Source organism: Amblyomma mixtum, chromosome 3 (genome assembly GCF_055824585.1).
Source record: "Amblyomma mixtum isolate Tamu chromosome 3, ASM5582458v1, whole genome shotgun sequence".
Lineage (NCBI taxonomy): Eukaryota > Metazoa > Arthropoda > Arachnida > Ixodida > Ixodidae > Amblyomma > Amblyomma mixtum.
Window position 1 is genome coordinate 251,172,970 of NC_143014.1, and position 134,702 is coordinate 251,307,671.

General features: G+C 47.8%; 2 protein-coding genes across 2 annotated transcripts; both read right to left on the bottom strand.

Moving 5' to 3' along the window:
• Positions 1-56,743: 56,743 nt before the first annotated feature.
• On the bottom strand, positions 56,744-90,481 carry LOC149354330 (uncharacterized). The gene is made up of 5 exons (XM_089577495.1): positions 90,410-90,481; positions 82,617-82,795; positions 75,244-75,320; positions 59,967-60,053; positions 56,744-56,865 (listed from the first exon to the last, which is right to left on the bottom strand). The coding sequence occupies exons 1-5, from the start codon at positions 90,479-90,481 to the stop codon at positions 56,744-56,746; spliced, it is 537 nt and encodes a 178-aa protein (XP_089433621.1).
• A 30,060-nt stretch (positions 90,482-120,541) lies between these two features.
• On the bottom strand, positions 120,542-121,633 carry LOC149354331 (uncharacterized). Its single transcript, XM_089577496.1, has 2 exons — positions 121,310-121,633; positions 120,542-120,700 (listed from the first exon to the last, which is right to left on the bottom strand). Exons 1-2 carry the CDS (start codon positions 121,631-121,633, stop codon positions 120,542-120,544), a joined length of 483 nt encoding a protein of 160 aa, XP_089433622.1.
• Positions 121,634-134,702: the final 13,069 nt, after the last annotated feature.

The following is a 134,702-nucleotide window of genomic DNA, read 5'->3' on the forward strand; positions in this document are numbered from 1 at the left end:
TGAAGAGGTCATGTAAGTTCACCAGCTTTTTTTCTTGTTTTGTTTCTTTTTGCAACTTCGCATGCACTGCTTTCAAATTGGAATGCGAGTGCACAGCACTAAACGCTTATCAGATGTTCAAAAAACAATTCACAGTTATTTCCTGCCTGTCCATACTGAAGGCTGAGTAATGCTTTAGTGAACCTTTTCTAGCGTGCGTTGTCTTTCAATTGGTATATGTAGGGCTATATATTTTTCCTCCGTAGTTTGCGCTTGTCTGTTCATGGAGGGCCTCTTGCCACCGCTATCATTACTGGCCAGGAAAAATATTCTCTAGTGCTGTATCTACTGGGTTTCCGAACCTACCTGTGTTCGATGTCGGAACGACTCCAGAAAATGTGAATTTAATGCACTGCCCAGAAGTATTCCTTTACGCTGCCGTTTAATGCAATAAATACAGCGGGAAAAAATATCCAGGATCTCAGGAAAATCGTCTGCTCGAGGCACTTGGCGGCGGTCAGCAGTACATTAAGCAGGCTTGTGCTACCAATAAAGACACAATCGACCTCTTTACAACAATTTCCCGCCTTTCTTGCCTGACCTAATTTTAGGCAGGGAATATTTATTGCTGTTATTCTAGGCAAATACAGACAAACGCTGTCACTGCAATTTTCTGCGTCTGCATTAACTATTTATTCATTCATTCATTCATTCATTCATTCATTCATTCATTCATTCATTTTTGACAGAAACCGGTACAGTGTATATGCTTATAGATATCAAAACAAAGAGACGCCGACCAGTAAAATGAAAATTTGTAATTGACGTTTCGGCGCCCAGAACGGGGGCCTTGTTCACAATGGAATCACACCAAGAGGATTCGTCTTTAAAAGCTGTAGTAATCGCCGGAAGGATCGCGCGTAAATCGGGTTAAGATTGCCCTCGTTATGATTAAGCGTGTGAGCCGTCGTCTGTATCACCAGGGACTCAAGATGAAGCCGTGATGCTGTCAGTTTCTCTTTCTCGATGATTCTTGCCTTTTCCCAATCGATTTTGTGATTTTTCGTCACCGCCTGCTCTGCCTAGGCGTTATTGCGGGTATCTTCTTTCTGCACATCACGAGCATGTTGCTGTACGGGCTTCTTATAACTACCAGTTTCGCCGATGTAAAGTAAACACCGTTGCAATCTGCGCAAGGGATGGCGTAGACAACTCCTGGGAACTTCTCTTTTGGTAACTGGTCTTTGACGTTCATCAGTTGTTGTCGCATTTTCTTGGCGGGAACATGGGCAACTTGCACGTCATACTCTCGTAATACACGGGCGAGGCATTCACTTGTTTTCGGCACATAAGGAATAGCCGCACGTTTTTTGAGCGGAAGAGGGGCGTCAGGTTGACGAGGTCGTGATAGCCGTCGTTCTGTTGACGTGATGAAATGGCTTGGGTAACCATAGCTAGTGCGACCTTTTCGCACCCTTGACGCGTCCGCAGCAGCGTCAGTGGTGCTTGTGCATATGTTCTTGGCCCGCTGCATTAAACTGCTCACAACGGCTCTTTTTTGGGCGGCAGGATGGACGAAACTGAAATGTAGGTAGCGGCCTGTGTGTGTAGCCTTTCTATATACGCTAAACGACAACTTCTGGCCTTTCCTTGATACGAGGACGTCCAGAAAAGGTAGACTGCCGTCCACCTCTTCTTCCAACGTGAACTGAATGGCGTCTTCCTGGCTGTTCAGGTGTGTCAGAAACTGGCTCACCGCGTCCTTGTGCAGAATGCAAAAGCATTCCTGGTTTATGTACCTCCTGGTTTATGTATCTTTGGCAAGCCATAAAATGCTGGCGCGGAACCATTATGGCATAGTAGCTTGTAGTTCAGTTCGTCTCGCCGAGCCAAAAACCGCTCTACTACAAGGTACTATGCCATAATGGTTCCGCGCCAGAATTATGGCTTGCCAAAGATACATAAACCAATTTCAGTTCGTCCCGCCGAGCCAAAAACCGCTCTACTACAAGCTACTATGCCATAATGGTTCCGCGCCAGAATTATGGCTTGCCAAAGATACATAAACCAATTTCAGTTCGTCCCGCCGAGCCAACAACCGCTCTACTACAAGCTACTATGCCAGAATGGTTCCGCGCCAGAATTATGGCTTGCCAAAGATACATAAACCAATTTCAGTTCGTCCCGCCGAGCCAAAAACCGCTCTACTAGAAGCTACTATGCCATAATGGTTCCGCGCCAGAATTATGGCTTGTCAAAGATACATAAACCAATTTCAGTTCGTCCCGCCGAGCCAAAAACCGCTCTACTACAAGCTACTATGCCATAATGGTTCCGCGCCAGAATTATGGCTTGCCAAAGATACATAAACCAATTTCAGTTCGTCCCGCCGAGCCAAAAACCGCTCTACTACAAGCTACTATGCCATAATGTTTCCGCGCCAGCATTCAGCCAGCCAGGTTCCAGGTATATTTACAATATAGTTGATATAGACTAAGAATAGGATTGGCCCTAAGATCGAACTTTGTGGGACACCACACTTGATTCCCAAACTAGATTTATTGTTCCTGAGGCCTACAAATCGAAAGCGATTTTGCAGATAACTTTTCCACAAGTCGAGTGCAATACCCCGAATACCATATCGATCTAGCTTTGAGAAAAGAATATTATGTTTTATAGAATCTGGTGCCACCACTATCCTAGTTCATGGAAACGCGAAAACCGAAAGGGAAGTTATCAAGGCGTGTGGGACTAGGACTGCTGGAAAAGAAAAATGCGTCAGCTGTGAATTCGTACATCTTTTGGATAGTGATATTTGTGCTTGCGTTCCCTCACAGCAACGGGCAGCGGCTCTTATGGCATCCACCTTCCTTGCCGTTAGCTGCCGGCCTTGGCAGGCGTATCTTGTCATCTAGCGACTTCATTGCGTGCGGCTGCTTTCCTTCTATAGGCCTTAATTTCAAGTGCCTGGTTAGCTTTGCCTTCGTGTTATGTTGTCGTCGGCTACGTGTTTTCGCTTGTTTTTTTGCCATACCAGCCGCAATTCTAGTCGTACGGTTTTGAAGCTGCTGCCTTCGAAAGACGGTGTGGTTCGAGACAAAGAGCGCGCAGCACGAAAAAAGCTGGCAATTCGTAGAAAGTGTCAAAGTGAGAACTGCTTCTCGGGAATCACAGTGTATCATAGCTGGCGGCCCAGTGTTACAGTCGCTTTGGCACTGTGGTATGCCGGTGTCAGTGAGTGCCTACAGCACCCAGAAAGCTGTGCTATAACGTCTGTATGGGAGGTGTTAGATGTGACCTTCGGATGATCACTTAGTGATTTGTACAAAAGCCCATGCTCCGTAGAGAATTCTGTTGATTTCTTGGCACCTGCAGTACGTCTGAATGCTTGAGCTTTGGGCTGAGCGTACGGAGTGGAGCAATACATGAAAATTATTTCTGTTCCTGGTGAAGAAATACTATGATCAGGGAGATCTATAGCCCCATCTCTTGCAAATACAAAGTGAATACTGCCTTGAACGTTTGCGCATGCATGTTACTGAGTACTTAAAACTGCGAATTAAAATGGTTTTGTGCATATTCCATTTTGTAGATGTTATGATTGTGTGATGCTGCACTCTTATTGTAATAGATCAGAGCAGAGAGTGCTGCCTGTCACATGTGATGATCTGATCCCTTCTAAAAATCTCATACGCTCAGATGCTACTCATATTTGTGTGTTCGGCACAGAGCAGTCTTTGAAAAGGTCAGCTATGTTTTGAAATCTGCATGGTAACCTCGTGGGTAAAGTGCTTGTTGGAACGTTTCAATAACTGCAGCACTATTCCTATTTTAATGCCGCAGCATTGGGAGGCTCACCGGCACGAAAACCCAGCCTCGCCCAAAATGTGGTGTTACAAAACCTGCGATTGGTCAGAAGAGTGTGACGTCATCAAAGGCAGGAAAATACGAAATGTTAACCAGCAATAGTCGTACTAGCTCTTACAACTGCACCAGCTACACATGGCTTGAATAGAATTTGAAGACATTTAGCATAGAATTAGAACAGAATGCATTTGGATGTCGTGAGACGACTCCAACCACGACCGGGGCCGTCGCCGTTCAGATATTACGCGGCATCTCTTCCTATAGACAGGGCAACTTTCTTTAAAGGTTTACAGGTGTTTATTTTAAATACTGTGAAAGACAGGCTCGTGGATTGTACAGCAAGCTCATGGATTGTACAGCTGGATTGTACAGCAAGGCGGACATTATGTATCTGATGTGAATGACTATTAATTCATTAACTTTTCTAGTCTTGATTTTAGCGAGCAAGGTTATAATACGTAATTGACGGCCTTCAACTTCGAAGGTTAGATTGCGTTTTAAATTTGCTGAATCGAGGATATGTGCTTCGAAATAACTGGAAGCTCGTTGTGTTGGCTTTTTATAAAATGTCTCTACTGGTAAACTCAGTGAATACAAGCGCTGTTCGTGTATTTGATGATGTAGAAGAAGCTAGCTTGATTTAAACGGCTATTTCACGCACAGCGAAGTCATGCTATTATTAGGTAATGCGGGAAAACCAAATCAACAAAAAAATCACCCTGTATATGTGCGTCTACAATGAGGCACGGACTTGACCAGTGATGTGGTTTCGGGTGAAAGATTTTGACTCCCCAAATTGTCGCACAAGTACGGGCCCGGTTGCGTTCGAATCTGCTTGAAATGTAGCACAGAACTGATAGTCGCAAGGCGATTCAGCCGTCAAACGGGAGTCGAACCATTCATCAAAATGCAAGGATGTCTATGGGACCGGGTCAGCCCCGTATCGCAAGCTCGTTGGTGTACGCAAAACAATGATATCGCGTCGTCACACGTAATCAATGATTAAGTGACACTTTAAAAGTTTTGTTAATTTTACCGTAGTTTTCCTGCTTTCTCATTCTGTAGAGCCCGGGATACATGCGACGTTTTTTCGACGACATTCGCGCGGCAGAAAACGTCGTGGCGGCGCGACGCCCGGCTGGAGATACAAGGAGCGTTGAAGCAGCGGCGCGCCGCCGCGTATCCCTCGATGCGAAAGCAAATGTCATCAACAAGTGGCAAAAACCACTGTGCAAGGAGGTCTGTGAGAACAGCGGCGCTGACCAAACTGTTAAAATAAGGAATGTTTCACTTCGACACCATTGTGCAAATTTTAGCACGCGCGCTTAAGTATCTGTAAAGATTTGCGTGCTCGAATGGTGCCGTCGCGTACCTTTGGACGCCCGCTGAGCCGCGGACACCAGCGGCTGCGGTTGTCTTCGAGACATTTGCTTCAGTAAGGGAGTGCAGGCATTCCGATCCAAGATTCAGCCATGTTCTCCAAAAAAAGCGACATTTCAAGTCTGATGAAGCGTTTATTTTCACGAAAACATTTCCGTGCCAAAAACACTGCAGAGGTCGTCGGCCATGGTGGCCATGTTGACCGCGGCAGGCAGAGGACCGGAAGAGCGGGCTTTCTGCGCTGCTATTGGCTCACTTCAGCCGCCGCTTCCGGTCTCACCGGACGCCGCGCGTCAAAATCTAGCCCGTCCTGATGGGCGGCGGCTGGCGTTTTTCTCGACGCCGGGCGTCAAATCGTCGCCGTCGGGCGAAAATCGCCCACTCACCGCGGTAAAAACCCTTCATGTATTCCGGCCTTAAGCGCTTGATTAAGTTTCATTTGGTCTGCATAGCTTTTCATTGTATTGACGCAAATGTCAGTCTTCCATGGGGTCTAAAAGGCAGGTTCAATTTCACTGGGGAAGTCCATCGCTATTCATAGCCCTTTTAGCCATTTATGCACAGCAGGGAACTACCTCGTTCTCTACGCGTGCGGATTTTAAAGTTGTCTCATGAGTTAGTCCAGCAACCTCAAGTTGTCTCACTGCTACAAGTCTTGTGAGTTGTGAGTAGAGAAGCTTGGGCGAATTGGTAAACCATTTTGTGATGAACGGTGCTTGCACAAGTGAGGCGAAAGGTAAGATACACACGGATGGGCACAAGGATGTGCGCAGCGCCCGTCCTTGTGTCCATCCGTGTGTGTCATTCCTTTCCGTCCTTTTCAGTACGCGCTGTCAATCACAAAAATTGTCTGTTGGCCGAGTGGCCCTCTCGAAGACGAATAGTTGAGCTCTTTGGGGAGCTAACACCTTGAAATTCACGTCGACACATCAGGCGAAGAGAAAGGAAGGAGACGCAACGAGCGCTGACTATTCTCCTCTCCTTTGTGGCAACAGCCTGGGGATATGTCCTGAAACCAGTGTGCGATTCATTTCGTGATTACTTCACTGCGCAAGGGAGATTCCTTCGCTAGTCATATTTTTCTAAATTACTTACTTTTAACTCAAAGTTCACCATACACTTTCTAACTTAATTACGTCGATGTGCCTGTCCTATTTGAATTTGAAACGCACCTTGGCCAATCCCCCACGGTGAGTATGTGCCACTCCAACACGGGCAAACAGCAAGAACAGCATCTAAAAGTTCGAGGACGCTTTTGCTTCGCCTTTAAGAGTGGAACTTGACAGCGTGTCGCAGCCTGCAAGGGAGTCCGCGGAACGCCATCGCCCACTCGGCGCGACGCCTCGCCCGTTGGACAAATCGCTCGGAGTCTCTAGGCCTCCCAACAAACCCGATGCCACGAACGCCGGCATAGCTTCCGCGCCGAACGAACGGGCAGCAAGCCGCAAGCTTCGTGGTGAACGCGCCTTGGATGCGCGCTGCGTAGTTCGCCGCCACGGTGTAAGAATAATTTATTATTCTTACACCGTGTTCGCCGCTCACCGCGTGATTCCTGCGTCCCCCCACGGCCCCACTGCGCCCGAACGAGACGAGCGGGAGGCGCTGCCGTCGCGCGCTATTTGTTGGGGGATTGGCGTAGATTGCGAGGAGGAGGTTTTAGTGGACGCCGCCAGATGGCGTTACGTGCGCGCCAAGGGGTAAACCCCTCGATAATTTGAAAGTAGCGTCTTTCTGTGAACTATGCCGCCGCGTCACGCACCCTCGCCGATCCTCCTCTCTCACCTCTTCCATCGGCGCTTTTCTCAACGGTGATTGGCTCCGCGGGCGGTCTCCGGGAAAAGCGCGCGGAAAGTTCGCTCTTTTTGTGTTTTCATTTTTCGTCGGCGCCATTTTTTGGCCAGCCGCCGCTGCTACGACCAAGCTCCCTGGCATTGCGCGCTTGCACTTCGCGTTATTCGCGCTCTTTTAGAGCAGCGCTATGCTGAGTTGCTGCGCATTTCAGTGCACAAGCCAGCGTGAAAAAGGCTTTGTTCTTTTCGCGATTCCGAGCGGCAAGAAAGACAGCATTAGAAGAAAAAAGCGGCTGCACAACATCGGCCGCAAGAACTTTACCCCGACGAAGACTGCCCACCTCTGCGAGCAACTGTGCATTTCTTCCAAGCGACTGTGTATACTGAAACCACATTCAAGCGCATCACAAAGCCGACAACCTCACTTAATTCACTGATCATTTTGCGTCGTTATGCGTGTTATTGTTGTCACTTCATAGTTCCGCTCAACGTGCTATAATAGCGGCGGCTGATGCATACAATGCGTGTGCATGTGTTAGCAGGTGTGGAAGCAAAAGTGTTGGTATGCGTGCAGCGGTATCTGCGGTGCGGTAAATTTTTCGAACCTCTGGTAATGGTGCACATCGCAGTAATGCGGCGCATGTCCCGAGCGAGATTTAACCTAGATTTTTTTTTATGAATGCAACTTCTCTAACGATCTACGCTTATTTGTTGTTTTGCTGAACCGTTACGCTTCTACCAGGTGAGATTATCAATGCCACATTCTGGGAAAAGACCTCATATTGCATTCACATAAATAATTCATTTTTTAGTCGCTTCAGTGCTTTCCATTGTTGCCTGAATGTACACTCTAAGAACTGCTACTCCTGCATTAAGAGTAAAAGAGCCTCGCTACTCCTGCAGGTCTCAATCTACTCTCTCTACAAACGAGAAAGAGTGAAAGGTCCTGTTCACTCCTCTTGACAAAAGAGTAAAATGGCATTTCCACTCCTGCATACCCCAAGGGAGTTCAGTGCTTGTTTTACTCCTCCGCCCTTACGGCCATACAATCGTAAGGGCGCGCTAGCTTCTCGGGGCCGGCCTGCCAGCCTGGATGCCGGCGTCAGAAAAATGCACTGGTATTGTTTGTTCACGACCAAAGCTCTGGGATAGAGTATCATTAGCCAATGTCGAGTTGTTGGTAGAAGCGATAACAGCCATACAAATTTCCTCCCATAGCCGCTTTGCTGCTGCTCTGGAGTTCGCCTGGCCTCTGCTATAGCTCCGCTCCTGAAGGGGTCGCGGAAACCGAGCATATATTTATTTCCCTATGACGCGGGGTTCAGATCTAGTAAAACGGTGCCGAGGGTAGCACCTAAGTGCTGGCCAGTTTCGAAGCGCATTCAGCTACAGCATCTATGTGAAATCGGCTAGGTTTAGCGACGACAAGGGCAGCCAGCGAGCAGCGCACAGTTCGTCGCCCGGCGCGATCGCGGGCGCCGTCGTTGCCGAAAGCTCGGCTCGCTCAATGATTCGCTCCGTAGCTTGCGAATCGCGCACGCAAGGCTGGAAAATCGAGCAGCGACTGGCCTGCGATTGAGCGAGCCTTTATGCCCACGTTTGCAGCACAGGTGAACAAATTTAGCACACATGTATGCATGGAATATCGGCGGCGTTGCGGCGATTCTTAAGCTCGTCCTCGACGCCATCATCACCGTTCGGGTGGACCCGAACATATCTTTATTTCACTACGAGACATAGTTCACAATAAAACGTACTTACAATGCAAAGAGTAGCACCTCAGCGCTAGCCAGTTTCAAAGCGCTCTCAGCTCTGGCATCGAAGTGAAACCTCCTAGGCTTAGCTACGAATACGGCAGCCAGGGAGCAGGCCGAAGCTCGTCGCGCGGCGCGCTCGCGAGCAGCGTCATAGCTGAAAGCTCGGCTAGCTCAAAGATTAGCTCAGAAACTTGCGAATTGTACTCGCAAGGCTGGCAAATCGAGCAGCTAGCGGCTGGCCTGCGACTGAGCGCACGTTCGCAGTACAGGTGAACAACAATTAGCGCACGAATGCTTGGGATACCGGCTGCGTTGCGGCCACGTTAAGGCGATTCTTAAGCTCGTCCTCGACGCCATCGTCACCATACGTGACACACAGGCTGAGAACTTGAATTCGAGTACGTGCTAAAGTAAGCTGCTCGTATTATTCGGAACAATCTGAACTCGAAAAGACAGTTGCTTCTGTCGGCTTCCATGCATGTGGGCTCTTGCTAGTGAAAGTACACTCGAACAGGATGCGGCGAGTGCAGGCCGCTGTTGCATACAAGCTAAAGTGTGAAGCAAGTATCGTCGTAGTTCCGTAACGCAGTTGATACCACAGTAATCCGCTTGTACGGGTCACATTTAAGCTCTGTTTCATGTAGATCTCCGTCGACCATGCCAGTGTCGCGTAGAGTAATGCATCGCAGCTGCTCTTTGTCCTACCGCTCGCGTCGAACATATCCTTGATATGGACCAGTTTGCGATACGGTGCGTTTCTTTGCCTTTTTTGTCGCATTTAAGGGATTTTCGCTGCCGTCAATCGAAATTGCATTCCGTCAACAGCGTCGTCTGCGCCGTCGTCTGCTAGGACACCCGGGGATGGGATCACAGGATCGCAGCTTCTATAAACGACATGTCAGCAAAAGTATCTAAAAGCGCTTTGGTATTCGCATTTAATAAAGAAATAAACTGAAAAAATATAATTTGTTTTTGTTGCGAACACAATTTAAATATTAGTAATAAAGAAAGCGCATTTGTAGGTTTTTTCAACGAAGCAAAACTGCAGCCGTCGTCACGTTTTGTGTTATTTGGGTTTTCGTAGCATTGTTTGAGTGCTCGTGCGGTGGACGTGTATGAAGAACACAAGTGTGTTTTGGAAACCAACGACGAGAATTACGCCCTATCAACACTGGTGATTTTGAACGGGTAAAGCCCTGAAGAAAGGTAGCGCTACGACTTCTTGTCATCTGGAGAGGCAACGAAGAAGAATGTGCGGTTTTGCTAAGCCTTGATGAGCCGTCTGAACGGTGAGTCCCGTGCACGTTTCTTTACTTCTGATCTCTATTCGCACGCGTTATTAGTGTGCGCCTATATAGGGATGGCAGTGCAGGCAGTCTGCGTGCGGTTGCCTCAGCTATAATGCGTTAACGCCGATTCACACGACGGTCCGTTCGCCCGCGGCCCGCGCACTACGTATTCATGCGTCACCACATTGAGAGGCGCGCTGTCGGCCGCGGCAGCGGGCGAACGGAAAATCGTGTGAATCGGCCTTTACCAGAAAAGAACGGGCGTATAGGCCGCATGGCAACTGTTGCTCCATAGTCTCTATCTGCGTTTAGTACTCGGGTGCCGCGGTAAATAAAAATGCCACCAGTTATCACAACAGAGTTATGCGGTCACTTGCTAGCGCTGCGAAAAACAACAAAGTTTACTACATTCCAATAGCATAGATTTGTGCTACGTAGGAGAGGATGATGAGCGTGCAGTGCCACGTTAGAGAGCGCTCTTGCTAGGCCAGCTGCGGACAGACAAGGGAACTGACAACGGTCGAGTTGCCTCGCGGCTGGTGCCCGTCGGATTGATTTGTGCTACTTAGAAGATGACGATGAGCGGCAGTGCCGCGCGACAGAGCACTCGCGCTAGGCCAGCTGCCAACAGACAGTGCTCAGTGTGTGTACTCGTGGGATTAGTGCTTACGCCTTAATATTTGTCATACAATTTTTTCGGGGACAATGATCGCGTGTAAAAGGCTGGGGCATATCCCTTGCCTAGTCATTTGTAAATTTTTATCTGTGCTTCCCCATGGAACAGAATTTGACACAGTATTATGTCAAAGTTAGATCGTTCTTGCGTCTGCCCTGAGGTGTAGGTGTCGATGCTTCCTCGCCTTCAGATTTTGAGAACTGTTTGGGATGCAACTGCGCACTTATTTAGGATTTCAAGCTTTTTGCTATATCCCTCGTTTGTGCGGCCCGCTTTCAAGTCGTTCGCTATATCGGTGATGGTTTGTTATTGATTTTCACTTTCTCTTATTTATTCTTGGTTGACTGCCACCAGCTGTGCTGCCGGCGATTCTCCGCGCTCGGAACTATTCCCAGGCACGAGACCCTACCCACAGACCTCCCTGCACCACACTCACCAGTTTTCTTCGGTATTTTTTTCCCTTGCTCTTACTTGCATTGCCACTAGGCAGTTTTTATTTCTGTGCAGATTTGTTAAATGCAATACCAATTTTCGTTTCATGCTGTGATGTGAGATATCGTGCTTCTTGCTAATGAATGCATGCCTTTTCCATCCTCTCATCATTTGTGCAAAGCAGACGGGTCTACTGGTCGCTACGTTCAATTTAAAAATACCTTCGGTGCTGCTGCAAAGCACCCTAGTAGTAATAAAATCCTGTGCATGCTATATTCGAATAGTTACGCTCTTTTCATCATGCATAAAAATAGTGGTATTCCAGCCTGCTCATCTTTCTATGCGGGTGTGACAGTCATGTAAATCTACTGAAAAAATGTATATCGGTGCATCACATACAATCTGTTCATTTCTTTTGTCATGGGCCCTCTCATTGCTTTTTGTGTTCCTATGTTACTACCTTATTCTAATTTATGAAGCAGTAGACAATTTCTTCTCTTGTCATTCATGACATTGTTACGGCCACTGACAACAGTTGCTCTGACATATTTATTTGCAGTTGCCAGCTGCCAGTATCTACTGGGCCATTCGTGCTTGCAGCTTTTGGCTGTGCTATCTCTCCTCAGCTGTTTGTGGTAGGTATTGTTTTCCAGTGATGCATACCTTACCTGCCTATTTAGAAACATTTCGTAGACATAGGCTCACAGCCGGGTTTAGAAATGCATGCAGAGCTCTACGTGCACTTAGCAGCAGTACCTCCCTGTATAATCACATGAATCTGATCCTGAATTACATGAATGTAATTACATGATCTGTATGAAATAGTCGCTCATGAAGCTTTTGACTGCTGCTGTTAACATAATGGAATTTACACTGCTTCAGGTGCAGAGACTATTTCACACATGTTGCCTCTTATGCATATGTGCCCTCTGAAAGGACGAACATATTCCTTTATCCCTTTAAAAAACATTGTGTTCTATCATGATGCTTTACCGGTATTTCTAGTGTATAGACCAAAATGTCACTCAGTATTGTAACATGAAGCGGGAACTCAGTTTGTCCAATGTTTTAGAGGTAACATGAAGCGGGAACTGAGTTTGTCCAATGTTTTAGGGGTCCTAAAACATTGGACCAACACAGTTCCCACTCGAGTTATTGATCACTTCGCTCTCGCCCTACCATAAGCTTGCCGTCCAGGTTGGACAAATTGATAGAGCGACTGCTCCTGTGAAGTGGTGGTTCTGAGTTCGAACACCGGACCAGGACGAATCTTTCTTTAACTACGAAGTTTCTGTGAAAGCTGTATAGCTTTCCTTTGTAGCCATTTGGCTGTGCTCGAGTGGATGTCAATGAGTAATTACTCCTTATTACAGATCTTTTGTCAACGCCAAACTGATTCAGTAGCAACAAATAGTAGAAGGGTAAAAGCATGCTGCTCCCAAAAATTCGTTAAGCATGTTATAAAATGTATGCTGTATTGTTTTAACTGCTGCAAAGAAATAACGGTGATGTTAGATGCCCAGCCCCTATTAGGTAAACATAGCTCGCAATTAACACAGTGGATGGAAAAGAAATATGGACTTCAACCCTCACGACGACCCTCACCCCAGTAAAACAAAAAGTGCCAGTGTTGCCATACTTGAGAGCTTTGCTCTTTAAAATTGCAGTAGACTGCTACTCAAAGTTGACAAAAAAATGCGTCTCGTTTTCTGCATGTGCATTCCACAGTGCTGGTGCCATTTTCACTGGCCATTGACATTCAGTCGCATGATGTGCACCCCACTCCTCGAGTTGATTTTGTTTGTCTTGTGAACCTGCCGTCAAAATCAGTGCAGGATAATGCTTCCCCAGTTGATCTGCAGTTAACCTTGTCCTTTGCCAGCTGCTGTCACCCTTTCTCCACAGAGAAGGGCGGTGGGAGTCCAAGCCAGGTGGAGTTGAAATATTTGACTAGTAGTGGACAGGGATCCTGCGGTTTGTTGAGTACACAGGCAAATTGGAGACTTATGGAAGAATTTTTTTACCAGCCAAAAAAGACGCATACACAAGACAGAACCGCACAGGACAAGGGCTGGTAAAAGCCGTAGTCCTCTGTGGTTCTCTCTTGTGTATGCGTGTTCCTTGGCGGGTAAAAAAATTCCTCCGTAAGTCTCCAATTTGCCGGTGTCCTCCACAGATTGGAGGATCCCTGTCTGTTACTAGTCAAATTTCATTACTCCACCTGGATTGGACTCCCACTGCCCTTCTCAAACTTTTGAAATCCTGTTGCCCTAGCAGATCATCAGCTGTCGGTTGTATTACTTTCGCTTCAGTGAAATTTGACATGTAGCGGACAGGGATCCTAGAATTTGTGGAGTACACAGGCAAACTGGAGACTTATAGAATTTTTTTACCAGCCAAGGAAGACGCATACACAAGATTCGTTGTCTGTGTTTCACAACTGAAAGTTCTAAATGCGTGCAAAAGTGTATCGTGCATTCGCACGTATTTTGAAAACTCAATTTCTGCAGCATTAGGTTTTCGGAATTGGAGCTGTAGCATTGCCGCCACAGAATCCCGCTCGTTAACAAAGCGCACACTTATTTGCTAGGTATATATTCGGTATACCGCAACCAGTACACGTCACTGTTTGGAAGGTTCTGTCGTGAAATTTCTGATTGTGCAAGGTAGCTTTTCTTTTAAATTCAAGCGCTCTCTATTTGCTTTTTCCTGTGCATATTCATCGGTCGTTTCAATTCGGAAGCGTTGGTGCTGCAAGACGTGCATACGGAAGCTATGTTTGTGCACAAAGCTCCTGAATTTTTGAAAGCGCAGCTCTGACAGTTCTCGTTGTCATAAATAAGTACAAAGCAGCCTAATCTTTTTGGACACACCATTTCATGCTCTTAGCTGTTTCTGAGAAACAGGCTGCCTTTTTTTCTGTTTTTGGTGTGAAACATTCCTAACAACTTCTTTCTTTCTCCATGCACAGATAGCCTATGCATACACGGGCAGCTTGATTGCAATATTTAGGGCAATATATATAACAGGTGCAGTGAGCCTTGGTGCATGTGGACAGAAATTAAGCTAGGGTGGGGTGGGGTATTTTCGCACAGGGTAATGTTATGCGGAGGGTTTGGCGTATTGAAACCGAGTCTTTCTGAGCTCTTATTAGACGTCCCAGCACCAGGACAGTAGTTGAGGCTTTTCTTCTTTGTTGTCTAGTCAATGGTTTCCATCACATAAAATAGCCTTAATTCTAGCTATCCCGTGGCCGTCTAACAGAACGATGCAGATATACTGAAGTGATCAGTGTTGCATAAAAGTAGTGAGAACATTGCAAATGCAAGGCAACTTCATTGGTTTGCAGTGCACTAACGTGGCAGTCAGAGAGAATTACACATTACATTTGCAAATCTAAATTGTGCATAATAGTATGGACTGGCACGTAATGTGCGAAGTAATCACAGTTATCTCGTTCATGCCAAATGCTAGTGTCAAACATTGTCAGTATTGCATATTTATAAAGAGCAGGCATGCTGCGCCTAACTTGTCGTTGGATAGATTTTATTACTATGAAAGCAAAAAGTTTACACATGGCTGTCGTGTTCTTGCGTGGGAAGTAGTATTACCTTAAATGAGTATAAACACCAAATTTTTGGTTATGTGTGTTCTTTGTAGTGACGTGCTGGGCATTCGTATACATAGAATTGTTGCATAGTATTCGTCTCCAATCGCTAAATAATTACAACCAGGACAGCAGCTTGGGCATGTTGGTTATTCATTCTTGATGGAACAGCGCAAAACATCGGGACAAGAGACAAGCGCTGACTTACAACTGGTTTTTATTTCGAAGAAACATTGCTTCTTATACCTTCTTCACCCTCTCAAAAAACACATGCGTCGCAACCATATCGTTCAAGCGTCCACAAAAAAGCATAAGACAAATAATCACAGATATTTATAATCACATTTTTAACTTGCCAAATTCTTTCTTAGTCAAAGCAACAGACGGCGTGCTGACACAATCGTCGCGCAGACTCGCTATCGAAGCTGCCTTGATTATTTCCCGGACTAACTGGTCTTTGTGATTAGCCAAAGCTTTGCATTTTTGGAAAACCGGTGCACAGCTAGTTGAAGGGCAATCTCTGCAATGGATTCCCAGGTTCCTGCAAGCTTGCTCGAAATTATTTTTGTGTTCTAGAAGCCTTTCATTCATGCACCTGCCAGTCTGCCCAATGTACTGTTTACCGCAAGTCACTGGCAACGAATAAACAAGGCCTTCGGTGCACTCCACAAAGGGGGTTCGATGCTTTATCGTGCATCCCTGCTTCTTTTTGGTCGGATCGGAGTTGACTCGTCTGCACAGACTTTTGAGTTTATTAGGAACAGTCATCACTACATTCACGCCAGCTTTTCGACCTATGCCTTTCAGGCGATGGGAAATATTGTGAAGATACAGAATTGCTACTACCGGCCTCCTTTCTTTCTGTTTCTGTGCATCATCTTGCTGCTCGGGCCTAGCCTGCATCAGGTGCTTTTTCATCTGCTTGGCAACAGATACCAACAGGTGCGAGGGGTAACCCGAGTTGCCAAGCCGTTCCGCCTGGCGAAGAAAGCTCACATTCATTTTGTGAACACAGGATTTCCTCAAGGCATTCGTGAAGCACAAGTTCACAATAGCCCTCTTGGTCAGCTTAGAGTGAGCTGATTGGAAGGGCATTGGCGCTTTCTCCGCTCTGGGCTCATAGGCCCAGCAGGCGTGCCCTCTAGTGAACTCAAGTCTCAGGTCTAAAAACCTGAGTGACCCTTGAGCAGGAAGCTCGTGCGTGATAATAAGTGGCTGCAAAGCCTGCGCAAAGCGACCCACCTCCTCCATTACTGCTTCTAGCGTATTCGCCCTTTGGCCATCACAAAGAACTAGGTAGTCATCAACGTACCTAAATACCTTTTTAACACTAGTACCTGCAAGGGTTACGTTCAGGAACCTGTCTTTTCGCGCCAAGTACAAATCACTGAGTAGAGGCGCGATACATGAACCAATGCAAACACCGCGTTTCTGGAGATACACTTTTTCCTCCCAACAGACGTAAGTTGACCTGAGGTACACTGCTAATAGCTCCAGGAACCCTCTAATAGACATTCCGCAGGCGTTTTGAAATGCAACAGCACCATGCGTATCTATGCATTCTTCTACAGACACCATCAGCTCGTCATGCGGTATGGAATAATACAAATCTTTTACATCAACTGAGCATGCGGCAAAGGCACTGCTAGAATTGTCAGTTAAAAATCTAGCTATATCGTCCGAAGATTTCACCTGAAATGGGTCGTCAATTGTTAGTAGTTTTAATTTTGCTTGCAAGAAGACACCAAGAATCTTTTGCCACGTCCCTCCCTCAGAAATTATTACCCTCAAGGGCCAGTCTGGTTTGTGAGTTTTTACAGTGAAAAACGCGTCCAAGTTAGACTTCTTGCAAGTTTTTATGCCTCGAAGGAGGTAGTCAAGTTTAAGTTCTTTGCATAGCTTCATAGCAGTTACCTTTGCTTTCCTAACAGCTGATGTCTTGTGCTCGTCAAAAATAGAGCTGATGGTTTCTAACGCCTTAGTTTTATACAAGTCCTTGGAAATCACAGCAAAGCCCCCCTCTTTGTCAGAGGTCAGCAACGCAAGGGAATTGTCTTTCAAGTACCTTACAGTACGTCCCACTGGGAGATACCTCTCGCAGAGCTGGTAGCGGCCAACGACGTCGGCTCCGTCTGAAATACACCTTGCACTTTCCTTGCACCTTGCTGCGCGCTGACTACAATGAAAGGAGAAGAGGCATGACCGAACAAAGCCAAGAAAACAAGATCCACACGCTTGGTGTGGATGTTCTGCCACAACCGGTCCGCGAGGTGCTTAGCCTTGGGCCTAAGTTTGCCATCCAACCGAAGAAGACAACACCGGAGCTTCTTGCCAAGGTGCGGCGCGTTGCCAAGGCAAGCCCTGAGTCGGAAAGTGCGAGGTGTATTTCAGACGGAGCCGACGTCGTTGGCCGCTACCAGCTCTGCGAGAGGAATCTCCCAGTGGGACGTACTGCAAGGTACTTGAAAGACAATTCTCTTGCGTTGCTGACCTCTGACAAAGAGGGGGGCTTTGCTGTGATTTCCAAGGACTTGTACAAAATTAAGGCGTTAGAAACCATCAGCTCTGTTTTTGACGAGCACAAGACATCAGCTGTTAGGAAAGCAAAGGTAACTGCTATGAAGCTATGCAAAGAACTTAAACTTGACTACCTCCTTCGAGGCATAAAAACTTGCAAGAAGTCTAACTTGGACGCGTTTTTCACTGTAAAAACTCACAAACCAGACTGGCCCTTGAGGGTAATAATTTCTGAGGGAGGGACGTGGCAAAAGATTCTTGGTGTCTTCTTGCAAGCAAAATTAAAACTACTAACAATTTACGACCCATTTCAGGTGAAATCATCGGACGATATAGCTAGATTTTTAACTGACAATTCTAGCAGTGCCTTTGCCGCATGCTCAGTTGATGTAGAAGATTTGTATTATTCCATACCGCATGACGAGCTGATTGTGTCTGTAGAAGAATGCATAGATACGCATGGTGCTGTTGCATTTCAAAACGCCTGCGGAATGTCTATTAGAGGGTTCCTGGAGCTATTAGCAGTGTACCTCAGGTCAACTTACGTCTGTTGGGAGGAAAAAGTGTATCTCCAGAAACGCGGTGTTTGCATTGGCTCATGTATCGCGCCTCTACTCAGTGATTTGTACTTGGCGCGAAAAGACAGGTTCCTGAACGTAACCCTTGCAGGTACTAGTGTTAAAAAGGTATTTAGGTACGTTGATGACTACCTAGTTCTTTGTGATGGCCAAAGGGCGAATACGCTAGAAGCAGTAATGGAGGAGGTGGGTCGCTTTGCGCAGGCTTTGCAGCCACTTATTATCACGCACGAGCTTCCTGCTCAAGGGTCACTCAGGTTTTTAGACCTGAGACTTGAGTTCACTAGAGGGCACGCCTGCTGGGCCTATGAGCCCAGAGCGGAGAAAGCGCCAATGCCCTTCCAATCAGCTCACTCTAAGCTGACCAAGAGGGCTATTGTGAACTTGTGCTTCACGAATGCCTTGAGGAAATCCTGTGTTCACAAAATGAATGTGAGCTTTCTTCGCCAGGCGGAACGGCTTGGCAACTCGGGTTACCCCTCGCACCTGTTGGTATCTGTTGCCAAGCAGATGAAAAAGCACCTGATGCAGGCTAGGCCCGAGCAGCAAGATGATGCACAGAAACAGAAAGAAAGGAGGCCGGTAGTAGCAATTCCGTATCTTCACAATATTTCCCATCGCCTGAAAGGCATAGGTCGAAAAGCTGGCGTGAATGTAGTGATGACTGCTCCTAATAAACTCAAAAGTCTGTGCAGACGAGTCAACTCCGATCCGACCAAAAAGAAGCAGGGATGCACGATAAAGCATCGAACCCCCTTTGTGGAGTGCACCGAAGGCCTTGTTTATTCGTTGCCAGTGACTTGCGGTAAACAGTACATTGGGCAGACTGGCAGGTGCATGAATGAAAGGCTGCTAGAACACAAAAATAATTTCGAGCAAGCTTGCAGGAACCTGGGAATCCATTGCAGAGATTGCCCTTCAACTAGTTGTGCACCGGTTTTCCAAAAATGCAAAGCTTTGGCTAATCACAAAGACCAGTTAGTCCGGGAAATAATCGAGGCAGCTTCGATAGCGAGTCTGCGCGACGATTGTGTCAGCACGCCGTCTGTTGCTTTGACTAAGAAAGTATTTGACATGTTAAAAATGTGATTATAAATATCTGTGATTATTTGTCTTATGCTTTTTTGTGGACGCTTGAACGATATGGTTGCGACACACGTGTTTTTTGAGAGGGTGAAGAAGGTATAAGAAGCAATGTTTCTTCGAAATAAAAACCAGTTGTAAGTCAGCGCTTGTCTCTTGTCCCGATGTTTTGCGCTGTTCCATCAAGAATTACAACCAGATTTCTTTTCTTCCCTGTTTCAATAGCATAGCAATTGCTATGACATCAATGTTCAGTATAGGTTATGGAAGGCACAAAAAAGCTACTATATCGCTACTTCATCGTTTTAATTAGTTACAATGCTAAAGCCAGCCTGCCTTAAGAGTCGGAATCACAATGAATGACGAAGCCGCAATTATATTGCAGTTTTCCTCATGCCTCCCCTGGCTTATACTGACCTTTGATGCCATTGCCATTGCTCAGTTTTTAAAAGTGAAGCAGGAGAGAGAAGATATTTAATTACAAATTATTTAGCAGTCATAGGCGAATACTGTGTGGTTATCCGTGCATAGTAATGCCTTATGCATCATTAAAAACAAAAAAAAATGTGCAACTGAAATTTGCTCGGCTGCTGACCCAAAAGACGCGGGTTCGATCCCGGCCGCGGCGGCTGGAATTTCTTTGGAGGAGAAATTCTAGAGGCCCGTGTACTGTGCGATGTCAGTGCACGTTAAAGAACCCCAGGTGGTCGAAATTTCCGGAGCCCTTCACTACGGCGTCTCTCATACCCTGGGTCGCTTTGGGACGTTAAACCCCATAAACCAACCCAAACCAAACTGAAATTTGTTGTCTGCCTCTTTGAGATGAAAAATTTTGAATTTTTCCTTCACTATTTTAGAGCATGAAATTCAGTTAATGGTATCTGAGAAACAGGAATTGCAACAGCCATTTCTCTTCAGCAAGAAAACTGTCATTGGTTTAAGTGTTTTCCCGATTCAAGGTTACCCTATATTTTAAACTGCACAATGTATTATGTGACAAGAACCGTCAAGCACAATAGGTTTGGTTTTAGAAATGACTGGAAGTGATAAGGAAATACATTTACTTAGAGCAGGTAGTGACCGCTGATCCGGATCATGAAGAGTAATAACTAGAGGAATATGAATGGGGTGTAGTGCATATGGCAGGTTCTCTCAGATCATGAATGGCAGTTTTTCAATATCCCTCAAGAGAAAAGTATACAACAGCTGTATCCTACCGGTATTCACCTATGGGGCAGAAACGTGGAGGCTAACGAAGAGGGTTCAGCTTAAGTTAAGGACAACGCAACGAGCTATGGAAATAGAAATGATAGGCATAACGTTAAGAGATCGGAAGCGGGCGGAGTGGGTGAGGGAACAAACGCGGGTTGAAGACATCCTAGTCGAAATCAGGAGAAAGAAGGGTGCTTGGGCAGGACATGTAAGACGAAGGCAAGATAATCGCTGGTCCTTAAGGGTAACGGAGTGGATTCCAAGAGAAGGCAGGCGTAGCAGGAAGCAGCAAAATGTTCCATGGGCGAAGGTTTGCAGGAACACGGTGGACATAGCTGGCGAAGGACAGGGTTAATTGGAGAACATGGGAGAGGCCTTTGCCTTGCAGTGGGCGTAGTCAGGCTGATCATGATACTTGCAGAAGAGCTTGCTCATGTTAAAATTTTCATTTGGTAAATATGTGCTTGTTTTACATGCACACAGCTTTTGAAAGGACTAGCATAGTGATAATTGTATTGGGCTTCATAAAATTGTAGCTCTGATTGAAGGTTTGCAATGAAAGGTGTCTGCACTTGGTCACAATATAGGTACACACTAGTGGCGACATGACACACACGATCAGTACATTCTAGTTGTATTCTTTCTTTTTTTTCATGGGGTTATATGCAGGATATTATAAAAAGGGCATTGGAATTGACTCTTACTTGCATTATTTTCATTCATATTTGCAGGCACCCGGTGAAATGCACTCATAGCCAAAGCTCCTTCACTCAGCCGAGCAAGCTACGGCATCATCCAGCATCTTAGTTTCTTTTGAGCGCTTACAGCTCACTGCGGTGGATTTGGTAGATGGGTTTACTTTGCTTTTGGCAGTGTTCTTGGCATTTAATGTCAAGTACACCCCAAAAACAAAGCGGGCTTGTCTGCTGCTTGAGACACTAATGGGGCTTGATCCTAGCGAGCGCCTCCCGAGCGTGTTTTGGGCAGCCACAGCAATCACAGCAATGACTTGAGAAATAAAAGTTATCAGTGTTGTACATTTGTGTCATTATTTCTTGAACCATTGTTATTCCCAACGCAGACAGAGCACCATACTAATGTGCAAACTGTAGTGTAGCCATAAAGTAGTTGTATGAGCAAAAATTATTCTACTCAAAGATTATAATCCCTTTTGCTCATTACTCTTTTGTAGATGTAGCGCAGGTAGATCCTGCAAAACATATGACCAACTTGCTCTGAAGAATATGTGAAATAAGAAAATTAGTACGATACATTGAAAACACGTGAAACTACTTTGGAAGGAGTAATATAAGATCTGGGCTGATACTCCTTGAAGGAGTATAGTCACTCTAACAAACGGAGTCCTGGAACTCTACCTGAAAGAGTAGTAGGATGCTGTTTCAATGTGGCAGCTTTACTCCCTCGGAGGAGTGCCTGTACTCTATTGCAGGAGTAGTACAGTACTCCTTGAGTAGGTGTTGGATCACTCTTTGTCCAGAGGGAGTAATTTTATTCTGGAAAAAGGAGTGGAATATGGGACAAGCGAATACTCCTTCAAAGTGTGTTCTGGGCACTCCTCTGCACTCCTTTAGTTCTAAGAGTGTACTCAAGTATTGTAAATATCCAATGCATGCAATTTCTGTGTATTCGGTTGGTTGGTCGGTTGGTATGTGGGGTTTAACGTCCCAAAGCGACTGAGGCTATGAGAGACGCCGTAGTGGAGGGCTCCGGAAATTTCGACCACCTGGGGTTCTTTAATGTGCGCTGACATCGCACAGTACACGGGCCTCTAGAATTTCTCCTCCAAAGAAATTCATCTGCCGCGGCCGGGATCGCAGCGGTTGAATTTCTTTGGAGGAGATATTCATTGCTACAGTTTGTGACCATTTGCTTTAGTTGAGCATGGTCGCGTGGCCTTTTGTTGAATACATCATCCGCTCAAAAACTATGGGTCTACATCTGAGCTGTTTCATTTCCGTAAGTATATTTTTGTTTTCTGTGTTTTATTTCGAGGACTGCACCCAACGGGTGACAGATGGAGGCCACCATTGAATTGGTCATGTTAAAATTAGGCTGACACCAATTTTGATGAAATTCGGACAAGCACAAATTTCAGTGGTTGAGAGGGCCAAATTTTGGGGTGCGGACACTTTCCTTGGATGACGGAAAATCGGTGCGCGGATCTTTGGCTCTCAGTTTCGGCTCGACATCACCTCAAGGTCGCCGACAGCGGGAGCTAAAGTCGTTTCATGCTTAATGGAAAAAAGTTCATATTCGTTTTCAAGCCGCCGCGAAAATTCTCAACTACAAAAACGATTAAGCCGTTGCATGTGCACTGCGCGGTGCCAAACTCAGACTGAACCTTAATGAACAATTTTAGGACGGCCATCGAAGCAAATGCCCCAGCTTATTCTCAGCAATCATCCCACTTCTGAAACTCCACTCGTGAACAACTTCATAAACTGTACTTCCGCGATAATTAGCTCGAAGTGAATCTACATTTAACTAAAGATTGGTATGCTGAAAATATTCAGGAATTTTCAAATATATTGTAAATATTATGCTTCATATACTATGCCGTGTTGAGACAGACGGTATTGGAAAGTCAAAAAGAATGTGAGATATATGCAGCAAGTGGTTTTGTTCGTGCCGCAAGAGCTCGTAATTGGCACTTTCATTGCGTGTACGAGACGCTAATTTATGTGGCTCGTGGTAGTCACGGGTGTCGCATGACTTTCTCGTGTTTTTATTCAATAACAGAGCGTAGAAAAAGCGCGAAGTTAAGAGCGCGCGCATGTGTCAGCCAACTGCCCGGACGGCGAGCGAGCGACGCCCAAAAAAGCGTGCCGTGTGCAGCGCGCGCAGCCGGCGGGCGAGGATATTCGAGGAGGAAAACGCCGGAGTGGAGGAGAGTGTCGCTACTTTCAAATTATCGAGGGGCTTTAGCCAAGGGACGAGGAAAACTAGCGGAAACGTACTTTGCTACTCGCTTAACTGCGACGTATGTAATCTCGATACTCATAATTACTAATATACACCACAGGACATGTCTCTAAAGAAGCCTTCTAAGACAACGCCGTATTCTCTAGACGCGCCTTTGTTGATTCAAACCATCGAGCTGGCGTGGCATTTTTGTGTCTTCTGTAAACTGTCGCTTGTGTAATGTGCCTGAAAGAATTGAACATTGTTTTATAGACTGTAAAGACGCAATTTTGTTTTGGGATGTGTTGCAGAGGTCGCTACAGAAAGATTTTCTCCTAAATTCCAACAGTGTGCGCAACCTTGTTGTTTCCCAACCTGACTCCAAACCTTATCATATGGTTCTTCTGATTGGAATTCATAGCCTTTGGAAAACTCGCATGCAAGACCGCAAACGTTGAACCTGTTGTTTCGCGCAGAATTCATTTTAGTCGAATGTTGCTGCAGGTAACGGGCATTGACAAAGAATTGGACTTTTTACCGGATTGGTTTCCTCTCCTGATGCGCTCTATATCCTTACCGGCCTTTTAGTTCTAATATGTTTACTATCATGTTTGTGCCATGTAGAGCCTACCTAGGTGGTCTGGAAATAATTTTTTTTTGTGTGTGTACACGCACACATATGTATATATATCATATCTGTACAAAACCGTGTCAATAAATACCATGACAGAAAAAAAAGCTGGCGTGCGGAGTGGTTAGCATGCTCGTCTCGCACTCCGGAGGCCCTGGTTCGATTCCACAACTCGACCAATTTCGAACTGGGTTTATTTATTAATGCTTTTGGAATTTTTCGCTCACGGCCAACGCCAGCGCCGCCGACGACGACACCAGCTTTTCTGCGACACGGGGCCCTTAACACTATCGCGTTAAAATTAACCTGGGTAGTTTGCGCTCGTCGTGTCTGCTTTCTTCGTCCTTGTCTCCTGTGTCGCGCTGAACCTCGAGACCTTAGAGCATTTATTTTCCCGCCATAAATCACATGACTATGCCGTCGCATTTAGGTTTCTAAAAATTATGACTTCATTGTTTAGTTGTTTATTAAATTGGAAGACGGCGCCGGTTCCGCACATTAAGGTGGCATGTTTTGAGCGTATGGGCGTCTGTGCAAGCTACGCTGCCACTCTACCTCTACCTCCGTACCGCCTCTCGCCTCACGCGGATATTTTCGCAACCCGCACATCAAAGCGTGTCGTCGCCTTCCCGCTGTAGCAAGCCTGACAGCTGCAGGGTCAGCGTGGACCTGGGCCACTGCGTCCAGTGTGTCCCCACCGCCGGAGGGGTGCTTCATACATATAGACGTTGGCCGCAAGCCTCCGCCCTGCCCCTTTGCAGCGTTCACTACGCTTGGGAGTTTTCCGCCGTCATGCGCTGAGGGCCTTCTTCCTGGAGTTCAGTTCCAGAAAATTTCCCCCGCTGCAACAGGAGCCGATTATGTTAGTTCGTCGCACATTCTCGCTTTGGCTCGCTTTTTTTGTCGCTCAAGTACTTGCTACCATTATTTTAATCTAATGATGGCGGCCATTCATTTTGGTACTTTTAATGTTAAGGGCTTTCGTCATCCTGACAAACGGCGGGTAGACTTGCATTTAGCGTGATCAGTGGGAGCTGATTTGCTATTCTTACATGAGTGTAACCTCCGGTTTTCCTCTGATGTTTTTTCGAAATCGCTTCCAAGCGGAAGTTTTTTTCGCTGACGAATTCGCGCCCGTATGGTGTCGGCGTTGTGCTTGCTTCAGGCACATGTAGACACATCTCGAGCACATATCGTCTCGATGGTCGTGCCATTGTCGCAGTTATTTATTTTTAGAGAACCGGAAATTTTGATTCGTTTGTGTCCGCGTTCCTGCAAGAGAATTGGATCCCAAAATTTTTCCTTAAAGCCATCAGAAGTTATTTTGACCATAGCATGCAATGTGCGCTAATGAGAGACTAACTGCGTGTTGGGTTCTTGGCGAGACGTAGGGGGTGCAGGTCAGGGCGCGTCAGCCTATCATGCCCGAGAGCTTGGGGATTTTGTCGCGCGTTCCCAGCTAATGGATTCCCTGGTTTTGCTACATGGAGATGAGTTTAGAGCCACATGACGGCGAGGCACCTCAGCCAGCCGTCTAGATCGCGCGGGTATTCCCCCTCTGCTTGCAAAGCGTCATAGGTCGTGAGAGGCTCTTAGTTTTCCGCAGGATGTGCCGGTTATTAGAGATCGTGCGCATCTACCAGTAAAGTTTATCTCGACGTCCGGACGGTCGCCCGATCAGGGAAGACGACAAATGGAGTCAACGCTGCTGCAAGACATGACCAGCCAGGTATTAATCCGCCAGGTGCTGTTAGCCACTTTACCAGAAGTTTGGGATTTCACGCCGGAATATTGGGTTGATTGAAAGGCGCGTTGGCGGGCGGTGCTCTTCTCAAGAAAGCAGGGCAAAGCGCGTGCGGATCACGCATAAACTAAATGAATTGAAGCATCGCATACCAATCGTCGAAGCGGGAGGTATGCTTACGCTCTTCACAAGCGAATTCATAAACATGCACCGTACCAGGTACTACCGCATACTAGACCAGAACCCAGGAGCGTTTGCCAGCGAGCCCGTGTCCTCGCCCATGCCTTCTGGCTAGCTCTAGCCAGTGCGAAGCAGTCAGGCCGATGATGATTGACTCACGTGTGTGGAGAGCGCGCTGTCGCCCTATGGAAGGCGTTCCAGTTCTCCGGCGGCATCTTCCAAGTGTTTGTGACCCACTTTTCATTGTGGTCCGAAATTGCTCATGAGAAATGCATCGAGAACAGTTATGATTGAATACGCGCGCTTTGTGGACCTGATTTCTAATCGGAAATTCCGCAGACCGCCCTCTCCGGCACTGCTACGAAAGACGAAGTTCGCACCCCGCTGTCATGAAATTGCAACTGCCGCTCCTGGGCCGGATGGATTTTTACTGGGTTGTATTTCCAATTCATTGTAAATCTTGGCAATTACTTTACGATCCTCGTGAACTCCTTTCTTGTAAATGGCGTGAAATTGGCCTCCTTCTCGTTAGGCCGCGTGATCTTGATCATGAAAGCCGACATGCCGTCGTCAGACCCAAAGTCTTGGCGGCCGTTGCAGAACACTGATTACAAGCTGGTAGCTACGATCCGGTCGAAGCGCCTGAGCCTCTGTCTTTATGATGCTCTCAGCCTAGTTCAGAATTTGTGCCTTCTCGGTTGGTCGATTTTTTCATAGTTGGCGCTCACGTGTGACCTTTCTGCGTACACGCAAGCGAAGGAGCTGAGTGGCAATATCATTTCACTCGACCAATCAGAGGCGTGCGGCAGAGTCGAACGTGACTATTGGTTCATGGTACTCTCCTTTCTGCGGTTCCAGGGTAAGTTTGTTAGTAGAGTAGCTGCCCTGTACTCCAGCTTGTACAGCCAGCTAGTTTTGAACAGTGCGGTTGGCGACACGTTCAATGTGACACGAGCCGTATGGCAAGAATGACCCCTCTCACCAAAGCTGTTCGTTATTTCTCTGAACACTATACTCCGCGCTGTTGACTCTCACCCCAGCATCAGGGGTTTTCCATAATACCAGTACAAGGGAGTGTCTGTTTCGGCGCATGCAGATGATGTTTCGGTTTTTGTGGGCGACGCAGAGAGCCTTGAGGTATTTCTTGCAGCTTTTACTGAATACTGAAAAAAAAATGCGGTGCAACGACGACAAAGCAAGAAAGAAAAGGACAACACATGCGCACACTACCTGCGGCTCATTGGAAAAACAGGGCATATTTATAACCCTTATTCACCATGTGACAGCGCTGTATAGCTCTCAACCCAGTCAGTGGCAAGTAATTTGCAAATGATAAGACTGAACACAGATCGTAGAACGCTTCTTATATCGTGGAGTTAAGGCACTAGCTTATAACAAAGGTTAGAAAAATAAACACGACAAATGTTAGCGCTAGAAGTGTCAGTAAATCGTAGGAAAAGCAGTATCATGCATTCGAAGCGAAAGCAGTCAATACCTAAAACGTAAAAGCAGAACAAAACAAAGTAAACTAACAATAAAAGCCCCACAACAACACCACCACAGTTTGGGCGTCACACACCAGAAAAGAAAGAATTCTTGGCGGTACAGGTCTTCATAAAAACGTTTCCAGGTAGCAAATTTCATTTCTTCGAAGAGCTACAGAGCTATCACTAATACTACTGCTCCCCTTCTTTTTAATCATAAATGCTTCAATAGTTTCACGTGCCACCTGATCGCGACTTCTGCCTAGAATCCTAATACTGCTGAGCACAGGCTTACATTCGTAATCTTTGCAGCGGGGAAGCAAATTCGACCCCCCTCCATTCTCTAGCGATTTTTCATGCTCCCGTTCCCTGTCATTGATGCAACGTCCAGTCTGCCGTATGTAGACCCTTTCACATGTCGATGAGATTTCGTACATCACGCCTACGGCGCAGGAAACAAAAGGCTTGTCATGCCTCTTATCGGACTAGGGTTTCTTCTTTTGCCGGATCTGTGAGCATAACCCGCTCGGCTTTCAGCTTTCTTTTCTTAATGAATACGCGACGCTTTCGGGTGCTCAGCTCAATTCAGAGAAAAGCTACGTCCTCAGCTTCGACGCCTTCCGTGGCCCACTACCGAGGGGCATCCAGTATGTGGACAGTGTAAAACCCCGGCCACACGGGTGCTTCCGTTCCTCATTGAGTCAATGAGCACTGAATTCAATGCAGATCGGCTGCTGTCACAGGGCTACTTTCAAGCGCATTCGAACTCAATCCTGCTTGACTAGAGCAGGGCACCTCAATCTCAGTTGAGATTTTCAACGACAAACGAAAGATTTTAAAGCACAAACATTCTTGCTTTCGCTGAGCTATAAAAAGAAAAGCAAAGTAATAAAATAAAACTACAAATGTCAACGCATAAATTGATTAAAAGGCATGATAGAAAGTTTTTAGTGCGCTATGCTTGCTTATTGAAACCCATATTTAAAATATTCTCGACACCACGCTTCACCGCCGGTGCAAACAAGGATGGCGCTCACGTGCACGACGGCATGCAACCTGTCGAGCGAGCTATCCATGCAGATCCAAGCTGTGTTATTTCAGCCATGCCATTTACGAAGGTGTGGTTCTTGAGACTGGTGACTTCCGCTGGCATGCGTACGGAAAGGCAGGAAAAAAGATTCTCAGTACTAAAATTTTTACCCGTGAGCTTGAACTTTCTTATGTTCAATAGCATAGCCGCCGCGGTGGCTCAATGGTTATGGTGCTCGGCTGCTGACCCGAAAGACGCGGGTTCGATCCCGGCCGCGGCGGTTGAATTTCTTTGGAGGAGAAATTCTAGAGGCCCGTGAACTGTGCGATGTCAGTGCACGTTAAAGAACCCCAGTTGGTCGAAATTTCCGGAGCCCTTCACTACGGCGTCTCTCATAGCCTTGGTCGCTTTGGGACGTTAAACCCCATAAACCAAACCAAATCAAACCAACCTTATGTTCAATAGTGTTGCTGCAAAAGTGCTTAAAGGAAATGAACCCAGGTTTTGCTGCAGAGAAGCGACAGCCAGTGACCATTCAGGCTAATAGAATGTATTATGAGAGGAGGAAGGTATGGCAAAGGGCAGAAGTCAGATGGGGAGGTGAAATTAGGAAGGAAATCCGCTGAGATGGGGTGAGATAAGCTGGCGTAAGGGGAGGCTGATTGTTTTTCAGTGGGAGGACGCTTTCGTCCTGCAGTAGACGCAAGCGGGCTGAAAAAGGCGGCTTCTGGAGCACAGCTAATATCAAAAGCTGAATTTCGAGCTTCATGTGCATATCAGACGAGCTAGCGCACCACCTGCACATGTCTGAGGTCGTAACTACATACAGTATAGAAGCAGCTGCAGGAGAAAAGAACCGTAATTTTCGTTACATCACATGCACCGAAGTACGGGTTGCATAATAGAGGTTATGTGCGGTGTACGTACGTGCATTAAACTACAGATCACTAGTAGAGCCATTCCCTGCCTTAGGACGTCGTATTTTCTCCAGAAAAAAAAAAAAACTACGCAGGAGAATTGAGGCGACTGAAGCGTCGGTCAACGGCACTGGATAATTTTATTTTCAAGCAAAGAATCCGCTGAGTCTCCGGCGCTTGTCTCTCTTCATACAAGACACGTTCAACGTCAATTACGCAGCGCCGTTAATCGCATTGCTCTTTGTCGTAAAGAACATACTTCTCCGGCCCGCACTGTTCGTCAAACTGTTTCACGCATTCCTCCGGCACATCATCCTTGTATTCGCTTAGTACCCACAAGATGCAATCTGCAGAAGGAATAAAGGAAAATAAGGATAACTGAGCATTAGACACACTGCTGGAAAACTTCTTGCCGCAATGAAAAAGGACACTTCCGAAATGCATGAGATAAGTTGTATGAGAGAGCCCGTGGACACAGCAGCTAGCAGCTGTGGACACAAGCTCATTAACAATGAATTTCGCCAGAGGTTAAAAACTCGGCGGACATGTACGAAGCAATTACAAGCACTGACAGTATACATGCTGTGATTACAAATAAAATGAGTCTGGAAGTGAACGACTGCGCGCGATAGGAACGGCAGACGTTCACTAGGTAGAGGTCATAGAGGTCGCCTTCAGCACTGAGTGTGGGCCACCTGGTGGGGTCGACAGTACCCATCACTCCCAGTACCGAGGGAAAAGTTTTATGACTGACTGCACCGACGTCGCAGAGGCTCACGAAGAAGAACACAGCTGCAGAATGATCCGAGTTGCGAGCGTTCTGTGGCCCCATTGCAACACAACGCTGTCACTAGGGCAGTTTGGATAACAACGTGAGTTCGGGTAGCAGAGCTAAGTTGGTGATTGAAGATCGCCATGGCAGCGTCCACTGACAGATGTTGCATGTTCCGCGTTGATGCGGTAAAGATGCAGACAAAAACGAAGATGGCATCTCCGCCAACAGTTCAATGACTGTCAGATTATGTGGCGAGTTAGGCGCATCGGCACACCTTAATTGTTGAGTCTGCACTTTTCAGGCATGGATAGCTGCGTCTCGCTAGACGGCTGGGGGAATCCATTAAATCACTGTTTGAGAATTACTAAGACCAGATAAGCGATGAAAGTAGATAATTTGCTTGAATTTAACTCGTATGTGCCGACCTAATCTAAAACTTAATAATGTTGTCACCATTAATTTTAGATTGCATTAATATTGATGGAATTGCGGTCAGGTAATGAGTGTTTTTTTTTACGTGCATACTTTGATGTCGCATCATCCAGGATGGTTTTCACAAGATGCAAGATTGTGAGATGGTGTTTAGTTTTAAACCTTTGTTCGTCGCGCGTTTCCATCGCTGTGGCGCTTTGCGAGATGAACATGGTGCTTGCTCGACCAGCATGGCTTAGGCTGAGTGAGGCACTATGATGCGATGCAGGGGTTTCACCTCCTTCCTTTCTTGGGGTTACAATAAGAAAAGCTGCAGAAAGCTACAAAAATGGCTTGCTAGCCCAAGGCAAGTGATTCACAAATCATAGACTTGAGAACTTTTGTGTAAGCGATGCGAATACTCACGGTCTTGGCTCGTAATGGGGAACCGACCGAGAAGGCAAGATTTTCCGTCAAAGTACAGCAACTGAGCAGTGCCCACGTTTTGGTCGTCTGGGAAGGAAAGCAAAACATGCAGGAATTAAATTTCGAAAAGTGTTTTCAGAGATCACACATAGCCCGATATCTCTACAAAGAATATTGCGTAGTCTTCGCTTCTTCTGTTTGTGCACCAAGTGTAATGTACGCAATATGACTTTTGGGCTTCGCGGGCTTCCTCGAGACTGCCGGGTCAGTATTCCTCAAATTCAGTACTTAAGTGGTACTTATTTGTATATTTTGCTTATTTTTAATGCCAGAGGTATCAACATAGAGAACACTGTGTTTTCATCTCATTCTGAGAATGTATTGCGCTAATCGCAGTTCCCGGCGAATTGCATTCCAGCTGAAAATTTAGAGCAAGAAATCTTTTATGCCTTGCATCGGGAAGGTTTTGAAGCAGTGAAGTTTATTTGATGCTGTCCATGTAATTTTTTTCTTTAGCTAGACCTATTCGTTGCGGTTATTATTTAATCCCTAGTTGGCACCGTGTTCTTCCGAGCCGCGATTTGGCAGCCAGTTACCCCTTGGAAGTACTGCCGTGTGGTCTCGTTGTAACATATGGCAGGCGGCTAGCGAATGATATTAACCGACGCACCGAATGTCCACCTCAGAAAAAGATAAGTGCAACCATCTGCGAAACACAGTGTGAGCAAAGTATAAAGTGCTGCCATGCCTGGTGCGACTTGAGCGACTACCGGTGATGCGCGTGCTGCTCTTATTCGTCCGACAGCTTGAATAGGTATTCCTTGAAGCAAGCGGACTGAGTGACATTACTCGCGGTTCAAGTGTAAGCTATAAAGTTGATAATCAACGCTTGACACATGTCAGACTGCCACTTCGCCGCAGGCACAAAAAAACCGTAAAGTTCAGGCACGTGCGTTCCTCCCTACGCCCTCCTACCCCCCCCCCCCCCCCCCCCAAAAAAAAAAAAAAATATATATATACACCTCGTCGAACAACAATGAGGAACTGTGTCGATTGTTGAAGAGAGAGATAGAAAGGAATTTTAATGAGAGGAAAAGGAGGAGAGGTCGGCCGGTGGTAACATGGCCCTTTCCTGCTACTCCACACAGGGGAAAGGGAAGGGGAGGAAAGGGAAAGTGCGAATGAAGGTTGATGATGGCATAATACAATGAGTTTCATGGATGGTGTCCATACACACTGGCTGGCACTCTCATCGCGGTGAGTAGACGCACGTGAAACGCGTGTCTTGAACACACACACCGACACATGTCATTAACACATACTGGAGTAGGAAATTAGAGACTGGACATGCAGTTGCGTCCGCCTACCTTCGCAAAGCCCGAAAGGGAAGCTGCCCGATGCTGCTACAGTAAGGTTGGCGCAATAAACACGGTTGCTGAGGCCCCTAAAAAAGATGAAGCATAAGAAATGTGAAATGCCCAAATTAATCGGCAAGGTGAGCGAAAAGCTTCGCTGTGTCACACGTGAAGCGATCCGAGAGACAGGAAAGGAACTACGGTGTATTTATGAAAGAAAAATCTGAAAAAAAGAAGTGAATTACATGTTTCGTTGTCTGCAGCAAGCAAAGGAGGTAAGCGCAGAAACACTAGCTCTGTATCTAGAAACACTTCCGGCTTTAGGAAGCCTGGAAAACTTTACGTCGATATCCATCGCTTTTAGTAGAGGCATTCGCGCCTCTTGAGTCACAGAAATGACGCATGCGGAGAAGTGAACAACTTCTTGCCGCGTATCTTTTCAACATAGCGATCTGTGCGATCTTTCTCGCTCGCCTTTCTGCGTTCTGTCTATCGCCGCCCACTCCCAACTCTGTAGCGAAAGAGGCGAGAGATGCCGCGTGCAGGCAGCGGCGCGTTCCTTGCTTTCAAGGGCACTCTGGGGTCCGAGGAACCAAATTAAAATACGCAGCTCAAGTTCTGCACAAGTGATTGTCATTCGCTGCTACTTCTTCCCTACGGTTCGCCACAAATTTCATAACCTTACAACGGCTCAAGGCCCGGAAGATTTCCATGTGATGGCTTTTCGCATGGCGAAATTACTGCCCAATGACTACGATATTCGATAAAGAAAGAAAGAAGCTGGATCTAACTCTAAGAACTGAAAGCACGACTGATGAAGCCTTAAGTACATCTCTTTAAAATATCTCCCCTGAATGGCTCATTCACTCTTCTTTAGGTGAGCGGATCTAATTTGCCTTCTGCCGCTGTTGCCACATTTCGATACAAGCGAAAACAAAACGTTTGATGAGTTTGGCTACGGTGGATGTTATTAACCACAGGTGGTAAAAACGAAACAGAAGCCCGTCTTTAGGGCTCGTCTGATCGATTTGGTGTGACCCGACCATTAAAAGGTGTATTTTTCTGCATGTAAAATGTGCAGCATTCCTCTGTAGGGTAATCCTCTGAACACCGTAGAGGGAAATTGGCAGGACCAGCGACTTCGACCGTTTCGTAGTATCAGCCAAACTGAATTTGGAACACATAAGTCGGTGCAAGCTCGAAAAGATACTACTGTGTTATCTTCTTCACGCAGTCGCTCGTCAGGGCTTGTATTCGTGGTATTAACAGCATACGCTAAGCATGTACCAAGCGATGTCATATCGTCTGGAAGAGCATCGCTTGGCACGATGATTTTTACCCGACCATCGTAAAAGTTCTTGGTAACGTACTTTGAAGTTGTGCAGGCCCATTACAAATAACAGCCCAAGCGTCGAAATATATGCCGTGGAGACGCACACTTTGCTGAAGAGAGGTTCTGCAAAACTTGTCGCACTAGTTGCTTCATTATATGGTGCCTCGTTTCTACTGCGCGAAAAGGTCGAGGACGAATAAAAACGCATACACGAAAGAGATAATTCGCTTGTGCGTGTTGTATATGTTTGTATTTTTATTCATACTTCTCGAGCAGTGAAACGAAAGATCACAAAAATTAACTTCGAAGAACGATTGGCGCTGCCGAAATTCGGATACACTAGGTGTTTCAGGGAAGCCCCCCACTAATGGTTAAAAATCGGAGTTTTGAGGTACAGAGATAGCTTCTGTGGCACAGAAATACCAGTGCCTGCGGACATCTGAAAACAGTTGAATTAAGTAATGGCAAGTTTGTTAATAAATTTCTCCTGGTTAACTTTTTAACCATCACAGTCCAGCGCATGCTTTCAATTTAAAGATTTGTAGCTGGCCGTTAGTAATAGCCCTATCATTTGTATAATCTCAAAAAAGCGATTACCCTTGGGGCTGTGGCTCAACAGAGTTTTGCCGCCTCGCGCTAAAAGACGCTCGCTTCTTTGCGACTGCACAGCGACGCCCCTCAACGCACGTCACACCGCGGTGCACGGGTCACGTGACCGCCTGTGACCCGCCCGAACTGCGGTGCTCTCCAGTGCTCGGTGCTGAGCCAGATCACACGAGAGAGAGAAGGTCACCTGGCATGTCCGCCGCAGCGTGACGTGTGGAGATGAATGCCGCTTGGCGCATTTAAAAGACGTGTGCTTTTGAAAGCGCGCCTCTTCTGGCGCATGATGGCCATAATTTATTCAGCCACAGAGGCAAGAGTAATCGTCTTTTAGAAATTGTAACTGAAATAGCAATTACTCGAATCGCGAATAGCAACAAGGCACCTAAATGTAATAATTAAAAATTTAACAATCAGAACATAGTTCTCGAGCCTGCAAGTCAACATGAGTCACCTGTTTTCCTAAGGCCGGCAACACTGGTATTACTATTCCGCTAAGTCATCTGCAGACCTCAAAAAGCTTATTTTTTAAAATTAGTGGCGGTGTTCCCTGAATCCTCTAGTATATATGCCTAACGCCAAGGGCTTAAAGCTAAATGGCACCGATTTTTAAGAATGACGCACTTGTCAAGGATTCACATCTATATACGCTGCAGGTAAAGCGTGCCGAGTGTTTTTGTGCTGGCGTTTAAAATAGTGACGTAACCGACGAGTACAATTAAGGTTCTCCTCATAGCCCCGGAGGGCTACAGAGAAGCGTGGTGTGACGTCGTGGAAACCAAGATTTCAAATTTCCGCTGCCACCAACAACACCCTGCCGTGCCTAGTTGGATGCTACCAAACAACGCTCGGAGGCCTTTGCCTTCGGTGGCGTTGGTTTTTTCTCCTTGAAAGCAAGAGTTTATGCGTATAATTGTACCTGTACCTGCGATGACGGCCTGATGCGCCCCCACTTGGCGCTGCGCACTGCGGAGAAGCTTGATGGCTTTCTCGATTTCAATCGGCGATTACGTAACCATTTCAAATGCTAGCCCGAAAGGACTTCGCATGCTTTACCTGCAAGTTTCACTCATTCGATCCCTTTAAGCTCTTCCATTTTTAAAACCTATGCAGCTGCCATTTAGTGGCACCTGAAGAGACTGCACCCCTCCGTACTCCCACCACACTTTTGTCAACGAATAAACGTTCACTTTCTCAACCTCTATGCTGAAGCTTGGCATTCTGCAAAGAAAATCTACACCGCTAGCTGGTAAAGGCAGGGTTCCTGCTCTCCGCGGAGTAGTGTACTGTCACGTAGTGGTGACTGCAGTCCGGAGAGCAGGAACATGGCGAACATGGCTTCTAAACAAAACTCTTTATTTGGGCTGACTTGCGCCCTCAAAGAACAGAATGAGTCAGCGGCGGCGTAGCCACAAGCGTGCTCGGTGGTCGCGGAGTCATTCAGTTCTTTGCCGGCGCAAGTCAGCCCCAAAGAAAGAATTTTGTTTTGAAGGCATTTTCGCCGTCTTCCTGCTCTCCGGACTGCTGTCACCACTACGCGACAATATGTAGTAGTCGTCGCAGTCGTTGCTATCCAGTATCCACCATAATGTGACTGTCACGTGCACACAGCCGGTGCTTTGCGCCACGCGTTAGCTTCGTTATTAACAGGTCAGGTGTAGGGTCGCGCAAAGGTGGCGCGAAATGTCTTAAAATGCCGCATGTTGGTTTAGGCGCCTAAATGAGCGGTATGCTGCAAGATGCCGCAAGGCGCGCTTGCAGAGTAGGAGCCACAAGACTTATTATAAAGCCGCCAGCAACGACGTGGCTAATATGCCAAGTTGCTGGATAGCCACATTGTTGCAGCCGATGCGGAGGTACGGACTTCGAACACTGCACATATGCGGGAGGCAGCCACTAACATACGGCGAGCCGAACAGGGAACGAATGTTCTCTATTGAATGGCCGAAAACGTGCGGCATTTGGCACACCATAAATCAATCGTTGTAATTCTCCGAAAACAAACACTACCGCTCCCTATACCCCATTAAATGCCGAATATGCAGCAACTACTCTAATCCACTACATATGATAAAATTACACTCCCATGCAATTGCAAGTGCAATTGCGACATCGTTTTTATGCTGACCGCTTTCACAGTTTTTGCAAGTACCGCGTTACTTGAAAAATGTAATCACGCAAATAGACAGCGGGGGGTCGATAGCGGCACACAATTCAGTTTTCCTACCGAAAGCCATGTTTTTAGCTTTCACTCGCAACGGGTGGGTTCACTCATTTTCGCACGCCAGCTAGCTCAATGAGGTCTTCTTTCTTGACCGTTGCGATTACGCGACAAAATGCCATGGCTTCGCAAATAAGACAAAGATCCTTAATATCCTTAGATCCGTCCAAGAGGCGTTGCAGCTGTGCAAGTTGATAGACGTTCGTACTTTCAGATGCACCAAAACACGTAGGCAAGAACCAAGCAAGGGCAGAAATCGAGAGTCGGCCTCCCATTGAACAGAATAAATCGGAAGTGAAATAGCTTGATAGCTAATGCGTTCGATAAAAAAGAGTAAATATGCGTTTTTTCTCTTACTCTTGCTACGATTTCGGCTACGTGGCTCAGGTTTTAATGTTTCTTTGTTAGCCGTTTTGTGGTAATAAACAGTTGTGAGTGCTCTTCGTCCTTACTACATGTGTCTCTTCTTGTACATGCTTTTTTTTTTGCTCATCTACAAATAGAACAAGCGCAAATTCATCCGGGATGCTCGCACGTACCAAGGAGTGTCGTCGTCGTTGTTGTAGTGCAAAATTCCCACGACCATGTTGTTCTGAGCGGTGATTTCCACTTTCGTGCCAGTCAAGCACTTTTCGTCAGGGTCGTCGATGGAGCTCAAGAGAGCGACGGAGCCGTGAATAAGCGCTGCTGCGGCAGTTAGCTGGGCATCGGCGCTGCTATCCTGAAAAGAAAAAAAAATATGGTTCACGTGAAGCAGCGTTCCATACAACGTTCAGTGCTGAAGCACCTCTAGTTTCATTCTCGGCGAAAGCCATGGGATGAGTGAAGCCTCCGGGTGGGCCACGGGACTGAATTTGCAGCGGCTGTAGAAACAGCTGTGAAGAGATTTGGCAATGGCTCTGAATATTGGGGATGTGATTATGGAATTCCCTGAGATGGTTCATGCCCAAATGCCTGTATAACATAGATGAGCCGAAATTTGACCTTGAAGTGACCTTGGCGGAAATCAACGAAAGTTGAATGGTGGGTTCCTCACAGGTACTATGGCACATCCCCACAGAAGCTCGTGTCCAAATATAGCATGGACCACCGGAGGTTTGCCCTTGGAGTGACCTTGGCCGAATTTGACTGCCGGTAAACTTGAGTTTGCTTGTGTGGAAGACAGTCGTAACCGAGCCTCAAATTAGAATTGTCCCACCTCCAAAAATACGGTCGGCCCACACCAGAAAATTTGAAAGCGGAGTTGACCAGCGTTTGGAAGCAACCTAAGAGACCCCATAAATGTGCTTGGCCCACACCACAAAACCTGTGTGGCCCACCCCAAAAATTTGGGTGACCCACCTTGCTTTTGCACAATATTTCGTGCTAAGCAATGGTAAACCCCCAGCCATTTTGTTTTGCTGCTGCCTTAACTCTCAAGAACATTTTTCATAGCTCTCATGGCGGCGGACATCGCAACGGCATTTCTCCGTCAACTTCACATTAAATAACGTATAGACATCCGCCCACTGCCAGCGCTCGGTGTCCCTTAGTAGCGGTCCTGCATGAGCCTACTGAATGAGCTCAAGGTAGCGCCCTCTTCTGGTCTTGTCACCGCGGTATCCGAAGTAGAAAGCTGGATTGTTCTTTCCCATTGCATTAACGGTGTAACAAAATTTATTTTACGACTGACTGCATAAATGACATAGAGGTTTTTAAGCAAAGAAAAAAAAAGGTGCGATATAACACACGCACATATGCCTGAAAGCGAAGAATGGTAAAGTGCCATTCGCTTCCCGACTCAAGTCAGGTTCTTTCGAAGCACGAATGCATCTCTAATAAAAGTTGAAAATCTGACTCAAAGAATTATGTCTAGCGCCCCTTTCGCTTCCCTCTTTAGCGAAAAATAGCTTATGCATTCTGTTTACTACTTGAGTAAGGAAATATAGCGCCTACAAAGACGAACACTTTCGAAGAACGACGCTGGACAGGTCATTGTAGGCGCTATTGTTTCCTCTCTCATGTAGTATGCACTATCTAGCCCAAATCGAAGTTCTTCTAACCAAGATGTTTAGCTTTCATTTACTAACTCGCAATATTTCGAAATGTTGTCATCTGCGCGCGCCAGAAGAAGCACGCACAGGTCAGGCATTTCGTTATAAGCCACTATGCGTCTAGACTTCGTACTTATCTCAAGGTCAGGGCTACAAACATCATGGCCACCGCCCAAGCTCTTTACATGGACAGTGGGTGTGGCGAAATTGTTGTATTGGTAGCAAGAGTTCAGTTCTTCTAGACGATGGGTGTACCGTGCTTGGTGTTTCAGAGACTGTTCTCAGAAAATCAGCGCTGCAGTCAGGTAAGATGCCATGCACCCGTTAATAGCGTACACTGCGCTTTACCGCCAATGCTGCCGGGTGGGCACATTACGGGTTTCAAGCATTTAGTTACTACAGTGAGCTTTACGGCTCTATATGAAAACTGTGAATACTAGCCTATTGGCTGTTGCTAAAGCTTTCTCAAAATAATACCCCTCTCAAGCGCGCAAGTTAAGCGCACTTACCGGGAGTGCGCTTCGGTATCTCGAGTGACACTTTAGACTACGCGGTGCTGAACAGGAAGGAAAAGTGCACTCGTAGTAAAAAAGAAAATGGCGACAGAAAATGAACGGATTTTCTTAAGAGGTCAAAGGAAGAGAAAAAGGGCTCATAATAACTGATTGTTTAACCTGATCGCGCAAATAAAACGAGGTTCAACTGTTTTTAACGATGAAAAAAATAGAACTAGAAAAAAAGCCAAGACCAGCCAAGGCTGTCCAGAATTTCGCCAACAAACAAGATGGAGGCTGGCGGCGATGTTTCATCTGATCTCGTTCCCTATGTTTTGTTACTTCGCTTGTAGCTATAACGAACGATATTTTTTTTTATCTAAGAACATTGTTATAGCATTTAAAATAAGCTTGTAAGTGCTTTTTATGCACTATATATATTGTGCCTTTGAAGTCGCTGCTGTCGAGCCTACGCACTCAGCCCTCAAAGTGTGTTCTGTGAACACACTTTAACATGAGTGCGCACTTTGGCGAGGTCACTTATGTTACGCCGTTTAGCTGTGCTAGAGTGCACTTTCAGGAAGTCACACTCTTCGTAAGTGCACTTTATTTTGCATGCTTGACAAGGGGTATAAGAATTATAAGAGTTTTTGTCTACTGATATACTAAAAACTACTTATTTTTAGTGTTGTTTATTGCGTACTCTTGGAATGCAGTTCTGTTTCGTTGCCTTTGACTCATTCTTTTAGTATGCTTCCAATATACAGGGTGTTTCAGCGAACACTTTAAGAAATTTTTAAAAATAGGCTTTTTAGGGCAAAATTATGGATTTTGAGGCATGGTACTGCCAGGCCTGGCGGAGACCAGAAAACCGGTGAATCATCTCAACTAGTAAGCTGTTAACTAATTTATAATAATAAACTTTTTTACTATCAGAGTTTGGGCGCCTGGTTTTAATTAGAGGTCTGTTGCCAGCCGTTAGTAATAGCCATATCACTTTTTAGAATTTCAAAAACGCGATTAGCCTTGGCACTGTGGCTCGACAAAATTTGGCTTTTTCGACTAGTTACGTGCACTGGAGGGGTTTCTTTTCCTGCATGCTTACAAAAGCGCATGCATTTTCGCACGTTGCAGCCAAACTTTGTTGAGCAACAGCGGCGAGGGTAATTGCGTTTTCGAAATTCTAAAAACATATGTGCTATTACTAACTACCGGCTACAAATCTCTAATTACAACTAGACGCCTAACTTTACTAGTGAAAAAATTAATTAAAAATTAGTTAACCGGCTTACTACCTAAAACGACTCACCGGTTTTCTGCTGTTCGTGAACACTGATAAAACTATGCCTCAAAAGCCGTATTTTTGCCCCAAAAAGCCTATATCTGAAAATTTTTGAAAGTGCTCGCTGAAACACCCGGTATAATGCATGCTGCAGTGTATACTGCATTCTGTATAATGCATTCTGCAGTGTATACTTCTAATAGTCGATTCGAATGCCTGTTTTAGTAACAAAGAACATTTTTGTTGCATAAGATAACTTCATCTAGGGCTGCTAGAAAATGCACTGCTGCGTTCGCCCTCACCCAACCAGCATGTTCCAAATCCCCTACATAAGCAACTGCACACCCTACACTTGGTTTCCGATTATTAAACCTTGCGTGCTGTACCGCTCTCACATGGATACTTATCCTCTCGTTCACTCCCAGTCGGTTGGTCGTGGTGGCGACTTGTAAGCTGGGCGCGGCACCTTGCGGAATGGTCAGAGCAATCGCGGTCCATCTATTTCGCATTAAAGTGAAACCTTTTCGCACTGAGAGGAAAAAATAAATTGGCTGTTGGTTTCGCACTGCCAAGCACGAAATATTGTGCGAAAGCACAGTATTTTGCCGGTGGACACCACCGCCACGTTACTTGAAAGCACGACTGAGGTGTCCACTGACCCTGGGAGCCAGTTTTGTGCGTTTTCAACTTTTCATCGTCAATGCCAATTTGCCCAATGTACGGCGGTGGCCTATCCTTCAGTGGCGCATTTCTGCAGCAATGCTCTCAAGCTGTCAATCCCAACGCGTAATGCTCGTATTGTATATCAGTTTGATGGTAGTAATAGTTGATGAAGAAGACGATTTGCAGTACACCGTGCGGGAGTGTTGTAGTTTAACACGAAGAGTGATCTGCTGCGGCAGTAGCCTATAGTAGGATACAACACAAGTCTGCAGTGAAGCTCCGCCCAGAATTCTTCCACAAAAAAGTAGTCCGTAGTTATAACTTTTCCTCTTACCTAAACAAAAAAGCTAATGACGAGCCGAAAATTATAAGCTCTAGAATTTTGGTACCTGGTTGGTGTAATAAAGTCAGACAATAAGGAGCCGGTTTTGTTTATAGTTGCGATTGGCTAGCGAAGTAATACAAGGCGCAGCGGAACGTGGCCCCAGAGTTAGCAACTGCTGTTTTTTAAAGCTGTATCCTACTATAGATATCGCGTGCAGTGGCCAGTGAAGCTGATCTGTGCGCCCCACAACGTGTTCGAATCCCAGTCGCGACAATAGTTATTTTATTTATTCATTTTGTGGTTTGCTCTAAAGGTCAAGCGTCACACGAACCGGTGAGCCGGTTTGACCTCGAGAGGTAGTGCTTTCACAGTAAAATTTTCGGGGACACTTAAGCTCCGCCTTAACGACATGGCGCGATAGCGTTAATAGGTTAATGATCATATGCAATGGTCAAGTGGTTAAGCGACGCGTCTCTGCTCTGCGATGGCAGGTACTGCACGGGTGGGGCTTGTGAGACCCTGGTTGGTCTTTGCTAGTAACCTTGCGCGACCAATTATTAATTTAACTGCCACCTGCCACGGTGGTATACTTTGCTAACAATTGGGTGGGTAAGTTGTGATAGCGCCACAAGGTCAAGCGATGTAGGTGGCCCACCTGCCCTGTAGGTTCATTCTCTGGGATTTTTCGTGATTCTTTTCTCGTGGTCATTTACGCCAGTGACGACGCCGGTTTATCTGCGACACGAGCTCCTTAACGCTGACGCGTTAAATCTGGCTGAACTGGGCAACAGCCTATTTAAACAATCGGCGTGAGCCCATTGGTGGGCGGCAGCAGCGGCGGCTGCTTCGTCCTAATGCCGTCTCCACTGTCGCTTTAGAGCGTCCCTCCTAGCGCAAACCTCATCCCAGAGTGGAGTTCCGGAAGTTGGTGTCACTCTCGCTCCTGCGTAGTCTTCGTCGCCCGCATTCCTTGGTCTAGCTACACCGCCGATCGGCTTCTAGCTAGCTCGGCGGCAAGCGTCGCGAGCTAATCATGAAGGGAGAAAACAACAGAAACAGATAAACAGAAATGGTCGCATTGTGGTATACCTGGATATATATATATATGGTTTCGTTTATGAGGGCTAAACGTCCAGAAGCGACACAGGCTATGAAGGACGCCGTAGTGAAGGGCTCCGGAAATTTCGACCACCTGGGGTTCTTTAACCTGCGCTGACATCCGAGCCTCTAGCATATAGCCTCCATCGAAATGCGACCGCTGCGGTCGCATTTCGGCCGGGATCGTTGTTACAGGAATACAAAGAAGGCTTTTTGGCTCCACCTGATTTTCATTTCGCCGCACAAGTCTTTGCAGTTTGGTGCTATTGATGCTTAAACCTAGGATGCTGCAATGAATATGCTGGGCGTGTTGCTGTTGGCTGTACAGAGGTACCAGAATGGGAGGTAGTTAGTGGCATCCGTGAAAAGTGGCAGGAGGAGTGCGCAACAAAATCGCGTCATCTGCCCATCGTCTTTTGCCAATGCCGTGAAACGCCCGTTGCAGTTTCATATATGGTCCATATATGCCATGTACCATATATACCATGTCATATATTCCAATACCGTATATGGTCGGAGCTTAAGTGAATCTTTGCGCGTATCTTACGATCGTATGACGTTCAGATCTCACATGGGTCGGCAAAATGCTGCAGCACGACCTCGATAACGTAAGAGACAACCTACTAGCCGTAAAAGTTTCGGGCATAGTCTTCAGTATATCGTGCGAAGATAGCTACCAAGACTATAAGGGTGAAACGGGCAACTTCGTGCAGAGGCTATAGCACCATAGTTACGATCTTAAAAACAAAAACTATCTTCTAATGCACTTGCTATACGCTCTGAAGTCAAAATACGCAACATAAATTGGAGCAACGTGCATTTTCAAAACAGAAAAGATCCTTAAATGCCATATATATCTCGAATCACTTATTATTAATACACCCGACGATGCACTTAACCGCAGAGACGGGCCCTTCCACACGTCTATAACCATTGCACATATTTAGGAGCAGAAATGGTCAGTATTATTACATCACTAACCGACTGTGTACGTGGCTCCCATGTGGGAGCCGAAACGTCAACGATATTCTTCAATGGTCAGTGTTTTCTTGTTTCCTCTTTAGCTTTCCTCAAAGCGCCGGTCGCTTGACGTGAGGTGTGCGACCGTCGTGCCTTTATGCAGTGGTATTTATTGTATATGCAAGCCCTACATCTGGTTCTACCTGAAATACTGTTGCTACAAGAGTCATGAAAACGTCCTGGCGCACCCAAGTAGTCAGTGAACTTAAAAAGTGGATCAAGGACTGAGGTCCTGCTCAGTATGAATCGCTTCCATGAACAGTACACGAAACAATACACAGTGCAACAAAACTTAAAGCGGAACCAGCAAATAGTCCTTACAGTGTATTCACTGATGCGCTCGTGTATCGGGTACAGCCTTTGTCAAACATATGCAGCCCAAGGGGCTCGCTGCTGAGACTTGCAACGTGGTTCATTTTACGTCTTCTGCGTCAGTTATCCTACCTCCTCCACGGCACTCCACGATGGCAGGAGGAACTCGCGCCCTCAACACTCACAAGCTTGAGACTGCCGAATGTGCTTGAGAGCCTCGCTACACTGCTTAGAACAGAACACGTTGGGCTGTATATATTGACAATGGCTCGGCGTTTTGAGATCAGTGGTGAATAACTTTAGTATATAGTGGAAGATTATTGGACGACCCGCGCATTAATATGACGCTTGCTACTGTCCAAGCTCACCGGTGTCTCGCCGCCGAGAGTAGCTGGGGTGGTGAACACGAGGAGCAATGCTGAGACGAGGTGGAGCGCCATTGCAGAGTACTCTGGGGCAGCTAGCGTACTTCAACCATAGCTAGCGATCAGGTTTATATACGCATTGGGCCATCAAGCCACGTGCTGGGTCATTGACTGCACATATTCTTCTGTAATGCCGAGTTCAAACGAGGCCAATTGAAGTCCTTGCCGCAGCATTTGAAACTTCATTTTCAAAACATATATGAGTTCTGGTTAAGATTAAGTACTCGAACTCTGCATCAGCCTCATGTGTCAGTGGAAATTTTATGTTCGTTACGATTATCTTGTGAGGTCGCTGACACGACTCTCGTTAGCCGAACGGATTTCTTTCCTTATGTCGAGGCCACATATAGTGTGTCACTTTGAGGAAGAGGTCCCGTAAGTGCCCCAGTGTCTTTTCTTTTTGTGTGTGTGTGCCACTCCATGTGAGCTTGTTTAATATAGAAATGCCAGGGCACAGCAGTGAATCCATGTCAGGAGTTCGGAAAGCCAACGTCAGTAATTGCCCGCCTCCTAATACTGAAGGCTCAGTAATGTTTTATGAATCCCATCTGACATACGTTGTCATTCTCTAGATTTATGTGCATATTTTTTAAATTGTATTTTGCTCTTACCTACCCATGGAAAACCCTACTATGCCAGTGGAAGTCAGACGAACTTATGTCTACTGCTCTATTTATTCGGTTTCCCGAACTATCTGCGTTACAGGTCGGAACAACTCCAGAAATAAGAATTTTACGTATTGGCCGTCAGTATTCCTGTTCACTGTACAGTAATGAAATTAGCAGTATGGGGACGGTTGTTTTCATGACTGTTAATAACAGTAGCGATACAGACGCGTGTTTTGTAACTTCATGTTCGGTATGAGGTCTGTTCACTGACAGCGTTTAGTCTGCCATTTGAGGGCACTCTAATTGAGGGCTGAAGGGCCGTGCGCCGCACGAAATGCGCATTTTCCACTACTGTCAAAAACTACTGTGCAGTAGTTAAAGGTCAGAAGTGTCGAGTTATTACTAGATCTCCTTGCTGCTACACCAGGTATAGTTCTGAGGAGCAGAATGAACACTTCATTAAAGTTTGAAGCAGCTATTCACACGGACTGGGCTCACAAAAACGCCGAAAGAAGAGATAGCAATGGGAAGTGTGGCAGACCGTCTTCAATTGAAGAAGCAGAGACTTCTCTCTTTCACAGGTGTTTTAAATCTTTGCGCCGATGCCACCCACACAAGGTCGGTGCGCGCATAAAACAATGCTATGATATCTTGCGCGAATAAGGCAGAAAAAAAAATTCTTTTCAATTAGTATGAATTATGGTCGACTCTTGCTGACAACAGCGAAGCTTGCTCTGTTTCATGTGTAATTTCGTTTTATAATCCACATATAATGCGCCACTCTGCAGCTAGTCGCAGGCCCTACACGGTTCGTTTTTGGTTGTTTCGAAAGCACACCGCTACAGCTTGATCATGAACAGCGATGCAGCGGAAGTGGTTATCCACGTTCGTGTCGGCCTCAGTAGTCTATCAAGAAGCGGTGTCATTTCCTAGTGCGGCTCCGCTCCATTTACAACTCCGTCTTGGTGACCTACTATACGGCACCCACGGTATACTACAGAACTGTCCACATCCGCCGCTATGGTTGGGGGTGGTACTAGTGAACACTCTCAAGGATAGGCCACATTTGGAACATGAACATTCTAGACGGTAAAAGGGGCCGCTGAAGTTCTGTTGCACGCACCATGCAGAGGGCGTGGTCTCGGGAGCCGGACCCCACCGACGGCGTGGTTGTTTTTTCTTTTAGTCTCTAAAAACCTATAAATTATTGAAAAGCGATCACAAAACTACTTTTCTAGCCTAATCTGCACCACTTTTACAAAAGGTTACATAGCCCTCTGTCGGCTTCTTTCGCATTTACAATACCTGCAACAGGTGACACCTATTTTTTTTTAAATGCAGCGGATGACATTCGCGGTCGAGATTTGAGCTACCGGGCGCTGGGTAACGATCAAATGGTCATCTGTTCAATGCTTCAAGATAAAACGAATTTTCCTCTTATGAGTTAATAATGCAAGAATAAGGGGGTATTGTGAAAAGCTGAAGGGACATATGTGCTCAAAGACATGCCGAGAAGGGATGGTGTGGTGTCGATGAGGAATATTTGTGAAAGATATGTATACCAAGATGAAACTACATGCAATATCAGTAACTATGATTACACATCACTCGATTGTAAACAGTATCGTCTGTAAAACCAGCAATGTGTGGCGCGTTGTTATATTCAATGCACCATTAATCTTGAGGCATAACATGATCTCAAATTTTGAAGTGACTTAAAGCATTAATAAAAACGATTTGCTGCTAATTATTAGCCTTCAAAGTGCCGCGGGAAGAGTGAATGCATGAGCCTAAAATGTAACAGAGTCAAGCCCGATATATCCAAACCGTATATTTCGAATTACTGGCCGTATCGAACACGCAGGTTATCCCCTTGAAAATTATGCGTTAACGCATTTCCCAGTCGCTCAGTATATCTGGCTTCCATTTTGTCGGCCGTTCAATATACTGAACGCGCACCGCGGCTCTGCGAGTGGTGCTTCTAAGCCGCTCTTCGATCACTTTTGCGAGTGGAGACAGGTGGATTGCAAGGCCTTGGACATGCGCTTGCAGCGCTGCAGTGGAACTCTGTACCGAGGTGAACCTAGGGTGTACATGAGGGGTGCTTTCGGTCTATTGTACTCATTTTCCACGTGACGACGTTTTAAAAAGGACCCTAGTCTCGCGCGCTTCGCTGCTGAAGGCGTTTCGGAAACCAACTCTACCTTAATTTTAGGGAGCTATTTTTCTATTTGGCAACAAGATTTGATACCTTAGAATAGGCAGTCGCTAGTTCAAAAGCGCCTTCCCCTGTGGCTTCGATGCGAAGCTAGTTAGGCCCAGCAATGCCTCGCGAACGGTGCGCTGCCAGCAGGTCGACGCATGGCACGTCGCTGAAAGAAGCCCGACGCTAGCGCGGGTCAATAATTCTTGATGCTAGGTGACATTTTAACCCTTTTTATATATTGCCATTTCTAATATATCCTATTACTGATAAATCAAAACTATGTCGGCATTCCATTCGAGTACGACACAGCCGGCTTCGACTGAATTCGAAAATGAAACGCTCCTCATATCCTATACCTATAAGCGCTGTCACCAATCTGTGGTAATAGCATGCCAGATTACCGTCCGTAGCAGTGACAGCTTGGACATATCGCACCATCGGTTCATGCAGGTGACATGAGCTCATGTGGCATGCTCGAAAGGTTTCTCTCTCTCTGGATTCTCTGTCATTATATTTGAACATAGAGCGGTTTCAGATAAGATAAACCGTCTGGTCGACATCTATGGTTTGTTTGTATAATCAATGTGCTCTTGCTGGACAGCTAGGAGAAAGGAGTGCAGAATTACTAAAGCCCAAGAAAAAATTCACATCGCGCAGTGATTTATGGCCGAACTTTCGTTCGTTATTGTTTCGACCAACTTTGGGGAGTGGGAGTGCAGATACGTGATGAAACCCAGATGTGTTCCGAATTGGGCTGAATATTTTTTTAGAAGCAGTTGTTACTAAAATTCTCGAAGTAGGCTCACAGAGCAGTTCCGTAAGAACTTTTGTGCGTATATACCTTCAGAAACAAATTAACTACTGTCCTAGCTGAACGCTGCATGTCTCACTCTAATAAATGTACGAAAAGCGGCATGCTGTGGAACAAAATTGGGTACGAATCCTTTGCCATTACTCAGCAGTCTGGAAAGGTCACTGACTTGAGCGAACAAAACTGACGAAATTAACGCCTACCAAAATAACATAGGAAAGAGCAGGATCAATGCTGCTTACTCGTCTAGGTGTCAGCGTTCTCCTCATACTTTGTTATCATGCACACTCACCTATGGGGCAGAAACGTGGGGGCTAACGATAAAGGTTCTCCTTAAGGAGAACACAGCGAGCTATGCAAAGAAAAATGATAGGCGTAACGTTAAGAGACCGGAAGCGGGCGGAGTGGGCGAGGGAAAAACGCTGATTAATGACATCCTAGTCGAAATCAAAAGGAACAGCAGCGCGTGTAATGCGAAGGCAAGATAACTGCTGGTCCTTAAGGGTAACGGAGTGGATTCCAAGTGATTGGTTTATTGGGGTGTAACGTCCCAAAGAAACTCAGGCTATGACAGATGCCGTAGTGAAGAGCTCCGGAAATTTCGACCACATGGGGTTCTTTAACGTGCACTGACAGCGCACAGTACACGGGCCTCTAGAATTTCGCCTCCACCGAAATTCGGCCGCCGCGGCCGGGATCGAACCCGCGTCTTTCGGGTCAGCAGCCGAGCGCCGTAACCACTGAGCCACCGCGGCGGGGCAAAGATTCCAAGTGAAGGCAAACGTAGCAGGGGGTGGCAGAAAGTTATGTGGTCGGATGAGATTAAGTTAGCAGGCATACGGTGGCCGCAACTGGCAAAGGACAGGGTTAATTAGAGAGACATGGGAGAGGCCTTGCCCTGCAGCGGGCGCAGTCAGGCTGATGCTAATGATGATGATGATGATGTCACATGCTATAAAATGCTCATTGTGAATAAGTAATTAAGCGCGGTACTTTTAAAATCACTCATCTGAAACCAATATCCCCAATTTTCTTTCGAACGTAATTCATTGACTTCATATAATTGTATCTCCTAATCATGTTTCAGTCGTATTGCCACCTTCTAATCACGAGTTCTCTAATATTTTAGTCACTTTTCAAACATGCCGTACCACGTTTGATGTTGCCGCCTTTTCAACGAATGTGTTTTTTTTTATACCGCGTGTTTTTTTTTTAACACTGTCACTTTAGAAGTGCATATTATCAGCAATTCTGTGCTTATGGGTTCCAAATTCTTGGCAATCATAGGGTGGGCGTGATCTAGATTGTCTTCGTCCTGACGCTGTGCGCTCCGTGCGGCTTATATCGCACATCGGCTGCTTTTACTGCTTTGTAAGCAGCAGCTTAAATCTTCTGAGCATGAAAGTCGGCAAACATAACCGCTTAAGTAATAATTCTACCTGAGTTGGGCTCAGAAGCAGGCGCGCCCAACGGTGCATCTCCGGCCGCTTGGAAGCCTAACGACGGCGCCCTTCGCTGTTGCCACCAAAACTTAACAGCACCTTTGCGGCACTCAGCATTTTATCCAGCGGCACTACGGATGGAAAGTCTGCAGCCGCTCTGCGACGTGCGGACTGTGAGAACAGACAGTCCTATAATTGTTGCGACCAGCCGCCGCGGTGGCTCAGCGGTTATGGTGCTCGGCTGCTGACCCAAAAGACGCGGGTTCGATTTCTTTGGAGGAGAAATTCTAGAGGCCCGTGTACTGTGCGATGTCAGTGCACGTTAAAGAACCCCAGGTGGTCGAAATTTCCGGAGCCCTCCACTACGGCGTCTCTCATAGCCTTAGTCGCTTTGGGACGTTAAACCCCATAAACCAAACCAAACCATTTTATGATATATTTCTATTGCTACATCAACTTTCATCCTTTCAGTCGTCTTCCACGAAGGTCTACCACGAGGTTATAAAACCAGAGTGTGGTAAAACTACCCAAGTGCTTGCGAAAAACAGGCGTATGTGAAATGCTTAGCGATACCAGCGGATTACGGATTACGAATAGAATTTGGGCGTTAATGTTTTTCGTATTCGGGCTGGCTGTTTCAAGGACACTACGATTCCTGTTTTACGACGTCAGCGATTCTAGCATAGTGAGACGCACGAATGTTCTATTTCTTCCGAAGTCACGCGTATTTTCACGATGGAAAGAAACGCGAACTGAGCGGAGCCTAGGCGCTCCGCTATTCGCATTTCGTTTAAACACGCTTTTACTTCGGCGGTAGTAAAAAGATGCTAGAGTTGTCCGTGACGCATTCTAGGATGACTATGAAGTTTTTTTCTTACCACCTAGGTAAAAGCGCCATCAAAAAAATTCGAACATCGTGATAGTACGAGTCATAACACGTACCGGTGTCAGCGTGGCTAGATTTCATCGGGCGGACAAAGACAGGGAATGCTGTGCGTCATCATCTCTAGTCATCATTTGCGCTGCGTCGTTTTTGCGGCCACTCTGAGGCTACCACCCGCAGCTTTTAGCAGCGCAGTCGAACCATCCGTAGTACCGCGTGGGCTGCAGGGGATCCCCATATGCTACGCAGATTCGCTTCGTTCGGCATGAGAAAAACGCTCACTCACGGAGAATGCTGTCTCGACTATTGAGCCCACACATATTCCGCATCTCTGGGGTGAATTCACAGCAGGACCTCTTTTTAATATAATTCACAGCTAGAAGCACCTTTGTTGCACGCACAGTCCAGTCGGAGAAGCACGTACTCTTCATGGAAACGTTTTAATAAAAAAATCCCGGAAAGAAGCCTTCTCGATGTTTAGCAACGAATCTTTTAGCGGCATTTTTTTTCTTTTCCTCTTCTTTCGCACGTATGGACTCAAACGCCTTCTTAACGCCGTCGTCTGTTGGTGCCGAGCCTGTACAAGCTCATAAAAAGAAGACTCCCTTCGCGCTGCCGGCAGAAAACGCTTCAGAATTGTCTCGTGGAGTACGTCCCAAGCGGTGCGTTTAACAGCGGCATACCTCCTAGCATTACGTTCAAAAGCACCGCATGGGCTCCTGCCCACAGTGTGCTGCTCCGAGGAGCCGCTGCTATGAGCGCGCTGTTGTTGCAACGGCAGAAGGGTTCATGTGGCCCCAACACTACACGCTAGTGTCGCTCCACGAGTGACGTCACAGCTGGCTATTAGGGTGGTTGACGCAGGCCTTGCAGAATTTGGCCCTGACATGGAAGGAGGCGGCGGTACTCAGTTCTGTAAACGTACTGTGTGCACAGTAAGGCTGCTCTGCCTCACGCGTGCGATCGAGAGCGCAGATGTTTAGCCCGCGTGGATCCAGAACGACGCACCGCAGAATTAGCGTTGCACGCACAGCACGCGCGCGCTAAGAGGCTGACAGCTGCCGCTGATTTGGAACATCAAAAAGCAAGCTTAAACATTGTCAATTTTTTTTAATGCTAGCCAACGCGCAAAACCTATATCAGCTGGTCTTTAACTCTGATATTTTAAGGACTCTATTTAAGTTCATCCACTTGCCTGTCGCAGAAACAGATTTGAGCAAAATCAGTCCCCGTCAACCCTGCACACTAAAGAGATCGGATTTCGCACCGCATGCGAGATCCGCTGGCAAATAAAGAACCCAATAGTATCTACGATTTGATTGTATGGGGCTTAACGTGCCAAAGCGACTCAGGCTGTGAGCGATGCCGTAACGGTAGGCTCTGGATAATTTCGACCACCTAGGATTCCCTAATGCGCACTGACATCGCACAGCACACGGTCCTCTAGCACTTTGCCTCCATCGAAACGCGACCACCACAGTTGAGATCGAACACACGTCTTTAGAGTTGCCAGCCGAACACAGTAACGATTGAACCACCTCGGTGGCCTCAATAGTGTCTCTGGTTTGGCTTATGGGGTTTAACGTCCCAAAGCGACTCAGGCAATGGGGACGCCGTAGTGAAGGGCTCCGGAAATTTCGACCACCTGGGGTTCTTTAACGTGCACTGACAACGCACAGTACAAAGACCTCTAGAATTTCGCCTCCATAGAAATAAAACCGCTGCGACTAGGATCGAACCCGCGTCTTTCGGGTCAGCAGTCGAGCACCATAACCACTCAGCTACCACGGCGGCTTGTAAAATAGTATCTCTGTCGATGCGTCAGTTTGCACAGGTAACAAATAAGTTCATCTTCGCGCGGTTTTGCAAGCTTACATCTTCATTGTTACAACATGTTGTCATGCACGACCTGCACAGATGCTGGGCAATAACTGGAAATATGCCTTCATTCTCTGCCTCGTTTGCTTTATAAGGTATAATGGTCGTAAGGTGCGCTTCTCAGCGCTAGGGGCACGAAACTTTTTCATCATTGCAGAAACGAAGCAATTCTCAGGGGTAATCGTGAGTCTTCTCCGGATTAAATGTCTCTGCTGTAGCGAGTCACAGCTCTTTATCCTATCACCACGAAGAGAATTCGGCAATTTTGAAGCATTTCATGCATAAAGGCACGCCGCGGAGGCTAAGTGGTTGTGCTTTCGGATGCGGAGTCTATAGTATCAAATGAACGAATCTCGGCTGAGGTGGCAGCATTTCAGTACAGACGGAATGGGAAAACACGCAAGCATTGTGCGATGTCAGTGCACTCTAAAAAACCCCAGGTGGTCGAAAACAATTGGAGCGCTCCACTACGGCGTTCCTCATAGTCCACGTGTACACTTAGGAAGTTAAACCACTCGTGTCCATTCAATAAAAAATTGCAAAAAAGGTAGCGCTCACAGGCTGCAGTAATAAAATGAATGCTCTGAATACAACAAAGCGGATTAGTCTGGTTAGTGCAGTTTTACATTTACTTTCGGTTATGCAGAATATGGCTTGCTTTTATTTTGTGTTTAAGCTTCATAAAACATTGTAATTTATAGCACGCAAGGAATCGTCTGACAAAGTTTGGGAAACGTAAGATCTCGCAGTGAATCTCAGCCATTGCCCAACCAGTCCCACTAGTTTTCAATGTACGCCTTGTTAGCAGAACATACCCTCAGGCTTTCTTTTCTGGCGGCCTGCTCGTTGTTGCGCCATTGATTGCTAAGCGCACGAGACAGAGAATACACTTCCTCTTTCTGAAGCGATATCTTAACATGCTCGCCCGTTTGCCAATCTTCAGATTTTAGTCTTTTCGTTCTTATGAGATCCTTTTGTTTGTCTGCGATGTAATATTTTATTGGTTCGCAGTTATGACTCGATTTTTTTAGAAGCCAAGTGCAGAACCATCCAGCAGGGTGAAAATGTCTCGGCCAAGTTTTAAGTACCGAGAGATCCCTCCAAGTTCCCCCATACATTCCCTCAACAGACGCATGTTACGCATCAAATGTGGCCCGAAATATATGGACGAGACATCGGAGATATTTAGGTAAAGAAGAGCAGAGAGGAAGACATTGATTCTTGAAGTTGAAGCCCGTTTCGAAGCCAGCGAAAGGTTTCATGTGAGCCAGCGTCTTGAGGTATAACAATAATAGGAGCCAGTTTGCACATAATGATCGCAATACAAAAATATGAAAATGTTGAAACAAGCCACAGGAAAAAAAAAATTTCAAAGGCCAAGTTTTATTTATAAAACACGTGCTCCTCAGGAAAGGATTTGAGCGAGTTTATAAAGTCGGTTTTCGTGGATTACGAAGTATGCAGTTTTCCACACTGAAAGAAAAAAGACAGTGCGCTGCAACTTTTTGGTGCACAAATAAGAGTCGAGATAGAAGGCTACTCAGCGTGTGTCACGACACACCCTGAGTAGCCTTACGTATAAAGCGCAGGGGGCTCGAGAGAAAAGGATCTCTCTAAGGGCCTGAAGAGTGGGAGCTCGTCTTTGGAATGACGCTTCCACAATCTCATTATTTTTCAAAGTGATAAGCTTCTATTGAGCTAATGTTCATAGTTCGTTTTAGAACAGGCGTCGTGAAAGGAAGCCCTTTTGTCGGCGCGAACTTGGAGGTGAATCATTGTAGAACAAGAACGATTGAGAGCGGTGGAGGTCATAACGAGGAGAATGTGAATCCAGATCAGCCGCAGTTCACGCAGCGGGAGGAGGATGTACCGTCAAGCGACGTGGCCTTGCAGAGGAGAGTCGGTTAAAGGAGCACACGAAACTGACTTAGACATGGCAAAGGCAATGAATGACAATAAATGCTATGAAAAAATGAAAAACACAATGTATTGTCCAATGAAATGCAAGGGAAAGGCTAAAAATGAAATAAGGAAGAACAATTTTTAAGCACCATCAAGTCACGCTGTCAGGAGAGAAATAAATGAACAAAATGTGACGAAAAAAGGGGTTAGTCAGAGGTTAAAGCGGTGTCCGCGGGAAAGGGGTTCATATCAATAGGCGCATGAGGGGTAAAAGTATAGAACATGTTTGTGGGAAACTGTGTGTAGAACAAAAATTGTGGGAATGATCAAATTGGGACCGATAATCAACAGATTGCATAAAGAATAATGGTGGTAGATTTGGCGGAAGAAACCACAGATGGGTTAGTTTTTTTTCGCAGAGACTGGCTAGCTAAGAATAACTATTTTTCTTTGACATGATACTTGCAGTGTGGGCATAGTTTGAGAGAATAAAACGGGCAGAGATGTGAACTAGTTCTAGTGAGTAAGTGTAGGATGGTTGGTGTGGGTCCGAAATGGAGGCAGCATATTCTCAATTAGCAAGAACAACGTTCTCATAAATTTGCACTTTTAATGTATACTGCGCTTTAATAAAATTGCGACATAAATAACCTAATCTCAGATTAGGATTACTAAGTTTAAATGTAAGTTTCCAAGCACATCGCTATCAGCATTTTTTAGGATGTAGTTTCATTTCTGAGTTCTGAGGGTAGTGTTCAACATTATTTCAATTTGCCAGGAAGGATGGCTTCTTTGTCAGTGCCACGGTTAATTTCGCAATAAATTAGATGAATAATTAATTACACAATTAGATGAATAATTAATTTGTATTATAAACAGGAGTGGACGTAGAAGTGAGTTTATGGGGACGCCTGATAATAGTTCCGTTATGGTAGAGCATTAGCCGTTAACAGTGACGCGATGAGAGACTATGGTAGGATACAACTTAACGAAACACAAGTTGGTAACAGTGGGCCATGGTCCGCGGCGTTTTGCAGTACCCGGCTGACCAATCACAACAGTAAACGAGATCAAATTTTTTATGTTTTGACTATATCAAACAAGCCCGAGGAATCAAAATTGTTGAGCGTAAAATTTCGTCTGGTAGTTAGCTTACTATTAGGGTAACAACAAGCTTTCCCAAATGATTACTTTTTTTGTTGTGAAGGAATGCTGCGAGGTGGTCTAAACGAGCGCGGAGCTTCATCCGAGTGCAGCAAAATGTTTAGCCCAAGTTCACATTTTAGAAGAGATCGGAGGGTAACCAACTTGAGATACATGTATATCGGAGCGTAGCAGCGACGATCCATTATGCATTCTCTTGTTTTACTGTATTTCTTCTGTTTCGCTATCTATAGCAGTTTTCTTTCAAGAACCGCAGTAGTGTGAAAATGAATACGTCTCCAATTTTTTTAGAAAACGCTTCCTGTCCTCTCAGGCTCCATTTACAGCCGCGCGACAGTACGCCGCTGATCATTAGGAAATGCAGAACCAACACCTGGAGTCTAACGATGATGGCGACGATCACAGTGATCCATGTGCTGTAGCTATCAGCTTATGAAATTGTGAAAGTGCATTTTTTCTCAGGTCCTGGTGAATATATCTGAACAAAAAGATCCGATTAAAAACGCGAGATAGAGAAAATAGCGCTGTCGAGCGGTGTCCTGCCTACTTCTGTCTGCGCTTCTCTAAATTCACGCTGAAAAAATTCATGTGTGCGTTTCAAATCGCGGCATTCACAGCTTGCGGGTGCGTTGTTGCATGCAGTATGTGCAACGTGCTAGATTGTTCACACCACCTGTAAACTAATTTATTGCGGTTCAAACACGGCTGTTTCCGGCCCACAAAAGAGAAGGTTTCGGACAAATTGGCTTTACTATTACCACCGCATCTGAGCATTAAAAGATACATCTGAGTACTTCTATTAGATAGGGACTGGCGGCTCACGACCCGATGCACAACACATAGCATGTTGGTTGAAAAAAGGGAGGGGGGGGGGGGGCAGTAACGCTAATGAACAAATTCTACCCTGGAGACAGCTGCAGGTATCACCGTGTTACTGTTGCTTTTAAAATGATGCCGAAGACAGCGCGGGCCAAATGGTGGGCACCTCCAGGCACGTAGCGCAGCTCGTCAACAGTGACGACACAGCCCCGCCGCGGTGGCTCAGTGGTTATGGTGCTCGGCTGCTGACCCGAAAGACGCGGGTTCGATCCCAGCCGCGGCGGTTGAATTTCTTTGGGGGAGAAATTCTAGAGGCCCGTGTACTCTGCGATGTCAGTGCACGTTAAAGAGCCCCAGGTGGTCGAAATTTCCGGAGCCCTCCACTACGGCGTCTCTCATAGCCTTAGTCGCTTTGGGACGTTAAACCCCATAAACCAAACTAAACCAAACCAGTGACGACACTAGTGACGTCAACAAAGTAGGGCACGACTCCTATGGAAGTAAGTGAAACTCCACTCTGTGCGTCTGCGTGCGTGCGTGCGAAATTCATTTTACATTGCCAATTCTGCGGCGGCGTTTAATGTCTTGAGATCACTGAAGTATAGCGAGAGAACTGCTTGGGATGCGATGGTGCGATGGCTGCACTTTTTGCTTTTTTCTTTTTCATGCGCGCGTGTGCCACCATGAACAGCGTAAGGGCATGAGCGAAGGCTAGGTCGCGAGAAATTTGGCAGCTGCCGTCGGACGCCTTATGCACGCAAGGCTCCGGTGTCAAACAACTGTTTTAGTAATCTATTATTTACAGGAGCCGACTGTTTATCACTGTTCTCGTAAATCTTGAAACGCGGCCGTTTCGACATCGCGACGCATTCTCAAGCTGGTCGCTGCACTCAGGCCTCTCAAGTCCTGAGAGCCTCAGGCGCTGCCAGGACGTCCTCACTCGAAATGCGTAATCCTTTTCAGAGAACTTATTCTCCATCAGCCAATAGCCGAGCCACCTAAGTTCCGGCGTTAAAAATTTCTGCAAGAAGAAAATTATTACAAGAAAAAGTAAAGGCGCTTGAAGAGAACTGGAGCAGGTTCTCTGATTCGTTTTATTTGCAAGGACTGAACACAGTGCGTTCGAGGTGTATGAGGAAGAACCTCCAAGGCATGCTTAGTGCGGTCTGCCAAGCCCAGTTATGAGCAATCATCTTTGTCGTAAAGGGTGTACTTCACTGATCCACATATCTCATCATACTGCTTCACACATTCCTCTGGCACAGCGTCCTCGTATCCCTTCTTCAAAAACAGGAGGCAATCTGCAGGAAAAACGCAGAAAAAAAGTTTGTCAGACCGACACTTGTTTCGAAGCTACTTAACACCTGATAAAGAATTCGTCTTTAAGTACGTTTCACTTGACGAATTTCCGTACATTAAATTTTTAAGTTCTGATCTAGGCTGAGACTAGGGCAATTTGTTAAGGAATGATAACTGAATCTTTACATACATATACACCTCTTGATTACGCAGATTTTCAATTGGTACAAACTTGACAGAATCTCAGCTTTAATTAACGGGATTTCTGGACAGCTGGCCCACTTTTACATAATAACAGATGTATCTGCATAACTCCTACAACTGTACTCCGTCAGCGATAGAGATCCTGTACGTATCTTCCCGGGCGCATCCGCAATGCTGACAATTTTTTCCCCTTTCACAGTTGTGTCATGAATGGTTTGCCTTTTCTCTATGTATCATGCTGTTAATTAATTTTTTTTTTATTCGAGCTGTTTGCCATCAGGCATAATGAAAAAGGAAAGTTATAAAAAGGCGTGCAAACAAGCCTCGCTTAAAAAGCGGCAAAAGTTCGTGATATAGCGATTATCTAGTGTCCACTTGGTATAGTCGTCTGCAACGTCCCATCGCAGGCCAACCTTTCTTAGTAAACGTCGTCTCACGGAAGCTGTAGCCGGGCAAGTCCACAGCAAGCGTTTTTCATCACACTGGTCAGGCGCAGCACCACAATGGGGACACTTGTCTGTCACTTCGTAACGTTTGTCACGCCACCGATGACGCACAGGAGGAGTCAGAGCCGCTCCTGCCCGAATCCGGAGATACCTCCTCCTCCCGAGTGAGACTCCGGGGGAGAGGGTACGAACACGGAGGAATTAGAGCGCGTGTTCGCTGACGCAAAGACTGTTTCTCGGAAACATGGGACAGGAACGGATCTGAGGGAAGAGGGGAAGGTGGCGGGATATCGGATGTGTCAAGGTGTGTCATTGCATCCACATGGATATTATGCGGATCCTGGGCATGCCCCCGAATCCAGTGTATACGCACAGGACAGGGGTATTTTGTGCAAAGTTGGTGAATGGATTGTGTAACTTGGAATTTGCGCCGGACAGCCTTAAGCTGCTTAAGGGCGGCAAGGGAGTCGGTGTAAATGTGTACAATATCGAAAGTAGGTACGAGTGGAAGGGAAGCAATGGCATTGTGTATCGCCTGAAGCTCCAAGGCCAGGGAGGAGCAAGTATCCGTGCTATATCTAGCGCGGGAGTTGAGATGAGGATGTGAGGGACTGTAAACTGAAGTAACTCCCTGCACTGCTGTGTGTGATGCATCGGTGTATATTATGCACCCTGATGGAAGATGGGCGGCTGATATCGGCGTCGAAGCAGAGGGGCGATTGTCTGTGAGCTGACAGTATGACCATGGAGGAAGAGTCTGTAAACGATGAAGCTTAAGCGACATCTTGCGTGCTCTGTTTGCCTCACGCTGGTCGATAAGTTCACTCAATGTATTAAGTTGAGCGTATTCTTGCAGAATGGGTATGGGTGTGATACGCGGAAGATAAGTTATGGCGCGCATAGCCTCCCGATTGATTGATTCAAGGGAGTCCCACTGTCGGCGGGTGAGGCGATGAAATTGCGCTTGGTACACTATCCGCGGCTGAAGGATGGAGCGCACGAGTTGACGGGCAGTATCAAAACGCGCTCCGCCAGAGCGCATAGCTATGCGTCGAATCAGACCGAGAGTAGCGTGAGCCGATTTACGGGTCGCGTTTAGCCACGGAGTCCCAGTCCCAGATGTATGAAGTAGAAGGCCTAGAACACGCACACTTTCAACTTGAGGAATTGGAGAATTATCTACCGTGAAGGTAAAAGGTGCTGCTTTCCGTAAGCCACTTCTGTTGCCAATGCGAATGAAACAAGATTTATTACACGAGAGGGTCAGACCCAAAGGGGGTAGTCGTGATGTTAAGGCATCCAGCGCTTGCTGAAGCGCCGACTGTTGCACAGACGCATCTGGATTACAGGACCACTAGGTTATGTCGTCGGCGTACGCAAGGACGGGCACAGAAGGAATTTTCTGTAGGGCTCGGACAAGAGGTATAAAAGTTACGTTAAATAATGTGGGGGCGAGGACGGAGCCCTGGGGTACACCGCGGTTGGAGGTAAAGTGACCAAAAGGCTTCCCATGGACACGTACGCTGAAGGTTCTGTTAGTTAAAAATGAGTGAATTGAAAGGAGAAAGCGATGCGGGAGACCGAGATCTTGAAGGGTGCCAAGAATAGAAGAGTGTAGGACGTTGTCATATGCCTTTCTGATGTCAGTAGCGATCACCGTACGAACAAGATGACTATGGGGAGAATGGTTTAGTACGTCCGCAGCCAAAACAGCCAGACCGTCTTCTGTTCCAATGTGAGGGCGGAACCCAATTTGAGATTCTGGATAACAATAATTCGATTCCAGCCACCACGACAAGCGAGCTGCTAGAATCAGGTCAGCCGCCGGTTTCTCTTTCGGCCCTCCGCCCTATGTCACTTACGCCTACTATCTGCAAGCTTTATCATACTGTTAATTGGCCTGTAAACCACATTCAAGAAGTTTTTATTAATTAACACTCGAGTAGCGAGTCAGGGCACGTCTTCTCTCCATTATGTTCCTCTTGTCTGGCTACATACTGCATTAAGTTACGATTTTAGGGGCTAAATGCTCTAGTGCTCTTTTCTTCCCGAAAAATTCGGCGGGCGTCAAGACACTGTCATAATTTAGCGAATGCCTAGTTAACTGTTCGCTTAAGCATCGCGCGTTTAAAGCTTGAGATTTAAACCCTGGATGCAGCAACACAAGAGGAAAACGGGCGGCAAGTGCAATATTACCCTCTTGAATGTTGCCGATGAAGTGCATAGAAACTGGTTTCGCTGGCCGCGTGCGTGCAGATTGGAGGCTGATAAACTGGGAAGTTGCTTTCATTAACTATCCTTCAGTTAACACTGATAGCTAAGGAAATACGCCGGTATTTTGCGAGCGGGCCTCAGAGAGCGAACATGGTGCTAGTCTTTTTGCAGCTTTGATTAAACTTAAAACCCTGCTGAGCAGTTTCGCGCGGCAAGAACAAAATTCCTGCCTCACTTACGATCTGTGCCGGAAAGAGGGAACCGTCCAACATAGCATGACTTGCCATCGAAGTAAAGCGCCTGAGCCTCCCCTTGTTTTTCTGGTTCTGAAAAGCAAGGTAAAAATGCAATTTAGTGCGCAATAAGACTACTGCCACCTGCTTTGGTACAGCCGAACTTCGCGCATGACTCACAGTAAAGTGGAATAGCCTCCGTTTGGCTTTTTTTTTTTGCATTTCCGAAGTTAATAAAAGCGCTGTGACATTTGTAGCATACAAACCTATATTGTGGTGCCATGTGCAGAGAATTTGGGCCTCATCTCAAACAGCCACTGGATTTGCCTTTGTGAGCGGGTCGTTCAGGTCTTAGTGTGCTGTCGGTACGTTTAAAGCCAGGGTCACCGAGAAAATTTTCGCCGTTCTTTCTTTTTATTTTTCTGTCGACCTGTCTGCATAAAGACATCAAATTTGAATTTACAGGACGCATTTCTAATATTTTGCTCCAAACATCATGCACCGTGCTGCAGTAATGCTGCAGCATGCTGTAATTATTGGCTACTGAGCCTTAAACACTATAATAACGCGCAAATTTTACATATTCGCTTTGGTTTGGATTTCCGCAATCGCGACCCTCGGTAATATGTTGCAGCTGTGTAAATAAAAATAAATGTTGTCGTTCATGCAAGTACAAAAAAATTGGCAGAGGCTTAGCTTGGTTAAGCCCGGAAGGTTGCGAAAGCAAATTACGAGCAACTTTAGCGACTAAAGTAGTGAAAGGCGAGAGCCTGAGTGCTGCACGGAACGCCGGAATTAGCCTGAAGTGATATCGAGGTGTCCAGTAAACCAATGAGTTGGTAAGGCGCCTTTCCTTTCCTCCAAATCACAGTCTACAGCGCTGTCTATGTCAGAGCGCATCAATGAACGCCGGAATTAGCTTAGCGGAATTAGCTTAGCTTAATGACTAAATACTAGTTAACTGCTAATTAATGACGCTTAAGCTTCGCCTTTAGGAGTGGAACGCGACAGCGTGTTGTAGCGCTGCCAGGCAGTCCACGGAACGCCACCACCCGTTCGGCGTGATGCCTTGCCCTTTGAACGCGACGCTTTTTGAGGAAAGGAAATTATGCAGTAATTCTCTGTCATCTCGGTGGACACCCGAACCGCACTGTACAGGAAGGTAGGAACGCCACCACCCGTTCGGCGCGATGCTTTGCCCTTTGAACGCAACGCTTTTTGAGGAAAGGAAATGGCACAGTAACCCTCTGTCATCTGGGTGGACACCCGAACCGCACCGTACAGGAAGGGAGGAACGCCACCACCCGTTCGGCGCGATGCCTTACTCTTTGAACGCAAGGCTTTTTGAGGAAAGGAAATGGCGCAGTAATTCTCTGTCATCTCGGTGGACACCCGAACCGCACGGTACATAAAGGGAGGAACGCCACCACCCGTTCGGCGCGAAGCTACTGGTGGTTGTATGCCGGTCCTGTAGGAGGGTTTAGAGAGTCTCGTTAAATCTCGTACGGTGCCCGGATGCTCTCGTTTCAGGCCCCGGCTGTGTGGAATTCAGTGCCACGATGCTGGCTCTCGGTCTCAGCGTGACGTCACCACACTGCCGACAACGGGAGCTAAAATTAGCTGTGGCTTAGCTCTGGTTAAGCCTGAGTGATTGCGAAAGCAATAGCTCCCTGGCTGCGCTTGGCTCTGCTGGTGGTTTGGCATGGCTTCGCCTTTTGTGCAACTAAAGGATTTACTGTGGACACATGGTTTCTACTGTTTGTTTATTCCAATGAACACGCTTTGGTGGTCCGTAAAGTAGTGACTTTTGGTCTGAACACTGGTAATTACATAGTCGTCATTATATCGCTCGATGCACTAGTCATAGACAATTCTTCGGCATTCAGAGAGTCCATGAAAGTACTCTCGCTCACTTAACTTATAGAACGCCACCGTGCTCGCCATTCTGCGGCATAGGCGCGTTGCTTAGCCAGCCGCTCTTGCCTTTCTTCAGCTGTCTCCTCGGCACGGCGCCGGCGTTTGCGCGCAGCACGTCGCTCCAGCGACGCCTTGTACAACCCCTCAGACGACTAAGCAGAGCGCGCCTGCGGAGCCCCGTTTATCCTCTCCTAGTGAGCGCCCTCACGCGGCGGGCCGAGGAGGCCGTCACGTGGTAGCCGCCGCGCCGAGCGAAGGAACGACTACGGCCGAAAAGACGAGTTGGGGCCCCTGCTCTCCTCTGGTCGTGACGTCACGCTGTCACGTGGTCGTGCGCCGCAGCTGCGCCGGAGCGAAGGAACGACCTCCACCGACGGCAGAAAAGTGCCAGCAGTATTGCTTTCGCAATAAAAATTAAGACGACTGTTGTCCATAGACCTGTCCAGAGCGCTCGAATGACACATTCGGGAGTATAGTGGCATGGTTCACGAGTGGCCTAGGGCTCGAAACAAGACCGTATCGAGCATGCACATTAACATGGATCATGTTTTACTCTGCATGCCTTTAAACGCTACATAGGGCCGCCAGGGATTGTCTGCTGCCAAAACACAAAATCGAGCGCACCGCTTGAACCTCCCCTCTGTCTTCATTTCACGTGTGCACATGGTGCGAGCTCTGAGAAGGGTTGGGTAGGGGCTAGTCAGTAGAACACCGGCTGAAGCTGTTGATCATGCGTGGGCATGCGGTTCATCTGCATGCCGGCCTATTTCGTGCTCTGGCTGCTGGGCCCCAAGTAGGCATTTGCCCATGGGAATTTACCCATGAACGCTATCGCGTCATACTCTTGAGGCGAAACTTAAGTGTTCTCTCCAGTTTTAGCGCGCTAGCACTAAGGCTCCCACACAGCGATTTCGCCGATCTTTGTCTGAAATCTGCTTAACTCTTGCAGGCTGCCCACTTGCCACGGTGGGCAGGTGACAACCTGGCCACCGAGTTGTGGGCAACCTGCCAAGGTAAAGCAGGCATGACCGAGCCGAATCTGAACCTCGAAGCGATACCGGACTGCTAGCACACATGACTCACGTTTCGCCTAAACACGCCAAATCATCCGTAATGTTTTCTGTGTGTCTTTACCTGATGTCCACCCATCTATCTGTCTGTCTGCTGTCATCATCCGTATGTCTGTCTCTTTCTCCGTCCAGCCGTCCGTCTGTCTGTATGTATGTATGCCCGTCTGTCCATATGCCCCGCCGTCTGCCTTTGTGTCCATCTTCCTCTATCCATCGGTCTCTTTCACCCTCCGTTCGTCTCTCTGGTTCTTTCCCTGTCCGTCTCTTTGTCTGTCCGTCCGTCTCTTTCTCTGTCTGTCGATTCGTCTTTCCATCTGTCTTTCTGTATGTCTCTCTGTCTATGCATCGGCTTCTTTCACTGTCCGTTCGTTTTCCTATCTCGTTTCTGTCGGACCTTCTCTTTATGTCTGTCTCTTTCTGTTTGTACATCTGTCTGTCTCTTCCACCGTCCGTCCGTCCATCTGCTTGTCTGCCTGTGCATTCGTCCGTCAGTATGTCTCTTTCTACGTCAGTCCGTTCGTCTGTCTGTCGGTCTCTTTCCCTGTCATTTCGTGTGTATGCCTACTTCAATGTCCATCCGTCTCTCTGTCTCTTTCTCTGTCGGCCCTTCTCTTTTCTGTCTGTCTTTTTCTGCCTGTCTGTCGGTCTGTTTGTCCATTTTCGCCCATTAGTCTCTCTTCCTCCGTCCATCTGTCCATCTGTCTGTCTGTCTGTCTGTCTGTCTGTCTGTCTGTCTGTCTGTCTGTCTGTCTGTCTGTCTGTCTGTCTGTCTGTCTGTCTGTCCGCCCGCCCGCTCGCCCGCCCGCTCGCCCGCCCGTCCGTCCGTCCGTCCGTCCGTCTGTCCGTCCGTCCGTCCGTCCGTCCGTCCGTCCGTCCGTCCGTCCGTCCGTCCGTCCGTCCGTCCGTCCGTCCGTCCGTCCGTCTGTCTGTCTGTCTGTCTGTCTGTCTGTCTGTCTGTCTGTCTGTCTGTCTGTCTGTCTGTCTGTCTGTCTGTCTGTATCTGTCTGTATCTGTCTGTCTGTCTGTCTGTCTGTCTGTCTGTATCTGTCCGTCTGTCTGTATGTATCTGTCCGTCTATCTGTCCACCCGTCGTCTGTCATTCTTTCTCTTGCCTCATCAGAAGGTTGTTTAGGGTCCCACCGAAGACAACAGCTGCGGGGAACGACTCGAAGCGGGACGTGCGGAACACTCGGCGCTCAGTGAGACTGCCTGCCAGAATGTCTGCCGAGACGTCGCTACTGGGCTGCGGAGTCGCTTCTCACAGGTCTCCGAAGGTAAACGGCCGTCATCCGAGTAGGATAAATCGGCAGTTGCAAGGTGACAGTGGAAAGCAAGTCTAGAATACTGTATTACATGCTGTCTTGAGCATTACACTTTTGCACATTGCACTTTGAGTGAACTGGCTGGCACTCTACGGGCCTGGCTTCGTCTCAGCTATGCTCCAGATGTGGTGCGCGCGAGAATACAGAACATTATGTTATGTGCTGCCCAGTGTGCAACGCGGTAAGGTGTGTGTTGTTCGCTTCCCTCAAGAAGACAGGAGCCTCTTACAGTTCTAGGCTAATCCCACCTGTAGCTTGCAACAACCTCAACTCCCTCAACTCTCTGTGGACCCTAGAGGAACACATGTGCAGCAGCTTCGTGGGATGTGCGCCAACTGTTTAAAATGCTGTTTGAAATGTCTTGCAGAGTATCCTTTGTCATAAAAGAAATCCAAGATATCTTGGGCAGGCTAAGTTCACGCTGTAGACATCCTTTGGACTGTCCAAGGGGCCGCTTTTCAGCTGCCATTATCCGCCCCACAAAACAAATAAGCGCTGACACAATATGGTCTGAGTATTTGGTGGGGTGCATGAAAGCTGGCGGCCATGTCGTGTGATCAGGCATCAAATGTCGGCTTTCAAAGCATCTGCGGTGCTGACGTGAGCATAGCCCATTAGCACTGAGAATCACTGAGAATTCTGAGCGTCGATAAACACTGTACTTGACATTTAGTGAATACTACACGCTGCAGAGCCATTGATTACCAGGATCACCAGATGTAGCGTTCGACAACCGGTTATTTGTTATTTAATTCAGCGTGCCTGAATTGTGCTGAATAGCATTTTCCGAGAATATTTTCTCAAAATTTTTTTGCGTCTCTTCAGCATTCTTTGAAACCTCAGAAGTCGTGCGCAACACTTTGTCAGTAAGAAAACGTCAAAATTCTTGACGGCATGTTACCTTTATGCAATGTTTTCTTTTCACAATCTATTCACTTGATTCTGTCATATGAGGCCTGGTTTAAACGACGCAATACGGTGCTAACACCTGCAGTGCTCAGGCTCAGACTCTCGGGCCGAGACTCTCACAGGCTCTACTCACTACAAACCACTAAAAATAAGCCTCAATATCTGAGTTTCAACCTGACAAAACCAGGATGAGTGGCCTCAAGAGCGAGCCAGAGGTAGGAAACTCCATTTAGTTGCAGTTTGAAGTTCTTCAGCACGGTGACAGAAGAACTTATGGTTAAAAATGAATACTTCCTGTGTATGCTAGCAGGGCTGGAGACAGCAGAGGTTGCCGGTTGTTTGAGGGGCTGGAAAAGGAAGTTTATATGTTTTCGCAGGCAGTGCTTCGAATCCCACTAGGGCATAGAGTTTTTTTTTCTGCTAGATACCGTTGCCATGACAACGACACGACGCTCCAGTTGGCCTTCCTCCGGCCGCTATGGGAAGAAATGTCGCTGACGTCTGGATTAGCTGGAGAATGGTGTCTATCGAAGTTTCCTACCCCTGAGTGAGCCCGCCGCTCTCTTGATATGTTTATTGCTGTGTATTAAAAGGAAATGCAGAAAATTTAGTGCTTTCAGATACATCTTTTCTTCAATTCGTTGTTGTATGCGCGCATCTGAAATCCTTCTGTTGGCATTTAACGTCTATTATAACGTTATAAGTTTAACGCCCGCTATTAAAACATATTTTTTTTTGCAGACGATAAATGTGAAAAAGGAGTGTTTTTGGCATGTCATGAATAGCATAATACAGATTCCGGTGGTTCAGCTAAAGATCTGCCGGTGGGCCGAAGTATGAAGCACTTTAGTAGATAAAGATTTAAAAGTTTGGCAGCAGAGATGCGCTTTCTTTTCAAACCGAGATGTTTTTTTGAAGATTAGAACCGGTGATGTTGCGCGAGGAGTTTCTATACGTTGTCTTGTCGACGCAGTATGTGGACGACGGATATTACGTGGGGCTAGTGCTGGCAACTTGTCAATGAGCAAAGGCGGGACAGAACTTGCGGGAAGAGTTGAACCTCAAGATCCGGCCCAGCAAGAAAGACACTGAAGGGTCAGGGAAAATCTTACCGCCACAATATTGCATTATACAATATTCATTGGGGCGCCAAGTGCCGTAACCTTGAGGCTAAAGCCTTAAAACGTCTTAGATATGCTGCGTTTCAGAGACGCTGACTATGCTTATGGCAAGAAGGTGGCGGTAAGGTTTCTGGTTTCTTTCGTTGCTATTCCGCAGGTATTTCTGCAGAAGAATTTTCAGATTTGGCGAGGAGCAGCTGTGAGAGGTTTCTTATTGCGTAGGTCAAAAGTAGAGCCATTGGCTCCCAACTATTTAAGTAGTCGCTATACGTGTGGCTGCACCTCATGCGTTAGTTTAATTAATCCCAATCATTCTCGTGAGAAAGGGATCGGTGCCTGCAAAAAAAAAAGTCTCTAAACAGTTTATGCGGACTCGAGCAAAAAAACTGACAGCATGACACGAGACAACGCCTCCTTCATTTCAATGCCAGCCATATAGCTCGCTTTGCAATGGAGATCCTTTGAACGCATCTGCTCCTGTGCTTGCCGCGATGTGGTGCTACTAAATGGGAGCGGTCAATATCGGTCGAAGTGAATACAATGTATGTATAGGTAAAAATTGAGAATTTATAGATAATACCATAAAATTTTACAGATTGACCGGAGAAATATTACGAAAAATAAATACCGTGCATGGTGGAACCTGCCACACACCCCGTTTCAAAGCGGATGCTACAAACATCCATCCATGCATCTGATGGCTGACGTCACAGCGAGAGCTGCTGAATGGCTGGAAATGCTCCTCTATGAGGCGCCGCCTCGCCATGAAAAACAGGACAAAAATTTGTCCTGTTTTGAAGGAACGCTTTTTTAACCTTTGCGTGAGACATTTATTTTAAATCGCCAGCTGTTAGCCCATTCCTCAGTTTTGCACCGTTGCCGCCGTCCGCAGCTTAGACTTTGGCCACCCGTCAGCATTTACAGGAACCGTCAAGTTTTCTAGGAACCTCTCCGTCTTCTGCCTAAGCAACGGCATTTTGTTCAAGAAAAACTCCAGCTCTGTTGACCGAGCGCACCTCCTTGTCGTGCTGGCAGACCTCCCCACCGATATCATTTTTGCTTGCCACGATAAGCTCACCTTCGGCCACCTGGGCTTTGCACGCGCACTCGCTCAAGTGCGTTAGGCGTATTATTGGCCAAAACTTGCTGGCACCGTCCAATTATACGTCAGAGGCTGTCGCGTGTGTCAACGCCGCCTCTCAAACCCGCGACTTTGCTGCAACCTATTGCACCGCCTCGGACGCCATTTGAGTAAGTCGGCATCAACCTTCTGGGCCTATTTCTTGTGTCATCAGCCCGTCACAGACGGATTGCAGTCGCGATCGACTATTTAACAAGGTATGCGGAAACCAAGGTGGTGCAGCGTGCACGTCATCTGAGATCGCCCAGCTATTTATGCAGAAAATTGTGTTGCCTCATGGCGCGTCATCCCAAGTAATCACTGATACATGCGCGGCGTTTGCGGCACAGCTCATGGACGACGTGTTTGAGCTGTCACACGAGCCACCGCAAAACCACTGCCTATAAGCCACAGACGAACAGGCCCACAGAGAGATTCAGCAGAACCATCCCCGACATGATCGCGATATCTCTAGACATGTAGCACAAAACCTGGCACGAGATTCTCCCGTACGTCACATACGCCTACAACACAGCCATACAAGAGACGACCCGTTATTTACACCATTTCGTCTGGTTAACGTTCAGACGATGATGAATGCCATGCTTCCATGCTGCAATTGTGATCACCCGCTCACGCCAGACGCCGTACAGTTTGCTGAACGTGCCGAGGAAGTACATAAACATGCCCGTATTTACGTTCAGCGGCATCAGGCCGCTGATGCGCTCCGTCATGGACGCATCCCATACCATCCCGGTGACCAAGTTTGGGTTTGGACCCCGGTACGCCGCCCAAGCTTACCTGAAAAACTGATGTGCAGTTACTTTGGACATTACAAAGTTTTGCCCTGTATCATGGAAGTTACCTACGAAGTTCTTCCAGACGGGACTGTACAGCTTCAGCGTCGCGAACCATGCCCTGAGGTCGTGCACGTTGTTCCCATGAAAGCTTATACTTCACGCGGTAGTGTGCTGTACTCTCTGCGTTCGCCTAGTTGTTGCGTGGGACACCTTCGGCCACCTACATTCTGTTCTTGTGCTAGCCTTTTTGTTTTCGTTTCCACCGCCCCTCACTCGTGCTCAAGCCCAGCTTTTATTTCTTTTACAAGGGGGAGCAATGCCCCCTCTTGTTCTCAGGTGGCGCATGAAGGTGACAACGTCGAAGTGTCTCGCGCTTGTTGGCTCCTGATACTGCTTGCGTGAGAACTGCCGCCCTGTCTTCCGTTACTATATGACGCCCATAACTTTTGCTTGTCAGAAATAATTGGCTTGCGTGGTAGAGAGCATAGTTTAGCACTTATCCCAGCATCAACGTTACTAGGCTCTCAATGGTGTGCATACATCTAGTCTGACCGTGTAATATTTGTAGTGACATTTAATGCTGGGCTTTGTGTGCACAGTCAAACGTTTTCGCAGCTCTCTTGGGCAAAATCTGCTTACTGCTGTGGTGTGACGGATGCGCAGTAGCCGTAAAGTTTAACAGCAAAAAATAGAAATGTCTTACGTCTACTATCAGCAACAAATGAAACGCGAAGAGAGAACTGAAATGCCAGCAGAGAAACACAGACATAAAAACATAAAAACTTCTGGAGGGAAATGCAAACGATGTTGATTAACACATCTAAAGGACAGTCTTCGCGCCTTAGAAATGATATCTGACTGCTTATATAGCACTAAACTTCTTTCAGCTAAATTCTTCGCACTTCGCTGTTCGTGTTTCAGTTGTCTTCGCGTTTCATTTGTTGCTGGCGTAGCCTTTCTAAATCGAATAATGTAGCGCGAAGGAAACATTAAAACAACTTGATCGTGCATACAGAGGCCACAAAATGACCCGCTCACATTGTATTTTGTTAGGCAGCAGTTTTCAACCCGACTTGTGTGTCAGTACCTATCGGATCCCAAACATCAGTGACGTGAATAACGATCGGTCGGCGGCTGCATTCAGCTGTAGGGATGGAAGAGGCCTGTTATTTTTCTTTCCACACCGGCACCTAACGCCATCGCTGCGCGGCAAATATCAAGGGCCGATGACCGACTGAGAACGCCGATCCTGTATGACATACTCGATATGGACAATTATTGCCTTCGTTGCAGGCTAGGATGCTAAGGTGCCCACATTTCATTCCTAAGAGACAGTCATGTAACTAGAAGCGTACTCAAACCCAGAAACTAACAATAGTCGCCAGGATTGTGGCTGGCAGACGGCGCGCGCACGTATCTACACTAAGGAGTGTTGGCCGCAGTGTCGCAAGGTGGCGACTCTGCTCGATCTCGAAAAAAACTGGCAAGACGATTATGGTACTCGGTATGCGAGCTTTCAGCGCAGCTGTAGAGGTATTTTCATTTCGCGATACAAGATTTTGAGAAAGACACATTCCCAAGCGGATTGCCTTTCGACTGGAAAGTCTTTGTTGCAAAGGCACTCTTTGCGAGCCTTGCTTTTCGGTCGGCTTCGGCACCGGCCGAGCAAACGGTTGGCTCCCTACCGCTGCCGCCTCCGCTGATCGTCTCCCTGGCCGGCGCGTCCGCAAACGGAGCATGCCATATTCCTCCACTCTGTCCAAACTCTCTTCCTTCCATAGTAACTGTAGACGGTAGTTAATACGGCAACCACTGCGTTAAGCACTCTCCGGTTACGCCAGCGGCCTACAACGACAATGAGGCTCAACACAAGGAAAGGAACAGCTGCCTTCTAAAACGTATTGAAGAAGGCGTGAGCTAAGATAAAATATAACTGTTGTGTCCCCTTATTGCTTTTGTGTGTGTACGACCACTCGCATCCTCCTCCTAACGACCACTCGCATCCTCCTCCTAACGACCACTCGCATCCTCCTCCTAACGACCACTTGCCCCTCGTCGCACGCTGTCGCCATGCCCCCCCATGGTGCGCCCCCGCATCCTCCTCCTGTTTTGGGAAGCCACTCCCTCCCGTGGACGCTTCTCCGCTCCCTCCTTTCTTCGGGCGGCCAGTTCGGCTCCTGCCTCGGTCGACGCTGGTCGCACCCTCATCGGCTTTAAATAAACGAAGTCTTAAAGTACCGTGTGCGTCTTTCGCTGCATTCAACACAGCGACCGGACACGACAGTGGCGACGAGAAAGTGGATTCGACCCGCGCTACGCAACGCTATTGACAAGCCATGGCTACGCGAGGGTTTCCCAATCAGATACCAGAGTTCAACGGCTCATCGTGGTCATCGTGGGTTGGACGCCTTCAGTTCTACTTTGAAGCTAACAACATCACAGACCCAGCCTTGAAGAGGGCCAACCTGCTGACGCTGTGCGGGGAGCAGACCTACGATACTGTCTGCGCCCTTATTCAGCCAAGCACACCAGCGGCAGTGTCTTACGACGACATCGTAAAAGCGCTGCAAAAGCACTACGACCCAAGGCCATCCGAGGTCTACAGCCGGGCTCGCTTCCAACGACGAGATCAACTGGGAGGAGAAACTGTGAGCGCCTACGTAGCCGCGCTCAAGAAGCTCGCTGCCGACTGCAATTTTGGAACGCTGTCGACAACAGCTACCGGGCAGGAGGGAGACGCAGCTTCTTCTGCTAACACCACCATGCTTCCCTTGGACGTGATGTTACGCGACAGATTTGTGTGCGGACTGAGTGACGAGTCACTGCAGCAGCGCCTGTTCGCTGAGAAGGACCTCACATTCAGCAAAGCTTACGACATCGCCGTTCGAGCGGAGAGCGCCGGTCACCAGCAGAGAGGGATTCGCCGGAACACCGAGCCGGTACACCAGACAAGCAACCAGGTGCGCAAGCCTTCTGTTGTTGTAAAATCGGTCAAAAAGGCACAACGCTGCTGGCGGTGTGACGACCAACACAACCCCCAGGGATGTCGATTCCAGTCAGCCACGTGTAATTTTTGCCACAAGCGAGGGCATATCGAAAGAGCATGCATTACGAAACGGAGACTGGCCAAGATAAAGTCACCTTCCCAGCCTAATCGCAGCGTCAACGCCTCAGAGAATACGCCGCTATCTGATCTCCATGGAACAACATCAGCAACACCATCTGTGTTGTACGACCTGAACACCATGAATCTCGGCACGCGACCGAAGATTTTTACAGAAGTAAGCGTACATCACCAGCTGATTAAGTTCGAGGTGGACTCCGGCGCAGCCTGTACTCTGATCAGTGAGGACACGTTCCGAACTTCATGGCCATCTGACGCACCCGCCCTGCAACAAGACGACACGCACCTGCGAACGTGGTCAGGACAGAATCTGCCACTATTGGGCTCTGCCAACGTGCAGGTTAACTACAACGGCCAGACCCATACGCTACCTCTGCTTGTTGTGAAGGGCACAGGATCAAGCCTTCTAGGGAGAAACTGGTTTTCTCCACTAGGCGTGATGATATGCGGCATACACCAGACGCCGAGCCAGAACATGGTTGAGCAACTGCAAGAGAAATACGAAAGAGTATTCTCGGAAGAGATTCCAGGAAACGAAGGGCCCCCGGTCACACTGGAGTTGTTGGACAACGCGCAACCCAAATTTCTGAAGGCCAGGCCGGTGCCGTTTGCTCTCCGAGATTCAGTTGAAAAAGAGTTGGACAAACTGGAGCAGCTAGGTGTCATCGAGCCGACGCAGCATTCAGAATGGGCCACACCACTTGTCGTAGTTCGCAAGAAGAACGGAACCATACGCCTCTGCGGAGACTACCGGAGCACCGTCAATCTTGCGACTAAAGCGTCCTCTTACCCGCTACCGACACCTGAAGAAGTATTCAGTGTACTACGTGGCGCAAGAGTCTTCAGCACATTGGACCTCACCCAGGCGTATCAGCAGCTGAAGGTGAGCGAGTCAACTGCTGAATTATTGGCAATTAACACACTGAAAGGCTTGTACAAAGTCAAGCGACTGCCTTTTGGCGTAGCTGCAGCCCCGGCCATATTTCAAAAATTCATGGAGACAGTGCTTCAGGGCATCCCAGGAGTTTGTGTCTACCTTGACGATGTCATCATCAGTGGCACTTCCACTGAAGAGCATGCAGTGCGCCTAGAGCTCGTTCTCGAAAGGCTAGCAAACGCTAATTTGTGCATAAGCAAATCGAAGTGCTGTTTTGCGGTGCCAGAGGTGCAATTTCTGGGACACCGAATTGATGCGGAAGGCATTCACCCTACCGAGGACAAAGTGCGAGCGATCACAGAAGCACGAGCTCCAACAAACAAGCAGGAGCTACAGGCTTTTCTCGGACTCTTGACGTTCTACGACCGGTTCTTGGAACAAAGAGCTACCGTGGCCAACGACTTATACCAACTCCTTCGGAAAGATGTGACATGGACATGGTCGCCACGCCATCAGCAGTCATTCGATGCCCTGAAAGACCTGATTCGAAGATGTACAGTCCTCCGCCACTACGACGAAAGGAAGCCTCTGCTTTTGGCTTGCGACGCATCACCGTACGGAGTCGGCGCGGTTCTATCGCAAACTGACGAGCAAGGAAGGGAAGCTCCCATCGCCTTCGCCTCACGTACGTTGTCGCAAGCAGAACGCAACTACGCGCAACTTGACAAAGAAGGGCTAGCCATCGTCTACGCGGCGACACATTTTCACCAGTACATTGCCGGCCGGAAGGTGACCTTTATAACCGATCACCGACCGCTATTGGGCATTCTGGGACCACAAAGGCCTATGCCACCAACTTTGTCTCCGCGAATGACACGTTGGTGCATCAAACTCTCAGCGTACGACTACGCTCTGGTCTACCGCAATGGGAGTAAACATCAAAACGCCGATGCGCTAAGCCGTCTGCCACTAGACGCAACTGTTGACGAACCATTTCCACCAGGAGACGTTCTGATGTTCGAAGCACTGCCAGAACCTCCGCTTACAGCAGGCACAGTTGCAGCATCTACGCAGAAGTGCGCAGCTCTCCGGCTAGTTTACAGAGCTGTTCAACAAGGCAACGTGCATAAACTCAAAGGGGACAACTTCGACGCTTACCGCAGGCGAGCTACAGAGTTGAGCACCCATCGCGGCTGCATCATATTTGGGTCCCGAGTTGTGATGCCGAGAGAACTACGCGCACAAGCTATGTCTCTCATCCACGCCGGACATCGGGGCATCGTTGCAATGAAAAAGTGTGCCAGAAGCTACATGTGGTGGCCTGGCATTGACAACGACATCGAAACAGTGGTGCGAGAATGCAAGCCTTGCCAGAGCAGCCGGAGCGCCCCGCCGAAAGCTCCTGTCCCAGAATGGGAAAAGCCAGACACACCATGGCACACACTGCACATTGATTTTGCAGGACCAATTGAGGGCTGCACTTTCCTTGTGGTCGTAGATGCCTACACAAAGTGGCTTGAGATAAGGCAAATGGGACAGACGACTTCGGCAGCAGTCATTGACAACCTCCGATCACTATTTGCAACGTTCGGCCTGCCGCGCAAGGTAGTGTCGGACAACGGAACACCGTTTGTGTCTGCGGAGATCCTCAAGTTTTATCGCGACAACGGGATCTCATCAGTTACATCGGCCCCCTACCACCCAGCGACAAACGGACAAGCCGAGCGCTACGTAGCCGAGCTAAAACGCGCCCTTGAAAGAGATCAGACAGGCTCGCTGCAGCGCCGCCTTGCGCGCTTTCTCTTCAAGCAGCACACGACGGTTCAGAGCACAACAGGCGAGACCCCCTCGAAAATGATGTTCGAGCGTGAAATGCGAACCCAGCTCACAGCCATCCTCCCCGAGCCAAAGGCAGAGACGTTCCGGGAAGAAAAAGCAATTCCGCGCTGCGGCACGCTTAATGAGGGGCAGCGCGTCCTCGCCCGACAGTTTCTGAAAAAGCCACGCTGGGAGGAAGCTACAATTGTCAGACGCATAGGCCTGCGCTCTTGGCTCGTCAACATACATGGCACAGTAGCACGCCGACATCTCAACCAGCTGCGTAGATTTACGACGCCGTCTGAGAGCTGTCCGCCAGCGGAGAGAACACGTGCACCATCTTCCCACATAGCCTGGCACCTCTTCCCGGAAGAAGAGACTTCGCCCAGGACAGACCTAGGAGACACAGCGAACAACAGCCAGCCTACAAGTGTTTCTCCCCCGAGCGCACAAAGCCAGCGCGCCTCCACGCGTGAGCGCCGACCCCCTGCACGATACCAGGCAACTTTCTAAGGGGGAAGGAAGTGTTGTGTCCCCTTATTGCTTTTGTGTGTGTACGACCACTCGCATCCTCCTCCTAACGACCACTCGCATCCTCCTCCTAACGACCACTTGCCCCTCGTCGCACGCTGTCGCCATGCCCCCCCATGGTGCGCCCCCGCATCCTCCTCCTGTTTTGGGAAGCCACTCCCTCCCGTGGACGCTTCTCCGCTCCCTCCTTTCTTCGGGCGGCCAGTTCGGCTCCTGCCTCGGTCGACGCTGGTCGCACCCTCATCGGCTTTAAATAAACGAAGTCTTAAAGTACCGTGTGCGTCTTTCGCTGCATTCAACACAGCGACCGGACACGACAATAACAAAGTACTTTGAAAGAAAAACAGTGTTCACTAAAGATTATCGATGTGATATTTCCCTGAGATATGGTCACGTGGTGCCATATACCTATAAAAATAAAATTTCGCCACAGAACGCCGCTTCAGCTTGTTGTATGCCCTTTTTCATCAGCAAGCTAAAATTTAAAAACCTCGTTTTTAGAGACGTGCAATTCTGTGAATAGGAGGCGTACTCTTTTCATTTCCACCATAATCTCCTAATAAGTTTTGGCCACCTGCCGGTCCCTTCAATCCTCGTCGGACCACGAAGAGAGGTGACTAAGCTTGGTGCCGAGTAATGAAGAAATAAAGCTTGCATCATTATCAACGGCTTACCTTCACATGGCCCGAAGGGAAAATAGCCCAAGTCCGTTTCAGTAAGGTTCAGACAGTAAGGTTTGTTTTGCTCGTTCCTAAAAAAATGCACATAAAAACATGACAGCGATTGCGCCTTTAGAGCAACTTGTCTTTCCATGAGTCAAATAACACTAGTGACGGTTGGTGGCGGCAAAGGTGTTTTGATTGAGAAGGAAAAAAAAATGCTTTCTTTTAAAAAATAACCAACACAAAATTGTAGGCTTTGGTTATAACCTGAAGTAAGGCCCCGCCCCCTCTACCACCAGTATTGGCAGTTCGCGTTCCGGATTATGAGTATGAAGTGTAATCCTGTTGAATGAATGAATGAATGAATGTTTTATTGCAAGCAGGGATGACACTCCGTACTCCTGGGTCCGAAGGAGGTGGATGCTATTCTTTTAGCACAGCGTATAGTAAATGCTTGTGCTAGTGATGTAAGAAATATCTATTAAGGCTTCGGTACAAGTACGAATGATTGCTACATTATTTGCGGCAAGAAAACGGCTTACACAAGCTGTGCCTAGCCGCAGAGCAATATCTCGTCAAAGAGTGGTACCAGACTATGCCTCAACTACTCGGAGGTAGTTATAAGTGCGTTCGGCTAGTCTGATCTCTCTCAACTTATCTCATTCGCAGTGATGACACAAGCCCGCGTAACGTCGCAGGTCACCTGGCCTGCGACGCTTCTCTGGTGATCCCATACCCAGAAATTCTGGACAAGCTCATTTTTTCAACATGAATTTGGTTATGAGCGCAATTTTTTCGCATGTCGTAAGATTGCACCGGAGCAATCATCGTATCCACATATCACTCTTCGGGACGCTTGAAGTTCTCTGCTATTTTTGCCAAAAACGCACCAAATTGATTTTCTATGACAGCCCTCGCGTTTCTTTAGCAGGACAAACTTTAAAATAAAGATTTGCTATGCATCGGAAGACTAGACCGTTTCCATCATTATGTCCGCAGCAGTATCTCATAAAATTCCACAGTTGTCGCACAATTATTGTGAGAAACCGACCCCATTGGTTTTCTATGGCAGTTTTAACTACTCGGTGCGAGGGCGGGACAAACATTAAAAGCAAGATTTTGCTGCGCATCGGAAGATTAGGCCATTCGCATTACTATGCTCATAGCAGGATCTTACAATATGGTGATCTTGCCTCGCAGTTAAATGTCATGTCCAAGGAAGCTTGACTTGGCTTTACATCCTGCCTTGAGCTTCGAGGAAACCCACGAATATCGGGTGCATGCTGCAGCAGCGGCGCGTCACTAAGTTCAGGGAAGCGCTGCACGTACGAACTTCACCTTAGTTTGTAGCCATAGGCGGCAGAAGCTGGCTTGGCATGATGAAGTACATCAGAGCTGTGTTGGTGTCTTGCGGAGAGCTGGCTCTTGATGATGGGAAACAAGCTGCACTCGTGTGCTCAGCAAATGAATATCACTCATTACCGTGTCTATTTTCTGGGTACGACAAGGAATCTCGAAACATCTCTCTACGGTGTGTTAACATGTGTGCGACAACTAGAAAACATGCACAACAGGCAAGACTCTCTCAAAAGCCGTCTTTCTGATATCGCACTATTTACCTTGTCCGTTTCTTCGACGTGCGTAGAGAACCCGATCTTCTCTACAGAGCGGTGTTGTGTTTCTACACCCTTCCCCCCCCCCCCCCCAAACTCTCTTTGTGTGTTCCCGTCACATCTGTATCCACTTAGGCCATGCCCAGAGGCAGTGCGTGGTCCTGCTAAAGTGGCCTTTCTTCATGCACGCGCTCCCATGCAACCTCCTGACAGGTGGAACCGAACACGAGGGACGTATTCGACTCTTGGATTCCACGTACCACCACTTCTGCCTAACTGCCACGACGTGTTTTCCGGAGTTCCCCTTAAACGGCACCCAAGGCAGCAGTATTGACCGTGCGACTTTGTGTGTGTGCATCTGTCAGGGTGACATGTCTCATCGCCTGCTGCCACCTGCGGAGACGAGCGTCTGCCAAGCGTCTGCCATTCAACCGCGCCTCGCTCTTTTGTCAACCGCGGAGTGACGCCACAGCAGGTGTTCGCCTTTGGGGCATTTCCTTGGAACAAAGATATGGAATCCACCTGGCCGGAAACGACTAGCCCGTCAACACGCTCTTCTGAACACTTCCGAGTATCCACGGGCCTCAGCGGATGAAGCGAGGTGACGACGCTGCAGGTGTTCGCCCTTGGCGTTTCCTCGAAACAAGATATGGAATCCACCTGGCCTGACGGGCCACTTCCGACTATTCAAGGGCCTCAGCCGAGGAAGACGACGAAGCGGTGAACGACCTTGGAGCACCCGGACGAAGTTCCTCCGATTGGTCGGAAAAAGGCGGGAAGATCTCGGGAGGGTCTATTTAAATCGCTCGACACGTTCATCGAGGAGCTAGCTATTCCCGGAGCCATTCCCGGAGCGACTCCCTGAGCGATTCCCTCAATGTTTACCTGAGACTTCTTAGTTTTTACTTTGTTTGTCTTTTTTTTGTAAATAATCATGTAAATATGTAAATACAGTTTTTCCTTCACTTCCCCTACTCCCCATCTCCGGCCCACGTTCCTTCCTCCTTCGGCACTGCGGCGGTGCTCCTGAACCCGATGCCTGGTGGAACACGCTACTAGCCCGGCAGAACATATCAGCGGGCCATGCTCCGCGGGGCGGCGGAGCCCGGCTTCATCTGACTCGCTTCCTTTCCTTGTGTAAATAACGTCAGAGTCAGCGCGGCTACACGACATAGACGAACAGGGAACTAGCAACACAAGTGCTGACTGCGCGCTGAATATTTATTGAGAAAACATGCGCAGACTTTTTCCATTAGAGACTAATTAGGACACATACATCCGCAGTAAGAAAAAACTAAAAAAAAGCAAAAAAAAACGCCAAGTGAGCCTCATGCCAAAATCATCGTGAGCGCAGACCGGCATGCCAGTGGCCGCTGGAGAAATTAAAATGGGATGATGCTTTGAAAATGGCGTTCAAAGGTTGGCTCTTGAGCAGTTGTATTGAAAGCTATGCAAATAAAATTTGCTAGCAGTCTTCTAAATACATGAAGCTTGCATTAGAGCTCACTATCATAATTAAATTTGCTGTCTTACTGTTCATTTCTTTTTTCAAATAAGAAGTCCTTTTCCTAAAATCTGCTGTATGCAGAGTCCGGCCGCCAAGGTGTTGCAGTGGTTATGGTGCTTAGCTGCTGACCCAAAAGATGTGGGTTTGATCCCAGCTGCGGCGGTCGCATTTAGATTGGGGCTAAATGCCAGAGGCACGACTACTGATGTCAGCCATGTTAAGGGGGTCTAAGTTACCTGTAGCCTTCCAATGTGGCGTCCAGTCACTCTGGGATGTTTAACCTTATAAAATAATGAAAACAATGCAGAGTTCAGAAATTTTGTATCTAATTAGAAATGTTTATGCAACACAATAAGACCTAAAATCACACTCTTTAAGAAAAAAAAAATTATTTTTTTTATCGGTGTTATAACATTGCTACCCATAAATGCCTTTTTTTTGTCATAGAGAAACAAACTGACATAGACCATTGTTTCCAGTCCTGGAAATGTAAAAGGCATTGGATGAAATCTGCGCAATATTTTGTTTCTTTACGCTTTATAGTTCCTGAGCAAAAGCTACATAAATCTCCAAACATGCTGTTTTGACACAAAACGCAGATAAACAATATAGAAACTCCAACCTTTACGCTCGACATGATCATGAAAATGGGCTTCAAAACATATTTTAAAGTAGCAGGTACCAAAGTAATTATTTTCTTAAAGCTAAAGAAATGCTCTATCAGAAGGTTACAAATGTCAAAATCATTTTTTTTTTACGAAACAAGAAAATTAAAAATAAAGCCTCTCAAAATATCCACCTTTGGCCTCAGCATAACCACAAAAAACGATCACGGAAGCATATTTGAAGTCGCAAATGCCCAATTGTAACATATTTTCAGAAAGTCGAATAAACAGTCCAAGAGAAATCAAGAAATCAATTATTTTGGAAAAAGAAAGTCTCACTTCGCTTTAAACAGCTAAGTAACACACGACGAACCGATCGCACGGCGAAGCCTTGGACACTACTTCCGCGCATTAGGAACCATTGAGAATGCATATTAGGAGTTTTGGTAAGAGTTAGTTATGTCCAGGTGTGTTAGAAAAGTTACTGGGGTCTCGAAATCTGAATTACTGTCTGAGCCCCACAGCCTATTCCGACTGCATGCATTTGGCTTTCAGCGATCCTCGCCGTGTGCGTCTAAAGCAAATGCTGTGACTCTCTCCTCCTTGGAGGGCCGAAATTAGATGCAACAGGGCATTTTACTAGTTTCGTGGTGGAAAAAGTGGTCCTACTTTTTGCTGCAGAACAAGACCTTCCAGTGAATTGTTCAATATGAACAGGCGTTCATTTGAATGTTGCATGATTTGAGCACTGCTTTTTTTTCAGTGTGGATCGGAAGCTTAATTAAGCTGCATTTAAACGCGATAGTCGAATGTCTGACCGTCAGTGACTCACATCATCAGTTCAGTGATGCAGTACGCGGTGAAAATAAAGCGGGGTCTATCCGGTCTAGAGTCTGCGCCGCAGCGCATACTCGCTCGAGCAGTTGGTCTCCTTAAAAGGCGAAGACCTGACGGTTGATTTCGTGTCTCTACTTGTTCCTCAATAGCACAAGTGGCGCCAAAAATATTGTTATTTAGCTTATAACTCAATCACGTCATGCAACATCGAAGATTAGAATAATGCGATAAAACTGCCATGTAAGTTGCGGTAACTTTACGTATTTAATTATAGTGTTAAGATTTACCAGGTAATATTGTATATTGTATCGCAAAAATTACATTAACATTCACGCTAAACATTATCCAAACGCAATGTCCTAAATTTATAGTTCAGGGTGAAATAATACCTATTAAAACACCATTGCAAACCTAAATGTTATTATAAGCTTCAAATCATATCTACTAAACACCATTGCCTGTGCATCTCAAGCATTGCGTCGCAGAACTTCTCAGACAGTACGGACGGTAATGTTGTTTTTTAGTTCGCCGATCTTTGTAGTTGTACCGAGTGCCCCAGAACCAAGGTTTTAAAGAGATGAAGTCTACTAGCCGAGTGAAACCACGCGAGGGATGCTGGAGTCGCGTGGCCTGGCCTGCAGTATTGTTTTCGTTCTGCAAAGTTAGTCACTCAGTAAATACTGATTAGTTAACGTATTAATTATTGATTTCCGGAATATAGTGTAAATACAGAAGTTCTGGAAGTCTGGAAAAACGCTGCCTGAAATAATTGTTCCAAGAATGATTTACCTAAGCAGCTTTATTTAGGGGCCTTATAAGAAAGCCCGCGAAATCCAAATTTTTTTGCGTGACAGCTGCTGGCGGGTGCCTCTCGCCAAGTGCACTCGAAAAACTTCTTCGGGAACAACGTTCCGGAGTAAAGCGAATTTTAAGCTATAGATTGAAAGTTCGGCAAACTTCGTCGGCGTCGTTGTGACTAAAAAACCTTGATTGATCGAGACGGCAGTGACGTAGAAAAGCCGTTTCGCTGAAAATCGAAAAAAGGTGGTCTAGAGGAATCGAACCGCTGTCCACTGGGTTGGGAGCCGGGCACGCCGCCTCGACACCACTGAAGAACTCCCGTTGGGAGGATTAAATGGAGACCTTGTACGAGAGCCTCACACCGCTCAGCAGGCTAAATACCTGCTGAGGTATTTAAAGGCTAAAGTACCTGCCATGGACTACATGCACAGCTCCAAAATTTCGTTAAAACTGAAGTTTACTGATTAACCGCTATCACTTGCTGGGAACCCTTCAGAAATGGCTGCATAAAATTGAGGACATGGCTTCGGTAAGAAGAGTGCATGTGTGGTAGAAATGTACATAACGCGTTAGAAGGAATTGATTACATGCAATAAAATGCATTTTCTTACAATTTTTGTAATGCATTCATCAGTATTTTTTAATGGGCAACCTTCGCAGTAACCTAATTATTTATTTTCAGTAATAGATGTCTATTAATCTATTACTTTTTTCGTAAAACGAGCATTAAACACTTGCACTACTTCGAGAACCTGAATGTGATGGCAAAGACTGGGGCTAGCGCGTGACAGAGCGACAACGGACGAGCTACGGAGAAGCCGCGTACGCCAGGACGTCCTGGCATGCCAGCCCGAGCGGCATGCCTTTAAGTAGCCGCGAATTTCGAAGTTCTTAGTTCATCGCAACCGAATCTACTTTTGATCAGCTTAGCGCGAGCACCAAAACGTAAAACGCGGCGCTCTGCGTAAACACGGCCTCGTGCGCAAGGTCTTCGCACAGTTCTACATCGCCCTTCCTTGCAGCGCGTACGCCGAGGTAGCTTCTAGTGTCGCTAGAAGCATGGGGAAAAAAACTAAAGCTTCGAAAACTAACTGCTGGGGGAAATTAACACATGAACTGTAACCATAACTAGATCAAGCAAACCGGACCAGTTCATTTTAGTGCGTGCATATGTGCGCTACGCTAACGTAAGTTGGATGGAAAGCAGCGTAATACCAATCAATTATTTTTTTATAATCTTCCAGATACTCTTTGTGTTCAGTTAGCGACCACTGAAACCAGTTATGCTTCAGATGAAATTATTGTAATTGCACTGGGTTAGTTGCTTTCTGTAAAGTATGCAAGCTGATGAGTGGCATTTATTAGTGGGGATCGCCCTCGTTACGCCTTGTTCCTTGAAGATTGTTGATTCTAGCTGCGTGATCTTACAACTGGTAGATGTCTGATCTCGCAGGCTTTCTCTAAAATTTTAGCGAAAATTTAATATATGCTGTTTATAATGTTTAATTAAGGTTAGGCGAAAACCATTTTAACGTTTATTTGTAACGTTCCAGAAACATTAAAAAAAACGACATTGCGGACTATGTATTAACACTTCACGGAAACAAAAGAAACCTTGGCTTTAAGTTTCAGTGCAACGTCGGATACTTAAGAAGATATTAACAACGCACAAATGCTTGCGAGTGTAAAGAGGCCAGCACTTACAAGTTTGACAGGGCTGCTATTTGGGCGAGTTGGTAGGCATTGATTTTAAAGGACCAGCGCGGGACGATACGGCGTCGTTGCGCGCTAGTTTTCTAAAATGAAAGCTCGACAGAGCAGATATTTCGGTACAGTGGCGAGGCGAGCGAAATTTTTTTAAGTTACTGAAAATTTAATTCGTCAATATTTTCTGCTGCAAGTGCCTGCTGCTTAATATTTCCCTGTTTTTTGTCGCGTTTTCGGGTCATCCATCAGTGATATCTAACATTTATGAACCGCTGTGAAAGAACAAACTGCCCGACCCAAGATTTTTTAACTTACCAAGAGGCGTCCTCTTTGTTCGGGTAGTGATAAACATAGACGGCAAACCGCTGTTGAGGGAGGTAGACGGGTCGTGTGCAGTACAAGCACTTCATGCTGGGATCGTTGATCGTGTCGTAGAGTGCTACCGTGTTATCCATCACCCTCAGCACCTCCAGCAATTCAGTGGTCTGGGCATTCTAGAAAAAGTGAAAAAAAATTCGCACGCGCGTCATCATTCTCCAAATTTGATGTCAGTTTTGCTCATACGTGGCATCCTTTGTCACGCCCACGCTTTTTGGCTGCCTACCACTTCGCCGCGTCTTCTTTTGCACGGGATATTAAAATACGCAGCGCTGAGAACCATGCACATGACACTCTTTCAAGCCTTTCTACCTCCTACCTCAAACAGCGAAAATTTCTTAACGACACCGCAGCTCTCCCTCAACATTCCCCTCAAGCGAGAGCTGCGCTGATGTGAAAATGATCAATGAAAATCAGCTACCATTGAAAATGGTCAATGATCACCTAAGGATATCCATGCCCAATATATCACGTCACGGGAACAGTGTTGTACCATTACGAAGGTAGTAGGATAGTAAATCCTTCGACTGTCACTCGCACTGTATATCGTCCTGATGGTGTAATAAGGCCGCCACCTGCAGTGCGGATTTGTGGGCCTCATACCCAACAATTCTGGACGGAAGCAGTTTTCAACGGAAATGTATTGATGAGCGCAATTTCTTTTATATATTTTAAGATTTCACCGTGGCAATTAATATATCTGCAGATCTCTGGTTGGCAGGCTTTAATTGTTTTCCTATTAACGTTTCTGGTATCATCAAAAGCGTTCCCCATTGGTTTTCTATGGCAGTCTTAGGTGCTCGATGCAAACGATGGAAACAATATAACAAAATGATTTTGCTACATATCGGAAGAATGGACAATTACCTTCAATATTTCTATACCAGTATCTTACAGTTTTTCTATCTTCAAAATTTTTGTCCAATAACGTTGAACATGTCCCAAGAGCTCATGGCTTTGCCCAGCTGCGCGGCAAACTTCCATTACCGAGTAATCGGCTCCTTGTCGACTAGAGCGGTACATTTACGGCCACCGATAGCTACTTCGAGGTCGGATGTTCTGGCTGTTGCGTTGCACGTCGTTCTCGGCATCGGGTCATGGCTTCATCTGATACGCCAATCATAGGTAGGGTGCGCCGTCGGATTTTTTCTGGGTGGCGGCGTCACGTTGAAGTCGGATAGTGACGTGGTCTAGCTAGTGTTTGTATACTGCGTCGGCGTAGTGGGTGCGGCATCTTCATTATGCATGGCCGGTGGAGGATCTTCGGCGTTTCGTCATGAACAACCTCACCTCATACAGTTGCTGTTTTTCGCTTCCCCGACTGGGGCTGGGGAACTTCCTCGTACCGTGGCTGCGTAGCTGCGGCGTGGTGACGGGAAGCGTGAGGCTGAAGGCGATGGTGAGCGGAAAGGACTCTTCGGCCCTTACTCCGCTCGGCGCAGGTAGTCGTCAATTTCTAGCGGGTGTTGACCAGGGCCTGGTTGTGGTGCATCAACGTCAAAACTGCTAATACCTATATGGCGGCACGGGCAATGACGAAGAACATGACTGGCCTTGCTGCACTGCGGCGGTTGTCGGAAGTGCTCCAGGCATCGCATTTCCTGGGGCGTGAGCGTCGCTTGTAGCCTAAGCGGGTGGCGGCAGGATGGCGATGTTCTGGAACAACTGGCTCTCGTCGAAGAGGAGTTATGAGTAGTTGCTAGGGCTGAGGGCTGCGTGCAGCATCGGCGTAGGTCATGGCTTAAGCTTCCGCTGGAGGCGTCGATGGCAGGCAGCATTCTGCCCTTCTTCGCGGACGATTTCGCGAGGGTCGCTTCTTGAGGCTGGTTGGAAGATGGCGTCGAAAGGTTGTAACAGGTGACGCAGCTCTCCCTGTGCAATGTCGCAGAAGAAATTCCTCAGGTTATCTCCGAATGCTCTGCCATCCGAGAGGGCTGTCGAAGTCACTTTCAGCGGTAGAAGGAAATGGCGGGCTCCTGCTTCCGTGGTTTTCTTAATGGTGGTCGCTTCTGTAGTGTATTCAGCGATGGTTTTCGATATATTGCTGGTCAGTACAGCGAAAAGTGTTTCCTCAGCACCTCGAATCAAAAGCTTCACCTTCTTCTGTTCCTTCATGTGAGGATCGGCGCCTCGAAAGAGGTGCTTCATTTCTTGTACGTGTGCGGTCACTCCGTCATTCGGGTGCTGGATGTATGACTGCAGAAGAAGCTGTGCTCTTTCTTTCCTGATGATAATGTGAATGTCTTGAGCAAGTCTCGCCTCAACCCACGGCGCCCATGAAATTTCGTGGTTTTTAATCTAAATGATGGCAGGGCCTCCTTGGTCGAGGAAAACATACCATACTTCCTTTTCATTGCACTAATTGTTGAACACAGCCACACATTTCAGTTCCTCGCACCATTCTTCAGGACCTTCGCCTCGTGAGCCATTAGCGGGGGGCGGTAGTCGCAGCTGCTGCAGAATAATAGACGCCGGTGTTGTCATGGTCGTCGTTGGCGCCGAGAAATCCTTCTTTGCTCGCTCGCGAGCCGTTAGTACTCCGTATTCAGGCGAACGCCTCAGGAGACATCGGCTGCTTCTCAGTTCCTCTTCGGTTGGGACGGCTTCGGTGGCTTTCCTGGTGCCTACTTTGAAGCCGCTCGGGCTACTTTGGCGGCTTCCAGGGCGTGAGGTCGACAAGGAGAACCGTCACCCAGCACCTCCACCAAATGTCATGTAATGGTGACCGCATTCAGGAAGGCAGCGAAAAGGGCTTTCGAAAGCAACTGTTTATGAGATGGGTTCTGCCCACAAAACACTGAATGACGACGGCGGTGTAGCAACAAGCGAGCTCAATTTAATGCTGACGACCAACTTTGGAGATACGGCAAGCAAAGTAAGCAAAACAGTCATGAACAGCGTAAAGTTAGTTCCGCCTGGGTGTGATAAATCTAGATAAATGTGGTTACATCTTGCATCAAAAACAAATCAATAAAAACGCGCTGCGGCAGCTTTGAGGAATGAACAAACCACCATTACAAAGCTTTGCGTCAAAATACTCGTTGAGAGAAATAAAATCATGCAGTGGGTGGCTGGTGAACATCTTCGATTTTCGGAATATTTTTATACCATTGCCTGATGACCGGAAAATAGATATCAGCTGTAATATTTGCCCAGAAAAAAAATTTCGAAGTTAAAAAAGCAATGTTCTATTACAAAGTGGTTCCCTGCGCTTGCGCACTGCCATTGCTATCATATTTGGTTGTGAATAACTTAAAAAAATATTGAACAAGGGAGGGAGAACTTCAGTGTGCTTGTCCCCCTTGTTCACTTTGTGATTACATAGAACACCTGACCAAACTCTCTCTACCATTTAAAATACTGGGAGGACATGCCTAAAAATTTACTCCCCGAACCAACAATTGCCGCAGAGTGCCCCCAGTTATTCTTCGTTTTTAAAATTTACTGTATTTGTTTTTGAAAACCAACTTTTCCAAAGTTAGCATCCGAATATTTTATGCGCAGTAAGTTTTTCCATGACGGTTGGGTTTCTTTTTTCGGTGGGGCTCAGACCTCTCCAGTCGAGGTGATTTGGCTGTGACGAAGGGCGAGACGATCAATGATGTCGATGATGTATATTTACAGAATTTACATGAGGGAAAACTACGTTACATAGGCGAAGTCACAAAGAAAAAATACTAAATAAAGGAAAAGTATCACATATAGAGAGAACAATCCACATGACCTTAGTTGTCCACCAAAGGTCAAAGCCTAGGTAGTTCTGTAAGTACGTGCTGACCATGGAGCCCCCAACTACGGACTACTGTTTGATGCTTTTGCATCCGATTTTAAGATTTCGTTAATAAAGAAGTTGGAGCGCTCATTCCAGTTGACCCACCCCAGGTTTCAATAAACCAGTGAAATCCTTGGGAAAAAAAATCGAACCCAGAGACCTGGAGACAAAAACGAACAGCAAAATATTTGAAACCCCTTTACACAGGAGGGTTTCTCTCTTTCTTTTGCGGCCGGCTGCGCTTGTCTCTTAAATGGAGCTACTGCTCCTCCATGGTTGTGAGCTTGTTTGCAGACGTGAGACTTGGGGGGCAAGACATGCAAGCTAGTTAGCTACCTTTAGCTCTGACGGCTACGGAGCGATGGGGGAAGCCGCCGTGAGGCAATGGAGAATGCGACAGAAAAAAAAGGTACGTCTTGCACACCTTGAGGTTCTCGCATCTCCGACGACAAAGTCATTGACAAGCAGTTTGGAAGGAAGCAGCGGGCCCGCTCGGACACAGGCGTTTGTCAACAACCACCTTTTTTACTCGTCGTGCGCGCCCCTTCCCTGGTGCTAGCAACGAACCCGCATTCATTGTGCAAGAAGGGCCCCCCTTCATAGCAGTGCTGCTAAGCCGATAATCGACACCTGTAGCGTAGCATGTACTGTGGTACCGTTGCTGTTATTGGAGTACCGGGCGCCTGCGTGCCGTAGACACCTTTAGCATACAGCGTACCGTGTTACCGTCACCGTTATCGGAGTTCCGGGAGCCCGCCCATCACCAGTTCGCTCGAGCTGGTTGGTCCCGATACGGCAGGAGCGTGCGCAACTGCCGGGTACATCATGGAGATCTACGCATGCGGACTGACTTCGCGCGGACTCTCGGTACTGCAGGAAAGGTAACACGGTACACGGTATGCTAAAGGTGTCTATTATCGGCTTAGCGGCAGTTCTACGACGGGGGAGCCCTTCTTTTACAATGAAAGCGGTCCGTCACTTTTAGAGTACAGTGTACCCACCGTGATACCGTCACCGTTACCAGAGTTCCGGGAGCCCGCCCACCGCCAGTCCACTGGCGCTGATTGGTCCCGGTGCGGCCTGTGCGCGCTCATCTGGCGAAAACCTAGCGCCAAGGCGATTTTACGCATGCGCACTGACGGCGCGCGGGCTCCCGGTACTCTGGTAATGGTAACACTGTACACAGTATACAGTATGCTAAAGGGTTCTAATGACTTTGGTATGCGCCGCTCTTTTGAGTACGCTGCCGCGAACCATGTGGGCAGGGAGCTTCAATGAAGTTCTGCGAAGTCCGAAGTGGTCCAGCGACCTCTAGCCAATGTAACTTAAACAAAGCTAACAAGGCCGTAAACAAGCGCAGAATTGCATGCGCCAAGTTTGCGAAAACTTATAAAATCAAGCAAAACTAAAAATAAATTTGGTTAGTTCACTGTGTAATACGCGTATTTTTAATTTGAGCAACATTTTTTTTTATTCAGTTTTGTTGCCTCCTGGGTTGTACCTTCACTTAGCAGAGGTTTTAGAAAACGCCATGGTGACGATAACAATGTAGAGAAGACAGCAAGATCGGATTCTCGACAACACGAAACAAAATGAACAAGGGTCGAAGGGAGGCCTCAGACCAACAGCCAATGTTTCGACAAGAGGAGCTGTGTTTGAACGCCCAGATGAAGGCAAGTCCTCTTGTCGAAACGTTGGCGGGAGCGACTGCGGTGCCCCCACGATCCTTGTTCATTTCGTTTTGGGGTCATCAGGATAGGACATGCACCAGGCTATTAATTAATAACTTAAGACGGTAATCAGATGCTGGAACTAGAAAACAACGCCATACGCACCAGGGTACACTTTTCCGCTCCAAGCAGCTAACGAGGCGTACTTTGCTTGACACAAGAAAAGTTGTTGGCGATCTAGTCTGCGAGCATGTTTTCCTCAGTTCCGTTTGTGTGTAATAATGAATAGGCTCATTCAGAAAAAGTGTACAGTAAGGGTATCATACACATTTCGAACATGCCTACAAAATTTAGGTGGATTTAAATTCTGAGAGTCGCAAAGAAAATGTGCGGAACCAAGGAGTATTAACGCATGCCGACTAAGTATACGCACATCGCTCCATTTCATGTGACAAAATATGACGGAAAATTGGAGCGTTATGTATGAACACATTAATTCAGCATCATCGCTAACCCCCTCGCGGAAGTAAAAATTTTGCCATTATGTAGAGGTTTTTATTAGCGTCATATATTCAACTATTACTGAAAATGCGTGAAATATTGAGTTGTAGAGTGATAAAGCCTAAAATAAAATAAGAAGCTGGGCCACCTTTAAACAGCTGCGAGTTGCCTCCGCGTGCTTAGAAATAAAGCAGCGAGAATACCTGAGATAATTCTAAGTAAGAGGAGAGGGATATGGTGGAGTAATTGCGCTAGAGAAATGTCCAGCCCTCTCTATACCTCAAACTGGCCGGCAGCATTTAACTATGCTACCATCCAACTCTTGCATAAGAAAGAAATGCTAAAAACTTAAGAACATTAATTACCCATTAATGCTTTTTGTTTGCAAGACATGAGCCGACAAGGCACATGCGACAGCCAGTAAAGCAAATCATTAACTAATTGATTGTCCATAATTTGTGTACGTATACAAGATTCACCGGACCACCCACAATGTAAAAAAAAATAGCAGTGATTGAGCGCGGTTGAACCAAGTTGCTTGGTTTCTGAAAGGACGAGACCCGTTGGTTTTCAGAGATTTTGCTTTTTTCTTCGCAGGTAAATTCGTTGTAGCTGTCGCCGAGCGCGCTGCTGTTCGCGCCGCTTGACGTGGGCGAGTTGGTTTCCGTGAGCCCGCTGATTACCGCTGAGCGGGCGCCACCCCCATCTGTTGAAAGACGCTGTTCGCTCCGGCAAACGTGCAAGGCGTGCCACTGGCCACACAACTTTCTTGGCTCTTTTGTGCGTGCGCCGTTCACCGCGAGCGCCGGCCTGACCTTGGCTGAGCTTGAAGATGAAATTGTCGTTCCCTAGGTTTGTATGTCAGGAATAAAGTTTTCGGTCTAGAAGTTGGCGGATAGACGTGGCGTGCCAGTCGTGTTTTCGGCTCCACGAAAGCTTGCACAGCTCTACGCGCGCAATGCGAGCGAAGGAACGAAGAGCTGGTGCTATAACAGGGCAAGCAGTTTGTAACTACTGCACTGGTGTGACGTACTAGATAACAATCGCCTGCGGAAAGGCCTACGTGGGCCAAACGGGGTGGTGCGTTAATGACCGCGCTGCTGGACACGTGTGGTCTCTAAAAGATGTTCGAGGCGCGAATCTTTCGCAACATTGTGCAGAATGCAACGTGTGTCACCGAGCGGGAGAACATTCGCCGCGGAAAAAATGCATGCTCTGGAGAAAGTGTGAAGGATGGTTCCGGGAGGCAAAGATTATGGGCAGGAGCAGGAATTCTAGTGCACGGCAGGTTTTGGAAGCCTTTCACATGAAACAGTGGAAAATATTGTGCATGCGGTACTTCTCTGACCCTTTTTAAGTCCGAGATGTCATATCTTTAACGGTTTGGTTGATTGTGCATGGTCTGGATTTCTGCGCATACCTTGGTTTTCTTTATATTTGCTGGCTTCTCAACGAATAAAGTTCGATGAAGTAAGCGCTTATCGTTCGTCTTTCTTCGGTGGCGTTCGTCTTTGTAGTCGCTATTGTTTCTTATCTCAAGCCGGTGCGTATCAGTAGGCCGTGAGTATAGTCAATGTATTTTAAGTAATTTTTACGTTTGTTATCTGCTGGTTGAAAGAGCTTATCACGCCTAGCAGGAGAAGCACCACAAAGTGCATTACAAAACTCAGATGCAGTACGAACTGGTAGGAACCTTAGGAGGTAGAGGAATCGCTAATGGTTTATGAGCAAATTATTGGGCAGTTTGCGCACGCATGAGTATGATGGTGGCTGCTGTCTGTGCTCACCGGTGACTCGCCGCCAAGAGCAGCCGAAATGGTGAAGAGGAGGAGCCATGCTGACAGGAAGCGGAGTGGCATTGCTGAATACTCTGCAGTGGCGAGCGTACTGCACGCACAGCTAGCCGTCAGGTTTATATACGCATCGGAGACAAGGAGCCACCTGCTAGACGAATACTGAGTTCAAGCGAGATCAACTCAATACCTCGCTCAAGCATTTGAAAAACCCTGAAAATGGGTTCGAAGTTAAAGCTCACACCACGTGTACAGAGAAGCAATATTTTTGTTTTCAGAGTCACAAAACAGAACTGAGTGACACTTCATTAACAAGGTGTACATCAGCCCCAATGAATGCTATGCACTGGAACTCTGCATCAGTTTCTCATGTGTCAGAATCAAATTTAAGCCCGTGATAGTTATCTTGTGCGGTTACTGACACGACAATTTTTATCCCAATGGAGCGTCTCTCTCATGATGAGAACACGTGTTGTATGTCACTGTGGTGAAGAAGTCACGTAAGTGACCTGCATTCTTTCTTGTTTTGTTTCTTTCTGCAACTTGGCAGCACTAACTTAAAAAAAAATGTGTGTGCGCAGCAATAAACGCTTGTCAGATGTTCGAAAAGGAATTCAAAAATATTCTCCGCCTGTCTGTACTGAAAGCTCAGTAATGCTTTAATGCACCTAGTCTAACGCTTTTTTTTCTTTATTGCCTGAATATTTCATCCAAACACCAACCAAGATCAGAGAAAGGAAGGACAAACTCTCATATCACAATTATAAAATTCTTTAGCCTTCCCTCAGCTGAATTTGTGGGATTAAAAGTCTCTGAGATTTACCAGAACTTCCACGCGTTCCAGCCATTCAGGTGCACATTTCTGCACTTTTGGCTCATTGATATAGCTTATAATACTGTTCCTAAAGAACTGTCGTGCTGAACGAGCATCAATGTCACCATTCTCAACAGGCATTCTGCTTTTCCGTATGCTATGCAAGGCAAGTAACATGATGAGATCGAAAGGTGTGTCATCATCACTCTCTACAGGGAGGAACCGGATGCCGTGTGGGTTCAGGGGAAGTTCTTTTTTGAGTGTCCGCTGGAGAACATCCCAAAGAAAAATGGCATCCCAGCACTCCAGAAACACATGCTCGATGGTTTCGTCCTTCCGGCATATGATGCAGTGCACCCCCCAAAGCACAAAAAGTCATTTCTGGTCCATCCACTTTTTAACAGTTAGCGTTGTAATGATCGGAGGCCCAGCCAGCGGAGAACGGCGAGACAGTCAGGCGCCATCAGGTATGCGGCCAAAAGCGCTGCTGTTTTTCGGAGAAGACGCAAGGAAAAGCTGGCCTGGGGGCGGCTTCTGGCGATGGCGTCGGCGGACAAAGGCTGTAATCCCCTTCGCCGGCGATGCTGACTGCAGCTCTGGTGCCGAACTGCGCTCCTGGGGACTGGCAGCGGAAACAGGCGAGCCAGTCCGGCGTCATCAGGCTACTGCGACGGAAAGCGCTGCTGTTCGGGGGAGACAAAAGAGACACTGCGTGGGGCAGCTACTGGCGACGGCGTCGGCGTACACAAAGGCGGCTAATCACCTTCGCCGGGAAGGCTGAGCGCGGTGGTTCTCCCGGACTGCCCGTGGACTGACCGACGAGACCCAGTGGCGACGACAGCGGGGCGGCGGCGCCGCTAACTCATTGCCCGCATGCGCCCTGGGCAGCAGACAAAGCAGAGGGGCGACACGGCTGATTTGTCCCTTCCAGCGAACTGAAGAGGTCACCGGTGTGAGCGGTCAGCGTACGCGTCCCCATCGATCAGGATCACCACACAGCAGGAACGACCTTTGGGCCTGGTCAAACAGTTCGCGACTCAGAGACGCCAAGTTCCTCCTTGCCCGTGTGTGTGTGTCTGTGCGGTGTGCGCGATCACGTGGGGAGGGCGGAGCTTAAGAAGACGCTAGCAGCCCATTGGACGCTCAACCAGAGATCAGATTCCCTAGCTGGGTGCCTGGGGAATGTGGACTGCATTTAAGCAGCAATCTCTGGGGTGCCGGATCCTCCCCATTTTCTGACTTTGGTCTACTTGCTACTATACAATTTGTAAAATAAACCTTCAAGCTCGCTATTCCTCCCGAAGGCTTCTCTCCGTAGTCTGGCTGCTTCGTCCTTATGCGGTGAAGACCCTGGTCTCGACCACCCCGGGCACATCAACTGGTTGGCAGCTGTGGGATGGTCTGCGCGGCGTCCTGGCTCCGGTATGGGTAAGTGCACGGTCTTGTCTCTTTTCGAGTTTTGCCAGGTTGTACATCTTTGGGATTTGTAAACCTAGGTAATGGAATCCATGGTAGAGAGAGGGTGCGGTAGATGGTCCTTGGCGATCACAAAATGAACAAGGGAGGGGAAAACCTCAGTTTGCTAGAGCCAACGTTTCGACAAGGGGACTTGTCTTCGTCTGGGCCCAGACGAAGACAAGTCCCCTTGTCGAAACGTTGGCTCTAGCAAACTGAGGTTTTCCCCTCCCTTGTTCATTTTGTGATCGATAGGTAATGGAATGTGGCTCCAGAGATTGCCTGGGAATCTTCTCTGACCACTAGTAGAGACTAGCCGTCGCTTGGGGTGCAGACATGGACTAGAAAAAGCTGCGCAGACCGGACCTGGTTTTGATTTGCGGGAAATTGGGCATCGATGGTGGGTCGATCCGTAGAAAACCGCTCTTAATTGAGGCAATTGAGGCAAGCGATGCAGACGCGGAGGAGATAGTCGGATGTTGGGAGTACATTCGGGAGGAATTAGAGAAGGCACGGGAACAAAAGAAGCGAGAGGATGAAGAAAAAAGGAAGCGCGAAGAGCATGAAAAAGAGATCGAGAAAAAACTGCTCGATCAAAAGACGCGAGAGTGGGAAGAGCGGGAAAAGGACCGCGAAAGAGAGCTGCGGGAGCTCACGCGTCAACTTAACCTCGTAAGAATGCAAGCAATACGATCTAGGTTAAGTGTTTTCAGGACAGGCGATGATATGAGGACTTTCCTTGAGAGTTTAGAAGGAATATGTACGGAGGAGCAGCTGGACCAGGGTTATTGGTCAATTATGCTGCTGGGTGTCCTCCCGTGTGAAGTCGCCAACATATTAGCGCGCCTGTCGAACGAGGATGCGAAAATTTATGCAAAGGCTAAAAGTGCGCTCCTCCGAAACTTTGGACTTCCCGCACAGGTCGATCTCAAAAGCCAAAGTGAATGTGGTCACGTACACCACGACCGTGTCAGCGAGCGACTTAGGAGCACCGCTCAGTCGCCGAAAGACACGAGGGTTGCTAAGAAGTGCCGGGATAGGGCAGGTTTGACTCTAGAAAAAAAGGCTACTTCAGCAGCAGCGACCGATGATTTAGGTCAAAAATCTAGAGAACAGTGCAGATCCTCAAGCCGCGAGGGCTCGGGGGATAGTATAGGCACTGAGGCTAGAAATGAAGAAAAGTGCAGATTCGCCAGCCGCGAGGGCTTGGGGGATTTTGAAGGCACTCAGGCTAGCAATGAGAAAATGTGCAGATCCGCAAGCCGTGAAGGCTCGAGGGATAGAGTCAGCACTAAGGCTAGGAATGAGGAAAAGTGCAGACCCGCAGGCCGCGAGGGCTCGGGCGATATTGTAAGCACTAAGGCTAGCGAAACGTGCATATCCGCAAGCCGTGAGGGCTCAGGGGATAATGTGGGCACTAATGCTAGCAGTAAGGAAAGGTGCAGCGCGGCGGTTTTGAGCCCAGAGGAGCGTGCACTTTCCGGGAAGAAGGCAGCCGTCTCTAACCCTGAGGCAGATGCTCTGTTGATAAGTGAGGTTGATTGCTGCGATCGAGAGGGTAGCAGACAGGACAAAAACCCTACGTTAGGCGAACAGCGTGGTTCAGGTCCAGTTGCAGGCCAAAGCGTTAGTGGCGTAACCTCGAACAGCAAGCCTCGATAGAGCACATTATGCTCAGGAGAGAGTAAAGAGCCGACGAGACAGTCAGACACTGCGACATGCAGTGACTCGCCGAAAGCACGAGCCCATTGTTTAAAATCAAGTGGGAAATGCGGCTCGGTGCTGCGTCAGAGAGAAGACGCGGAGGGTGAGGACACCGCTAGAAAGGGAGGCGCGCAGGGCCGATCTGCTAAGGCAGTTTTCAGAAGGCGGCCGCGCGCAGGGAGAGCCAAGCGAAAGGGTGCTCTCCAGAGAACAGAGAAAGTACGGGCCGAAGACACTGTAAGGCTAAAGGCCGGCCAACAGTGTAATCGGCCGAGACGGTCACCGCGGCACGCCAGGTGCAATAGACACCGCACAAGGGCAAGACCGACAGGAAGGGTTCAGATAAAGCGAAGGCCACCCGACCCATTGTGGCGACCCTGCGGTTGCAGGACGCGTAAAACTTGCAGCAGGGCACAGGGAAGCATGCACAGCTACCACGCTAAAGAACGCAGCAGAACGCATTTCAGTGGCAGGCCATTCTTGAATCGAGAGGGGAATGCTCGTAGGCATTGCTTTCATAGATCGTCCCCCTCCCGCATTCTTTTCAAGTCCTGCTCAGGTAGTGGAGACGCGCGACCGAGGTGCGGAACAAATCAATGTCGCGTGGCGCCCGGAGCCCGAAGAGGTGCACGCACACTTAAGCCCTTCGGCTTTTGTCGGGTCTCGGCGGCCCAAGCTACTGTTAGTCTGCGACCGCGCCGAGCGCGGCTGAAGAATAGGACCCCTTTGTGTCTCGACGGGGGTGGTTAGCAGATTCTGAGAAAAAGTCTCTGCTGTTTCCTTTTTCTTTTTTTTGCTGCTGCCGAAAGTTTGAGTGTGTAGTTTTTGGTATGGTCATTAACTTTTGCAGCAGTGGTCTAGCGGTTCTTGTAATGGTAATGGTTTGACAATGCACAGGTAGTGCTTATGAATAGCAGCGTCCGCTGTCACGCGGAAATGCTGGAGAGACGGGCCATTGTAGGACACTGGCATAAGCTCCTGGAGTCTTTTTGTTTAAGGATTAGACAGATTATTGTGAGTTGGGCTCCGATATTGAGGGAAGCTTTGCCAGGTTGAGCAAAGGTGACGGCACTGTGCGGTCATGCAAATGAGAAGTAAGCACATTCGTAATTCTAGTGGTAATTACGAATTGAACTCCATTACAAAGAGGGCGAGAAAACTGAAACGCGAGGGCCTCAGCACGTGTTTTCTCCGTGGCCCTATTGGAAGTGCTTAAAGTTCCCGAGAAAAAAAAGTTTGGATTGTTTTCTCCGCATTTGCATCTCTGAAGCGTCACCGTTTTGTTCTCTTTGTCGTCTAGTTGGAGTGGTTTTCTTTGATCAAAATTCGGAAGCGAGTGGCTTCCATTACAAAAGAAAACACAAAATTGGCTCAACTAGGTCCGATAGGCCAGCTTTCCAGGCATGCGCTTTCGAGGCGAAGGCTGTGTTGCGTATCGAAAATTTACAGCTTTTGTTTAACCTTATCCGAAAACCTGGCAGTTCTCTGAAGTTGGCCGTGTGCTGCCCTGCTGGAGGTATGGGCTTAGCGTAGGCCTGATCACTAATTCTCCGTTTCGAGGACCACTGCAAGATGTGCAGGGCTTCCTGGCCGACCTGTCGAGAAGAAGGACTCGGACACTGACGTACATTCGTGGTGCACCGATCAGCTGCAACCACTTCGTGACGTCTTCTTGGCGGCGGACGGACTGTAATGATCGGAGGCCCAGCCAGTGGAGAACGGCGGGACAGTCAGGCGCCATCAGGTATGCGGCCAAAAGCGCTGCTGTTTTTCGGAGAAGACGCAAGGAAAAGCTGGCCTGGGGGCGGCTTCTGGCGATGGCGTCGGCGGACAAAGGCTGTAATCCCCTTCGCCGGCGATGCTGACTGCAGCTCTGGTGCCGAACTGCGCTCCTGGGGACTGGCAGCGGAAACAGGCGAGCCAGTCCGGCGTCATCAGGCTACTGCGACGGAAAGCGCTGCTGTTCGGGGGAGACAAAAGAGACACTGCGTGGGGCAGCTACTGGCGACGGCGTCGGCGTACACAAAGGCGGCTAATCCCCTTCGCCGGGAAGGCTGAGCGCGGTGTTTCTCCCGGACTGCCCGTGGACTGACCGACGAGACCCAGTGGCGACGACGGCGGGGCGGCGGCGGCACTAACTCATTGCCCGCATGCGCCCTGGCCAGTAGACAAAGCAGAGGGGCGACACGGCTGATTTGTCCCTTCCACCGAACTGTAGAGGTCACCGGTGTGAGCGGTCAGCGTACGCGTCCCCATCGATCAGGATCACCACACAGCAGGAACGACCTTTGGGCCTGGTCAAACAGTTCGCGACTCAGAGACGCCAAGTTCCTCCTTGCCCGTGTGTGTGTGTCTGTGCGGTGTGCGCGATCACGTGGGGAGGGCGGAGCTTAAGAAGACGCTAGCAGCCCATTGGACGCTCAACCAGAGATCAGATTCCCTAGCTGGGTGCCTGGGGAATGTGGACTGCATTTAAGCAGCAATCTCTGGGGTGCCGGATCCTCCCCATTTTCTGACTTTGGTCTACTTGCTACTATACAAAATGTAAAATAAACCTTCAAACTCGCTATTCCTCCCGAAGGCTTCTCTCCGTCGTCTGGCTGCTTCACCCTAATGCGGTGAAGACCCTGGTCTCGACCACCCCGGGCACATCAGCGCATTGGTGTGGAGCTTAAAAAAGAACGTCTTAGCCCCAGCCCGCACCGGCATCCTCTTCACTCTTTTCAAGACATTTTTCCCTTTTTGGAAACAAAACATAGTTCTATATGGCTCAGGAAGCAAAACATCACACAAATCTTTGTACAGCTTTTTCCGACTGACACCACACAAATATTCTAACGAAAAACGGACAGTAAAAAATCTGCAAGCCAAAACCACTTCCTCTAGGAAGCCATAAATGCCCCCTGGTACGTAGTCAGCCGAGACAACGAGATTCGGTAGAGCCCGTCCCAAGCGAAACTGACAGACCGTACGGAGAAACGGGTCCTTTGTTTCTCTGAGAAACATAAATCGATAGACGATTTGGCGCAGAAAAATGTGAGCAAGTCCAAGGCATCCTGAGCTGACTCGCCGAAAAAGATTTGTCCTACTTGTCCTCTCATAAGGGAGTAATTACTCATTGACGTCCACCCGAGCGCAGCCATCTACTCCACCTTGGGGGATTCCCCTAAAACATTTGGTCTACTTGTCCTCTCCCAAGAGCACCCCCACACATAAACAGCGAACACATGATGCAACTTCTGAGCATTAACTCTCGAGCAGTGTAGTACTTGAAGTACAAACCAAATTTTGCTGATTAAAAATAAGTTGCAAGTAGTTGCTCTAGAAAATAGTGACCAGTTCCACCCTTTCCATTTCTCAACTTTCCCCTGAAGTTCAGTCGATTGACTTCTCCAGTATCGGTCACTGTCTCGATAGAATCCAAGTGGAGCTATGAGGTAATTGACGGGGGTCGTCACAAAGCTAATACTAGCGAAACTACCAGCGGTCACAGACCAGTCGCCATGTCAGAAACCCAAGCACTTTGCCCAGTTAACTTAGCTCCCGCTTGCAGCACAAAAATATCTTGCTGTTTTTACAACTTGCGTGATGCTGTTGCAATCAGTACAAAAAACCGCGACATAATCTGCATAAGCAAGCACTTTCACTACTGCTTGCTGTAGTTTGAAACCTCGTATTTGCTCGTGATTTATGATGCTTACACAAAAGGATTCTAAATACAAACAAAATAGGAGGGGAGAGGGGGCATCCCTGGCGTACTGAGCGCTGTACTTCAATTCTCTCCCCCACGAAACCTCGTCAACGTACGTTGCCTTTCAATGGTTATATGCCGGCCTATATATTTTTTCTCCGTAGTTTACGCATATATGCCAATGGAGAGCCTCTTGCACCGCTATCAGCAAAGGCGCAGAAAAGTTTTCTGTATTGTTCTATATTTTCTGTTAATTCGCGGCATCAGTATTATATAGTCCCGATACAAAGCATGTACGAATTTCGTATGTCGCGCTCATTTTATTTATCCCCACTTTCAATCAATTTATTCGTCGATCGCATCCATACAATATCATCATCGCCCTCATCATCATCATCATCAACCTGACTACGCCCTCTGCAGGGCAAAGGCCTCTCCCATGTCTGTCCACTTAACCCTGTCCTTTGCCAGTTGGGGCCAGTGTATCCCCGCGAACTTCTTAATCTCATCGGCCCACCTATCTTTCTGCCGCCTCTGCTACGCTTGCCTTCTCTGGGAATTCACTCCGTCACCCTTAAGGACGAGAGGTTATCTTGCCTTCGCATTACATGCCATACCAAAGCCATTTATTCCCATTAATTTCGACTAGGATGTCACTAAGCCGCATTTCTCCCCTCACCCACTCCGCCCGCTTCCGATCTCTTAACGTTACACTTATCATTTTTCTTTCCATAGCTCGCTGTGTTGTCCTTAAGCTGAACCTCTTCGTTAGCCCCCACGTTTCTGCCTGATAGGTGAGTGCCGGTAAGATACAGCTGTTGTATACTGTTCTTTTGAGGGATATTCGTAAAGTGCCATTCATGATCTGAGAGAACCTGCAGTATGCGCTCCTGATTCTAGTTATTTCCCTCTCAGAATCCGGATCAGCGGTCACTAGCTGCCCTAAGTAGATATATTCCCTTACTACTACCAGCACCTCGCCACGAAATGCGAACGGCTGTTCCCTGGCTAGACTGTTGAAGGTTGCTTTTGTTTTCTGCATGTGCATTTTTAGACCCACCGTTCTGCTCTCCTGTTCTCCCTGCTTAGCTCATTGATCATGCTTTGCAGCTCATCTCCTGAGTGACTTAGCAAGACAATGTGATCAGCGAATCACAGACAACTTAGGCATTCTCACTCTTATCCCAAACTGCTCCCAATTCAGGCCTCGGAATAGCTCTTGCAAATAGGCGGTGAATAGCATTGGCGAGATCGTGTCTCTCTGCCTGACAAACTTAATTATTGGAATTTTATCGCTGACTTTATGAGGGACTATGGTAGCTGTGCAGTAATTACAGGTATCTTCCAATATTTTTACATGGCACTCTTCTACCCTGATTTCGCAATGCTTGCATGATATCTGAGGTTTCCACTGAGTCAAATTATTTCTCGTAATCAATGAAGGCTACATATAGGGGTTGGTTATATCCTGCTCGTTTCTCTATCACCTGATTAATGGTGTGAATATGGTCTATTGTCGAGTATCATTTACGAAAACCTGTCTGGTAATTTGGTTGATTGAAGTCTAAGGTTGTACTAACTCTATTAGTGATTACCTAAGTAAATACCTTGTAGGCAACGGACGGTAAGCTGATCGTTCTGTAATTTTTGAAGTCCTTGACATCTCCTTTCTTATGAATTAAGATATAATGTTAGCGTTCTTCCGAGCTTCTGGTACGCTCGAAGTCACATGACATTGCGCATACAGGGTGGCTAGTTTTTCTAGCACAATCTGACTTGCATCCAACAACAAACCTGCGGTTACCTGGTCCTCACAAGCTGTTTCCCCATTGGCATTGCTCCTAATGCTTTCTTTGCTGAAATACAGCCAAACAATATAACAAATATATACGATATATATGCTATAACCAATGTATTGTCTGTACACGAAACAGTGATCTGAGGCGGATTTCACACTTCCGCCCCAATTACAAACTGCAGTCTCTGAAACATAATCTCCCCTTAATATTCAACAAATATGAGCAATTTACCAGCTCCAACTTTAACAAATTGCGGCAGTATTTTTTGTCCCTTTAGATTTTAGTGATTATTATTTATCTCGATTTTTCATTTTGCACTATTATGACTATTTTATTACAGAATTACACTTGCTTTATGTATGTTTTTTATATATATTTTATTGTGTACCTTGTAGTGGATAAGGGTAGCTGACTGGGCAAGGTGGCTGTTCATTATGAAGTCGAAACCCGGACAACACGAAGGAGTGGTGGTGTCTCTGGTGTCTCCGCATGTGGTGCCTCCTTAGTGTTGTCCGTGTTGTCCTTAGTGTTGTCAGGAACGGGAAGCCCGTCTGCTCGAAGAACCAATGGAGCCCTTGACCAGCAACGGCCCCCTCAGCTCAAAACCCCAACCCCTAACCTCCCTTCCGTTTTCCGGAAAATTATACTACTACTACTACCGTCTTTTTTCTGTACTACTGATGGCACCAACCGTGTCTAGTGCCGAGAAAGCTTTTTTGTCATTCACGGAAATAGTACAGCTGGTGACCTGTTGCTTTTTAGCCACGTATCAAGTGAACTCATAAAAGGGGACCTAGTGTTGGGTCCTTTGCGCAGGCAGTCCTCATCCACTGAACACGAACGCTGGCAAAGCTTATGTGAACATTGTGCGAGTGTTCAGAAAAATGTTCGAAAGTTATCAGCTAACGAGAAATGGCGGTTATCAAGTATACATAAAATTTCTCACCCACATTTTTCGACCATGTGCCTCCCTAGTTTGTAAATAAAGTAGTCTAACATTGAACTGAGAATGGTAGAGAGAGGGTGCGGTAGATGGTCCTTGGCGATCACAAAATGAACAAGGGAGGGGAAAACCTCAGGTTGCTTGAGCCAACGTTTCGACAAGGGGACTTGTCTTCGTCTGGGCAAAGCGTTCATCATTGGCAGGGATTAAATAGCGCCTTCGCTCCGAGGAGGAAGGCCCCGGGGGTGGGGAAGGAAAGTAGTGTGAGAGGGGATGCGTGTCAGGAAGGGGAGGGAGGTGAATCTTGATTCGTTAAGCTGCAATAGTGGAAAAACTTATATCCCGAGGGTGTGTAATGAACAAAGGCTTTGAAGGGGCTGCGACGGGGGGTTGGCGCTGGATGGACCTGAAAAACTCAGATAAGAGGATTAGTCAGCGTGGTACAGGGAAATGAGAACAAGGCAAACAAAAAAGGGTGGCACTGGAAGGAGAACGAAAGGGGGGGCATTTCCAAAGAAGGACAAGGCAGGGGGGGAGGGGGAGAATGGCTCGAGTTCAGAGAAAGCCAAAAGGTGGGGGCAGGGGGGGTAACAGGAATGTCATGGATTCCGAGAACTGATAGTAGGGGTTTAGGAGAAAAAAAAAAGGTGAACAAAGGGAGAGGGTGAGAAGGCCGGAAATGTGGTGGAAGATATGAGGTGGGAAGGGTGCAAAGAGCGATAGTATACTCAGAAGTACTTGTATTTGGGCGTGTTGGTTCATAACTTTTCAGGAGGACACAGGGGCGCAACAAAAGACACGGACATAGAAGCAGACAGGGACAAGGGCTTGTCCCTGTCTACCTCCACGCCCGCGCCCCCCATCGCGCCCCCGTGTCCTCCTGAAAAGATAATATACTTATGCGAGGTTCTAGGAAATGGTCTGACCACGTGCAAGACATTTGTTAATTTAAAATGATGCTAACCCTGAAATGTACCTGAGAGATTCCAGGTTTCCTCTGGACATGTTAATCCCTGTTGGTTGCAGTGTTTTAAATTTGTGGATTAGGAATGCTTCTCTGTATTTTCTGTCCCTAGTCGATTTGAAGCCTGACTGAAGAATGAACAATTTGAGTTCGTCGAATTTGTGATGGCGTTGATTAAAATGGGTCGACACTGCCTTCTGTTCATTCCGTGTTGTGTCAGCCCGGTGCCCGTTTAATCTGGCACTCATTGTTTGCCCGGTTTCTCCGATATATTGTTTCTGGCAGAAGGAGCACTGGAGCATGTAGATAATATTGGACGATGTGCAGTCAAAACTAGTCTTTATATCGAAACTGAAATCGCTTGCCGTACTTTTAACCGTAGTGTCCATTGTAAATGTTTACATGTCTTGCATCTAGGTCGAGAGCATGAAGTTACTGTCGGTGGTGGTTTCTTACCGAGCCTAGCATGCACCAGGATGTCCTTCAGGTTTGTGTTGCGTCTGTATGTTACCCTTGGTGCGTCGGGAAATATTTTCTTGAGACGGTCGTTACCAGTTAAAATGGGGTGGTATTTCCGCAGGATATTGTTCATGTTTGGAAGCGCGTTTGAGTATTTCGTTATAAGTGCAGGAGGTCGTTGACTGTTAGCTTTTGTTCTTTTTTTAAGAACTACATCTCGTTTCAAAGTGGTTGCTCGTTGGAACGCATTATTAAGGGTTGTCTGTGGATGATTTTTGGTGATTAGTGTGTTTTTTAGCGAGTGGAGGTGTTTCAGGTAGTCGTCGTCGTCACTACATATTCTTCTTAGTCTCGTTGCCTGTCCTACGAATATACCTTGTTTGCAGTGTCTTGGATGATGGCTCGTGAAATCTAAGTATTGTTGTCGGTCAGTAGGCTTCCTGTAAAGTGTGGTTTTGAGCTTGCTATTTTCTAAATGGACAGTGGTGTCAAGGAAATTGACTTGCGTTTTCGAGGAGTTGAAGGTGAATTTAATGCTGGAGTGGCATGAATTGAAATGTGTGAAGAATGCCTTCAGGGTCTCAGCCCCATGCTCCCATATCATGAAAATGTCGTCTATGTAACGCAGGTACATAAGTGGTTTTTTTAGAAATGAATTTAGAAGTTTAGATTCTAGTAGCCCCATAAAAATGTTCGCGTAGGTGGGTGCGAAGGGAGTGCCCATGCTTGTTCCAAATACTTGAAGGTAGTAAGAAGAATCGAATTCAGAGTAGTTGAGTGTTAGTACCAATTCAAGTAGCGTGAGGTACACTTCAGTTTCGTGCGGGTGAGAACTTTGAGTTAGAATTTTGGAGAGTGCGTCGATACCTTCATTTATGGGAATATTTGTGTACAAAGCGGCGACGTCAAGTGTGACAAGTATGCTATCTGCCGGGATAATGGAAGCGTCATTCAGAGACTCTATTATGCGGAGAAAGTGCGGTGTACCCTCGGCAAAGGAAGGGAGGTGGGTGGGAATATCTGCAAGATAGTTGTTCAGGAAAATTGATAAGTTCTCTGTGGGCGTGTTATTGTTTGAAACGATAGGTCTGCCGGGGATATCTGCGGTAAACAAGTCTTCTGCGGGAACCTTATGGATTTTGGGAAGTAGGTAAAAGCGTCCTGCCTGTTTGTTTAGCGGATTTAAGAAGTGGTAGTCGGACTGCGTGATTAGTTCCCTTGATAATAAGTTTGCTAGTTTGTCCAGAATCAATTTGCAGAACTCTGAAGTGGGATCTGAATCTAATTTCCTATAATGACTGAGAAAGCATTCTAGAGAGCAATGGGAACTACAGCCGACAAATAAACGCTACATTGTAAGGAAGACACGTACGCAGCCTTGTGAACGTGTCTTCCTTAGAGTGTGGCGTTTATTTGTCGGCTATAGTTCTCTTTCCATCATGAACTACTAACTAGGAGGACAACTCATCGCAGGGCGCCATCTCGAGGTATTCGCAGACCCAGTTACGTTCCTTGGTGATTGGTGACCCGTTCAGTACAAAGAAATCTGAAGCCTTGGTGACTTATTTGAAGAAAGAGAACCCAGGGCAGTGCAATTTCCCTAGTATTGATGCTGGGGACCTGTATTATTCAATGCCGCATGATAGACTGATGAGGTGCGTCAAGTCATGTATAACGGAAAGCAATAATGAAGGGGCGTTTTTTGATAGATGCGATATTTCTCTTGAGGGCTTTATAAAATACTGTCGTTTTATTAGAAGTCTCCTGTGATTGGTCATGGCAACCTCTTTTACGTTCAGCGGACGGGCGTGTGCATAGGGTCTAGAGTAGCTCCTGCTCTTAGTAACATTTTTTGAGGGCTGTGTGGATAAAACAATACCTCAGTGTTCGGAAGGCTTGACCAGAAAGGCCTTCCGATACGTGGGTGACTATTTAACCGTTCTGAAGGACTACGAAAACTTAGTACGTAAGGTAATTGACGTGCTGAAGTTTATGGAGAGCGGGCTGGGCATTGAAGTTCAGGCATGAGGTTCCCAGCGAAGGAAAATTGCAGTTGTAGTTTCCTGATGTTAGGTTGTTAAAGAAGCCGAGCAATCTCTGTTGGTTATGAGATCCATGGTAGGCAAAAGGGCTTTTAAATTTTCCTTCAGCGCACTTCAAGATTATTAAGGATGGAATCGCTGTCTCCTGCCTGAAATTCGCTGTATCTAAGTGCTGTCATCATCTAGTCCCTGAAAGCGTAAATTATCAGGCTAACATACTGGAGCAAAGTGGCTACCCACGTCATGTGCTAAGCAGAGATGAAATGTAATATTAGGAGCGAGAAGGCAAAAGAACGCCGCAGTCCTGTCGTGATGCTATACATTCATCGTCTGTCACACGGGATTAAGAAAGTTGCTAGTAGATGTGGCATTCAAGCCATGTTTTCTGCTCCGAAAAAGTTACTAGGGCTATGCCCTCTGATTGAAAGGAAGTCAAAGCGTGGCTAAGTCAGAAGAATATGGTGTCAAGCCCATTTCACTGTACGGTGATTGCAAGGTAGGAGCTTATTACAGCGTTTCTTTGTCATGTGGTAGGAGACGTGTAAGACAGAGTGGCCAGGGTCTGAAGGTGCGGCTTAGGAAACATGCGAATGGCCATGATAGGGGATATACTCAAGCAATTTGGTGGTGCAATGTCGAAACTTCAGCAAGAAAAAGAGAAAAGCGGAATGCTACAGAACTACAGCGTTCTGTTCCGTCCCCAAGATCGGCTAAGACGGGAGATAGGGGAAGCGTTTTTAATATCGAAGCATGGGACGTCATGTGTTAGCGATCCATCGGTTAGCCTTTTCGTAACAGAGATGTATTTTTTAAATACACGCCTGCCGAATGCAAAGTAATAGTTTGCCGCGCATAAGTTGACACGGGAATGCTCCGGGTTCGTTCGTTGTGTTTATTTATTGAAGCTTCTTAATAGACCCTTTAGTTGCGAAAAAGCGCTGTGTTTCCCCTTTGTGTCTGTGGTTGTAGCGCTTTTGATATTCGCAAACAGTCTAGCTCCCAGTGTTGTCTCATTTGCAGTCTTAAACCTCCGTTGGTTTTAAGGAAAGGCAATGCGCACAACTGGATCACTGGGTCAATGGACATCTCAATCGTGCTGTAAGTTGGCGGTGGTGTCGACCCACAATTTAAGGTAGTTGTGTGCCTTTTCTTTTCTTAAAATCAACGAAAGGTTTAGACTTCGTTTGGTTTTAAAGAAAGGAAATGCCATTACTGGCTCCCTGGGTAAGTGGACACCTCAATCCCACTTAAAGGTACGTGGCGGTGGTGTCCACCTAGAAACACATGCTACACGGCTGCCGATGTACCCCCTAAATTTCTTATACTAAATGTCGTGCACAAAGCTATTACAGCTTTCTCTATAAAACATTTAGTGTGAGGTGGTTGAGGGTGATGCATCAACTTCACTGACAACATTGCAGTCGTTGTTTGATATCGTGCCTTATCAGCTTTTTAGTATATTTTATAGTGCTTCGTTGTCTAAATTAGTTTCTGTCATGCATAGACGTTTAATTCGAGTGACAGCTGTTCGAATTTTTATTGTGGAATACTTCTGCGTTCACAGTGACCTACAAACAACAGACACGTTATTTTACCAAACCTCGTACTGCCCAGAAGAGGAGAGTCATGGAGTCGGAATGAACGAAATGGTAGCCTCAGTAATGACTGAATTCCGCGAGGAGTGATGACCTTGCATTCCCCTGCTTTGGACGTGGGATGTAACACGTGTGTCTGGCTGGAAGATAACGAGCAAAACTGATCTCAGATGGAACTCTGGAGGAAACTGAGTGGCAGTAACATCAATTTGATTGAATATAGAAGATCCCTGGCATAGTAATGTGGCAAGGCTCCGATTTCACAGTGATTATTATCTGAAGGTATACTGTGGAGAGACGGTTCATCAACCATGCACGCGTTTTTTGAAGAGGCCCTCGGTGAACAACGTATTCCCGGCAGCAGAGGAGGGCAAATGACCTAATTTTCGCCTTTCCTCCATCACCCGCACCTGCAAATCATCAGCCCTTCCTTATCCTCATTCTTACGTAAAATTTTCTGGCCCCCCTCCCCCCCCCCCCTCTCCTCAGGCCCTCCCTCACCGTCGACATCACAGTCAACACTTTAACATTCGAGTTCTTTCGTCTTATTGCAGGCATGTGCTGATGTGACTCAGTCGCACAAGGCGCAAAAAATTGTTCACTACGTTCGCTTCCGGCTGTATCGAGCCGCGTGGACCTTGCTTAGCGCTCAGGAGATCTCAGTAGCCAAGATTTACAGCAAGAAATAATTCACGGCCTACAGTCATGTTGTAGCCGACCACTGGTAAAAAATGGTTCCGTGTTGCAGTTCCAGCACCAGCTAACTGACCTGTGCCGAAAGAATTGGGGCCACTAAAAGCGCGGGATATTTCTTCCAACGATGCCTTATACCAGTCAATCAGTGGAGAGTGCCCGCTGAACTTAGGCCAGGGAATTCACTCGAAGGCCGGTGATAGCCACTGCCATAATTAATGGGACCGACCTACCCACTGCTGCACACTCCGTATATTTGGAAGAGAGTGGAATGCTAACTATCTAAACCACCGTACAGAAGAATGAGATTCGAGCTTCTTGCCGGCGACTGGGCCACGCTTGATTACTTGCTCCCTGAAGGTATGGGGTGTACATGGCAGACTGGAAAACAAGAACACTGCTTTGAATCAAGTTAAACAACTTTGAGATCACTACGGCGACCCGCTTTGGAGGAATGCGAAAGTAAAACGTACACATACTATATCGACGTTCATGGCTATTTTAACGTCAATGTGTATTTTTTCAGTGTTTTTTCACGTTTATTTAATTCACGAATTGCACCTCATGAACCAAATTTTTCGTACGGCAACATTTCATCGCACGCTATCTATCACAATCCCACTTTCACACATTGATCTTAAGAGAACGACGTAATCGTGCGTACGAAATTGAGTATATGTTTTGTGGACATTTTTTTGCGGACGCGACAGAGTGATTTAACGCTTTTGCATTAATGAAACACTGCCACGCATAGAGCTGAAGAATAATCAAACGGCATTGCAGTGAAGCGTACACCACTGAGGAATTACAGAGCTACATAGCTCTACAGGGTGTGGTAAACTTACACACAGGTAATACCAGCCCAATTACCGAAAGTAGATGAATAAACGTACATAGTGTTAGGCGACTGAACAAAGCAATACAGAGGTACAAATACCCCAACCCTACAAAAGGCACAAATACCACAACCCTAGAAAGCTAGAGCAGCGACGATTAAGGGAACAACGCACAGAAGAGGGGAAAAAGAGGAAGAAAAGCGTGTTGTACTCGACACAGTACCTTTAAAGAAAACAAAAATATGCCGGCTTATTGGCCTGCTATGTCCGGCTTCAATTGCACTAAGCAGGGGGGGGGGGGGGGGGCAGTGGTAATCCCAGTATACCGCAGTATGGCGTCCAGATGTGGCCTTGAGCCGGTGCGGTGGCCAGGGGTTATGGTGCACGGCTGCTGAACCGAAAGACGCGGGTTCGATCCCGGCCACGGTGGTCAAATTTCGATGGAGGCGAAATTCTAGAGGCCCGCGTACTCTGCGATGTCAGTGCATGGTAAGGAACCCCAGGTGGTGGAAATTTCCAGAGCCCTTCACTACGGCGTCTCTCATAGCCAGAGTCGCTTTGGGACGTTAAACCCTATTAACCAAACCAAACCAAGATGTGGCCTTGTTTCACAGAAGTACTCACAGTTCGTCGCAGGGGGAGCGTGGTAGGCGCGCAGGGTAGGGTGCCCTGGGACTCGGAGGGACAACGCAGCTTGCGCGCGTACTCGAGGAGTGCGGACCGCTTCCGTTGACAACATTGGGCCATCCTTTTTTCCAGCCGCCCTAGGCTAAAATTTGAAGAAAACAGCGCAGCAACAGGGACAAGAGGGAAGGCGGAACAGGCGCTGACTAGCAACTGAAGGTCATTTCCATAGCCTCGACAGAGGCTCGAAAGTGTCGAGGCTGTGAAAATGAGTGAAGGTGGGTCAGTTGGTAGGCACCGCGAAATGCCCATAGCAAGCCTAGTGTAGCTTTCGCTATAAAACTCACCAAACAGGGACATGAAATTCATTCGCCCCCTAGCTGCTTGCCCCTTTAGAACCCGCACTGGTCCCAAGTCAGGAAGGGGGGAGTCTAAGCGAGATGACAAAACCTAATTTTCGTCCTCAGGGGCTCTCCACTCCTGACAACAAAAGGAACAACCGGGGAGCGGGGTGGGCGACACATCAGGCAATAGAGGACGAATGTGGGAAACTCGAAGCGAGCTGCCTGCTTCGGTCCCAAAGGAGACCGATCGGGGCGTTTGTAGGCAGCCCACTGTTGGTCGATGTGGGCCCTCGTCACAGAACTCACATTGGTGGCACCAGGGCTCACATGCACTGCCCACATTGCACCAACAGGGGCTCCGGCTTCATAGCCCACTTTATGCTACAGGGATGTTATTGTCAACACCATAAATATAGTTCGAAGTAAGGGCGGATGCTTACTCTACTACTGGGCATTTTTTCGCATACAGCAATTCTTTAATTGCTTACGGAGCTGTAAGTGAGTCCTTAGAAAGTGTGCTACACTTACAAGAACCTCGATGAGCTCAGCTAGGGTTCTGTGGCGCTTGTGTGGAATTTACAGACAGGAGAAGATCTGACGGCTGCTAGGATTATCAACGATGGCATGCAGTGCCTTCACAGCGCGATCCAAGGTATCCGCATGCTACTTCAAAATTATTGTCGCGCTCTTTTTCCCTCGTTATCTTTTCTTAGTGCACGCCCGCGGAAAGAAGACACTCAGACAAAAACAAAAACGGGAGCAACATCCCGCCTTTCCGCTATCAATCTTTGTCAGCGCGATATGAACCCTCGGTTACTATGTCCTTCAGAAATACATTCGACTGCTGAAGAGTTTCTTCCCGCGAATGATAGCTTATGCTAGATTATGCTCATCAGTCCGCTTGCAGGTGACTTGAGCATGTCACTAAAAATTGGAGAAGACACTTAAGCTCCGCCTTACGGGTATGATGGGATAGCGTTAAGCGGCTAATGCCCATATATGCGGAATTAGTTCTTCCCGAGTTTCATGGATCCCTGGGAATCCTCATACCATTCCCGTCCCAGTTGTGCAGCGTTTAAGCGATGCGCCATTGCCCTACAATGATAGGTGTTGCCACCGGTGGGGCTTTTGTGACCCATGTTGCTCTTCCCGAGCGTCATATTTGCGACAAGTCCTTAATTCAACTGCCGCCTGCCACCGCGGCGGTTTGTTCCCAGTCCCGTGAGCAGGTTTTGATGACGCCAAAAGGACAGGTGAACTAAGTGGCCCGCCGTGGTTGGTCCTCCGGAGATTTTTCGATTACGAACCCGACGAACGGGAGCCTTAACACTGTCGAGTTGAAAAGTCACGGCCTCCTGGCTATTCCTGCAGCTCGTAGTGCATCCAGGAGCTCAAGTCGGGGAAATGTCGGGGAAGAGCCGATCGCGACGCAAGTGCGAACTCCCGCTTCCCAAAACACGGACGCTAGGAAACACTGGCGATTGCAGTTCCGATGTGGGTGATAAAGGCCTCTCATGTCACGGGAACGATGGGCAATCTTCCAGCTCGATCCACTGACTTTCTTCTTGACGGCTCACCCGAAAGTACAGACCAATTCATTGCTCTTGACTAGCTCCTATCACTCTGTAGGCTCCAAGCAGCATTTCCTGCATTATCGTTGCCTGCCAGATCATCTGCTTCCGAATGAAAGCAGCGCGGACGTCTCGTCCAACGTTTGTTCACGACGTGGAGTGCTCCGACTGGAACCCCTATAGGAGCCCCGCATTACGCCATCCGGGTTTCTGCGCCTTGTGGGGCTTCCCACAGCCTCCGCGTTGCGGCGGAATCTTGTGGTACCCTACGTGAGCAGCTTGCGCCAGGGGTAGGAAGCTGCAGTTAGTTTTGGTTTCAACTACCTAATTGCGCCTTGTGGCTGGAGGAGAACTGATGTGGGAAAATAAATAATTTCTGCACATGCACGCAGCTCTATAGGCTGCAGCGATGGCTGTGGTTCGAATGCTGCTCGGGGATGGAGTTTTTTTCGGTTGAATACCGTTCTCATGACAATTACACGACACCCCAGTTGGCTTTCCTCTAGTCTCTATGGCTGTGCAGTGATGTATACAGGAAGTTTCCTACCTCTAGCTACGCTAGAATAGGCAGAAACACCAAGTGAGAAAACACAGAAGAGAGAGACTGGAAAAGACTTGATTCGCCCTTCATGGGCGATGTGAGAGGCGCTGATAATACACGACGCAATACCCGGAATCTCGTTATGTTTATGCAGCAATTCTGCTACAGCCATTGTCCACGTTTCGTTCACTAGGCCTCGCCAAAAACTTCGAGGGTTTTTAGTTGGCGTAAAAGTCAAGCTATAAGCAATACCGTTGTCATTTACAGGAAGGTAAAAAAGTGTGGCAGAGGCTATTAAGACTGCTTACGAGTGAGAATGCGAAAGAATTGAAGTTTTGAGTCATGCTGTGTTGTAGAATGGCTATGCCATGAGTCTGACTACGAGGCATGACTGCGTACTTTGTACAAACTCTAAACTCCTTATATTACGTTACTTGTAAAGTGCTGAGTCATGCTACATTTCACATGGCATGTTTATGCATAATATTTGTACAAAGTCTATTCACATTTGTCACAAAATTCGGCGCATTTTTGAAACAAAGCAACAAAAACATCGCCAAGCAGACGCATCTCGCCATCGCGGGTCGTAGAACGGGGGAGAAGGAAACCCTGGAGAGCTAGCCTTGTGTGTGTGGCTGAACCCTCCGCCACCGTTCGCCGACACGGCGCACGAGGTGATTGCGTCAGCCAGGACGTCGAAGGTTCTAGACTGTTGGAGTCGTATCTACGCGATATTGATGGAGACGGCGTAGCCTTGCGTGTGCTAGGAGATGCCCTCCACCTCTCCACTCGCGCGTCGGCGGCGGCTCCTCGACAGAAATTTCTCGGTGCTCCTCGAAGCAACTCCCGGCTTTTGACCAATCAGGGACGTGCGCCCGGCGGGAGAAGGATACTGCACATCCGATACTGTGTGTATGTGCGTGCCTGCCTTGGCGCGTAGAACAAACAGACGCGGACCAAGCCTATATAAGCAGGGCGTTGTCGGTTAGCCCGAGCCGCCCTTTAAGCTTCCGTGACGCGCACCCGTTCGACTCCTGAGACAACACCACTCGCTCAGCCGCGGTTCAACATGGTAGCGCGCGCCATTCAGCGGGACGGCATCGTCGTGAACCTCTGGTCGTCGGAATGTCGCAGTGCCCGGTGAACAAATTGTGTTTTGTTTGTTTGCTTCTCTCTTGTGTTAGTGCACTTTAGGTGCAATATCCCTTTTCTATTGTAACCTCTCTCGAGTTAACTTTGAACGAGTTGCATTGTTTTGTTAATCTCTTTGTATGTACTCGTACGAGTGATTGTGAAATCCTCTGTATCGTCTCATTGCTGTATAAAGTTTGTTTTGCTTGTGACGCTTTGGCTCCGACCCATTCTCTGGCTTGCGGCTGGCTAAAGCTGGGGAGTAAACGACCAAAAACCTCTTGTCACTTGGTAGCTGGTTTCTGCTGAGCTTGCCACGCTGAGTCGAGGCATCTCTTTTGAGTCGGAGACCACTACCCCCCCCCCCACTCTAAGGGTGTCGGGATCGCACGCTAAAGTGCGCGAAGTTTGGTGACAACATTACATTAGTTACTTGTAAATTCCCGAGTCATGCTGCGTAGCATAATGATTATAAGTCATGAGCCATGACTATGACTACGAGTAATGAGTTTCATGGTCACGGTACGTTAAGTTTCATCATTCCTGACTATACAAGTTGTCGTGTTCGTTGAACAAGCGACGCAAGGCCGCTCCAGCAGCCCTTACCTCCTTCGCGCATACAAGCCGGCTGTGAAGGGGATATCCCACAAAACACAAAACGTGTTATGAACGTCTTCAAACAACTACATATGAATACCAATATCTTGCGCTAGATTGGGATGCCTCATAGACGTCGGTAGTGAGACGTTTCTACAGAAAAGTTTCTACAATGGTCAACTCATGATCACGTCACAAAGACCTACAAGAAATGGCCAGAAAGCTGCTGCCATAGATTAAAGATGATGTCAGTCAATCATGGCAGGCGTTTTCATCCTTCACGTGTTTTATTCAAGGTTTTGAATACAGCATACAGGTATGGCACATAGACTATTACATGCTTCAGCGTTACTTTGATGTCTGCACTTAACTTTTCCATGAGGAGGCGCACCGGTGCAAGGACCGCTCTTTGTACTCACTCTTAAAGCGCTTTTTGTCCTACGCAGTCTGAAATCACGTTAATCATGGTCTACTTCGAGTACAGCTAACCCACCAGTCGTAAGGGTGGACTTAGGGTAGTATGCATAATGCACGTCCTGAAAGCTGACGTAGAGAAGAGAATGATGAATTTGTTTCATATTGCGTAGGCCTCATCCCTCTGTCTCGTCTGCCCGGCGGGAGCGTCCGGCTGGCCAGGTGCAGCGAATGCTGCCATCTCCGCCTTCGCGCAGACCGCTCGGGCACATTCTTCCATGCGTCCTGCACGCCGAAGCTTTTGCTTCTTGGTGCCGCCCCCTCGGCGGCGATACTATGTAGAGTCCATGTCAACATGATTTTAACCGTTTCAAGCGAAAATAAATTATTTCTGTATGCTGTAATGCTTAGCTTTACATAATAGTTACATAGACGATGCAGTTTATCGTTTTTATAATTTTGATTTGTTTATGTGTAATTTCAAAAATTCGTACCTAATTTGGCCATTTGACGTTGCAGTCACTAGCAGTTGCTTGGCACGCAGACTGAACGCACTGAACGTTTCTGTGCGCTTCTTGTATGGGGATTGTTGGCGCCCTACGCGGTTGTTTTGCAGTTTTCCCATGAAATATTTCACTAACAGCGATCCGCCAAAAAGTGAGCCATGTTCCATTTCTCTTGTGTAGTGAAATGATCAACCTTACTGCGGCTATGCCGCTAATGCGGCTGATTGAACCTTTGCTTACTGTGTCGCTCCTTTGGTTTGCACACCACGAAGCCGTATCAGCCAGTCTTTTACGTGCGAAAGTGCATTGTTTCATGTATTAAAACGCTGCATTTCCATGTGTTTGAGCTTTTGTTGTTGTTGTTCCGGGAACGAGAGAACAGGAAGTAGACTTGGAAGAGCCCGAATGGGGAGACTTAAAACGATATACACTTCATAAAATAGCATAACCTCAGATTGGCTCCCCCGCACCTGAAGAGACTTGCGTTCATAACACTCATTAAGTCCGAAGAATGAATATGCATCAGTCATCGGGGATCCTGACCAAGCCTATCTTGTAGGTAACATTAAGTACTTGCAGAACAGCGCGGCGCGTTTTATTTTTTCAGACTACTCACATGCTACCAGAGTCACTGCCTTAAAAGATTGCGCCGAATTCGAAGACCTGTCTTACCACCGTAAAATCTCAAGACTAGCATTTTTTCATAAATTGTGTCACCATCCATCGCTTCACCAGAATCCGCTTCACCACCATCCGCACAAAGTAAACGCATCGCCTATAAATAAAAAAAAAGTTAAACTCATCGCGTGTCGTTCATCTGGTAGTATGAAGTCGTTCACGCCACGCGCTATCATAGAGTGTAAAAGTTTCCCAGCGCACATAGCCATTGAATCTAACGCCTCCGCATTTATTGATCTGATGTTTCTTTTCTCCAGTTGCTGTACTTTTGCGATTACTTCTGTTCTTTTCGTGCCTAATACGTACACTGTAGTATTTTCATTTCCGTTATGCTTATCGTTTTCATTAAGCCGGTAATTTGTATTACCGCCGCGGTGGCTCAGTGGTTATGGTGCTCGGCTGCTGACCCAAAAGACGCGGGTTCGATCTCGGCCGCGGCGGCTATATTTCTTTGGAGGAGAAATTCTAGAGGCCTGTGTACTGTGCGATGTCAGTGCACGTTAAAGAACCCCAGGTGGTCGAAATTTCCGGAGCCCTCCACTACGGCGTCTCTCATAGCCTTAGTCGCTTTGGGACGTTAAACCCCATAAACCAACCAAACCAATTTGTATTATATTGTTTTCTGCAGGCCTGCTTATTTATTTACTCTCTAGTGCTTAATTATTTTTCCATGGTATAGCTAGACTGTTTATTGTTCCTTTGCTTATTGATGATGTTCGTTGTACATTTCTTTTAAACTGCACCCCCCCCCCCTCCTATGTAATACCCTCGAAGGAGGGCTTTTAGGTGTAATTTTAATAAATAATGTGTAACGGCCTTTACTGACAGGAGAAGACTGGTTGTGAAGGCCGTTTAGAGCGGGCAAGGGCAGGTCCGGTCCTAGAACAGTTGATGCTCTCGTCTCGCGCCGCGCGTTGGCTCTGCTGCTTCAGCTGCCGATCGTCTTCCTCTCGTCTCGCGCTGGTCGTCGGTTCTGCTTCTCCGACTGCTATCTTCCTCTTTACATTTGGCCCCGGGGGAAAAAGAGCCATCCTGGCGATTTCGGGGGTTAACAGGACGCAGGGGTCTTAGTGCGGCTTCAAATGCGAAACGTGGACGGTCTCGCGCCCACGTCGCCAGAGATCGGGTGATGGCGTCATGGGCTCAACGATGCAATTGACGGGAGAAGTGCGCTCAAGGACACGGTAGGGTCCGTGGTAGTTTGGCAGGACCTTGGTAGAGAGACCTGGTGCAGCAGAGGGCACACGGAGCCAAACACGGAATCGCGGCTTAAAAGTGTCTGTGCCATGGGATTGGTCGAAGCGGTATTCCTGGTGCCCTTGGTCGTCGGACGTGAATGCCCGGGCGAGCTGGCGGCACTCCTCAGCGTGCCTGGCGGCTTCAGATACGGTTGTGGATTCCGACGAATCAGTATGGTAAGGAAGGATAGTGTTGAGCGGCGAGGATGATTCACGGCCGTACAGAAGGAAGAATGGTGAGTAACCAGTAGTGCTCTGCGTAGCGGTGTTGTAGGCGTATGTGACGAAGGGGAAGACGACGTCCCAGTTAGAATGGTCTGCCGCCACGTAGACTGACAACATGTCACTTAATGTTCGATTGAAACGTTCAGTCAAGCCATTCGTCTAGGGATGATAGGCAGAAGTGGTGCGGCGAGTAATGTTGCATTGCTGCAGGAGAGATGAAACGACGTCTGACAGAAACACCCGCCTACGGTCGCTCAACAGTTCACGCGGTGCTCCGTGCCGAAGTATGAAATTGTGCAAGAGGAAGGCTGCAACATCCCGCGCCGTAGCAGCTGGGAGTGCTGCTGTTTCGGCGTACCGTGTCAGGTGGTCTACAGTGACGATAACCCAGCGGTTTCCTGCAGCAGTGTAGAGAAGTGGTCCATACAGGTCAATGTCAACTCGGTCAAATGGCATGGATGGGCAAGGCAAAGGCTGCATAGGGCCGGTCATATGGTGACGACCGGGCTTGCGGCGCTGGCAATCGGGGCAGGAACAGACGAATTTTCGAATGTAGTTGTGCATTCTGTGCCAGTAATAGCGGAGGCGAAGCCGGTTGTAGGTCTTGAAAGCACCGCCGTGACCAGTTTGCGGGTCGCTATGAAAGGCAGCGCATATTTCTGAGCGTAAATATCCGGGGATCACAAGGAGCCATTTACGGTCATCAGGGAGATAATTTGGCGGTACAAAATCCCATCACGAATAGTGAAGGGGGCGGCCTGACGGCGGATTGCGCGCGGCACCGACACGACAGAACGGTCTGAAAGATACCGTACAAGAGAAGTGATCCAAGGGTCCTTGGACTGCTCGTTGGGCATATCATTCAACGACAAGGGGGCGCAGTCGATGGCGGGAGGAGAGGCACATTCTTTGGCTAGAGGTGAACAAGACAAAGCTTCGGCTTCGTTATGCTTCCTGCCAGAGCGATAGATCACACGAATATCGTACTCTTGAAGGCGTAAGGCCCAGCGGGCGAGGCGGCCATTTAGGTCTTTTAGGGAGGACAGCCAACATAGGGAATGGTGGTCCGTGACGGCCTCGAAAGGCCGGCCGTATACGTAAGGCCGAAATTTCCCGATCACCTAAACGATTGCCAAGCACTCTTTTTCAGTGACTGAGTAGTTCTGCTCTGGCTTCGTCAGTGTGCGGCTCGCGTATGCAACAACATACTCCGCATACCTCGGTTTGCGTTGAGCAAGAACAGCACCGATACCAGCGCCACTGGCATCTGTGTGAATTTAAGTTGGAGAAGCAAAGTCAAAGTGGCGCAGTATGGGCGGAGAGGTAAGTAGACGGCGCAACGTGATGAACGCTTCGTCACAGGCAGGACTCCAGCTTGATAGGTCGCTGCTGCCGCGAAGAACGGCAGTCAGAGGTGCGATGACAGAAGCGAAAAGACACTATGCGCTCATCCAGGCATCATAGAGGATGTGAAGGTCCTCGAAAGTTTGGTATTGGTTTAAGGGTGGTAAACGTCCCAAAGCGATTCAGTCTATCAGAGACGCCGTAGTGAAGGGCTCGGGAAATTTCGACCACCTGAGGTTCTTTAACGTGCACTGACGTCGCACAGCGCTCGGGCCTCAAGAATTTCACCTCAATCAAAATCCGGCCGCCGTGGCCGGGATCGATCCCGCGTCTTTCGTGTCAGCAGCCGAGCGCCATGTCAGCATTCACATTTCTTACGAGCCATGCGGTCCCAACACGCCAGCACACGACATTTAACGCTCCTGCTCAGCGACCACGAGGCGCCCCGCATCCTAACTTTCTTATACGAGCGTCCCCCTTGACAAGCCACGATGCTGCTCCTTACGGCAGCGGAGTCCTAAGGAGAAGTATCTTCAACCAACACGTCTGGACTTGTCACAAGAGGCCAGACAGCGAGGCGCCGTTTCCTTCTCTCCCGGACGCCAGCGCGCGCGGCAAGATTTGAAGCGGTTGGCCGCGCGGTCGCTGGTTGGTCCTTTCGGAGTGCCGCCTTTGGATTGGCCAGTTCGGAGGGGCCACCGTTCCTCAGGCTATAAAAGCCCCACCGCTGCAGCTTGAGAAGAGAGACGACCGAGAGGCGCCGACGATACGAGACGCGTCGGCGAGGCCCTCTCAACTCTGCAGATCCGCCGAACCTCCTACGTTTCAATAATCCAGTTATCTCATTCTTGTATCCTTAAGTTTTAAATTAAACCTGTTTTCTTAATTCGAAAAGAATCCGGCCACTTCTTGCTAACATGGCGCAGCCGACAGGATCTGCAGAGGCGTCACCCGTGAACGAAGACCGAACCGACAACGTGGAGCCCAGCAAAACGCCGACGGTGAGCTTGGAGTCCCCGCTCATTCTGTCCCTTCTGGCATCGGCAGCACGCAACGCACTGACCACCTTGAAGAAACGGCAACTGGTGGAAGAGCTCCGATGCCGAGGACTTTCGTGCAGCGGCCGCAAGGACGACCTCGTGACGCGGATCATGGACGACAACGCTCGCCGCCAAGCCGAGAAGGCGGAATTCGAAAGACTGCTGGCCGAGAGAGACCATCTGCGGAGGCTTCTTGCTCAACGACAAGTGTCCCACGATACGAGTGACAGCACGGACCAGCAGCCACTGTCGACACGGGTCGGCAACGAAACGGGCTCCCTACGACACGACGGACCCCGCGCCCCTGCCACGGACACTACGGTGCAGCACACGGTGTCGCCGCAAGCGGGCCACGAAAAGGGCTCCCAACGACACGACGGACCCCGCGCCCCTGCCACGGACACTACGGTGCAGCACGCGGTGCCGCCGCAAGCGGGCCACGAAAAGGTCTCCCAACGACACGACGGACCCCGCGCCCCTGCCACGGACACTACGGTGCAGCACACGGTGTCGCCGCAAGCGGGCCACGAAAAGGTCTCCCAACGACACGACGGAACCCGCGCCCCTGCCACGGACACTACGGTGCAGCACACGGTGTCGCCGCAAGCGGGCCACGAAAAGGTCTCCCAACGACACGACGGACCCCGAGCCCTTGCCACGGACACTACGGTGCAGCACACGGTGCCGCCGCAAGAGGACCACGAAACGGGCTCCCAACGACACGACGGACCCCGCGCCCCTGCCACGGACTCTACGTTGCAGCACACGGTGTCAACGCAAGCAGATAACGAAACGGGCTCCCAACGACACGACGGACCCCGCGCCCCTGCCACGGACACTACGGTGCAGCACACGGTGCCGCCGCAAGCGGGCCACGAAAAGGGTTCCCAACGACTCGACGGACCCCGCGCCCCTGCCACGGACACTACGGTGCAGCAGCCGGTGTCACCGCAAGCAGATAACGAAAAGGGCTCCCAACGACACGACGGACCCCGTGCCCCTGCCACGGACACTACGGTGCAGCACACGGTGCCGCCGCAAGCGGGCCACGAAAAGGGTTCCCAACGACACGACGAACCCCGCGTTCTTGCCACGGACACTACGGTGCAGCAGCCGGTGTCACCGAGATCGAGCCACGCAACGGGCTCCCTACGACACGACGGACCCCGCGCCCCAGCCACGGATATTACGGTGCAGCAGCCACTACCGACACGAGTTGGCCACGAGACGTGCCTCCAACGACACGGCGCACCTTTCGCATCTGCTACAGTTACTACTACAATGCAGAAGCCATTGCCAAGACGAGCTGGCTCATCCATAAAGCCAGCACCGCGACGAAAGCGCGGCAGGATGCGGAACGATCCAACAAGCCCGACTCCCTGGACCAAGAAACGTTACGAACGAGACAAACACGGCAGTCCGCATAAGTCGCATCAGGTCCCCAGGTGGAAACGACGACGTCGTCGTATCGGTGAGCATCACGGTACAAGCCCGACTCCCTGGACCAAGAAACGTTACGAACAAGACAAACACGGCACTTCGCACAAGTCGCATCGTCTCCCCAGATGGAAGCGAAGGCGTATTCGAACGAGCTGGACGCAAGCCACAAGATACGCGGGGAAGAACGCCCAGCACGCCAAAGAATTGCTGTCGACAACGTGCGCCTGAGGACAGGCGCAAATTTTGGAAAGGCCGTGTCAGCATTCACATTTCTTACGAGCCATGCGGTCCCAACACGCCAGCACACGACATTTAACGCTCCTGCTCAGCGACCACGAGGCGCCCCGCATCCTAACTTTCTTATACGAGCGTCCCCCTTGACAAGCCACGATGCTGCTCCTTACGGCAGCGGAGTCCTAAGGAGAAGTATCTTCAACCAACACGTCTGGACTTGTCACAAGAGGCCAGACAGCGAGGCGCCGTTTCCTTCTCTCCCGGACGCCAGCGCGCGCGGCAAGATTTGAAGCGGTTGGCCGCGCGGTCGCTGGTTGGTCCTTTCGGAGTGCCGCCTTTGGATTGGCCAGTTCGGAGGGGCCACCGTTCCTCAGGCTATAAAAGCCCCACCGCTGCAGCTTGAGAAGAGAGACGACCGAGAGGCGCCGACGATACGAGACGCGTCGGCGAGGCCCTCTCAACTCTGCAGATCCGCCGAACCTCCTACGTTTCAATAATCCAGTTATCTCATTCTTGTATCCTTAAGTTTTAAATTAAACCTGTTTTCTTAATTCGAAAAGAATCCGGCCACTTCTTGCTAACAACCACTGAGTCGCCCCAGCGGCTCACCCTCGGAAATGTGCGTCGTAGCGAGCACAGGATGGTAAGATCTAAAACAAGACAAGACTGCACTTCCCAGCAGACCAGGGTCTCCGGGAACGTTTTCGGGAGGGGGGGGGGGGGGGCAAGTATTGTCTTTGCTTCATCGTCATCATCATCATCATCAGCTGGACTGACCCACTGCAGGGCAAAGGCCGCTTCCATATTCCTCCAATTAACCCGGTCGTGTGCTAGCTGCATCCACTTGACTTCTGCAAACTTCTTATTCTTATTCTTATTAATTATTAATGTTTTAATTCATTGTAGCCGTTTCAGTTTTACATAATTCCATCTTCGCTTATTCTACATTAGAATATGCACTCTAAAATTGGTTAGAAATTTCATAATTACTGAAACCTGCGCAGACCGCGCAAGTGAGTAAACGGATTCGAAAGCTGCGAAAAAAATATTTTTAATATTTCTGAATTCGTGCTCGCACTGAAGCAAATGTGAACTGATATATTCATGCAAATATGAAAGTAGGCACTAGGTACAAAGCTGTAGTATCGCAGACCGACGAACTTCAAGGCAAGCATGACAAGAGGACATTGGGCAGGAGAGGTTTTCAAAGGAGGCCAAAGGTTGCTCTTCGTCCTGCCGTTCTAGACACGAACTCTTTCATAACGACATCCAAATGCAGGTCCGCAACTCTCGTCTTATGCACGTGGAGGAGGAGAAGGTGTGTCAGCCTCCTCTGCGTCATTCGATTGCGCAGAAATGTGATGTTATTACTGTCCTAAATACTACTGTCCCCTAAATATTTGACCAACACTCTTCCCACTTCGAGTTACTGATCAATTCGCTCTCGCCCTACCATAAGCTTGCCGTCCCGGTTAGCTCAATTGGTAGAGCGACTGCTCCGGTGTGGCGGTGGTTCCGGGTTCGAACCCCGGGCCAGGACGAATTTTTCTTTAACTACGAAGTTTCTGAGAAAGCTGTATAGCTTTCCTTTGTAGCCGTATGGCTGCGCTTGGGTGGATGCCAATGAGTAATTACTCCCTTATTACAAATCTACTCCACCTTGGGGGATTCCCCTAAAACATTTGATCAACACTCTTCCCACTTCGAGTTACTGATCAATTCGCTCTCGCCCTACCATAAGCTTGCCGTCCCGGTTAGCTCAATTGGTAGAGCGACTGCTCCGGTGTGGCGGTGGTTCCGGGTTCGAACCCCGGACCAGGACGAATTTTTCTTTAACTACGAAGTTTCTGAGAAAGCTGTATAGCTTTCCTTTGTAGCCGTATGGCTGCGCTTGGGTGGATGCCAATGAGTAATTACTCCCTTATTACAAATCTACTCCACCTTGGGGGATTCCCCTAAAACATTTGATTATTACTGTCCTGAGAGCACTGAAAGATCGCTCTCCTGAAGCAGCTGACGCAGGCACAGAAAACACGAGTTGCAGATACCGGACAACCTGGTCCATCATATTACGCATGTCTGCAGACTTCCCCTGCAGAATTTGTAAAATGCGTTCACTTGCGACCGGACCCTCGCCACGCAGGAGCGTTGGGAGAAGCACGAGTTGCGCTGAAAGCCTGCTGATGTCAAAATCTGCAGCGTGTGCTCCTAAAAGGTCATTTAGGTCGTTTGACGCAAAGTTTCGACCTTCATCAGCGTCAGTCAAAATGCGCTCGAGGCTAATCAGCAGCTCCATGCCAGGCTGTTCAAATCGCCGTCGGATCTCAGTGGTAATATGATCGATAGCGGCAAAAAACTCTTTTCTCTGTAATGACTTGCCGTCAAGCACTGCAAGCTCCTCAGGCTTGTCTGTGAATTGAAGCCAATTCTGGGCGGCGGCGAAACTCTGGGCGCTCGAGCTTCCTTTAGACCTAACTCTGTTGCTCTTCAGTTCGTCCGCTGCCACAGGACGTCAAATGAGGCGGCAGACCACAGCCCTAAGAAGCGGTCACAAAGAGCCTCTGCTGCTTCTTTTGCTCCTGGAGCGTGGTAAACTGGGCGTTGAAGCATCCTCGCTAATTCCTCGCACGGGCCAAACAGGGCTATAAAAAGGTTGATGCCCTACAAAGTTTCGAACTTCTTTAATACTTTCTCATAAACTTTTGAGGCTGTCTTGCGGTGCCACTGAGAGAGCTTTGAGGCGTTTGTACGCGTCTTCGGAACCTACCTCATTTCCCTCTGAAGGATGCTGCCGCCGTTAGGTCGCCGTCGAGACACCTGCTGTGTGGGCGTGCCAGATTTCTCTCTGGGGCCAGCTCCTCTTGCCGTTCGTACGAGATGCAGTATTAAGCCTTGCTCTTGTTAGACGAGGCCATCGTCCTTTGGCGGAACCTGCCGATACTCTCCGCAGGACACAGGACCGCCAGGTCAACGATGCCCTTGGGGCTGGCATTCGAATGCGGTGGGATGTCGCAGGCGAGCCCCCTGTAACAACCGGTATAAGTCTACGTTTGGTACGTCCATGTGCTTAGACCGAAGCGGCGAGCATCGCCGATCGGGCGAACCGCATCAGCTATCGGGAAAAATCCAGGGGGGGGGGGGGGGGGGGCGCTGCCCTTCTGGAAAAAAGTTGGGGGGGGGGGCGGCCGCCCCCATTGTCCCCCCGGTTTCGGAGTACCTGCTGCAGACGCAGTGCGCTTGCACGAGCCAACCAGACTGAACTGCTGTGTAGAATTGTTGAAGACTGTAGGTATTTTTGGTACCGGGGGGGGGGGGGGACGATTCTCGATGACGGTAGTTTAAGAATTGAGGAATGCGCTAGAAGTTGGTGGCGGCGGCGACCGGCGTTTCCCCTGCGTAATAGTTGACCGCAGTCTGATGCCAACGTCCAGCTCCACTCCCGCTCATCTTCAAAAGCTGAAAACTGGACATTTCAACAGGAGTTAACAGTAATGCTTATTGGGCTAGTTAACGTACATATTTCAGGTGTCGCGCAACAAAACTAAGGATAGGGAATAATAGACGACGTCTATTCTTCCTTGCCCTTCGTTTTTGTTGAGTTAAATCTCCAAGATCTGCTTGGTTAGGAATGAGGTACAGAAAAGTATGAGATATTGGCTTTGAGGCATGGCTCAGCTTCCTATAAACCACCCTTTCTATTTCAACACGGGGAGCTAGGGTGTATTGCACCTGCGAAGCAATGACCGGACAGAGCTGCACTTAATCCATTCATACCGACATTAACGCAAAGAAACCTATTGTAAAGGCGCGCGGCATTATTCAGATGATAGATATCTCCAGCGCTCCAACAAAACAAAAATAACTTCTAGACTTCTGAAGCCGCCGCGGTGGCTCAGTGGTTATGGCGCTTGGCTGCTGACCCGAAATACGCGGGTTCCATCGTTGCCGCGGCGGTCGCATTTCGATGTAGGCAAAATGCTAGAGGCCCGTTTACTGTGCGATGTCACATAAACGGTAAGGAACAGCAGGTGGCCAAAATTATCCGGAGCCCTTAGCTATGGTATCTCTCATAGCCGGAGTCGCTTTGGGACGTTAAACTACGTAAAAAAATTAGGTAGTGGCTTAGCTCTGGTTAAGCCTGGATATACAAGCGAAAAGCTGCAGTTGGGCACAATGCACTGGGAGTACCGCGATAACGGTGGAGGCGTACGGCCGTCCACACACTGTCTGTACGGAGGAGACGCGCGTGTGGTGAATACGGTGCTGTCTTAGAAGGTTGTTTTAGAGACATGTACTGTGGTGTCCATTCCTTTCGGGTGTACACCAAGATATGAGAGACAGACATTTTCTTTCCTTAAAACCAATTTTCATTTCATTTTAATTTCTTTAAGGCCCTTACGGCGCGGTTCGGGTATTCACCGAGATATGAAAGTTTCCTGGCGCACTGTTTGTCTTTTATTTATTTCTTTATTTGTGCCGCGTGTGACGTCACTCGGATTCGCGCATGCGCAGCTGTGGCAAATCTTGGCTCCGACGGCTCAAGCAAAGCGCGGCTGTGGTGCGGGTAGTGAAGCTTTTCGCTTCAAAACAAAACCATCTAGAGTTTTGCGAAGGATCCATTACAGGAAGAGATTGCTAGTGGAGACCTAGCATATTCAAAGCGCTCCGACCAATGTAAACCGCCCACAAGGCTACGTTCCACCTGTGTACGCACAGGGATTTCGCTCCGCAGCTCACAAAAAAGAAAAACAACATGTTGTAGCCATGCCCGCGCAGCCCTCAGAAACTGGCACAACTCACAGCCGCACGACTGATGTCTAGACCCTTTCCATACCTTCAAAAAACCGATATCGTTCCCTAAGCTTTCCCCACCTCCTCACTGTATTCTTGAACTTCAACCTGCCCTGCAAACCGGGCCGCGTCATCCCTGATGAAGGAGCCGAGGCGACTCTGAAACGCCGGCACTTTTTAGATTTTGAACAGCATCACGCACGTGCTTTCAGGCATGGACTTCTCAAGTTCGCTCAAAGCGACTAGGTTACACCACTGGGTTGATGACAAAAACCACGGCCTTAGCAAGATGAATTAGGCTGCGACTGAAAAAAAAAAGTGTGCAAGCTCGGGCAGGTGTTGCCGAAAATCTCCAATTTTAACTTCAACGAAGAGAGAAGCCAAATAACTAAAATATCAGTGGAAGAATCTGACACAGGAGCTGACGGCAGCCATTCTGGAGTTACGCCAGCACGCGAGGCGAACCGATAAATGATATTACTCGCCTTCTTGTGTTTAGCATAAATTTCGCTGTGTTACCGATCACTACGCCCCATTTTGTACAACTCAAACACTTTGGCCTCTGTGACGGTTCTTGAGATTTCGCAGGAAAATTGTGGCTTGCTGCACGTGCATTCAGAATAAAGCTAGCGCTCGTGTACGTGCCTTTGAAACGTTCCATTTAGCAGCTCGGTTTTGCTCGATGCTGCAATGACCGCGCTGCTTGGAACGCGCCGTTTCGTCATTTCGCGCGGAGCGTACTTGTGCAGCTGTGTTCCATGCGACCGCAGCTGACTGAAATATGGCCTGCTTGCATCAATCGAGCGGAATGCATGCGAACACCGCAATCCGACGGACTGTGCGGCTTCGTATTGACTTGTGGGCCCTAGTCATATATGCAGCCGTGATAAGGGAACAGTCGGAGTCAAAGAACTTCAGCGCGAGCATGACCTTGAGCTTTGTGCTCAAAATCTCGCTACAAAGCGTCGGGTGCTCGATCTCGGAGCAAAGAAGATCGGCGAGAAAGGCTACGGCGTCCCACTCGAAGCGTAAACGTGGCTGCAGTTGCTCCGCGCTGAAGGTGCAGAGAGGATTAGCCCTGTTGCGAAACACGCGTTCTCGGCGCAGCAGGTGCTTGGCGAGCTCTCCGAGGCAATCCAAGCGGTGGGTAGCCTTGTTGGATTAGGGGCTCAACATCTGAATAGGACTGATCAAAGTAGCCTTAGTCACAATCTTGTCCAAATCTTCATTTTCTGTCTCCTTGCAGTGTAGTCGTTCGTGCAAGCGACTTACCGGCTAGAGAACATTTAGATTCTAATAAGATCTGATTGGGCCGGAAAATTAGAATAAGAGTGGACTAAAGAGCTTTGTGCAAGCGCGCTGAGGAGAAGACAAGGGATGGCAGAAGCATACAAGACATTTTTTCTTCTTGTTTTAATAAAAGAAATATCCCAGTACTCTCTCACCAATCTTTGGACACCTAAAACACGCTATTAGGGCAGGTAGGAGAAGGAAATGAAAGTAGGAAGAGAGAATGGTGCGGTAGTGGAGGGCTCCGGAATAATTTCGACCCCTGGGGATCTTTAACTTGTTCTGACATGGCTCAGCACATGGCCGGCCGCCTATTGCATTTAAGCCTCCATCGAAACGCGGCCATCGCGTCCTGGATTGCACCCCCGGCCATCGGCTCAGTAGCCGAGTGCTCTAGCCATTGTCAAGAAATGCTTGTAACTGGTTTTATTCAAACACTTTCTTCGTGAAGTGCTCACCTGTACACTTGCAGTCAACATCAAATTGGGCAATGTAATCACCAAAGGGAGAACAAACGAAACAAAAAAGCAAGCGCCCAGTCAAAATAATGAGGCCATGTAAATACATTGCCAGATATGGCGCTCGCAAAATGTGTTAGATTAGTGAAAAATTAGCGTACGCAAGGTTCACTGCAGCCTCAAGGATTCCATGAAGCATTCCGGTAGCCAAATCTCCCACACAATTCTTCCCACAGCGCACGTTGCTGTCTGTTCTGAAAACTGGCTCCTGGCACCGGGAATTGCACCACTCGTTCCCTGTTGGTGAAGATATAGAATTCTGGCCTTTTGTGTATAGTATTAGCTTCATGGTCACCTTTCCAAATGACGCATGTACTTCCATATCTTCATATCCGATCAAGTGTACCCCAGAGGTCGTTTCTTGGCCAATTACTGTTTCTGATGCACATAAACAACGTTAGGTGAGGTATATCTTCCGAAATTTGATTTTATGCTGACGATTGAGTCTTTTACCGAGCAGTAAAACATCATTCCAACAGATTAGAACTTCGAAATGGTCTCAGCAGTGTTTCTACTTTCTGTCACACCAGAAATACGATTTTAAATGCATCTAAATGAAAGCATATTCGCATTACTCAACAGTGTGAACCGATAATTACACAGTACTGCTTAAACAGATAAGTTATTTCTTATCAGGGAGGCAGAATACTCAGGTTTAATATTAAGCTCAGACCTTTCGTGCAACCGCCATGTGAATAGGTTAACTCTGAAGGCTGCCCGCTCTTCAAATTTTATAAGAATAAACTTCAAACTTGCTCCATAAGACGTCAGAGAACTACTGTATGCATAATAAATGTCCGCCATTTTGCTGAACACGAATACGCCATATGACCCGCACCAGCACACCAGACAATAAAGAAAAAAGAAGAAGGTTTGGTTTGGTTTATTAGGGTTTAACGTCTTAAAGCGACTCAGGCTATGAGGGACGCCGTAGTGAAGGGCTGAATTTCGATGGAGGCGAAATGCTAGAGGCCCGTGTATACTGTACGATGTCAGTGCACGTTAAAGAACCCCAGGTGGTCGAAATTTCCGAAAAAAGAAGAACCCGCACACGAAAATTCTTGTGAACAAATTCGAAACAATTCAGCACCAAGTCACGCGTTTTGTGTCCCACAGCTACTTATTCCAATTAAATATCACTGACATAAAAAAAAAAATTAGGTCGTTGGACCTGTTGCTTAACGCGGACAATTCAGCGCATAGCTGTCACCGCGGCGGCGTTCCCGCTACTATTCGACTTAGCGAGCACGGTCTTCATCCATTAGCATACGTTTAGCAAGCGGTGTCTCAATGGAACGTCCGGGCAGGGCCGAGAAGCTAGCGCATTTAGACACCCTCCTGTCTCACGTTACATTCTTCTGGGCGTGTTTCAGAAAGCCGCCAAGGACGCGCGCAAGGGCAGAGCCAGTTGAACTTCCGGTATGGGTTAGCTCCTTAAAGCAGCTTTTCGCTGTAAAAATAACTTGAGATGACCAATATTTTTCTTTCTTAGATCGGGAATTCCAATGGAGAACATTAAAGGGCACTATCGAGAAAAATTTCCGTTGCGGAGAGGCAAAAAATGGGGCGTGGAGGGGGAACGTGAAGACTGCGCGCGCGCATCTACTATTTCCTCTCTCTTCCTGCTTCTTTAGTAGCGGTTTTCAACGACAACAACAAGCGCCGGAGGAGAACGACGGCCGGTACAGAAAGAGAGCAAATAAAGGAGCAAAGCCGAAACGCTGAGATGAGGAACGGAGAAGAGAAGTGCGTGGTAGGCGGAGAAATAGATCAGTAGAAGACCGAACAGGAAGTGCGGAAAGAAAAAGTGGAAAGGAGAAAGCGCGTGCCTAAGTAGAACGTTCAGTAAACTGCGAGAAATCTCCAATAAAAAAATTTAAATTTAAAAATCCTGACGTTTCGGAGCCGCCTCGTCTCCTTCTTATAGGGTGAAAGGGTGCTGTTGACTTGCATCTTTAAATACACGATCCAAAGCCGGCTCTGAAGTGTTGGGATTTGTCTCGAAGTGTACTGAAAGTTATCAAATCCAACCAGACAGGCAGTACTGCCGTAATGTTTAGTTTTCTCAGTAGAACGCGAATAGGGCTGGGAAACAGAACGGCAGTCTGTGCGGGCGGAGCGAAGAGGGGCTTTGACCTTAAATGTGACAACAACAGCGTGCGGAGCCGGAAGGTGACAAGAACACCGCGGGAGGGCGAGCCCCTCTTTTCCCTTACCTTGTCAGCTCAATAGCTTAAAGAGGGCCTCAGTTCTGGCCAGGGTGGTTCTGGCAGTCTTGATGCCATGTGCAGTATAAGAGTGTTCTAGCACAGCTTCCGCCCTCATCATTTTATCACCATTCACGCGACACTGACGGTAATACAGAAGGTAACTGCATACGCCGCTATACGAACAAGGGTGGCGCTCAAGGTTAGGTTAACCGCTACACAAATACTCTTGAAACCAGAAGATGGGACAGCCGTCACCATAGCTCAGTTGGTAAAGCATCGGACGTTAAATGCGGAGGTCTTGGGTTCGGATCTCATCGGCGGCCAATGGTTATTAAGCATGAAATGCTTTTAGCCCCCGTTGTCGGCAGTGTGGTGACGTCACGCCGAGACCAAGAGCCATCATCCGGGCACTGAAATGCACTCATCCGGGCACTGAAATCCACTCATCCGGGCACTGAAATCCACTTATCCGGGCACTGAAATCCACTCATCCGGGCACTGAAATCCACTCATCCGGGCACTGAATTCCAGTCATCCGGGCACTGAATTCCAGTCATCCGGGCTCTGAAACGAGAACATCCGGGCACCGTACGAGACTTAACGAGATTTAATGAGACTCTCTAAGCCCTCCTACGCGACCGGCATGCAAGCGCCGGTTGGTCTCCAAACGAGACAAAAAATAACTGCTGCCAGTGCCTTCTCAATGTTTATCAAGATATCAGTGGAGCTGTGGGTTTGATAATGCACGGAATTATAATTTCCGATTTCTAATAACGCGTGCAGAAAGCACATAAATGCCACGTTACACTTCGTTGTCATACGTGATCCGGGGGAGAAGCGCTGCGTTCAAAGGGCAAGGCATCGCGCCGAACGGGTGGTGGCGTTCCTCCCTTCCTTTACGGTGCGGTTCGGGTGTCCACCGAGATGGCAGAGAATTACTGCGCAATTTCCTTTCCTCAAAAAACCTTGCGTTCAAATGGCAAGGCATCGCGCTGAACGGGTGGTGGCGTTCCTCCCTTCCTGTACGGTGCGGTTCGGGTGTCCACCGAGATGACATTAGGCCCGTAAACATTTCATGCTTACTCTACTCTCGTTTACGGGAGAGGCAGAGATTTTTTTTAAGCATGAAATGCTTTTAGCCCCCGTTGTCGGCAGTGCGGTGACGTCGCGCCGAGACCGAGAGCCATCATCCGGGCACTGAAATGCACTCATCCGGGCACTGAAATCCACTTATCCGGGCACTGAAATCCACTCATCCGGGCACTGAAATCCACTCATCCGGGCACTGAATTCCAGTCATCCGGGCACTGAATTCCAGTCATCCGGGCACTGAATTCCAGTCATCCGGGCACTGAATTCCAGTCATCCGGGCTCTGAAACGAGAACATCCGGGCACCGTACGGGACTTAACGAGATTTAATGAGACTCTCTAAGCCCTCCTACGCGACCGGCATGCAAGCGCCGGTTGGTCTCCAAACGAGACAAAAAATAACTGCTGCCAGTGCCTTCTCAATGTTTATCAAGATATCAGTGGAGCTGTGGGTTTGATAATGCACGGAATTATAATTTCCGATTTCTAATAACGCGTGCACAAAGCACATAAATGCCACGTTACACTTCGTTGTCATACGTGATCCGGGGGAGAAGCGCTGCGTTCAAAGGGCAAGGCATCGCACCGAACGGGTGGTGGCGTTCCTCCCTTCCTTTACGGTGCGGTTCGGGTGTCCACCGAGATGGCAGAGAATTACTGCGCAATTTCCTTTCCTCAAAAAACCTTGCGTTCAAATGGCAAGGCATCGCGCTGAACGGGTGGTGGCGTTCTCCCTTCCTGTACGGTGCGGTTCGGGTGTCCACCGAGATGACATTAGGCCCGTAAACATTTCATGCTTACTCTACTCTCGTTTACGGGAGAGGCAGAGATTTTTTTTTCTTCTGCTTCGTAATCAATTATATTTAAGCACTAAAGTAATTATATTGATCAACACCAATTTTGAAATAAAAAGAAACACTCCGTGGCCCTTGGTTTCGCTGACTGCTGGTATCATTCATGTGCTTTATAACGAGCCTCTCTTTTCCATTCCCTAATCTGGTCAAGAGCCCCGATAAAGAAACAAGTGGCAGGATGTTTTGCACGTTCGTGAAGTGAGCTGCGGTTTTGCTCAGTGGATAATTTTACTGTAAAAAATGAAAAGCCGTCAGAAGCAGAGCGGGTAGTAACGGAGATATGGCGTCAGAGAGAACATGCAAAAGTAGCGAAGAATTGAAAGAAACAGAGGACACGGGCATCCGGAAGTTGAAATGCAATACAATTTGTCAAAGTAAAGTAAAATGTGCGTGTAATTTCAACCATGAAGCACAGGCAACGAAATGTCGGACACCATGAAAATGAGTTACGCTCCGTACTCCCGTCGGATCTAACCATGGATAGCTGTGCAATTTTTTCGACTGCTTTTTACGAGAAATGTTCCTCAGTCACACTACTCAGAGAAAAGATGCCTGTATTTTAAACCAAGGTATACAGTTCACGGCGGGGAGATAACCCTAACAAAATTTAAAAAACATCTACGGGCGTCTGAGCATTCGCATGGTCTTTTCCACGAACAATCACTTCATGGAACCAACTTGACCGCTACATAGCTTCTGAATCTAGCACACCAATAAAGGGTGCCCTTGTTCGTTAGTAATGATATCGCTTTCTGTATGTCAACTTTTGTGCGAAACAATCCGTCCCCTTACCACGTTTGAAATGTTGTGTGGGCCATGATATTAACATGCATTGTTTTTTTTTTCAAGCGCTCATTTACGCCGACAGTTTGGGCACATGCTGGTTCTATGCTCGTACTGAAATGTTTGAATTAACCTGTGTTGTCGCCCACACTATTCTGTATATTGCTTTGCTCGGCGGGAAAACTGCGAAAAATATTATGTTACGCCCGCTACTGTAATGCCCCTGCGGGTGAATGCAGGCACATATATAAATAAAACAAGAGACAAACAATACTACCTCATGTGTAGAAGAGGCGAAAGATACAAACGCAGCATCGTACGGCCCGCATAGAGCGTGCAGTATAGCCGCAAAAATGCGTGTCGTTATCCTCAGTTTGCAGACATGACGTGTGGTAACTGCTCAGATATCATCATAAAAGGCAGCATGTTCATGCACTCTTGATAGGTCGTCTGCATACATATCAACCTAATTAAACAATGCTTTGGTCGCCTTCCAGGCATTTCACTTTTCTGGAGGTCCTTGAAGTCACGACTCGGTTATTGGCACAAAAATAGAAAACCATTACAGCGTTTATAAGTGGCCAGTTAATATTAAATTTGCTGCAAGCGGAGTAAAGGCTTCACGTGCGAACATGTGCCCTTGCAGTTCCCGGGAAAGAAAAAGGGTGGAAATGAATTATCATCACGTGTCATGGTGCCACGCCCCGCGGCGCAGCAGATTAGCTGAGGAGCGTCGCGAATCAATGTCACGTCGCAAATTATCGGTCAGCGAGCGGTGTCCCTAAACTGGCCTCTAGCGATGTTTTCGGAGCTCCCCCTCAGCAATCAATCGGCTAAATTAAGTGCCGCAACCTCCGCGACTCGCCACTGCGAACGCACCTTAGCACCCTGCCATCGCAATGTGATGCTAGAGGAACAGTTATCCCTTTGGCCCTTTCCTAAGAGCACCGAATAATGCTGTACTGCTCGCTCTTGGCCCCTAACCCCATCACGTCTTTCCGAGAGCAGACGCGTTGAAATCTACGATCGGAACTATGGCCGGTGTAGTATAAAACCAGCCGATGAGAACGTAGCAGGAGGACAAAAAGTAACGAAGCACTTTAAATGAACGCCAATAAAATGGGAACATCCCCACGCAGCGAGGTCGCGAGATGACGAGACCTATGCAGACGTGCCAAAGCTGGCGGCTAGCGGCATAAACGCGGCTGCAATGAATATACTAAGATAAAATACAAAATATATTTTATGAAAACAAAAGCGTTGTTCGTTCCAGGCAGGTGCATATGACGAAAAGGTAGTTAGACTAACTAAGTATAGCGTATAAGGATGCGGATCATAAATAAGTGCTAAAAATTTCATTTCATTTTAATATTTGTCTACTACCTTCATTTCGGCGCTTCAGTTCGACTGCGGCCGACGCACCATTGGGTGGCACGTAATACTCACGCGTAATACTCACGCGTTGTTCTCATTGAGGTCGCGCGGGCACGTCATTCCCAATCAGTTTTCCCGCGTGTCGAGCTCCGCTCGGCGTGTCAGCTCCGAGTCGACCCGCGCGCCGGACGTCGTACGGTTAATGTTACTCTATTAGTACCATAGTTTTGTCCCGACACGTTTGAATGCCGCCCTCTCATGATCAGCCTGTGCAAAGTCACGGCAAAGACACCCGCGCAGAATACTCCTGCTTCTTTCGTCTCGCCGAGTAGTTGCTGTTTGCTTCTGTTTTCGTTACTGGCTACATATCAGTTATGAAAACAGCAAGGTTAGAATCTGAGGTAAGCATTTCTTATTCAATCATGACCACACTCTCGCTTTCGAAGCACCAGAAATGGAACATGCCGCGGGGAGATAGCCTGTGGTATCGCCATGCTTCGAAAACGATAGTGTCTTCGTGCCCTTGTGCCGGTTTCCTTCATCTCCCTCTCTGCATCCCCTTGTTTCCCTTCCAGTTTTTATGTGAGGCATGCGATATATATTTGTTTCATGGTTATGTGTGATCGTCAAGTAATAAATGGCGTTGCTGCAAGCGCTCAGTTTCAGATGGGTTTGGCGCTTTCACACCTGTTACGAGAATTTTCATCGAAAGAAAGCTTTCATTTCAAGATGGAAATGTGGTCATCCTTCATGCGTGTTTTAGAGTGTCACAAAAAGCATGAGCGCTGTGCCGCTGCGCTTTATGTGACGAAGGAAACACTCACGCACTATCCTGTTTCACCCGTTTATGACCAGGATCGTTGTGTACGTTACCAGATCGTCAATTTGTCCGGCTCTCCTTTCAGCTATGCGTGATGTTTCGGGGAGAGTACTCACTTGCGAATTATATCTCTTTGATGTTGCACTACCACTGAGTAGCATCAATCGCCATGCGAATAAGCCATGCTAGGCAAGCACCGCCTCATTGTTCAGTGCTCAATTGAAACAGCTGTAAACGTCGTGTTCAGACTCTTGGCGCGCTTCAAATAAGTCCTTTAAAGAAGCGCTGACGTAACCTAGAGCCAACGAGCGCAGCAGCAAGTTTTGACGGACTTAAGCCAGTGCCTTGTCGAACCCAGATGAGAACACCTCGCATCACTTGGGCGCACAGGAATGTTGACGGATTGAGTAGCATCGGATAATAGCTCTGATTACTAGCAAAGTTGGGTTCAGATGAGGAGACCTGATCACGGATAGTCCGCAGGCCCAGGTGTCACGTGACAATGCGTCCGCGAGCATGAGCGGACGTTGAGAATCCTCACGAACGCAGATGACCATCCGCGTGTCCTTTTCATCTCGTTAAGCTTGCGTTGCTTACGCGGCTCTTAAAGCTCAGATACGATATTCAACAGTGGTTTTGGTGCTTCAATCATTCGAGGGCAATAAGGAAGTTCTTTCGGCGAATAAACGTTCATGTTGGGTGACGCCATGCACGTAATAAGACAGTATGGATGGTGACACATGCTGTGCGAGAATTTGGTTAATTTGGTTTATTGAGGTTTAGCGTCCCAAAGCGACTCAGGCTATGAGGGACGCCGTAGTGAAGGGCTCCGGAAATTTCGACCACCTGTGGTTCTTTAACGTGCACTGATAACGCCAAATACACGGTCCGCTAGAATTTCGCCTCCATCGAAACTCGGGCGCCGCAGCCGGGATCGAACCCGCGTCTTGCGGGTCAGAATTTTGTTTCCATAAAGGGAAACTGCGTAGATTTTAGAAATTAACGAGCTTAAGAGGGTCGAATGCGTGAAACTTGCCGGTAAAGCATGCGAAGTCTTTTTGGACTAGGTGAAATAGTGAAGTAATCGCCGATTAAATCATGGACGCCCTTCTAGCTTCTCCGCAGTGCACAATGCTAAGTGGGGGCGCATGATGACGTCATCGAAGAGATGGGCACATTTTCAACGCGGAAATGCCTGCTTTGAAGAAAAAAAACCAACTCCACCGAAGCGGAGCCCTGCCGAGAGTTGTTTGGCAGCGTCTAACGAGTCAGGGCAGGGTGCGGCTGACGACAGCGGTAATTTGAAATCATACCTTCCGTGACGTCACGCTGAGTTCCCTTGCACTCCTCTGATGCATTGAGGAGAAGCGCAAAATTCAATCGTCGATTACGTCACTATTTGAAATGCTAGTGCAAAAACACTTGGCATGCTTTACCCACAGCCTGTAGAGATTTGAATCCTTGAATATCGTGAAATTCTCAAAAAAAGTGCTGCGGTTTCCCTTTAAACATCAGAGGCCGGCGACGACATGGGCTACAGTTTCGAAAGTGTATGATCAGGTAGCTAGATTTATAATCCTTTATATTGGAAATGTGTTCGAGCAGTCTCTTGTTAATACATCGACTAGTCTGGCC

Excerpts from the sequence above, each read along its gene's own strand:
- LOC149354330 (XM_089577495.1), bottom strand. The coding sequence starts at position 90,481 with ATGCCACTCCGCTTCCTGTCAGCATGGCTCCTCCTCTTCACCATTTCG. Across the intron at positions 82,796-90,409 it reads CTCTTGGCGGCGAGTCACCG|AATGCCCAGACCACTGAATT; the intron begins GTGAGCACAGAC and ends CACTTTTTCTAG. Across the intron at positions 75,321-82,616 it reads AACAAAGAGGACGCCTCTTG|GAACGAGCAAAACAAACCTT; the intron begins GTAAGTTAAAAA and ends GCATTTTTTTAG.
- LOC149354331 (XM_089577496.1), bottom strand. The coding sequence starts at position 121,633 with ATGGAGCTGCTGATTAGCCTCGAGCGCATTTTGACTGACGCTGATGAA. Across the intron at positions 120,701-121,309 it reads TCAGTGCTCTCAGGACAGTA|ATCACATTTCTGCGCAATCG; the intron begins ATAATCAAATGT and ends GACAGTAATAAC.